Source organism: Vipera berus, assembly GCF_964194415.1.
Source record: "Vipera berus genome assembly, chromosome: 1".
NCBI lineage: Eukaryota > Metazoa > Chordata > Lepidosauria > Squamata > Viperidae > Vipera > Vipera berus.
In genome coordinates, this window is record NC_138202.1 from 92,229,747 (window position 1) to 92,373,925 (window position 144,179).

Consider the following 144,179-nt stretch of genomic DNA (forward strand, 5'->3'; position numbering starts at 1 on the left):
CTTACTTCACCAATTTCTTTTTTTAAAAAAAACAACACCGTCCTACATTCCCCCAAATTGACATGGTTGAGTTTCTTTTTTAAAAAAAAAAAGCTTGAGGCAAAGAGTAACATAGAGTAAAGGATATAAAAGAAGAAAGCTTTTTTCACCCTCCAAATATGACTGCGTCCTATTTAAAATAATAGAAATCAGTATATCTATGTGTGTACATTTGTATGTTTATGCGTTGTATGCAAAATCTTTTAGGCATTATACATTTTATGTATTTTGTAGCTTAATCTCAACTCTAGAGAAAAGGTGGGCCAGGAATAGCCAAAACAAGTATCTGTATGTGCTGCGCTGCAAGATCTGAAGATCTGGGTCCATAACATTAATTAAAAAATGTCTATGGAAATTCTTAGTCATCTAGGTCATGGGTGTCCCAAAGGTGCTTTTTCAGAACTTTCTTGTTTTTCTTTGAAGACAATTTGCTTCTCATCCAGCTCTTCAGCCCCACTATATATATAAGAAAAAAAGTAAAACTTTGCCCAGCTTCAGCTCATGAGGCCAATTGGGAAAATCTGTGACAAACATAAGCAGCAACTAAGGTCTTGGCATAAGCACAAACTTTGGTCTGCATTCTGACCATAGCTAGAATTTTTTTTTAATGTACTCTTTCAGTGTGCTTATCATCAAGTAGCCTAGATTTTGAGCAACCTGTCTTCCCTTTTTCATCCTGTTGTCAAGTGCAAGGATCCATATCTAGATTGGTTCCTACTGCATGATCTGCATAGGATTTACAGCCCAGGAATTTATGCAAAGTAAGAAGGATTTAAGAAGATAATGAAGGTTGTAGCAAAAACAAAGCTTGCATTTGGGAGCACATGCAAGTTATTTGATAGATTATATGTGGACAGCCATTGTACTACAATTATAGCAGGATTGGTCAAGCTTTAACCTTCCAGCTGCTGCAAAAATTATGAGATCTGACATCTTCCAGCATTGTGCATCCTGCTAGGAATTGAAGTTCTGCATTAAGTGAAGGACTCAGATTACCTTATTATATCGAGAGGAATTGAAAACATTATCTTTGGGACAATTTCTTCTGTGCCATTTCCCTGATTGTTCATCCATTCCAGGCTCTATTTAAGAGGAAGATGACATAAGATAGACTTCCCCAGTCCAGGGTCCTCTAGATTTAATGGGAATATCACCTGCTGACTTTTTTCATTTTCTCCTTTCACTTTTCCTATTTAATAAGAATAGACTAGACTAGACTAGACTAGACTAGACTAGACTAGACTAGACTAGACTAGACTAGAATAGAATAGAATAGAATAGAATAGAATAGAATAGAATAGAATAGAATAGAATAGAATAGAATAGAATAGAATAGAATAGAATAGAATATCAGAGTTGGAAGGAATGTTGGAGGTCATCTAGTCCAACCCCCTGCTCAGACAGGAAACCCTATACCATTTCAGACAAATGGCTGTCCAGTCTCTTCTTAAAAATATCCACTGTTGGAGTATCCACAACTTCTGGAGGCAGGTTGTTCCACTGATTAATTGTTCTAATTATCAGGAAATTTCTTCTTAGTTGTAGGTTGCTTCTCTCTTTGATTAGTTTCCATCCATTGTTTCTTGACCTGCCTTCAGGTGCTTCGGAGAATAGCTTGACTCCCTCTTCCTTGTGGCAATCCCTGAGATATTGGAACACCCACTAGTCCTTCTCGTCACTAAACTAGACATAACCAATTCCAGCAACCATTCCTTATATGTTTTAGCCTCCAGACCTCTAATCATCTTTGTTGCTCTTCTCTGTACTCTTTCTAGAGTCTCAACATCTTTTTTACATCGTGGTGACCAAAACTGGATGCAGTATTCCAAGTATGGCCTTACCATGGCATTATAAAGTGGTATTAACACTTCACGTGGTCTTGATTCTATCCTTCTCTTAATGCAGTCTAGAAAATGGTTGGCTTTTTTGGCAGCTGCAGCACACTGCTGGCTCATATGACTCCCCAATTCCTATTTAAAACCCTAATATTTTAAATTAACTATCAAGCTGATTTTCTTCCTAACAACAGGGACAGAAAAACAGGGACAGAGGTATTTATGATTAGTTCTATAAGGGTAAACAGGTATTATCCTGTTCACTACTGCAACTTTTTGTGATTTTTCATTATTTTTGGGGGAGACAAGGTTTAATGCAATTATATCTCACGTGGGATAATTCCCAAAAGGAGCAGCAAAATACAGTTCATTTTCCTGAATTAAGATGGATGATATTTTTATAATATTGTTGAACTCTTTAATCCTGAAATACTATATCCCAAAGCAAAGCTGTTTTCAAGAGCTTTTCCAGTATCATATTATACAGCAGCATTAATGGCCCCACCTGCAATAATAAAATTATTATTTTTAATAAAAAATGATACTTTTGCTTGGAATTTTCTCAAACACAGTTGCTAACTTGGAAGGCAAGTCTGTCTCAAGTCATGCATTGAAACCATTCTCAAATCAGTAGGACTTCATTTCAAAGCAGAACCAGATTCCAGTATAACAAACAGAACAGAAAATGAAATAAATGAAATAAAATGCTGAACCTGAGCTTCCTGCTGACATTTTAAAATCAACCCCTTGTTGAAGAATAAGACCTCTTTCTTTCATCCAGTACCTAAGCTTCAGATCTGATCCATCATCCCCAGGACATCTGTCATCTGAACAGCAGTAATTATTTTGTTTTATTCTAACAAAATGTAAATATCATCATTTTGAGATAGTTAAGAGCCCCCTTGCCCATATAAATCGGTATGTGGTGGCAAGCAAGGCAGTTCTTCAAAAATGGACCCATTTACCTCCATAAGAGTTCTTGAAAGTCAGTTACATGCATGTGGTGTGATGTGCATTAGGTATTTTCACATTGCATGCTCCTTCGTTTTCAGGTAAATCAGAGTTTACTTGATGTTCCAATGTTCTAGGTTTGGTGCCACATTGAACTATCCAGCGGTATTATTCACATTACTCTGCATCTATCGGTATACATAAAAATGCATACATTCTTGTTGGCTGTATCCCAGCATTTGAAATCTATGAAAAAAATCAAGCTTTTTTCATATATGGGTGCTGACTAAAATAAATATATTGGAAGCAAAACCCCATACCTGATTTGCAGTTATGGTTTTCTGTCAACATTTTGAATTAGGGTTGAGCTGGATTTTTGTTTGTTGTTGCTTTGTTTCTTTGGGTAAGGAAGATTTTCAAGGTTTGGGAATTCTGCCTATATTAGTTTTATTGATGGAGAATGTTTCCTCACAATGGATAAGCACAATATTTCCTCCAATGATATCTGAAACTTTATTACTCAGCTAGTACTGCCGTATGCAATCATATTTTACTTCTCTTAATTTAGTGTACTAGAATTATATTAAAAATGACATATTGAACCATAAGCTAATCACATGGGTGAAGCAAAATTGTGGCTGAATACTTTGAGGTTTAGTGTGACATACAAGCCCACACTGTGTCTCATTCTAATGACTATAGGCAGTAGATACAGAACTATTTAACTCTGAGTATTCCCAAGTATGTACATGTTCTGTTTGGTCTGTTCTCCAAAGCACCTGAAGGCAGGAGAAGCAACCTAAAACTAGAGAAATTTCCTGACAGTTAGATCTCTGTCCATCTGTCTGCTAGAAGATTACTCTCCAAAATCAGAACAGAATGGGATTGAATATAATGTGCTGAGGGAAGCTGGCAAGAAAAAGATTGAATTTTAAAAGGGCAGATCTGGCTGAGAGCTGTGGGAAAAAGAATCCAGGGAGGAAAAAAATCCCCAAAGCATCCCTATGGAAAGATAATTGGGTAGTAGTAGTTGCTAACTTTTCCATTCCAAGCCCAGTTTCTCCTCCCACTTAGTGGTAGAAGCTAGAGTGGAGTGTATACAGCAGGGGTCTTCAAACTTGGCCCTTTTATGACTTGTGGACTTCAACTTCCAGAATTCCTCAGCCAGACACGCTAGCTGAGGAATTCTGGGAGTTGAAGTCCACAAGTCATAAAAGGGCCACGTTTGAAGACCCCTGGTATACAGCCTTCTTTATAATCTCAGCATACATATACATATAAAGAAATGCAGCCACAGGGAACAAACAGAAAGGTACACAGAGTGATGCAAAATGTTACTTTGTTACACAGAAGAAAATACAGATGCCTTTTCTAGCTACTAATGGAAACAGGTTAGAAAAAATTCCAGAAGAATGCCTTCCCCCTTATTAATCCCTAAAGCTTATTTTAAAACACTGTGATTTGGTTAGACAAATAAGATCATTGATCAAAGTGGAACATTGATCATGTAAGTAAATGTATTTTTAAAAAGCTAATGTATAATTTTACAATGTTTGGGAGATCTCTAGGTCTACAATTCCTTTACCACCACTACCCCCCCAAAAAATCCCTCTTGCTCATTGTTTGTAATTAAGTCTTTCTGATTTCATTGGGGAACACTGATTTTTTTCTTATTATTATTCTATCGTAAATCCTTTCCTCAAGAAAGGTCTTAAGGTCCTTCTCTTATGATTCTGTACCAAAGGCATACAAATAATATTTGTCTTGACTGATTATTTACCACAGAATCAGTGTCAGCTCTTACTTGCAGAGTGAGCACCTGTTACTCGTCCCAGCTTCTGCCAACCTAGCAGTTCGAAAGCACATAAAAATGCAAGTAGAAAAATAGAGACCACTACGGTGGGAAGGTAACAGCATTCTGTGTGCCTTTGGCGTCTAGTCATGCCGGCCACATGACCACGGAGATGTCCTCAGACAAACGCTGGCTCTTCGGCTTTGAAGCGGAGATGAGCACCAGCCCCTAGAGTTGGAAAAGACTAGCACTTGCTACATAACAGCTATTTTCCAGGATGATCTGTCCCTAGCCTGGTCCATTTTGAAGACCACATAGGAGCCGTGACCAGGGGGGCTTTTGCCCAGGTTCGCCTGGTGCGCCAGTTGCGACCCTACCTGGACCGAGATGTCCCATGCACAGTCACTCATGCACTCGTGACCTCCCGTTTAGACTACTGCAACACTCTCTACATGGGGCTGCCCTTGAGGACCACTCGGAGGCTTCAACTGGTGCAGAATGCGGCCGCGCGAGTTGTGATGGGGGTTTCCCGATACTCCCATGTAACACCTCTACTCCGCGAGCTGCATTGGCTACCAATTGCCCTTCAGGTGAGATTCAAGGTGCTGGTGATGACCTATAAAGCCCTAAATAGCTTGGGTCCGGGATAATTGAGGGAACACCTGCTGCCGGCATCAAGCTCCCTTCGTCCTGTGTGCTCCCACAGGGAGGGCCTTCTCAGGATACCGCCGGTTAAGGAATGCCGGCGGGTTATTCCCAGGGGAAGAGTGTTCTCTGTGGGCGCGCCGGCCCTATGGAACCAACTTCCCACGGAACTTAGGACTGCCCCCGACCTTCGCTCATTTCGCCGGGACCTGAAAACCTGGCACTTCGAGCTGTCTGGCCCAGGCTGAGGGGTTTTTAATTTTTTATTGGGTTTTAGTTTTAAATTTTGGGGACTTGAATTAATTAATTGTTTTAACTGATTTTAATTTTTGTGTGTTATGCTTTTAATTTTCCCTGTAAACCACCCTGAGTCCTACGGGAATAGGACGGTATATAAATTTAATAAAATAAATAAAAAGATAAAAAAATTAGGTCTTCCAATATTGTGCAGCATTGCCACAATAACTGCATTCATCCACTTTCTACTAGTCACTTTGTTCTCTTTCCTTCTACCTTTTCCAGTATTATAAAAAGGTAAAGTTTCCCCCGCACATGCGTGCTAGTCGTTTCTGACTCTAGGGGCCGGTGCTCATCTCCGTTTCAAAGCCGAAGAGCCAGCGCTTGTCCGAGGACATCTCCGTGGTCATGTGGCCGGCATGACTAGACGCCAAAGGTGCACGGAACGCTGTTACCTTCCCACCGGAGTTGTCCCTATTTTTCTACTTGCATTTTTACGTGCTTTCGAACTGCTAGGTTGGCAGAAGCTGGGACGAGTAACAGGCGCTCACTCTGTTACGCGGCACTCGGGATTCGACCCGCCAAACTGCCGACCTTCCGATCGACAAGCTCAGCATCCTAACCCACTGAGCCACCGTGTCCCTTTTACCACGTCCAGTATTATAGATTTCTCTAAAAGCTAGGATTTTGCATTATGGTCAAATAAATTAGTGTTATACAGTATGTGTCCTGAATGAGAACTCTAGGTTGATTTGTTCAATGTTTTAATTTTTTTTCTTGACAATTTGTAGTCTTCTCAGAGGTATTCTCCAACACCAGATATGTAAGGTATGTAATGTAACATAACATCAGATGTGACTAAGGGATTCTATTTTCTCCACGCCACATGAAGAGAGATGTTTTTTAATTGATAAATGGCAATTTCTGCTCTCTAATATCTTCCACAATCATTTGAGGTCAGGAGACATGGATGTAGCCCTGGAATATAAATTCTTGTGGTGAGAAATGAGTTAAATAATGGCAAAAACTCAAATCATTTGAAGCTCAGTATCCTTTAATCCTTCTTTTGGAAGCATTTAAGCTGTCCTTAGAGAAGCTGTACATCAGTCATGAAGATCTCGTATTAAGTGTTCCTCCTTCACTGAGAGTAAAATGGGTCAGTCAAGGTTACGGATTGTAAGGAATCTGAAGTCAATGTTAAATCTAATAGTGTAGATCCATGTTGTCTTAATTACAGTGCTACTAGATTTACTTTGAAAAACATTGAAATGCTTAAAAAAAAGAAGAAAATAACCCACAACCCTTCAAAATTACTCTGTATTATCTCCACTGGGCCAAAATCAGTATATGGACAAGTTTGTACCCCATGTGTTTGCAGTGCAAGCAGATAGGCTTTTATTTGAATTTTCTCACTCTATAACCAAAATGTTTCATGTTTAGTGAGGATAGGGTACTACCCTCCTATTGCCTCTGATTACCCAAGAGAGTCTCTCAGCTATTTGCTTAGCATAATTTTCATGGCTGAAGTTCAAGCCCATCCATCCAATGATGGATAAATGACCATCAGACAAACAGATCTGGCATGAAACGGTTGGCTGATGAAGACTTGCTAGAACAGACCAATCTGATGATGTTTGCCACATCTTTTTTTTGCTATATTTGTATGTTGATAATTAAGATGCCAATGTATTAGTTTATTTGAAAATATATTATTTTTAGAAACAATATACTTACTTTGGAAAGTAAGATTTAAATTGCTTAAGTTGCAGCAGTTGGCATCTCTTGCAGCCTCCTGTTTTTTTAAAATATGTATTCTCTCAGCTTTGTCTCTTTTCATTTATTTATTCCGTTGATTATTGTTCTGTTGGAGGGTCTTGTGGGTAAAATTCTGTGCAGTTGCTCTACATTTGGGAGAAGCATATAAGCACACTTCAGATATTCCCCATGGTTAATATACATACTCAATCATCATTATGTAATGTACACGCGTATGCATTTGATTCATAGTATCTGCAAAGCACCAGTTTAGGACCATTTTCCTAAGTCCCATATCCAATCCTATTCAGTTCACTCAATTTGATCAGAACAAAGTAAATACTTTTGGAATATAGTATTATGGAGATGACTCTTGACCTATCACAATTCTGTTTAAAATGGTTCTTTCTACATTCTACAGTGAGTAACAGATCAATACTTTTTTGCCATTGTCTTTGTTTTACTGTTATTTAAACTAAAAGAACTGGTTGTGACTTTGAACTCTGGATTTTGATGGTGAAATCTAACCAAAGGGAAGCAGTAGCTAAAAATACATTGATTTGTGACATCTAATTATATGTAGAAGAGGGACTTTCATCAACATGATGAAGCAGAAATTTTGCCTTTTCATAATTGTGTCACAAAGTGACACACAAATAAATAAGGGGGGGACATTTGTGCTATGGTGCATGTTTTATCACTTGTGCCATTTCTCAGGTGAATAGATGACTGTTGGTGTCTCCACCGCTCATGAATATTTTTTATCACTAACAATATAGTCTCTTGATCATGGGAAGGAAGACAAGGTTCAACTGACAAGCAGAGAAGATAAAGGTGTGTATTCACTGTTGGGCCAAGTTTAGATATTCTGTATTTAACTTTTGTTTAGATGTTTTGATTCTTATGCTACAATCTTTGGGACAACTTTCCCTTCTTTCACCCAAACTCTTTTGCTGTTTAAAAAGCTGAGAAGAGCTATACTTGTCGCCATCTCCAAAGATGGCAACAAAATCCTAAATGGGAAGCTTGTCCACAACTTCATTCTTTCTGGCTTGAAATGGGCAAGTATGTGCCAGACATGCTCAGTTAAATATAAGTTGGGGTTTTTTTTGTTCCTTTAAACCCATCTGACAAACTTGTCTAACAGAGGTCTCCATCTTACAGTTTGCCATCAGACAATATACCGTCTTTGCTAGTCACAATGCCAGTAATGTAAAAAAAAAATATCCATCCAAATCGATAAAATAGCATAAAATAAAATAAAGTATCCTGGAGGAGCGTCAACATTAGGATGCAACAAGAGAGCTGCACTTTGATTTCTGTAGTGTTTTCTGACCTTGGCTGTTTGCTTACAAATGTTTCATTACTCAACTAGTTAATAATAATAATAATAATAATAATTTATTTATATACCACCCTTCTCCTGGAGGACTCAGGGCGGTGAACAGGGCAACCATATAAAAATACAAAAAATACAAAAGTTAAAAAAAGAATTAAACATATGCCCAAGCTAAAAAACAGTAAATACATATATTAAAAATGACAATAAAAACCCAACCCATCCCCCATCAGGCCAAGCCGGCTTGTTTAAATAAATGCGTCTTCAGATCGCGCTGGAAGGAGTGAAGGTCGGGTGCCATCCGGAGCTCCACCGGCAACCGATTCCATAAATCCGGGGCGCCCACAGAGAAGGACCTCCCCCTGGGGGCCACTAAATGACATTCTCTGATCGGTGGCACCCTGAGGAGGCCCTCTCTGTGGGAACGCACAGGGCAGAGGGAAGTTGATGCCGGCAGCAGGTGCTCCCTAAGGTAAGTTAACACCATCATTGTGAGTGTAGGGCTTGTTCCTTGTCAATATACAATAGCTTGCCTGGACAAAGTTGGTGGAGGTGTACTTTTCTTTTTGGGAGTTCCTTGGCTAGGATATTGTTTTCTGCTTGCTTGTTTGTCTGGTGTTAATCCCTGCTTATCTGGGTTTGGGCTGTTGGAGCAGATGTATTCAGGTCTGTTTCCTTCATAAATTTTTACCTCTCTTAAATGGTAAGTAAATATGATTTATTTCTATGTGTTTCATTGATGGGTGACTTGTCTGAATGCCAAACCTCCAAGAATTCTCTAGCATTTTCAGATTTGCTTGATCCAGAATGCTCAGTTTCCTACTTGCAACAGTGATGGATTTTTATTGTATATTCTGACAGCTCATTGATGTTCATGGATGGACTCTGCTTGTCTTCTTACTTGCCTGTCATACAGAGTGGCATTACAGCCTTACATAATACGTTGCAGTTCTTTCACAACACCCTAATCAAGGAACTGCAAGGAGAAAATCACACCAATTAGCTGCAGAGCAAGCTAATGTATATAATAGGGAGCAAACATCTGATGATGTTACCCTACCTGGATAATGAAACTTCTGCAAGCAAAAAAACCAAGTATAGAGAGTACCAAGGACTCCACTATTAAATTGTCTCTTTTATTTGAGGCTTTGAATTGTTAAGATACCTCACAGACATTGTTTTTCCCTCCGTCTTTAGGGGCCACATCGAGAAAAAAAATAAAATCAGGAGTAAAAGCTCACTGAAAAAGCTGGGAGATGTTGCCACTTTCATTTGAGTTAATCATTACAACATTTCTTCCCCCCCAGTATTTAAAATATGTTTAAGACTAAAGATTCTGAGCAAACAGGAAGACTTTCAATACCTCTTAGGGTAGCTTACACCAATATCACACTTCCAGAAGTTCTGCCTACTTAGAATTATTTGGATTGCATAAAATTTCAAATGTATGCTTTGTATTATTTTGGAAACCAACCAAGTAATGCTGTTCTTCTTCCCTATTCACCAGTACATTATGTTGACTGAACTGAACCTGACATGTACACTCATGACCAATCTTGCCTAAAACCTTATTCAGGAGGGTAGAAAACCATATTTGTAATGCCATAGATAAGATTGTTCAAGAGCTTTCATTTTGAAGTTGCTATTTTTGGAGATTTATCTTTTTTAGATGCAACACATTCTAGAAGCTAAGCAGAATAATACCCTTCTCCCAAGGACATATGAAGACAAAGATACAATTAAATGTGTAGAAAAACGTCAATTTTTAACTGTCCCTCCTCTCCCCTCCTCAGTATAGAATTTTTTGAGCAACTCAGATGGTGTGGTATCTTAGTATTTTCTCTAATTTTAAAATGTGTTTGCATCAACTTAGAATTGTTTCTTTAAGAAACCTATTATTTTTTGGATAATACAAATTAAACTGTCAAGGCAAAATGTAAAGATGTATTTTTAAAGAATACCATGAAGAGGTATATCAGACCTTTTGGTGGTAGATTTTATTAGGACCATACACCCTCGCTTTGTTCAGTAATTTGTAAATAAATTACTGTAGGTTTAATTGTAGGAGACCTATTCATTAGCTCCTTATATTTAAAAATATAGGAGTCTTGATTAATATGCTAAATATAGCTAAGGTGGGTGACAATTAAATGTATTTACTATTAGAAATTGTGAGTAAAAACAAGTCTAGGGACTCTATAGTCATTTCTAGACAAGACTTGATTGTAATTCAAATAATCAAGGTTTTTTCCCTACGCTACCCCACACTATTTTACAATATCTTCCTGCCACTCTGCTTTTAATGCTGTGTGGCTTTTGTCCAGCAATTTACAGTGGCCTTTCAAGCCATGGCCACCAGTAGGACAGCCACCAGCAGCACTGGCAGCCTGTCCCCCTCCCCTTGTCCCTTCCGGGGCATGGAGGGAGAGAGGGAGGGAGGGAGGGAGGGATGGATGGAAGGAAGGAAAGAAAGAAGGAAAGGACAATGGGGGGGGGAGGGAAGGAAGGGGGGACAATTGAAGGGAGGGAAGGGACAATGAGAGGGAGGGGAGAGACAATGGGAGGGAGGGAAGGCGCCCACCCCAATCCCACCCCCTTTACCAGAGACCCATGGATCCCAACAGCCCCACCCACACACCCCACAGGCACCCCACAACATGAGTGATGAACTGGCCAGCCCCCCCCATTGACTTTGTCAAAGTTGCAAAAGGTGATCACATGACCTTGGGACACTGTGACCATCATAAGTATGAATCAGTTGCCAAGTATCCGAATGTAAATCATATGACACTGGGGATGCTGCAAGTCATAAGTGTGAAAAATGGTCATAAGTCACTTTTTTCAGTGCTGTTATAATTTCAAACAGTCACTAAGAAAAATTTGTAAGTCGAGGACTACCTATATCATTTTTTTCTTTTTTGGTCATCAGGTTTTTGACACCTTGCAAGGCGACTGGTGGTACTCGAAAATTGCCTTATCCTAAAAGTGGTACAATGGGTGAAAAGGTTGAAAAGCCCTGATCTAGACCATATATTAGGTTGCCCACAAGATTGCTTGAGGAACACGGTGTTCAAGGTTCGATGATTTCTAATTTATTTCTTGTTAGATATTTGGGAATTTGAAATAATGCATTTTTTATTTTAAATATGTATAGCCATATCATAGAATCTTGTACTGTATACTACAACCTCTGAGTAGGTGATGTGAAAGAGTATCCTGAAGAAGCAAAGTGTAATCTTCTCCGTCTAAAATTCCTTTCCTACACAATTCATTTTAGCATTTGAAAATTCTCTGCACTATCCCAAAGTACCTTATTTTCTTCTACATTTTCTTTTTCACTGTGGAGTTAACTGTATTGGAATAAGTCTGGGGAGACCTACCTTAAACCATGCAGGCTATATGACTTTGGGCCATTCACTATTCTTAACCCAACCTAGTCCACGTTTGTGCCAAATAAAATAGAGCAGCCATAGCCATAAAAATTGTACTATAAATCTGGTTTTCCCTCCACCTTGAAAAAATTACCTGATGTTATAAGCCCTGTTTCAACATTCATCAATATTTGGTGTGTAATAACCCTGCTGCCAAAAGCATTTTAAAACCATCAGCTGCTGCAGGCACCCAAGTGTTGAATGTAAATATTTGTAGCAGAGACTTATTATTAATTTTCATTTGAGCCACAATCCTGCATTATAAAGATTTTTTAATTCACATGCAAGCCACCCTAATCTGGCTTTTGCATCTGCAGCATCTGATTTAATGTGAGTGATATTCATGGGGAATTATTCAGACTATTCCCACCTTCAGCATTTTTTATAATGAAAATGGAACAGGACTATAGTGGAAGGATTATGTGCATTTACATGCTCAACAGAAACAGTATAGGAAAGTTACTTTCTTTGGGCTCTCAGGAATACTTCATTTGCAGTATTCATTCTTCATGACACTATCTAATCAAATTCCATTGGTTTTTAGAAGCCAAATACAATATTTTACTTTAGGTCTTAATAATGTTTAATATAACTGACTGGCCCACCTACTATTTTATTCGCTGATCTCTTATCTAAGCCTGTGTTCCTCTTGATACCTCTTGTTTTAAATATGTTTTGGTCTAAAATAAATTATCACTAAAAGTGTGAAAAGACAGTAATAGAATAAAATTTAGGCTAGAATTTTATGATGCATTTTCTTAACTAAAGCCTCTGGCAACAGAATTAAAAATCACTTCAATAACTAACTGATAACTCCTAATCCTATACATAGGTGTTTTTTTTTACAGTTTCGTTCTGATTAATTGTGGCATTTCACAATATTCTCCTAAGCCCTTCAGTGATTTGAGTGGAAGCTTTGGAGAAAATTGCTCACCATGTTATGCAAAAAGAAAAATGCATTCCTTTAGCCACCATTAGCACCTAATGCAGATACATGCATATTTCACACATATACTGATTGGTTAGATCACAAGAGTTTAGGGTTATTTTATTTCCTCCTAAACTCAATCATATTAAACAAAGGAGAGAGGCTGTTTTATATCTTCAGACATGGGGAAGAAATAACTTGGATGAACAAAACATTTCCTTTTTCGGTTGAAAAAAACATTTAAGCAATATTTTCTCTAACTCTGCACCCTCCATCTACATTCCCATCAATACTACCTCTCAGTAATGCTGTACTATGCCTTCTGTTTATTTCACGCATGATGCGTGCTAGGAGAGGGAATCAGAGGAATTAATGACTAACAGCCTTAGATTCATGGTTCTTGTCTTCATCATTCCCAAACAGACGGGCTTGGGTTGAGATTGAAACTCTGCAATTACAAAGACCAGATTCAGTGAGTAAGATAAGGGAATAAGCATAGCAATCTGCACTTAACATATATAACAAAAGTATTACTTAACATTATTTTAAAATAATTACCGATAACCCTATCTAAGCAAGCCTTGTATCGTACATTGGGTCAGTCCTCGAAGATTTGCTGGAAGTGCTTGTATTTCTGGCCTGTGTTTGGAAGCCTGATGCACAAGCTCTTTATGCCTTTTTTTCCCCATAGCACCATCATGCTTCTATAGTAGAATGTCAGAGAACCATTGAGCTGAGTATGGTATGCTATATTGTCAGCATAATCTTTCTCAGAATTCATGGGATTGAAGAATGAACTACAGCATTCCAATGCAAAGAATCTAATAATTAGAGGATAGAAGTATATATGGCAACTTCAACTTAGTTTTTTTTCTAAGCCAGGCCCTGAAAATAGTCATTACATGTACAGCTATTCATTTTTTAAAAAAAGTTTATAAATCTTGACCTGTTTGAAATCATCCAGTAAACATCAAGGAAAAGCAATAAAAGATATAGAGGTAATGCATATATTTAGGACTAACACCAGTATGAGGTACTCTTCAGCAATTGCTTGAGGGACATTTGCCATCACCCACATTGAGTCCTGTGGCATTAAAAGCAGCATCTGATAACTGAGCAGCCTCCACAATAGCCTGAAATTCTTTGATATTAAAGCATTATGGGAAATCAAGTTTGACCCAACTGCCCAACATCCCTAGAATTACTGCTGTCATTTCTATTTACAAAAGGCCAATTTGTACACAGCTGTGCACCATGTTCTGCAAGGCAGTTTAAAATTACCCGTAGCATTTGGAACTACAGAGCACCGTATTTTGTGAATAAACTGTCAAACCTGATGTCTCATGCTATTAAAAAACTGGATATGCTAATGAGCTTCAAACTGAATTAATCTAGGATTCATTTTGTACGAGCCTTTTAGAAGACTAATGCAATCTCTTCTATAATGACACAAAGTGTGTAGGAAAAGAATTATAGTCTAGTAGTTTCAAAAACTATGCCTGTTTGCCTGGTTACTCAAAATATTAAGAAATAAAGCTATTTTAGTTCATTAAGAAAAAAAGGATTACTAAAATTATTCTTCAAAATGAATAATTATAAAAATGGCCTGGCTCCCCAAGGTTTCTTGAACATATAATATTCAAAATATCTGAAAGAGGATTTCCAGCCAATGTCAAATGGATTTAATTCTAATCATTTTTCTAATAATGTCAGCATCACCAAACTGTATTTCTTGCTGCTCAATGTTGTATCTATTTCCATGTTTATGGGTTTTAAAAATGTTTTTAAAAGTTCTATAAAACAATTTTCATTTTATTTTTCAGGCAATGTTACAGAGACCTCTTTTCTATAGAAAGGTTGGAAAGTCTATCTGGATAAACAGCCCTTGTTTTTAAATTATGACTAAACCATAGTTTCTCCTCTTATGCTCTCTTTGGTATTGAAAGTATATTATAACAGAATGCACTTTAGTTGTACATTATTTTATTATAAGCTTGCTCCTCTTTAAGAATCCTAAAACTTACATGTAGAAGATATAGCTACTTCTTGTGTATAATCAACAACTTTATGCTTTAATGTGTACTATATTTTATAAGCCATTAACGAGAATCATTAGTCTTGTAACAATTTGTTTTATTCCTTAAACAACTGCTTTTAAAACATAAAATGAAACAATATTTAGAAATTACAAATTGTATTTACTGGTAGGTGCACTATATACTGTATAAAAATTCTATTTATTCTGCTAGCTTAAGATTTAAAATAAATATTATTTATACATTTAGCTACCACAAACAAATAGTATTATCAGGGAAAAAAATAAGATGAAGAGAAAATATACTACAAATATAGCACATATTGATCATTTCATATTAAAGGGATGTATTTCACAAATCAATAAATAGGGAATTAAAATGTTCAACTCCACAGTCTGCAAGTTAGTTAAACAAGCATAATTAGATAAAACCCAATTCAGTTAACAATAAAAAAATGAAAAAGTATCAAAAGCCAAGAAATCATAAGATGTTTACATGTCACACCTAGTATAACACTTTGAACTTCACTGATATTATTTACAGAATGCCTATGCTATTTCTGAAGTCTCTGTAATGATCCAAGATAAATATTACTCCTGGATTTTTGAAAAAACATTGATGAAGATCTATGGGTGTGACTGGATAGAGGCCTCTTATTTTTCTTCACTGAAACATACTTCTCTTCCTTAGGAGGAGGCACAGGGATTGGTTTCCAAGGTATGGGGTTATAAAAGGCTGGAGCTGGATAGGCATTTCCATCTGGGTATGCTGAAAAGTTTAGAAAGCAATAGTTAGGAACTAGTGTACAGGCTAAACTTCACTTTCAAACTGAAGAAAATAGTGGATTAATTATAAAGTATTTGATAGCCTGACAAGTCACAATAAAATGAAGATTTAAAGAGCTTTTCTTGACTGATTTATCTGGCATAAAATTGCACTTTTTCACCTCATCTACCTAAAGGCATTGATACTCCTTTCAGCTCTGGTCTACAATTTGCGTCAAGTTCTTTCAAATATTAATCAGAATTTTACTTTTATGACAGCAGCACTTACGGTATGTAGACGTTTTTATATTGTTTAGCAAACAAAAAAGACCATCATGCCCCTAATCATATCTTCCTTCAGCTGCATCTGTCCTTTCTCTGGGATTCTGTAGTTTACCTCCACCCCTAGCCTGGTTGGTCCCAGGCAATCCAGTAATCATTTAATTATTAGGCTGTGTGATATTATCCTGTATTTATCTTCACTGGAAAGAAAAAGAAACCTCTATGTCTTTCTCTTTCTTCTTAGGCTAGGAGGATTTTTTTTTAAAAAAAAAATCTGTTGTAACTGGTAACAGCAATACAATGTGACATATTTTAACCTATTTTCTACATATAATGAAGTAGGTTATATTTGTAGGCATATGCAGATCTCTATGAGGTCACCGGTATGCTGTTAAGTACGCTCTGAAGGCCTGCCTTAGCACTTAAATGTCCCTTCACATCCAAAATATTTACCACCTGGCTAATTAACATTTTAAAGAAAACTTCTGAAAAATGAACATTTCTATACAAGTTGAGGATATGTTGGGTTATAGTAGTTTATTGACTACTGATACAAACTTGCAAGTTTCCCATTGACATAGGCATAGCTAGCAGAAGCTGGGCGGGGCTTGTTTTTAGAATTCTGCAGCCATTCTTTGAACATCCTCTCTGATTTTTCTTTTTTCTCCTGTAATTCAGCTTCCCGTAGCTTTTCCTTTTCCTGCAAAAGTAACAGGCATGTAACCATATCTAAATACAAAGTGCCTTGCAACCTGCAAAGATATATTTCATCAAGGTAATTGACTGCTCTAGAAACAATCGAGTTATAGTTACACTTTTAAGTCATGCTGATCTGGATTATTTAAGCGCATGCTTAATTCTCACACCAATATAAAAAGTTTTATAGGGCTTGTAACCTATAGTGAGTTTAAATTTTCCATACCAGATTTAAAACCAGCAATACGTTTACAATTTAATCATTATTCTGAGTATATCAACACACAGCATCTACCTTCTTTTGGTGGGACTAGGGTAGCAGTACACTGACTCGTAAGGTAATCTTTAGATTAGAGATGCTGGCTTCCATAAAATGTGGGCAATGTTAGGATATGATTGGGTTTAGTTGGCCTATAACAGGGGTGTCAAACTGGCGGCCCATGGGCTGGATGCGTCACACACAGGCCACACCCACCCTGGCTCCACAAAGGCAAAAACATCGATACGTCACGTGACATGATCGAGTTTGACATATGTGGCCTATAACAGCCAAATCTGCCAAAGCCTACTGGGGGCAATTTAACCTAACAACATAGTCTATTTTTTCCTTATTAAAAAGGAATTGGCTTTTGTTTTTATGTTGAATTGTTCTCTATTATAAGCTACCAGATCTGTGTTGTTTAAGTTGGATAACTACATACATTTTATAAATAAATTATCAAAGTTTTATGAAAGTCTCAGTAAGGTCAATGTTCATGGCTGCACATATTTATGATTATGTCACATGAAATACTGCAATTTGGAATGTAAGAAGAATGCAAGGTTAAAAAGCATAAATTAATGAATGGAAGTTTTAAAAATATATTTTATTTGTAAAAATAACAGAATAGGGACACACACTACAGCAGGGGTGTCAAACTGCCGGCCCATGGGCCGGACGCGTCATCCGGAATCCGCACCCACCCCATTGCCAGCAATGGCAAAACTCTCCTGATACGTTGCACGACATCACATGATGTCACGAGTTTGACATGTCTGCATTAGAGCTAAAAGAAAGTAGTCTGATTTTCTGGAATGGAGTTGATAACTACAGGAAACTTTGCAAACCATTCTTGTTTCTTCCATGACCATATACTGCTTTATGTTCTTTAAACTACTCGTCCCTTTCCAAGAAATTTACCAATTCCACCAAACTATAAACATTTTGGTCTTCCTTTTCACCAATTTCTCTAAGAGGGAAGAGCATAATGAATGTGTGTATATGTATATAAAATTATTTCAGCTACCCTTTTATTTAACTGGTTAATCATTTTACAGCAGTTACTGTATTAGCCACATTGTAACAAATATTTCAGGACAATATATACAACAACAATTTAAAACTCAGCAATAAATGAACACAGCACTAAAATATAAAAAAAAAATCTCAAAAGAGGCAGATTAGAAAGCCTAGATTAACATTTATATAAAGAAAACCCTATGCTGAAAGATACTGTCAAATATGCAAAATGAGTTGTTGTGAGAAAAATATTCTACAAGTGTTATTTCATCACTGAAAACATACTTCCCCATTTCTCGTAACTGTGGATTTTTTGTGCTTCAGTCTTAAACCTAACAAGCAAGATCCAATTATCTTTAACCAGAATAAACAGGAAGAAACTCATTCTTTTTTTAATGTAATTTACACCAAAGAAGTTCAGTTATAAGTTTTCTTGAAATAAAAAGCTAAATTAAACTTACTTTCTCTTCTTTCTTTTTTTGAAGATCTTCACTGTTCTTTTTCCTCAGCCATTCCTTATACATTTCTTTTGCTTTTTCCTTTAGCTGTATTTCCTCAAACTCTTTTATTTCCCTTTCTCTCATTTCTTTTTGGAGCTTACGCTGTCTTTCTTTTCTTTCCTGCATTAGTATTATTTTAGAAAATATAGGTAGAACTATTATTACTCAGAAAATCTAAGTTCTTGATATCCTGGGCATTCATGAATACCTACACCTGAAAGGTATGTGGTCCCAATGCAGATTTACTACCTGGCTTATATACCATGGCTATTTATAAGGATACTATACTCTTCTTTTGCAAACTGACATCTTGGACATGATTCAATGAAAGAAGAAATATTTCATTTCCACTTTCTTCTGGAAGACTATGGGACTTAATGTAGCACTTTTTCATTTTGCTAGTTACTGGTTTTATGACAACTATTTACCATTTTAACCAAGAAACTTTGGTTATGTATGTGCTGCTGTATGCAGAAGAGGTACACTGGTAATATACAACTTATAAGCTTCCTCAATTGAGCATACAAAAAAAGACTATTTTCATATTTGTAGGCTGATTAGGTAACACCTGGCTAAGATTACTCATAAAGGGCCATCAATAAACAATTACAGGAAAATGCATGTGACCATCTCCATTTTAAAGGCCCATTGGCCATCTTCAGCCTCAGTGGATTTATATAATGTTTTGTCATTTTATGCTATGATTTTTTTCATGTATTTTTTAATAAATCCATTCATGAAATAAGTTTACCCATGAATATTAATATTACAACTGTGTTTCATGTACAAGATAATTGTGATTGTTTGGTTTATGTCATGCCCAAATTAGCCAAGGGAAGACCAAAGTAAGGAAAGAGTGGGTCAGTGTCTTAAATATTCATGCTACTGCTCAAGCTTGTTTCAGAATGGCTGACATTAAGAATTATTATTTTTTACCATTTATTGTTATCGCTGGGGGAGGGAGTTACCGTTTTTTGTTTTCTGTACTGTATTTTCACTGCTTGTAAACTGTGAGTGAGTAGGCAGCCATATAAATTTCAGAAAGAAAGAAAGAAAGAAAGAAAGAAAGAGAGAGAGAGAGAGAGAGAGAGAGAGAGAGAGAGAAAGAAAGAAAGAAAGAAAGAAAGAAAGAAAGAAAGAAAGAGAGAGAGAGAGAGAGAGAGAGAGAGAGAGAAAGAATCCCACTTTTATTATTTTTATAAATAATTTTCCTCACAACTTCAATCTCATGAGTGAATGACTGGCCCAAAGTCACCCAGTTAGTATTTCATGCCTAAGGTAGGGCTATAACTCACAATCTCTTGATTTCTAATCTGATCCTTAACCACTGGACAATATTCCTTATTAAAACGTATATACAGGTAATCCCCAAGTTACGAACATTCCCTTAGTGAACGTTATGCGATAAGCGCCCCCTAGTGTTTACGAGCAAGTCCCCAAAATACAAATGGGTGAAGGAAACCTTGGAGGCCTGTTCCATCACTAGCCCCCCCCTCCCGGCCTTCCCCACGCTGAGAAACCTCATGTGCACATAACAAACTGCGCATTCGCCCACACATTTGATTAGCGAATGTGTGGGCGAAAGCAGGGAGCGATCTTGTTCAAGGTACAAGATTCATTTCTACGAATTTTTGAGTTATGAATGGAATGGGTAGGCTCCATTACATTTGTAACTCGAGGACTACCTGTATACCTTTTAGATTATTAACCTGGTCTGTTGACATTAGCCCGAAACAACCTATGTACCATTAGAGTTTAACTATCTCTAAAGCAAAATACCGAGCAGCAGCAGCACAACATATCATAACATCAACTCTGCATACCTGAACATGCCAAAACTAGTATGGTTTGTGCTTTGTATTTAGCAAAAGCAGTCTGAAACCTCAGTTAACAAAACTGACTTTTCCATTTGTCTGCAGGCCTCCAAAGGAAGGAAATATAGCAAGGTACAGGTGGCAAACAAAAAATTACAACGTAATAGTGAACATAGCTTAATTATTTTATTAATTTCCCCAAAATAAAGAATTTAAAACACTCTATACTTACTTTACAAAACAATTTACTAGTTACATAACAGTTCTTATGTGTGTTTTTTTCTTGTTAAATTTGCAGTTAGAATTTTAGCCTAGTTGTTAAAATTTCCCCTGGACCATTGCCATTCTGGGATAATTTGGCATCTTCTGGAAGGTAATCATTGCAGATAAAACAGGTCTGTCTTATCTGGAATGTCATGTCTGGAGCCTTCAAACTGCATCTATTTTGGATGATTTACTTTCAAAAACTGCTAAGCTACCCCAGTGATAGCATGACCTGGAAAAAGGACTGACATTTTACCCATCTGTAATTGATGGTTTTGGAATCTTTCTGGTATAATATATACTGGTCTTAATCTCAGCGTATGTCTTGGGGGCTTCCAAACTGTGTGGGCAATTTGTATGGGCAGTACTCAAAGGTTAAGTTCTATCTACTTCATATTTTCCAAATTTGCAACTTCCACATATCCCAAAATTCTTAGCGACGGCTGGGAAATTCTATAAACTGAAATCCCACTAGAAAATTGCCAAGGCCTAGGAAACATTCCTATACAGCAAAGAGTATTCTGAACTACTTGCAAAGTGCATAAAAATAATTGTAAATAATGTAAGTATAAGCCAAATGATTATCATTTGGTTATGAATTATATAAATTGTGTTTAAGTCTCATGCATTTTCCTGCCTAAAACTCAAATCAATAGAAAACAGAATTTAAACAATCTTTAACATTAAATTGGCCGAAAGCAGGTATTTTTAAGAAAAGAGTTTTTAAAAGAACCAACAGGAATTTCTATTTAACCATGAGCAATTTTCTTCATTAGCAGCACTGATACTGAGCAAACTGCTACCCAGAACAAAAGTCCTCAGGATGACAAATGGAACCTAATTCTGAGAATATACATATGTTGGTCTGTTATTAGTTAATTGATCTTAATCACTGTTATTAGCAAAATAAGGAAGGTCACATTTTCATCCTATGGGGAAGGAAATACATTAATTCCTGCTGAATAACCAAAATAAAATCTAACTAAAAATCTACAGTGGACTTTAAAAGCTTAGGAACTAAAATATTATTTTGGTCCACATTAAAATAGATACTATATGCCATTTCACAAACATAATATAATATATAACTGAAAGAGAAAAGCAGTTCCTCACCCTTTTCACCTCTTCATTTTTTTTCTGGACCCACTGTTTGTGTTTCTCTTCAGCAATTAATTTTTTTCTCTCTCGTTCTTGTTTTTCCTTTGTTTCTTCAATTTGTTGATTCATTTCCTATTGAAAGAGATGGAAATTACTCTTTGCTTCTTGATTGCTTTGTATAAAACACAGCAACTTTGGATCCAAATACAGTTCCCATTGCAAAGTACATGACAAATTCATTTTATTTTAAAGTAACAAGTTACCAGAAACATTTTTGCTACACGATGTTTTGTTGTGATGTGTGTATTTAACTTATCATAAAGTTTTCTCTGATGAATGAGTATGCAGTTGTGTAAGGGGCTATATGGATGAAAAGTTAATGAATATCTTGGATGTTTTGTCCTTCCAAAACCTGTAATCTAAGCTTGTCTTGATGAAAACAATAAACATTGAAGCAAGTCATTTCTAGACAGGCTGAAATTCATGTTATGAGACATATGTCCAAATGCTTGTTCTCTTCAGAACCATGAGGTGCCATTCTCCTAGTCACCCCAAAATGTACTCAGCAGAAAAGGGTTAATCTTATTTTCTTGTCAGAGGCAGGGTATGACCTTGGCAAACTGCAGAATTGCCTTGACTTTTCTTTTCAACTGTCGCACTGATACAATGTGTTCGTGCATTTACTGAACATGTTAAATGTATTCATTTTAGTTCTGACTGACTGGGGACTATGATTTATATTGGCATCAATGTTCCTTGTTGAGAAAGATGAATTCTCCTCTGAGAATTAGATTAGAAACCCCAGTTTGTGCAGACACCGAATACTTAAATCAAACTTGATTGCTCCTCCACTCAAAAATGAACGAATCATCACGGTAAACATAGATAAGGATCCCACGCTAAACACGGATAAGGATCCCACAAGGGACTCAAATGTCTGACCATTATTGCCATTACATTTGTGAACACTGTGGATATTGTATTGTTTGATCAAATGTAAGGGCCTTGAATTGAAGCTGCTCTTTTGTATAAGCAAACCTGCAAACTGTACAGTGAGTGCTTCAGTTCCCTACTGTCAATTTATGGCACCCTGAAAGCAAGTCTTCTATGTTGTCGTGACCACCCTGGAGGAGCCTGTCTGCCATGGTTTGGTCAGTCTTGGCTCTTTTGACTTTTCTGAAAAATTTAAAATTCTGACTCTTTCTTCAGGTGTTAGGGCCAAAATATTAATAAACTTTGGTTTGTGTTTGGTTTGCTTGACTGAAAAGTTTTTAACTGGCATCAGTTTTTGCATTTTTTTAATGTAAGGTGTTATGCTTGTTCTCTACCAGGAGTTGATTCAATATGAGTGGTCACATAAATAATAAGATTAGTAAGTTGTTATTAATCTCTTATTCAAGTTCCCTGCATGGAAGAAAGCAAGATTGTGCAGGACTGTTCTACCAACCTAATCTTTCTGCCTTTCTCACGTTTCTGCTCGGGATATGTGAACAAGGCATGATCAATTTAGTGATATCAACATCTCTGTATAATTATTGGCTACATTCAAAGGTTATGATGTAATGAAGATCTCACTGACATGGATTGGGCTATATAATGCTCTAAGCCATAATGCAATTGTTTTTTTTTTGTTTAGCATATTGTGTAAACCCAGCTCTTAAGATTGGTAAACATGTTTTATTTAATGTAAACATGTTTATTGTTGTAACCATAGCTCATAACACAGGGGATGCCATAAAATACATTAAACCAGAATGAAAATATAAAACAGAGCAATAGAAGTATTAGAAGCAAAAATGTTACAATAAAGTCAAAGCTGCAACTAAGATCTTAAGTATTTTCAAGTGTAAATGACAACAACTTGTTTGCTGACTGTTAGAAACACATTTGAAATCTAGTTTAATTTTGCAAGGTTTGAGGCCTTGAGTTCATCTGTCATTAATAATTTGGGCCTGATCCCATTGTAAATGAAGCAGTGAAGGCTATAATGGGTATCTTCCACTTGCTCAGCACCACCACGAGGGTAGAGGCACTGTTCAATAGGGAACTTACAAAAACACTCCAGAGGGCATGGCTTGCAGGCAAGCGATGCTAAAGTCATTCTCAGTGAAGAAACTGGTTATTTTAACCAGGTACTGGGAGAAGCTTCTATGTTTTCCATAATGACATCAAAATGAAACTTTGGACGATTGTACTACTATTAAAACATGATTTGTGGCTTACTGCAATGTTTCACTCCAGCAACCATTGCTTAATTTAATATTCCACGTTTAACAAAATTGAAGAACACATGTGAACCAATTGGTATCCTCCTTTCTTTACTTAACAATGTTTTGGACTTAGGGAAAATTATTTCTTGAGCCTAGGCCAAACTGACTTCCTAAAGATTGCTCAGAATGTTTTAAAATAAATTAAAAATTTAGAGCATCGTGTTTTGTTCTTTGCCAAAAGTCCTGATTTTTTTTTCTTCATTTACTAGAATTCAAAACTGGCAAACTGAAAGAAGATTTACATTAAATAGATAATAGTTATGACAATAAATTCTTTCATCAGTCATTCAAAAATTACTACTGATTTACAGTCAAAAATGTCCATCAGCATAGATAGCATTGGGATGATAGAATTTTTCCTAAAATGCAGGTAGTGCAAACAATATTGAGACTAATATAAAGACTGCATCATCTGAAAAAATAAAGTGGGACTATTATGAATATTACTAGAAAATAAATTCATGAGCAAAAAGGGCACTAATACAAAACTTTTAGAAATAAATTTAGTTTTGAAACGGACAAAAGCTCAACATATTCCTCTAACAGTCATGTAACATACTACAGTTTATCACAACATATGTCAACCATAATATAGTCAACCATCTCTTATCCCAGATCATATAACTTCACTTACTCATGAACAGCACACATTCTTTTGTGTGTTAAAGCTTCAATACAGATGTGGGTAATTTTTTTTAAAAGCATTAAAATATTTTAAATTTAAATGTTTAGGAGGGAGTTGGTTAAGTAAAATGCAAGTAACAGCTTCTATCAAGCATAATATAAGTACAACACAATAAAAATATGCACAATTAGTAATGAATCAGGATATAATCAGCAAACAAAAATATAAATATAAATATATCAAAATATAAAAAACAATCTGTATTTAAAAATAATTGGGAAAGTATGCATTTTGATGTTTCACAGTCTATTGCTACTAACTATAAAGATAATAAGCTATGTATTCACCTCCAAAGCTTTTGCTTGAAAACGAGCACGTAGTTCTCTCTCTTTGCAAAGGAACCATTCTTCCCATGGTGAAAGATTAGTATGAGCAGGTGAATGTTTATTTGTATCTTTAATTTGTTCCAGACTGTGAATTGACAAATAAGAAATCAGATGCAATAGTGTTTATGAATACTATTTTAAAATAAATCTGCTTTTTAAATAAAACAAGAAACAAGTAATATTATGAATAGTTCTTTACAATATTACTATAATTATGGGACTTTACCCAAAGATTTCTGTTTGCTACTGTGTAGGCTTCTCTCCCTTTAACATTCTCCATGAAATTCTACAAATCTGCTTCTGTAGGAAAACAGAAAGTGGTCACAGGAAAGAGAGAAAAATTGTATTATAATGAAAGTCAGTATAACCTTAGTAGATTTCATCCACTGTTATACAGAGTTCCATTCATATAGCACAATACCTCTCTCCTCCTGTATACAGAAATATATAGCAATAACTAATAAATTCAATTGAAATGAAACTGTTTTCCTCCAATAAACTTTTTTTCAATGTATACTGGTCACAGAAGATATGGCTTTTCTGTATTGCATTAGTATGCTGTAAACATTCATTCAGAGTGTGATCAATGCATATATAAAATATTGTACTCAGATATATGCCAAACAATATCAAAGCCCAAACCCATCTATTTCAGAATTGCAGATTTTTCATAATTATACTGAGTAGAGGGGAAAATGATATGATTACATTCATGATTTGATCTAAATATTTATTTTCAATATATGTGAAAATTATTGTCTCTAAACTCAATTTTAGTTAAAAATGTATATTATCATAAAAATGATAATCAGGACATTTCATCTATGACTAAGATCTTTATGATACAGTAAAATAAGCTCTGATTCTATCGTATCACATTGTTTGCTAGCCTATGAGTATGCAATTGTTACCATAGTACCCTGGACTTTTTGAAGCAACCACAGTATTCAGATGCATGCTTTTGATTTTTAGAGGTGCAACTAAGTATGCATTAAGTTAATTATACTATGACTTTTGAAATTAACTCAAATGATGAGGCCTTGTGATAGAATACCAATATTTGTTTCGCTAAAACATTAAATTAATGTATAACGGTTATTAATTTGAAGGTGCAGGGGGAAGGTGAGTAAAGTTTCTGTCCAGATTTTTTTGGCTGGGAGATGATCTTAGATGAATGTTAATGAGTAACTTTAATTCCTCAAACACATTAAACATAAATACAAAATGATAAATACTTAAAATATATTGTAATCCAAGAACATTCCTTTTTCTATTATTTTTAATACACATACACTTGCTACACTAATATCAGTAGACATCATTTTTCAGCCTTCCAAACTGGGTCTCTTTCAGAGATCCATGGTCCAACTATGCAGGAATTCTCTGAGGTGCAGTCTCAACACAATTGTTTAGGGAAAGTGATTCCTAAATCAGGAAGACCATTATTGCAGTTTACGTCTGATTACTTTAACAGCTTTGTTTTCCTTGCCTTTATACCACTTCATGTTTAATCAAATCAATGCCTTTATATAATAGTGCTCAACTGATTTACTTCTTGGATGTGAAGTACTTGAATATCCACTTTATTCTTACTTCTTAAAATTTTAGTAATCACTAAGCTTGTTTTCAGTTATTTATTGATATGACGATTTTAACTTTCCAACTTGACACACATGCACCTTGTCTATGGGAAACGAATATCCAATAAATCCCTGGTAAAACACAAAATAGAAATAAACTTCTAGGGAAGAAATTGGATTTCTAAGTATTATATATTTGTAGGATGTATATAAACTGCTTCAGTCTAATATGGCTCTATGCAGTATATAAAGCAGAAGCCATTTTTCTCCTATAAATTAGTATAGAATCTGTGTGTAAAATTGTGAAGATTAGTCTTTGGGGCAAATACGCCATTAACCAACCTAAGGTGTTTAAAAAAATACTACGAGGCACTTTCCTGCATAACAGATGCCACTTCCAATGCTTTAGGGTTAACTTTGATGACACTTTATTGGGGCAAGAACAAACAGCAACACTGCACAATAGAACAAAGGGGATTTTTTGCCAGTTTTGCAGACTTCTAGGCTCTGTCCAGTAGTCATATAACTCCTTGTTTCAGTTTGGGACGCCTCAGGGCAGAGGCGTTTGGATAAACAAAATGCTTTCCACCAATATTGAACACAGTTTTCCAGTGCCTTCCAAACTATTAGCTTAATCAAAAAAAAAAAAAAGGAACAGAAAAGAAAAGGAGCCTCATGGAAGTATAAAATTGCACTGCGAGTGACACATTACCTACGGTGGTGTTTCATCTTCTGAGGGATGCTCGATCCCCTGCTAGTTGTTGTTGTTATTGTTGTTTCTCCCTCATGGTGGAAATCTGATAACTCTGGGTGGAAACTGTCAGAGATCAGGGAGAAAGTGGAAGACTTGCCGGCCCCCTCGTCGTCAGAACTAGCAGGGGAGGAATAGACCGCCTCCCGCCTGCTTTTGGGGGGCTCGGAAGTAGGCATGGTGGTGACTAGTACCTGCGAAGAAAGGAGCGAATGGAGCGAGGTGTCTTCCCGGATTCCCCTTGCCCGCCTCGAATAAGGCCCGGCTCTCCCCACCCTACCCATGGCTACCGCCTCAAGCCCTCTCGCCTCTCTCTCTCTCTGGGACTGGCACCCCAGCCTTGGCGCCTTCCCTTCCCCTTCAACGGTCGAAGGACGCAACGCCCCTACGCTACCTGAGGCCGCCGCTTCTAAACCGGCAGCGCCTACTCCGCTCCCAGTCGTCCCTGCGGCACAGCCGACTCCACCAATCGCTATGCGCGGCGGATGTCATGGCAACAGGGACGCCTCCTGCCGTCTCTCAGGAGCCCGCCTAGAGCGTCTCGGTCCCCGCTCCGCTTTGGCGGCGCGTGGGCTTAGGCTCCTCCTCCTTTTCTATTCGTCTCGGCGGCAGCTAGCCTCAGTGCTAACTTTGCCTTCCCTGGTTGACTTACGGCGGCTTAATAAACGTTCAGAACCTACCGCTGCATGTGGGTCTGTGTCATCCGCCCGACTCTTCTCTCGCCGTCCGGCTCCTCTCTGGCTGAGTTACTTCAACAATGCACCGTCTCCGTCACTATCGCGGGCGATTTTTCACTTCAATATTTGGCCATCAAGCTGGCGGGAGGGTTTTGCGCCACAGGTCAAAGCTTAGCCAAAGGGCTTAAGTCAGGGGTCTTCAAAACCTAGCCCTTTTATGACTTGTGGACTTCAACTCCCAGAATTCCTCAGCCAGTGTGCCTGGATGAGGAATTCTGGGAGTTGAAGTCCACAAGTCATAAAAGGGCCCAGTTTGAAGACCCCTGGCTTAAGTTCTCAGTGAGGCTGAGGCTTGGAATGCGGGAACAATGGAGTTCGAGCGCTGCCTGCGTGTGTTTCTTTCTCCTCCCCCCCCCCACTCCCATCTCTGCTGAAATGTGCATTATTAGGAAGCTTTCCAGGCGAACAAATCCGCACCCGACTCCCTTTCAGGTTCTGAAATAAGATTTTTTTTTAACGTTCTCTCTGTAGTTTTCCTGCTAGCGTGGAGCAAGTTGCAAAAAAAAAGATGTTGAGACTTTGGAAAAAGTGCAAAGCAGAGCAACCAAGATGATCAAAGCCCTACAGACTAAAACATGAAGAACGATGGCAGGGCTTGGGCTAGTCTGGAGAAAAGGAGGACTAGGAGGGACATGATAGCAGTATTCCAGTATTTGAGAGGCTCCCCCCCCCCCCGCAAAAAAAGAGGGAGTCAACTTATTTTCCAAAGCACCAGAGGGCAGGACAAGAAACAATGGATGGAAATTAATCAAGGAAACAAAACAATCTGGAATTAAGGAGAAGCCGTGAGGACAATTTATCAGTGGAACAGCTTGCCTTCGGGAGTTGTGGGGGCTTCATCACTGGAGGTTTTTAAGAAGAGACTGGTCAGTCACTTGTCTGAAATGGTATAGGTCTCCTGCTTGAGCAGGGGGTTGGACTAGAAGATCTCCAAGGTCCCTTATAGCTCTATTCTGATTAAGTGGCAGCTGCTATTGTACCTCCACCATCACTCTTCCCTGCAACCTTAGAAAATTAAAAGCTCCCATAGATAAGTTTCAAAAATCCAGATGTCACTCTTTGCTCCCTTCTAGTGGTCGTTTGAATCTTTCTGCAATACATCTATGGTAGCCCTAGTCTCCCATCATTATGGATGCAATTTTTGTATGTTTCTTAAAATAGGACCAGAACAGCTCCCTTGTTGGAGATACCATTCGACCATGTTATCTCTGCTTATGCAACAATCTGTATTTCTAGCTTGATTCAGGGTTTCACTAAACATTTCAAGTATGGCAAAATCCACTAAACATTTCAAGAAGAGCATGTCCGTAGATCAGGAAAGAGAAATTTCACCACCCCATGCCCAAAAGCTAGCTTTTAAAAACCTTGTTATTTTCAGCCAGTATAACTGTAACATCTAGTCTCTGTGCAAAGGAAGCAATCATGCCCCACAAATTTCTGCTTCACCCTGAAATCCAACGAATACTGGAACAGTACAAAGAAATGAGCCAGAAATCACAGCGTAAGACAGTTTACACTTTTTGGCACTGCCCCATGAAATAACATCTATAGATCAATATTCCTAATGGGATTTATTTTGGATTTAGTCTTATCATGGAAGTAACATTACTATTAATGATTTATATCCAATTGTGTTAATAGCAGGAATACAAATAATTATGGTAGGAGTTCTGTTTGGGGGAACACAGCAGGGCAATAAATCTATGAATATGCATGAAGAATAAAAGTGTTGGATCTTATGACAGTGACCTGGTGAATGTTCATGACTACAATACTGCATGTAATATACTATATGTAAAGTTACATGGCACTTGGCCTGTAGCATTAGGTTAAATTTACAACTCTAAGAGATGTAAGTATAACAGAATATATTAGAATATTTTCTTGTTTTCATTTTTCTATTATTTTACTAGGAACATTTTAGGCTTACAAAATTATAGTATACAAGAGTGATAATAGCTTATATTTTGTACAAGTTAAGTAATTTTGGTACACAAAGCTTCTGGTTTTATTACAATAACAATATACAACTGAAGTTTATTTACAATGGAAAAAAATATAAACCACAATTTAAACATTCTGCTACTGGCAGCTTCTATATTTCAGGAGGTAGCTTTAATTAACAAAATGTACTGAAGCCACATTTCCCATCAAGTGTTCTATCAAATAATTTACAAACCAAGAAAAATTCTTTTTATGCACACTATGTACAGTTTGATTTTCCTAACTGCAATTCTAATGTTATTTGATAAAATATGTGCCAGAATTTCTGGTTTGGCAGTAGAATTGCTCTCATTTAACATTTTGTTTGAAAAAAGTAGCTTATGCATTGATAATTAGAGAAAAAGGTTAATTCTAAAATGCAATGATCTGTGCATCTCCTTGCTTACACTTTTAAGGAAAGTTAACCTGGTTTCACATTACTGTAACATAACAATGAAATAGAAGATCCTAAGTATAGGTACTTTACATTGTTTTGTCTCTACATTAGCAACATCTCAGCCTCTTTTACTCTTATAAAACCTATTCTGTTAGTATATTCTACCTCAGACTTTGCTGTGTACCTTCCAGATGTATATCTGAGAATTACTAATCTGCATCAGGAGAGCACCAGGTTGGGAAGATTCTACTATGTGCTGTAGTTTCACTGAAAATGAAAAGATTTTCATCTACAACAAAATAGACTTAATTTTTTTGCTGTCAAAATTACATATAACCTAACATGCACATTTAAGATTATAGGACGATGGAGTATTCTGTTGCCTTTGTGAAAATTACTTAAACAGGCATTAGAATGCTCCCAATATATCTATTTTCCAATGCATGTAGATCAGAACATCCCCCTTTTGGAGGTGAAAAACAACTATTATGGCAGAACTCCAAAGTGAATCTCAAGATTATAGGAATGTTCTAATAGTATATATTTTCATCAGAGGTTAAATATTAGTGCAGCAAACCTGAGTTTGATGTCCATTTAAGTATGCAAAAGATCAGTTTCAAACTGTTTTCAAGCAGTACTCTCAAAATAAAAATTACTATGCCAAATTACTCAGAATATATTATAGGGGTGATAAGTATTTGGCTGAAATAAATAGTTTTAATTATAGACAAATTAATCCATAATTTGACCTAAAAAAGAATGTTTTGCCTGTATTTATCTCACAGTTGCATATGGGAAAAATATTCCCATCTTTTGGCCCTGCAGTAAATTGTCCTGAGATTCAGTCAAAAATGCTATACAAAAGTTAGCAACAGCCCCCCTTGCCCAGCTCCAAACAAAAACAAAAACAAAAAACCCCTTATAATATTCTGTTGTATTGTGCTTATTTATAAAAGTTATCAGGATCGATATCACAACAGAAAAATGAAATTAAAACTGCGTAACATGGAAATAAGCTTCAAATATAGTATGTACTTGCTTGGGAAAAAAAGTTTTTGAAAATGGATTACAAATTTTGGTTTTCTAATTATTTACAAAAGGAGCAACAGCTCTTATTTAAAATGTATAGGCTCACGGTACTTAGGCCTACATCCCTTATTTATAATTAATATCATACAATGATTAATAAAAGTGCTTTCAGATGAAAGAATGAAACAGGCATGGTCTATATGAAGCATCATGCTTCCTCCTTTTTAGCATATGGATTGCTTGCAGTAAAGCCTTTTAGTCTTTAATCCGCGGGGTGTTGTAGGCATAACGAACCAACGGAAAGCCTCTGCTCTGATAAAAGCAAGCACGTCCGCAGGCCTGCACCTGATCTGAACTATCCGATACAAACGAGTCCTCTTCGTCAGCGTAATCAGAATGGGCAGACTGTGTACCACAATCTGACCAACAGCCATCAGGCCTTTGGCAAGGCACTACAGTCAGAGCAGGACAACTGTGAGATTTTACTAAATGTTTACATGGTGCAGGCTTGGATATAAGAAGTGACTCACAACATTCGCACATGGTTAAGCTACCTTGCAAATGTGTGTACATGCTGCAGTCGTAGTAGAAATCCTGAGTCCTACAGCCAGTTTGCGTATTGACAGCAACTGTTCCAGTCCCGTTCCTCTTGGTGATGTGCCATCTCAGTAACTTCCAATCTTCCTTGAATTTGGGGTTGAAGAACACATATAAAACCGGGTTCAAACAAGCAGGCAGTGGGAAAAATATCAGAGTGACAGACTTCATAATTTCAGGGCTGATGGCGATTGCAGTGATGAGTGGAGCAAAAGAGAAAAATGCAACAGGGCAAAAAAAGATGCAGTTGGTGAAGATTAGCCAAGCAACATGTTTAATCATGCTAGCTTCATTGTTCTTGGAGAGATCTTCCTTTTCTAGCTTGCAGTAAAGTTTTGTATAAATAACAGCCATTAGCAAAAAGGCTAATGAGTTAAGGAGCACGAGGGTAACTGTGAAGCCTAAAGAAGGGGCTTCTCCAGTAGGAAAAGGTAAGCAAAGGGGCGACCCAGAATATTCTCCTTTATGGAAGACTGGCAAGCATGCTGCTATCAATGTACACAAGAACGCAAATATGGCTGCAATTCGAAAATGGTTTTGATGGCTGCTTTTACCCTTTTTAATGATTTCCTTGGCAGACAAGCTTCGCTCAATAGTAGCCAACAAAAGGGAAAAAATTGCCCCTTCTGAAGAGAATATAGCCAGAAACTGAGCCACTTTACAACCACTGCCAGTCTCCCACCAAATACCAAATTCAGCAAACCGTCCCCAGGAAACTGCATCCAGGAAAGTTAATATACCGGTGTAGATCCCCATCAGTAAATTAGAGATAGAAATCAAGCCAATGAACAATTTGATTGAAGGCAGTGAAGTAGAAGAAACAAATATACTTAAGATGACGAGCATATTGAAGAGTAGGGCAACCAAAAAAATAAACCAGACTGTAAGACGAATCATCCAGCTTCCCAGTAGGTATTCGCATGGCTTGAAAGCACCTAAAACAGTGGGGGGAAAATGTGCTAAGAAAAAAAGGTTGCCAGTTGTAGCATATTATAACAAACAAGTATTTTTTTCCTGAAAACAACATAAGAACATTTACATTCAAGGTTAGATTAATAGAAAAGATAGGTAGGTGAAGCAATAAGGTAAGAAAATATTCTTCAAATAGCAACAATCAAATGAAGACAGACTTAAGAATCAGTTTTATAACCTGTGTGAAATATATTCTGTATTTCTGATATTGTGTATTATAGTAATGACTGCATTGGCTGAAACTGTTGTTTTTGTGCCCTGTTTAAGGAAGCCTTGACTGAAGCAGTTCATAAATTCATAAATGAATATGTGTAAAATAGAAGTACTGATGAAATTAGTATTTTCAGAAAAGAAAAAGGATGAGAATGAACAACACTAGCAGCTCTGAAGCTCCCTACATCCTGGGATGACTTTGCTATGGGTTTTTCTATATACCACTTAGACTCTCACTTATTTGTTTGGAAAATTAGATAACAAGCTGCTTGCCAAATCTTCATTACTGTCTAGCTCTACTCTTCCATTTAGTAAAACAGGGAAGAAAGTGGGGTGATGCTTCACTTATTCATACTTCTACTACAAAATCTTATTTTGCATCTGCTTCCAAACCTCCTGAACAGTAAAGTATCTAAACATGGTAAGGATGTAAAACATTAAGCAGAAACCCCAGGGCAAGAAACACAGCTGGACAGGATGACATGACTCCCTGAGCAACTGGATAATGCAGACGTTGCAGTAAATGCCTAGACTACTGTCTCATTAGAAAGTAAGGAGAGATTATGCTAGTACAGGGGTAGGCAACCTCGGCTCTTTTATGACTCATGGACTTCAATTCCCAGAATTCCTGAGCCAGCTGGCTCAGGAATTCTGGGAGTTGAAGTCCATGAATCATAAAAGAGCCAAGGTTGCCTACCCCTGTGCTAGAAGAAGAATGACAAAGGTTATTTTTGATCCATAATAAAGAGGAAAATATCAGCATAAAGAGGGTCTTATGGCAGATTAGACTACAGTAAATGAATAATATCTCTGGAAACAGCACAAGAAAACAGAACAACAAATATATAAAACCTATAAGGCCTTGCTTAGATAGGAATCAAAGCAATATATACAGAAGAAGAGATATCGTCCAAGGATGTAAAAAGGATCCAGTTATTTTAGCTCATCAAAAGCTGTGTGTGATGCAGCTACTTACAAAACCAATTTTTATACATCATAAATTTATAGTATCTGCATCAGAAGACGTAAATTACTCTATTTTATTATATCCTAGAGCATTAAGGCCATGCCTACGTACTATATTTTAATAAGGTCATTAATAAATCAGTCGGAAAATTAAATTATATCAAAATAATTAAATACATTCACTAAGCTTAGGTTTGCAAAAGAGAAAATTAAAACTAGTCAGAAAACACAATCTGCAAACATCTCATGATGTCATGCAGAAGGCATGAGAAGTAGCCACAGATGCAAACTGGAAAGGAAGCAGACTTTGCAAAAACATTAGATATTAACCGTGTCAGGCAGTGGAACAGATTGCTTTAAGAAGTAAAAGGTCTCTGAGAATATTTAAACAGATGCTGTATGCTGTAGATGCCTCCTTTGCTGCACCTCCTTTATTATGTTGCAGAGCAGGCAAAATGTCATGTGACAAAAGGCAGACAGCGAAGAAGACTACCTGTATCTTTTATCACACAATGAACTATATACAGAAATAAAACAAACTTCTATAATGTGAGGTAAATTTATCTGAAACGGAAGGGGAAGCGGCCACAGAATATGTACCTGTTGCGGGAGTACAGTGGATTACTGTTTGACCTGGTTCTTTCACCTCAGTGCTGCTTGAGTCATCTACATCTGGTGCACCTAGATTAAAAGGACAGAAAACCAGGTTTACAAAGATATGAAATTCTGCTTGATATATTTTATTTTATTTTATTTAAAAAAAACACAACTCAAGAAACTAAACTTTTTTTTCTCATCAAGTCAATCTTGACTCTGAGTGAATGCCTGAACAAATCCCTGCAGTTTTCTGGGCAAGATTTTTTGGAAGTGAATTGCTATTGCTTTCTTCCCAGGACTAAGAGAGAAGGGGACTGGCCCCAGAGTTATCCAGCTGGCTTTGCGCCCAAGGTAGGATTAGAATGCACGGTGCCTTTAAGATTCTAGAGCTGTGTTACATTAAATTAGAATTACTTAAAACAGGGGTAAGAAACAAGATTCCTCAGGGGCATCGCCATGAACACCCATCAAGACTTCATTAAAGAGTCATATAAAAAAGGAAAACAATTATTAAATGAGAGAGAAGCCAACATCCAGTAAGATGAAGTATCAGGCGTCAGCATACTATGTATTTACAATAATATGTTTGCATCCCTTAGATTATACAAATATTCTTACAAAAATAAATGTGATGTGCAACCTATGACCCCTGCACAGTGTGAAATCATAGGTTCCTGCCATACATGTTTGGCGGAAGCAAGACTGGAAAAAGATGGGATATAGTAAATCACAACACCACAGACCAGCAGTAATTATATCCTGAATTCCAAGGACAGGATGTGTCATTAGAAGTCTCAATTTATGATAAAAGCCTCTAGACATGATTGGGATAGAAAAATGGGAAGTCTTCCTTTTCTATTCCAATTCATGAAGTCAGTAACTAAGCACAGATAGTTGAACATTTTTAAACTAAAAGTAGTTTCTCTGCGACTCAGCATTATTTATTATCCACGCTTTTCTGGAATATTTGCTTAACTCAAATTTGTTCTTTCTCCCTATATCTTAAAAGTACTGATATTTTTGTCTCTATACATTATTTTTCTATGTTATTAAGTTTTTATTTTCATTTTGTGAATTGTATTTACAGCTCCAATAGTTATGCGTTCTTTTCCTTTTAATTGTGGTTTTTTTGGTACTCAAGAAAGCATTTTCAAAATTCTTTGCAAGTGGTTAGGCTAGATATGCCATTTCTAATACAATTTATAACATAGGGGGTGGAAAATGCTCACTGCTGTCCAATTTCATTTTTTCCAGTCACTGCCTACAGTGCCTCTTTATGGAAACCATGCAGTACCATCTAAGATTTTTCAAAATTCATGAACACAAAGAGAAAAGGTGCACACGTACACGTTGCTTTTCCTGGATTTGTTATAAATATATTGTGATACAACTCTTGAATTTGCAATGGATTATTCATAAACCATTGTCAAATTAAAACATATATTCATGCCTCCAGAGAGCAAATAGATAAACATGCCAGATCTTATACTTTTATGAGACAAAAACCTTTATGAATGTTCCTACAAATGCCAACCACATCTAATCAGATATGATACCATTTCTTTGAATTCAGAGGTGAGCTATGTTTATACTTTGAGGAAAATAAAGAAATGTTTTTGAATTATTATAGATAACTTTTTACCATTTTGTGGAGACCCACAGCACTTTTTTAAAGTTCCAAATGAATAAACACTAGGTAATAAACACTCTAGCAAAGATACGTTTTAGAAATTCTTTTAGATAGGCAGCTTTTCAGGGGGAGAGTATTTTTTATATGGAAATATATTCAAACATACACATATTGTTAAGCAGTTATCCCTCTTCAAAAATATAATTCAATTATTCCATGTAATAAAAATAATTCTGACCAGGCCCTGATATGCCATTGAGCATTCTTTGCTTTGGAATTTTTGACCAGAATATTATACATGTTTATATCCAAATCATATAATATGGATTACATAGCCCCAGCTGATCTCAATCATGAAATGATATAGAAACAAAATATTCTGCATGACTGTTTAGTTTAAATAGCATACTATGTTCAATGTATAAATACAGCTAACAACTGAATTCATTAGCACATGCTCTATTAACATCCTTAAAATCCCTTTAATTTTTAAATAATCTGCATATATTATGATAGTATCAGAGCACTCACCTTGATCATTTATGATTTCTTGACTCTGATTTTGGAGGCTGGGATCCTCAGTATTGGCATTCAAATAAGAGTCACAACCCCAGAAAGGACAACATTGGTAGGCATAAGGGACAGACAAAGATCTGAAAGTATGAAGAGAACAGTAGGAAAAAAGTTTTATTTATTTTACTTAATCTATTTGTATTTTGGTATAACTAATAGCAATAATGTAATAATAAATAAATAAAAATAGAACAATAACGAAGACCTCATAATTATAGGCCCACAATAAAAAAAGCATAACTTTCTATATAATATCTGACCTGGACTTCACTGTCCCATTCTAAACCAGTTGCTTTGAGGACATCTCTATTTACAGTACATTATAGTAACTTATCAGGAAAGTAGCCATTGATGGTAATAATGGCTGGGCCAGGAATCTCTAGGAAGAGATGTAGTTAGTAAATCCATCACAGATAAAAATAGGGGCTGTTCACAATCACTCTAGCACACTGAGAGGCAATCCTGACCTCGTCCCTTGTGACTCCGCTAGTCATGTTGCCAAACTGCTGGCAGATTTAAATAACTTTCTCAGAGAAAACAAAAGCAAACACACAAGGCTGTCATGGTTTGCTATCACAGACTCTAACAGACCTTCCAGAACTTTCTGGAGTTATGTCAGCACTCATACTAGCAGAAGAGATTCCTTGAGTGATTTTCCACAATTCAGTGGTAGCGAAGAAAAAACTTTTCTCCTTGGTGTAGACCAGGGGTAGGCAACCTTGGCTCTTTTATGACTCGTGGACTTCAACTCCCAGAATTCCTGAGCCAGCATGGCTCAGCTTGGAAACCTCTCCCTTTCCCCTCAGGATGGCTGGCTGAAGAATTCTGGGAGTCCACCAGTCATAAAAGAGCCAAGGTTGCCCACCCCTGGTGTAGACCTTCCAAAACATAATAGAGTCATGTTAGTGTTTAGATTTTTGCCACTGGAAGTCTAGCCATAGGTATGGCTGCTTCATCCCTCACCATTTTTCACTAAAACAAGAGGATCAGCTGTTTTGATGAAGAGTCAAAACATGTTTAGGAGTCAATTAGTCAATAGCTTTAGTTGGTCGTTCCAGCCTGTCATACCAAAGGTCTCAACTGAAAGATGGAATAACAAGCAAATTCTGAAAGTCACAGGATGCAAAAGCCATAGCTGATGGTCCTTATTAACTGATCCATCTATGATAAAATGTTCACTCATGGAATACCTTCCTCAGTGCAGAACGTCTAGTCCAAAGTGTTCCCTGATAGAGAAATGGAGGTAGATATTACCTGAAATAGGCTAAAGAAAGTCACAATGACCATGAACTAAGCTGCATTCAAGAGCTTGAAAATCTCAAGTACTAAGCTGTGACTCGACATCATCTGTAAGACTAGCACTATTAGTTCAATTAGGAAAGTTCCTGATATCTAGAGTACCATTAAGATGCCTGTCTTATTTTACTCACTCTGCTCTCGAGGTACTCATATTCAGAACTCTTAGCCTGTATCATTTTAGGCTCTGTCATGAGAATGGAATGGGAATCCTTTACAATGATGGGAACTCTCTCCTTCCTGAGGCCCACTTCATAGCTCTGTTTCACATCACAGAAACCAGGTAGGAATATGAGATTAGATGTTGCTGTCCAGCTCACCCAACCAGGTGTCTGTCACACATACCATCTTTTCATTCCAGATCAGATCATTCATGAAATGGGTCTCATTCATGTCCAATTTGGTATTCAATGGGAGAATTGACAAGCTTTTCTCCCCTCACCTCTTTAAGCAGTAGCATTTTTTGAAGCAGATTTTTCCCCCAAAAAAATATCTTCTGACAAAATCTTGAAGTTAAAATGAATGCTGCAATTTCCTAAAGCTTGATTTTATTTAGAGAAAAAAATATATAGTATAGATTGATACAAGCTGAAAATTTAAGAAAAACTCATCTGAATGTAATCCAACACTATGTTATAGTGTTGTTATTTTTAGAGAAGCAAGATATTTTGTGAAATCATGTTGTTACCTGTGCATATTGAAACGAACGTTCATCAAGTTGGCTGGAAAGCAACAGCCTTGCGCAAGTGAATTCCCAGGAAAGCACAAGCAGTAAGCCCACACCTGTCATCCTTATTGTTCTCTCGGGTTACATGAAATTCTACATACTGCAAGTCTGGATTTAACTAATTCAATGAATGCCAGAAATATTTATGCATTCAGAACAGGTCAGATCCATATTTTCTATTATTTTAATTATATCCTGTCACATAACTTACAGTTATTAAAAAACTAATTAACTCAGATTAACCTTAAACATATAACAAATGAAAAATATCACCATTAGAACAGTAACAAGTTATCACTGCTAACAGAAATAGGATACTAGATCAGCTTTTATCCCTCTCTGAATAAAAACCCATCAACCAATTTCCAAATAGCAGGGATACATGTGACCTGCTGGGCTTATCCAAAATGAGGTTTCCATAGGAGATGTGTAAGAAAAAGAAGGAATAGGAAGAAAAGCCATAGCCAATACAGCAGCTAGACAAAAGAAATCTTAGTCTGGGGCAGAAATATAATTTGAGAAACTTTTTCAGACATGGCCCTTCCTAGGTCTCCTGAAAAAGGATGAAAGAGCATATTCAGACTTGCAAGATTCTGTTACTATAACCTTATAATAAAAGTATTAGGTTATATGTTTCTGGGTTTCGTGTACCTTGGAGGACTGACAAAAGTTATTAACAAACAACAGAGCCTTGCCCTTTATTTCTTCTGAACTAGCCTTAATCAAGGAAATAATTCAAGTTAACTTCTGAGAATGTTTGTGCATTTGGTATACTAGCGTATACTTGTCATACTATTTTCTTGCCATTGTAGGCTGAGCAGAAGCAATGGATGTTGTTGCTCTTTCAAGAGTATAATACTTTGGGGAAACTCATTCCTTCCAGTATTTATGCTGACAATGTCAATGTCAAAAGATTTATAGTAATCCACTACTCTTGCTTACCCTGGGTAAGAAATGAGAGTGGGGGAGAAGATAAAAAAAAGATGAATTAAAGCATGATTTAAAATACATTACTTGCTTCTCTAAAATAGGCATGTCAAACTGCCAGCCCATGGGCCGGATGTGTCACACCAAAACCGTGCCCACCCCATTGCCGGCAATGGGGTAAAAGTAGTGATACGTCGAGCAACGTCACGTGATGTCGTGAGTTTGACATGCCTGCTCTAAAATAATGAACACCTGATGGAAAGCTGAAGAATACTAACAATTGGGATCTCTCACATTCACACTGTACTGCACTATAAATTCCTACTCTATATATCAAATGGGAAATGTACTTTTTCCCATTTTATTTATGATGAACACACAGGACAGAAGCTTAACTGTATCAAAGTCAATATGCAGATCTACTCGCTATAGTATATTGGTGCCAATACTTTATAATTTCAGGTATTACTACCTATCAGCCAGAGAACCTTGTCTAAAGTATTACTTGTTCTATGAGTACAGATTATAAGCTTCCCGCCAAGACTGAGTGGCTGTGCATACCGGCATCTCGGGAGAACCAGTTTTGTCCATCGTTAACTATGGGGGGGGTGAAGTGTTACCCCCGTTGACAGGGCTCGCAACTTGGGCGTTCCCCTGGATTCACGGCTCAGTTTGGAAGATCATATAGGAGCCGTGACCAGGGGGGCTTTTGCCCAGGTTTGCCTGGTGCGCCAGTCGCGCCCCTATTTGGACTGAGATGCCCTACGCACAGTCACTCATGCGCTCGTGACCTCCCGGTTAGACTACTGCAATGCTCTCTACATGGGGCTGCCCTTGAGGACCACTCAGAGGCTTCAGCTGGTGCAGAATGCGGCCGCGCGAGTTGTGATGGGAGTCTCCCGATACTCCCGTGTAACACCTCTTCTCCGCGAGCTGCATTGGCTTCCAGTTGCCCTCCGGGTGAGATTCAAGGTGCTGGTGATGACCTATAAAGCCCTAAATGGCTTGGGTCCGGACTATTTAAGGGAACACCTGCTGCCGGCATCAACTTCCCATCGTCCTGTGCGCTCCCATAGGGAGGGCCTCCTTAGGGTGCCGCTGGTCAGGGAATGCTGGCGGGTGATCCCCAGAGGGAGGGCATTCTCTGTGGGCGCGCCTGCCCTTTGGAATGATTTACCTGTGGAACTCCGGACTGCCCCCGACCTGCGCTCGTTTCGCCGGGACCTGAAAACCTGGCTTTTCGATCTATCTGGCCTGGACTGAGGGGGTTTTTAGTTTTAAGTTTTAACATTGTTTTATTGTTGGGCTATTATTAATTTAATTCTTTTTAATTCTATTTTTATCTTAATTTATATTGTCTTTTAAATATTGCCCTGTAAACTGCCCTGAGTCCTTCGGGAATAGAGCGGTATAGAAAACTAACTAACTAACTAACTAACTAACTAAATGTTTGCTGGGGATTTTTTTTTTACAGATTCTTGCTTGCTCCCTTTATATCTGGAGGTTAAACCTAATAAATTTTATCTCTCAAGATTTTCAATATGAAACATAGGTAAACTGAATTATAAATGTTTTGGACCCTAGTGATACAGCTAAACCATTTAACTTCTTATATTATTTATTATTTATTATTTGGATTTGGATATTAGTTATGTTGATTTGGCACCACCTCTCTACGACCAAGATAAAAGTCTAACTGATAGATATCATTAAAATAGAAATGCCAAAGATTGGATGTGGTATATTATTAATGTAAGATGTGAGTTTTATAATTCTGTTAGAGACTGGTGAGCTTGACTAATAAGTTAGAAGTCTTATAAAAGGAAAAAAATACAAAAGAAATTGCTTTCTTGTAATTCATCTCAGTGTAGTCTATAATCAGCTACTTTAATCACTGGCATAAAGTCCCAAAAATTTCATAAAGATCTTTTGTAGCGCAATTTGGAAATGAGAAGAATTGAATATACACTTAGAACTGAAAAGCAAGCATCGTACCTGTGAGATACATTCCTTTCCATAAAGGCCACTGAGTATATAAAATATTGTGCATCTATAATCAATGTGAATCAAGAACAAGAATGCAAAATCTATTTGCAATATTCCTTACTGTATGGTTTTCCAATAGCTTATCTTCTTTGCAACTAAACTAAACTAAACAAGTAAAATATTTTAAGGCCTAAATACATTTATCACACTTATTTGGAGATTTAACATTTCATCCTCCAGATAAGCTATGGAGAAAAGTTAAGCTACCAAAATTTGATTTGGGAAAGGCAGAAACAGCACGAGTCCATATTTAAACTTTTGACATATACATGAAAGAATAAAGAATTTTGTCCCAATTCTTCACAACGGATTGAACACTGGATTAGTTTCCTACTAGTAAGAAGAACATGAGAAGCCTTATAGTGATACATTACTAAAGAAGAAGAGTGGTTTTGGGGGGGGGGGGTGATTCTGAATTCAGTAGGGGTTTTAAATGCATAGAAGCATAGAGTTGGAAGGGACTTTGAAGGTCTTCCAGTCCATCCCTCTGCCCAAGGCAGGAGAACTTATACTATCTCAGACAAATGGTTGTCCAATCTCTAAATAATATGCAAGACTGCTTGCTAAGATATGAGGGTGTCGTAACTGAACTGACATGATTTGGGAAAGCAAGTGTAATCTGAACAGAATAACTGTATAGTTAAAATATGAGGGTACCAACTTAATTATTGACTCACCTTAGTTTCGTGAAGTCTTTTGGTGATAATGTTTCTTTCAGTTCAATGTTGCCTATCAGCTTAAGTTGCTTTAATCTACTCAGACCTCCAGTTGGTAATGAAGTCAACATATTGAAGCTCAAGTCTCTAAAGGCATGGAGAGAAAGAAATAAGTATGAGGGGAAACAAAAATACTAAACAGTTGAATTTGCAAAACAAAAACAGAAGAAATAGCAAGTAATTCTACAATAAGGCTCTACTAAAAAGCTGCAATCTATTATTTTTTTTGTTTAGTGTTTGTAGCCCTCCAGAAACTTACAAAGGCATATGCTTAATAAAAGCAAAAAAAAAAAAAACTTAGCTGAGAGATTACCTAGTGAGTTTCATGGCTAAGAATGAATTGGGACCTGACCTCTTTTACTGCATTTCACTGACTTTAGATTTCCTGTTGCTATTAAAACAAATACATTTATTTTGTCCGACAAGCACCTTATCCAAAAGGGAAAGGCAGATGATATTTACCAGTCTCATTTGCTTTCCCATGCTTGCAAGGATTGTCATTTCTGGCAACACAGCAGCTTTTGCCACCTTGACAAGTACAACTGTCCCATGCAGCCGGGCAGCTAATGTATATGGCTGATTAAAATTCTCCATTAGAAATCTTATAACTTGTTGTCCCATATGCAGAATAAAGACGGACCCATATGTGTTGTAACTCTAAGCTCCACATAAAACTTGTCGCAAGGAAAGTGACAAGGCTTGAGTCACTATGAGCAAGATCTTCTGGTTCAGGAATGGGCTCAATTGGTAGGTAACACATTCCTCTCTACCCAGACCTTCACAGAATTTAGCATCGTGGAACTTCTAAAAGGCATCCTCTTCCTGGCCAAGGATGGAGATGTATAAAATTGCTATCATCAGTGTATTGATGATATTACATCTTGTATTGTCAGATAACCTCACCCAATGAGGAGAGTTGAAAGATTTGCACCCTGAGGTATCCCACATTGTAGTTGCTTAGGGCTGTACCTCTCCTTCCACCTTCAACAACTGCTACTAGCTGTGGAGAAAGGAGGAAAAACACTGGAAAACAGTGCCCCTCTCTACCATTCTCCACAGTCTGTCCAGAAAGGTACCACAGTCGATGGTATTGAAAGCCGCCAAGAGATTCAGATTTCCTTTGCATGAGATCAGGAAATGGGGAATTTGGAAGAAAATCAGGTTTCCACAGGCTTTTTCATTAAAGTGCAATAACGTATGTGATGACGTACTACCTCGGACATTATTTTTGCTTCTTTTAAATACAGGATGAATGGTTTTAACACTGTGCAAAAGAGGTTTTTTTGAGAAGGAGTTATCATATTTTAAGACTGGAAACGTGCACTATGCTAAACGGCCTACTTACAGGTTGGTAATAGCACTGAGCGTAGTAAATGCTTCCTTGTTAACCCGGTGGATCAGGTTTCTGCTGAGATCACTGCAATTTTAAAAAGAACTATTGTGTTAGTGATTTACACTGACACTTTCGAATGGTCATTGCTTGCAGTTCAATGATTACATTATGTTTTAGGTCACACTAAGTTTCCAACAGATAAATAACTTGAGTTTATCTGTATTTTACAATGTCATCTTGACAATTTTCTTTATCTAATTCTTTTAAAAAGACTTAATTCACTGGAAAGCTTTACAGTTTGGGGACTATAAAGATCTAAGCTCCATACAGTACGAAACTGTAATATTCTGTTTGTTCTCTGTTCTTTAGGGCACCACCAGGTTACCTAAATCAGAACGCAATTAAATCTTGAAACCTGGGGCACGAACACCTGGCTAGCAAAGAACGCCAGACTCCACTCCACATATGAAAATGCCTTTATGGACACCAGAATGGAAACTAATGTTAAAAATGGCTTATCTTTGTATTTAGATTCTCTTTTGCATGAGAAAAAAGTTGTTTCCCATCATTAAAGGTGTATTATATATGATATAACATGATGTAAACATTCCCTTGAGTGTATATGTTAACAACACATAAGCATCGTCAAAGCATATATAAGGGAAGCCGCCTGACAGGAATACACGCGGGAACTTTGACAGCTGTCAAAGTTCCCCGTACTGCGCAGGCGCCTCCACTGACAGCTCGCGGCTGTCAAATTCCGGACCGTGAAGAAGACTGAGCTGTCAAAGCGTCCGCCACACTGCGCAGGCGCAGCCACTGACAGCTCGCGGCTGTCAAAACACCACACCACGCGGAAGCCGGAGCTGTCAACAGAAGACGACGCTGATTGGTCCCTGCCTGACACGGCGCCAAAATAAATACATCTGATTGGTCCTCGCTACCAGCTGCCGGCTATAAAAGCCGGACAAGTTATTCTCTGCCTTGCCTTGCTCTAAATAAACTTGTTGTTTTACTAGCCTGTCGTCCCGAGCGGTCCTTCGGCTACTTCACTGGCGACGAAGGTGGGATTGCTCCGGAGCTGAAGTCACGGCCGAGGAAGAGAGTTTCCGGCAAGAGCTGACACGGAAGTTTTAACTTCCATCGGAGCAACCCAGGACCGGACGACATGGCAAACTTCGGCCGTGTGAGGGAGTTTGATACCCGCCATCCCGAGAGATGGCAATCACACCTCGGCCAAGTTGAAGGATTTCTCCTCGTCAGTAAAATTACTGACGACCGAGCAAAGGCCGCCGCCCTGCTGTACATCAGCGGGCCCCCGGTGTACGACGCAGCCGTCGGGCTGTTCAGCCCAGTGCCCATCACGGACGTCTCCTACGCGGACCTGGTGGACCAGCTGAACAAGTACTACATGCCGGCTCGCTCGGAACTGTACTGGCGGGTGCAATTCGCACAAAAGAAACAACGGCAGGACGAGCCCGCCAACGAGTTCATCGCCGGGGTCAGACACGCCGCGCGGAACTGCTGCTTCCCCGACCTGGAAGACCGCATCAGGGACCAGGTGGTGATCGGTCTGAGGGACGAGAAACTACAAAAAAAACTGACGTCCAAACCTGACATGAATCTGGCTGAGCTGACCAGGGAGATCATGGCATATGAACACAGCCACAAAAAGAAGCCGACGAACATGACCCCAGAGACCCCGGCAACCGTCTACCAGGAAAGCGCAACCTTCAGCGACAGCGGAGAGTCGGTAGATTTCACCGATGGAGAAGCCCTACAGCGCAGGATGGAGCACCGACAGCCGAGGAGGGGAAAAACGTCGGACCGCCGAGGAGTCAGGGACCCTCCACCGCCACCCCCGCGTTACGTGCAACGAGCCGCCTGTGCCAGCTGCGGGGGCAACCATGCCCGTGGAAGCTGCCGCTTTAGGAACGCAAAATGCCACAACTGCGGGAAGACTGGCCACATCAAGCCGGTGTGCCGCAGCAAGGGCCGGGACAACGTCAATGAGGTGGAGGCAAACCCCCCAGGTAGGCCAGCTGCCCAGGCCAACAGGGAAACCCCACCAGGCAACCGGGTTGAGACAATCGATAGGGTAAACTGCATAAGTTCCAAGGTTAAGGTCTGGGTCAGAATTCAGGGGGTGCCTTGCCACATGGAGGTGGATTCAGGGTCAGCGGTCTCCTTAATTTCGCTAACTACCTATCAGGAGATCTGTCAGAAAGGCCGAAGACAAATTCCCCTGAAACAAACTCAGGTTCACCTTGCAGACTTCCAGAAAACCCCTATTCCGCTGGAAGGGAAAGCCAAGGTCCTTGTACAGTATAAGGGGTTCAAAGGCACCCTGGAGGTTTTAGTTACGCCAGGGAACCGTACCAACTTGATAGGGCTTAACTGGTTCACGCCACTAGGCATCGCCTTATCTGGGGTTAATACCATTCAAACACCCAGCCTGGAAGCCGTTTGCGAAAAGTACGCCGACGTTTTCGAGGGCACTTTAGGGAAATATACAGGTCCCCCCATTTCCCTGCAATTAAATCCAGCAATCCAACCAATTAAAATAAGAGCTAGGAGGGTACCCTTTGCCCTCAAAGAAAAAATTGAAAATGAGCTTGACCGACTCGTGAGTCTAGGGGTGCTGGAGCCAACAGATGGGGGAACCTGGGAGACCCCTATTGTCACCCCAATCAAACCTAATGGCGAAGTGAGAGTATGCGCTGACTATAAGGCGACAGTCAACCTAGCCCTCAGCCCCCATGCTTACCCGGTGCCAGCGGTAAGGGACGTATTTGCTTCCATCCGCTCTGGCACCATTTTCGCCAAGCTCGACCTCTCGCAGGCATATTTACAGCTGCCTGTCACAGACGACACCGCGGAAGCGCAAACTATTGTCACCCACCGCGGTGCTTTTAAAGTTAAGAGGCTTCAGTTCGGCATATCTGCAGCCCCGGGTATCTTCCAGGGTATCATGGAAAAGACCCTGAAAGGAATACCCGGGGTCTGCCCCTATTTTGACGATGTTCTCATCGCCGGAGAAAATGAAGCTAGTTTAGCTGACAGGCTGTCAGCTGTGCTGAGCCGGCTCAGAGAAGCCGGTCTCAAACTTAAGCGGGAAAAGTGCTCCATTGGAGTCACTTCTACAGAATTCCTAGGGTATAAAATCGATAGCCAGGGCATCCACCCCACCTCTGAGAAACTAAGGGCTATTCAAACCGCACCCAGCCCTAGGAATAAGCAAGAGCTTCAATCCTTTTTGGGACTGTTAAACTTTTACCATGCTTTCATTCCCCACAAAGCCACTATTGCAGAGCCTCTCCATAGGCTCCTCGATAAGGGTACAACTTGGTCCTGGACCAAAGAACATGAAAATAGTTTCCAATCGTTAAAAAAAATTATCTGTCAAAGCTCAACCATCACCCTTTTCAGAGAAGACACCCCAATATGCATCGCTTGCGATGCCTCTCCCTACGGAATTGGGGCAGTCTTAAGTCACCTATTCAAGGATGGCACACAACGACCCATAGCCTTCTATTCTCGCACTCTGACCAAAGCAGAAAGAAACTATGCACAAATTGACAGGGAAGCCCTAGCGATAGTAGCAGGGGTCAAAAAATTTCATGATTATCTGTATGGAAGACCATTTACGATATTTACGGATCACAAACCCCTGCTAGGCATATTTACTTGGAATAAAATTACACCACAAATTCTCTCCCCGAGAATCTTAAGATGGTCAACGTTCTTAGCAGCCTATTCTTATCAACTAATACATAAACCAGGTAAGGAATTAGGACATGCTGACTGCCTCAGCAGACTGCCCATACAAACCAGGGACTCAGATCCAGCCCCAGCCAGCCTAATTTTAGCAATCTCTCAGCTTCCAGAATGCCCCCTGACGGCAAACATTATAGCTAATAATTCAGCAAAAGATAAAATACTTGCCAGAGTCCTCAAATGGGCCACAACAGGGTGGCCAGCTCAAAACCCACAACCCCAATTCCAACCTTATTATAACAGGAAAAACGAGATTTCAACACATAGAGGATGCCTACTATGGGGAAATAGGGTCATCATACCAGAGAAAAACATAGACCAAACATTACACATTTTACATGAAGGGCACCCTGGAATTGTAAAAATGAAGGCAATGGCTAGAAGTTATGTATGGTGGCCTGGCATAGATAAACAAATTGAAAAGTATGTGGGTGGGTGTTATACCTGTCAGGAGACCAGGAGTGAACCCCCCCAGGCACCGATCCATAAATGGGAGACTACAAGGAACCCCTGGTCACGTATACATATAGATTTTGCAGGACCTATCCAGGGCCAAAGTTTCTTAATAGCAGTAGACAGCTATTCCAAATGGCTGGAAGTCACGCCCCTTAGGAAAACAACGTCCGCAGCCACTATTCAAGCCTTAAGAAAAATATTCGCAACGCACGGCCTACCTGACACCATAGTTTCCGACAATGGACCTCAATTCACCTCTCGTGAATTTCAGATCTTCGCTACGAAGAATTGTATTAGGCTGGTCACGTCGGCGCCGTTCCACCCGTCGTCGAACGGAATGGCTGAAATTATGGTACGATCCACGAAAGAAGCATTAAAAAAATTCGTTAAAGGGAACTGGCAGAGGCGACTCAGCCAGTTCCTCTTGTCACAACACACAATGCCATGCTCCACAACGGGCAAATCACCAGCGGAATTAAGATGGGGGAGGAGGCTAATAACACGTCTCGACAGACTGCACCCCGACACATACCCAGAAGAAAAACAGCACCCCCACCCCGGCCGCACACTCAACCCTGGTCAATTAATATGGGCAAGATCATACACAGATAAAAACAAGTGGGTTCAAGGGACAGTAATAAAACAAACAGGGCCCATCTCATACCTCATAGCTACGCAGGCACAGGGCAACATACGCCGCCATATTGACCAGCTCAGACCCAGACAACCGCCACACAATTCCAAGCAACCAACCAACGCCGACTTACAACCCCCACCGGAAATGCTGCCTATCCCAAACCAGGAAGTTGAACACCAAAACGAAGAACCAGAACCAGACCATCCACCACCCCTTCGCCGATCATCCAGGAATCGAAGACCACCCACCTACCTAAAGGACTATCAGTGGGCAGGGTCAAACATCCAAGAGGAAAGAAACGCACCAGGGGAGGGGTAAGGGGTGTATTATATATGATATAACATGATGTAAACATTCCCTTGAGTGTATATGTTAACAACACATAAGCATCGTCAAAGCATATATAAGGGAAGCCGCCTGACAGGAATACACGCGGGAACTTTGACAGCTGTCAAAGTTCCCCGTACTGCGCAGGCGCCTCCACTGACAGCTCGCGGCTGTCAAATTCCGGACCGTGAAGAAGACTGAGCTGTCAAAGCGTCCGCCACACTGCGCAGGCGCAGCCACTGACAGCTCGCGGCTGTCAAAACACCACACCACGCGGAAGCCGGAGCTGTCAACAGAAGACGACGCTGATTGGTCCCTGCCTGACACGGCGCCAAAATAAATACATCTGATTGGTCCTCGCTACCAGCTGCCGGCTATAAAAGCCGGACAAGTTATTCTCTGCCTTGCCTTGCTCTAAATAAACTTGTTGTTTTACTAGCCTGTCGTCCCGAGCGGTCCTTCGGCTACTTCAAAAGGTAAAAGGTAAAGGTTCCCCCGCACATGCGTGCTAGTTTCCGACTCTAGGGGCCGGTGCTCATCTCTGTTTGAAAGCTGAAGAGCCAGCGCTTGTCTGAGGACGTCTCCGTGGTCATGTGGCCGGCATGACTAGACTCCAAAGGCGCACGGAACGCTGTTACCTTCCCACCGTAGTGGTCCCTATTTTTCTACTTGCATTTTTACGTGCTTTCGAACTGCTAGGTTGGCAGAAGCTGGGACGAGTAACAGGCGCTCACTCTGTTACGCGGCACTCGGGATTCGACCCGCCAAACTGCCGACCTTCTGATCGACAGGCTCAGCGTCCTAACCCACTGAGCCACCGCGTCCCTTTCCCATCATTGGGTTAAGCCATATGCCATCAGTTTAATGGAACAATTTCCCTATAATATCTGGATGTTATCTCAGCCTACATTGCTCTATGGAAATTGAGAAGGAAGAGGTGATTAACGTGTGTGTGTGTGTGTGTGTGTGTGTGTGTGTGTGTATTAATTTCTTAAAGCCTATCACTGTCAATTCTTCTGCTATAAACCTGCAATAAAAGCCAGGTCTGTCTGTGGCCACTCAGTGAAGGAATCTGTAATTCAAATGCATCAAGGGTCATTTTCATTTAAATCTTTATCAAGAACAAATGATTCTTTACTAATTCCATCAGAGGTCAACACAGGATTTATGTGTATTTGATTTACTTTGCAGATTCAGCTAATTAAGTTTCAGAATACTTGACATGGCTTTTAAATATGAGTAAAACTAATTTAAATGTTTCAGCGGTGATTTGTCATTTCTGGAAGTAAATTTTCTAGAGCAGAAAAATGTTTGTGGTGTTCTAGATGTAGTTCCAGGAGGGGGGGAAAAAATACATTTTTGGGCAAACCAGAATATGCCACAATCAGAATACAGAATTACAAATATCCCTGCAGGTTGGTTACCCATAACATTAAACCAAGCACAACCCAGCATAAGCAGTGTGGGTTCCAACATGTACAACTTGTAATATATAAGCAAAAAAGATGAAAACCAATGTTTAACAGAAAACCAAAGTAGTTTATATTTTTCACGTGCTTGGGTAAGAACTAGGACACTTTAATTTAGAACATTTGCAGTAGTCCTCAACTTATAACTGGTTGCTTCGTGACCGTTCAAAGTTACAACAGACTTCCCCAGGGTTACTTATAACCTAGATTCAATGTTCTGACAGCTGCCCTCCCCCATGGTCATGTGATCAGATTTTGGGCATTTGGCAACTGCCCACATTTACAGCCATTTGCAGCATCCCATGGTCATATGACCACATTTAGGACTTTTTTGTTTGTTTGTCTGGAACTGTTCTTTACTTCTAGTTTCTGACAAAAACACCTAATGCAGGCAATATATTCAGTTAACAACTGCAGCGGCTCATTTAACAATCTTCTTAAAATGGTTGTAAAATCAAATCAGGTCATATGATGACCCACTTATAGACCGTCCCAACTTATGAAATCCCGGGCCCAGCTGTGATCATAAATCGAGGACTACCTATAGCGTTTGAAATATTAATCCATTTTTTTTAAAAAAAAGGAATCCAAATCATGGAACATCAGGACTCGTATGCTGGCACAAGATATATCTTCAGGATTCTACTTGTCGAAGAAAACGTTTCACAATATCATATTTGTTTACTGATTATCAATTTGGTGCAGCTTTTAAATGAGCATAATGTGTAAGGAGGAGTTTGTATTTAGACAGATTAAATAGATAGCCAGGAGTGTTGGTTTGGATCTAGACTGATTCTGAATGAGGATTTGTTTACAAAATCCGATAGATCCAGATGACAGTATCTACCGTATTTTTCGGACCATAAGACGCACCCAGTTTTTAGAGCAGGAAAACAAGAAAAAAAATATTCTGAACCAAATAGTACCGGTATACTAAAACAGGGCTTTTCAACCTTTTCATCCATTGTACCACTTTTAGGACAAGGCAATGTCCAAGTACCACCAGTCACCCAGCAAGGTGTCAAAAACCTGACCCCCCCCAAAAAAGGGAAAAAAATGATACAGGTAGTCCTTGACTTACAATGATTCACTTAATGACTGTTCAAAGTTACGACAGCACTGAAAAAAGTGACTTATGACCATTTTTCACACTTATGACCGTTGCAGCATCCCCAGGGTCATGTGATTTACATTTGGATGCTTGGCGATCGATTCATATTTATGATGGTCACATTGTTCCAGGGTCATGTGATCACCTTTTGCAACCTTCTGAGAAGCAAAGTTAGTGGGGAAACCAGATTCACTTAACAATCATGTTACTAATTTAATTTCTCTCTCTCCTTCTCTTTCTCTCCCTCTATTTTTCTCTTTCCCTCTATTTCTCCCTTTCTCTCTCTCCCTCTATTTCCCTCCCTCTTTCTTTCTCCTTCTCTCTCCCTTTCTCTCTCTTTCTTTCTCTCCCTCTTTCCCTCTCCCTCTATTTCTCTCCCTTTCTCCTTCTCTCTCTCTCCCTCCCTATTCTTTCTCCTTCTCTCTCTCCCTCTCTCTCTGTTTCTCTCTCTTCCTCCCTGTCCCATTGTCCCTTCTGTCTTTCCTTCCTTCATTTCTTCCTTCCCTCCCTCTTTGTCCTTCCCTCTCCGTGTTAGAGCAGTACCCGCAGAGGCGGCCCTGCAGCCCGGCTTTCTCTTCCAGCAAGCAAGCTGAAACAGAGCTAGGGAGATTGCCAGAAATGCGAATCGGCCGATCTCGCGCTCCTGCAAACTCCCTCGCTCAGTTTCAGCTTCCCTTGCTACAAGAGAAAGCAGGCTGAAACGAGGCAGATTGCAGCAGCGCGAGATCAGCCGATTCGCATTCCTGGCAATCTCCCTCACTCCATTTCAGCCTGCTTTCTCTTGTAGCAAGGGAAGCTGAAACCGAGCGAGGGAGAGTGCAGGAGCGTGAGATCGGCGTTTCTCAGCACGTGCTGATTCGTGCTCCACTTGCAGAGGTTGGGGCTGGCCATATGGATCACCTTCGGACCATAAGACGCACCCTCATTTTCCCCCCCACTTTTGGGGGAAAAAGTGCGTCTTATGGTCCGAAAAATACGGTAATTTGATTTTTTTCTATTACTATTTCCATCTTTTTTCTTCAGTCATGTGTTCATACACACTTACATATTCAAAAGATTAAGGAGGAAAAGAGGGAAGATTTATGTAATAAATTTTGATTGGTATCATTGGTACCATCCCAAATCTGAGATGGGAAGCCAATAGATATTTTACTGTTTTTTATTTTGTTTGGATAAGCAGCTTGTCTTCCAAAACTGAAAACAACCATTCACTTTCAAACTTCTCTTAACTTAAAAGACATCTGTAAAGAGAGAGTATACTTACAGGGTATGCAAAGATGTTAGTCCCTGGAATGTATCTTCTTTGATTTCCTCAATTTGATTATGCTGCAAATATCTGAAATGCAGAAATTAGTTAGGTAGGAATATTTTCATCAAGAAAACAAATACATCAGATGATTCATTATATTCTGGTGAAACAGAGTCCCATTTAACATGTTACTTAACACTAAATATTGCTTATAAAATAGTGTTAAAAAACCCCAAAAGAATGTCTTTGAGAGCAGAACAAGAAATAAAATCCTTTTATCTGATGCTTTTAAAACATAACTGAAACTGAATGGAAATGATTCTGAGTCGTGACCTGCAGTGCTTTTGGCAAATTTCTGTTCCTGTCTGAAAACAACTTGGCATATATTTGCATCTAGTGTAAGCATGCAGCACTGTCTAAAAACAAAGACTGGAGCATTGAGAGGTTTATACTTCACCTCCTAAGAGAATATGAACAATCATTAGATCACAGAAAGAATGTGCTGTATCAGGAACTGACTCTCCAGACAGAAAAGACTCGAACAAAGGAGAGTATGAAGCGAATAATGACAACCAGAAGTAAGAAATATATAAAATATCCTGTATTTCTAGAACTCGGGAACATCTTTAAAACCTTGCTGAAGATAAAGAAAGAGGCCAAAAGTGAAAGAATTAAATTTAACAAAAACAGGAAGGAAACAGAAATAACCACATTCGCAATACTGTATGCTTCCAACACTAGTTAGAACAGATCAGCTTCCACAAGAAGAAAATAGGTTTAAATGCAACCACTTGCAATGAATTATAAACCAATTGAACTTTTTTTTTATTTTCTTACTCCATTTATAAAAGCTCTGGGCAGCTAACAATCAGAAATATCACTAAATCCCCCTCCATCCTAATAATAAAGAAATACTCTTTCAAAATAAACAATTCACAAAATAAATCAAATATAATATTAGAATTACACAAAAGTGAAAAAAACCTCTATTGATTTATTAATGTGGTCAAGTTTGTGTTGACTCTTAAAAGACCACATAGATACATTCCTTCTCCCAGAATACATAATATATATTTTCGAGATTTAAATCAACAGTTATAGCACACCTTCTTATTCCCTTGTGACAATAACCAGATCTTAACTGCTCTCCTAAATCCCAAAAGGGAAGGAACAGATTAAATCTCCATGGGGAGGCAATTCCAGAGTTTGGGAGTATTTATCCAAAATGCCCACTTCAGATGGACTGTGTTGATAGTATTCAACTTGAGTGGACAGGCAGATAAACACTGGTCCTGAGCACTACATTCCTGAATCACAAGTCAGAAGCCAATAACCGGTGCAACACCCAAAGCAAAATGGTCTCCTAAGTATATATGGATATATCCATAAATGCTTGGGCCACACTTTGTAGTAGCTGAACCTCCTGAATGCTTTCCAAGGGCAGCCTCAGGTTGTAGTCCAAGTGGGAGATTACTTTTGAGCAGGGTTATCTGGCACAGAATTATTCAAAATAATCAGGTCAAAAAAAAAGATTTTGGGGGGCAGGGTGTATACATCAGCTTATTCCAGAGATAATGGAAATATCTCCTCAATGAAAGAAGTAAAGGTTGCTGCTTGAATCCATTCTCCTGCCATTTCACAAGAGGCCTTAAACAACCACGAGAGGTAGAACAATCTAAACAAATATTAAGAATAGACTGGACAGTCATTTGTCTGAAACAGTATTGGCTTGAGCAGGTGGTTGGACTAGAACAGTGGCCCCCAACCTTTTGGGCACCAGGGACCGGTTCCATGGAGAAAGGTTTTTCTGCAGACCAGAGAGGGCATGGTTTTGTGTGTTGCCTGCACCCTGTGGATGGGGCTTTGCCTGTTTGCACAGCCCGGTTGCTGGCATGCCACAACCTGGTATCGGTCCATGGCCCGGGACTAGAAGACTTCCAAGGTCCCTTCCAGCTCTATTCTGATTGGTTGAAATACGGAAATCAAACAAAACAGAAATCAATAACCAATTAGACCCAGTGTGTTCTTTACTTACATTTCTTCTAGGGAAAAGCAACCTTTAAAATATGGAAGTTCTTTTATATTGTTGTAAGACAAATCCCTTAAAAGATAAGAAAAGGAAAAAAGAAAAAGAAAAAAGCAAGCTTAATTAATACAAAATTGTTCATTTTTTACTTGAGCTTTATCAGCAAACCATCCTCTTCCTAGCTGTTTTTTTTCTTAAGAAACTGACATTATTTTCCATTTAACTTAATGCAGAAAGCCTGCACAGAAATAGAGCACTTAAATTCAGAAGAAGGTCACAAAATTACTGCAGTAAAGAAATATCTGTAACACTGTATCCTCTGTGGGAATAAATGAAATAATAAATTGATGTACTACTGAGTAATCATCAAAGATTGCAAGATCAGCTATTTTCTTAAAAGCTCCCTTTATTAAGCAAAAGATAGAAAACAAATTAGAAGTTTAAATGTTGCCTCACAATTTTAATCAAATTTTGAAATAAACCACAATAATTTATTAGAAGTTACCATCTATTCATTAACTAGACATTTGCTGTTTCCTAGCATACCTAATGTCATTTGGACAGGATTTGGTATAATCTACTATTTACAAGCTAGTCTCATAATATTGAACTGAATAAAAGTCATGTATAACACACCTGGTTTTTAATTAAGGTTTCCTTGTTTCTTAACTAGTCAACTAACTTGTAAGCCGCCTAGAATCGCCTTTGGCAAGGTGGGTAGCATATAAGTTTATTAAATAAATTCACAAACTGTATACATTGGTCTTGATGTGCTTTTTGTACCCCCACAAACCAAACTATTACCAAATTTACCAACATCAAATTAATTTTCTGACATTATGATCCCTATTTATAAAAATAGACTAGAATCAGAAGTTATATACTTACAAAGTCCGAAGTATCTTTTGCTCACGGCATAGACCAGTGGGAATATTACTTATTTTGGTACCTGTAAAAGTTCTGTTGAATAAAATACCATTATCTATAAGAACACTGGAAACAGGGATTTCTTTAAAGGAACAGCTTTTCTAGAATGCTATAAATCATATGAACTTAGCTTAACCAGATATCGTAGAAGTACTGATGTATCCACTTAAGCCACTTTATAATAATACGCTTTTTATTTAGAATAATACACTTTTTATTTATATAGGTTTAAAAATTGGACCCGTTAACACAAACAGTAAGCTAACATTTCTGGTTTACTGATAGCAAAGGGTTGGTACACACTTCCTAATAATTCCTTCATGGATTTTCCAGTAACTTTTGCTTGGAGGTATTAATTGTATGCATCTCATCGTTATGTTAAAGACAGACAACTCTTTAAAATATCCTGACTACCTAATCAACAAACAACTGTGGCTGTAGAGGGCATATAAGTCAATGATTTGGATGTAATGCTAAGCCATCTATGACTATTAAACTTCCTGCTGTTATTTAGTTTTTATTTCATGACAAACAATTGGGAAGCATACACTAGCAAGTCTGTAAGCATATATTCCGAGTGCCCATTTTTTGTGCCAACACTATCACACACAAAAACTGCTTTACAATAAATCTCCAACATTAAGAGATATACTAAACTTGCTTTTCTTTAAAGGTAAAGGTAAAGGTTCCCCCGCACATGCGTGCTAGTCGTTTCCGACGTTTGTCCGTCGGTCATGTGGCCATGTCCGTGGTCATGTGGCCGGCATGACTAGACGCCAAAGGCGCACGGAACGCTGTTACCTTCCCACCGGAGTGGTCCCTATTTTTCTACTTGCATTTTTACGTGCTTTCGAACTGCTAGGTGGGCAGAAGCTGGGACGAGTAACAGGCGCTCACTCTGTTACGCGGCACTCGGGATTCGACCCGCCAAACTGCCGACCTTCTGATCGACAAGCTCAGCGTCCTAACCCAATGAGCCACCGCGTCCCTTTTCTTTACCTTATCTCTATTCATGGAATCTAAATATAGTGTACATATTAACAGTATTTTGTGTGTGAAAAAAGGCACCATAAATCTGTCTTTGCCTTCCAAAATTTGGTCTACAATTTTATTTATTTAATAAATCAAATATATATAGCTGCCCATCTCACTGAAGGTGACTCTGGACAATGCATAACAAACAGATACAATCACGTATAAAAGCCACATACGTATTTAAAAAATACAAAAATCATGGTAATTGTAAATATTATAAAAACAGAAATACAAACTAGGAAAATAGGGAATAAAATTAACCAGCTCATCAATAGCGTCATCTAAGCAGTGGAGCCATTAAAATATGTGTCCAATTCCCTAGGAGCTCCAGGCCTGATAATATAATCAGGTCTTGAAGGTTTTCTGGGATATCAAAAGGGATGGAGCTAATCTAATTCTGAGGGACAGAATGTTCTGTAAGAGGGATGTCAAACTGCAGGCCCACAGGCTGGATGTGTCACGCCAAAACCGCACCCACCCCATTGCCGGCAATGGGGAAAAAGTCACAACACGTCATGTGACATCGCAAGTTTGACAACCGTGTTCTATAAAGTAGACACCATGGCAGAAAGGGCACCTCTCCTAAGACCCATGAAATTTAAGTCCATATCTGATGGATTGCTTTACTAGTTATTTCATTTTTGAAGTCTGACAATAAATACTTACAAACTCTCCAGATTGATCGTCCCTGTTAAATTAGGAAACCATTGCACCATGTTGGCTCCACGAATGACTCTGGAGAAAAACAGAAAAGTAATACATTACAACTTCACTGTTCAGCAGAAAAATCAACTTTATGGGAACAGAAGACTTTGTTAACATGTTTTTGCTAGTGTTTTGTACTGAAGTGGCTTCCTCTTTCTCACTAATATTTACCAATGCCAGATTTAAGCCAAGAGGTTGAATATTCTCAATTCTTTTGTAGCACTGCAGCATTAAGGAAAATTGTTACCAACTTCTTTTAAAAAGTTTTGTTTACTAAGGAAGCTAATGCCCTTGGATTTATTTATAACAATCTGTATTATGCTTATTTTAGTCTTGTTCCAGGTTCACTTGTTTCAAAAAGTAACTATCTATATTCATGGAAACAAAATCTAAAGCAAAGATTCTGAGAAGTAATTCCACTGAATATATGTATTTAGGATTAGAAGACTAATTAGCACAAACTCGTTTTAAATTAACTGCAAGGGTACTTACAAGGAATGCAAATCTGATAAGTTTTGAAAGGCTGAGTTCCCAACAAAGGATAAAGGATTATCATACAGATGTCTGAAGGAGGAAAAAAGGCAGGCTTTGTCATTCAACATTTATTTTTTGATCCATTAAATCCAAAATTTTATTTTTTTAAAAAAATTAAAAACTTACATTGTTCTTAAAAGCGGATTTCCTATAAATGCATTATCAGGGATCATGGAAATATAATTGCTGTGAAATCCCCTAAAAATAAATTGAAATTGTTGGATTAATAGTTTGCTATTTGGTGATCATATATCAAATCTTAATAATCTTTTCAAAATGTGTAAAAGGAAACAAAGTAAAAAAAATCTGTAAGAAGGAACAATCTCAGCTTCTTCCCCACAATTTCATAAGCTCTTTATATGCAAGATCTATGTACTGGAAGATAAACTTTCTATAAGTTATTTCAACAATCACAGCAGGAAATGCAAGTATAGTTTCCATGGAAAAATGGACAACAGATATTAGAGTCTGGCAACTTAAGGCGAATTTATCCAGAATTATCTTTAACCAAACCTCTCACCAAACAGAATGAAAACAATTGGAAGCTAGGCTAGAGCCACTAGAAACCAAACAATGTAAAAATAATCTGAATTTTAGAGGCATACTAGAAGAATTTGGTGAGGAAGACCTGGAAAGAGATAGGGAACACTTACCTCATACAACCTGATGAAGATAACTATTACATGATGTAATTTATATATTTCAAAACTAAAGAGGCAATTTAAATGAAATAAAATCTTCTTTGAAAATGGAAATTATAATAGTCATATTAATTTGTTAAAAAAATAATCTGTATTGCACTCAACTAAACAACACCTAACATGAGAGACCCAAAAGCCAGATTACTTATTATTTTATGTTGATCCTATAATGGTCTCCCCATTTGAATTTAATTCATTTTAGTTTACAAAGAGGAAAAACATAACCTTCATAAAACTATACATTTTTTTGTTGGAAAAAATAAAAGTATGTAGTAACACTCACAATTCTTTAATGCTTGGAAGGGATTTAATTGCTTCTGGAAATTCCACCATGCTGTTATAATTTAAATCCCTTGAAAGAACATAAACAATGGCATTATATTGTCTATTATGAAAAAAATAATTAACAGTCTTCAGTTTGTTTAAATCCTCTTGGTTTAAGCTTGCTATTTGCCTCCTACTATGCCATAAATGCATGAACACACATTAACCTGACACACATTTATTTCAAATACTTTAACCTCCCATAGGATAGTGTTAATTTTTCACTTATTCTGGGTGTAATTTAGCTCATTAATTTTAACAGATTTTAGAATCTTGATACTGAATCACTAGAATTCCCTCCCTCCAATCTGTCCTTAATTGTTGCAATGCTTGCCTTAGCCTCCTGCTGACATTCAACTATCAAATTACAAGTTCTTCTTGGTGGGAGCCAACTATCTTCTTGCTCCAGAGTAATGCCAGTTTCCCTCTCTCAATTCCGCCCTCACTCAGAAAACTGGAACTTAGCTATTCACTGTTGGGAATGTTATTTCCTTTCATCTTGCAACAATTTGACTGACTGTAATGGTTCCTTTAAGGTAGTTCTTATCTATAATTTCTTTACCTCCCTGATCTTCTGTAATGCCAATTAATAATAGGTTGGTATCAGCTTACTAATATATATCTAATTTTGTAACTTCTATTCATGGTTGGGTCTCAGTTGCTAGATCAAATGTGTTGCATAATCACAGCATATATGATATCTCAACTTTCCATAGCTGCATGCTTATATCCCTAAAAGCAATAATTCTTTCCGTTTTCTCTTTTCAAGTATCACTCCTTCTTTATCATTTTTTTTGTATTGTCCATCTTTTTTGTAATGTATCTATAAAACTAGGGAAAAAGAAAAAAAAACAAAGCTAAAACCAGCTCAGCTACCAAAAGGAACTGTGAAATTTCCCTATTCCTGCAACAAAATAATTTGCGAAAGAAAATCAAACCAAGCTGTAACCAGTTCCCTTTCACAACAAAGCATTAAGTATATTTGTAAATGTATGTAAATCTGGCTAATCACAGCATAACTATGTTTAACTAGAAGCCTAAATGAAATAGTTTAAATTCCTAATGTCAATATTTTAAGGCATTAAGTCTTTTGTAATGTGTTTTATTCTGTTATAGAACCTCAGTCAGGATACTCACAAAGTTTCTAGGTTGTTTAATCCATAAAAACAGTGTTGTCCCAATGTTTTTATTTTATTGTTATGAAGATGCCTGAAAAAGAAAAGGGGATGTAGAATCCGTAACTTCATGAATCTTTTTTCCCCCACACAGTTTCCCAAAATTAAGTTTTATAGCAAAAAATGCATCACAATGGAAAGACCATTCAGAGTAGTGAAATATTAACATATAAAATCTTTTTGGTGGTCAAGCAAGGTAGTAGAAGAACAAACAAGTTATATATTTTGAAATCCACTCTGCATTTATTTTATTTTTTTGCTTTTAAGAATAAAGCGTCTAGGTGTGGAAAAAGCCCAACCCTCTGACTCTGACAAAATCTATGGAAGAATCCAGAAACGATTTTTAAAATGGATTTTCACAGAAACCGACCTGATAATATAATTCTCAAATCACAAGTATGACAGGAAAGATTATGTAAATTAGTCCAGTGTTGTAGCTGGTCCCATGAAAGCTAAGAAGATGGAGATATGAAATGGCATAAAAATACCTGGAGTGCCAGTGGGAAAAGGACAAGAAGTAAATCTAACTGAGCAGGGGTATGTGCCTCGGTTCAGGCCTACTTCTGGGAAGTAACTGCACCATTACCCATCTTTTTGCCTCAGTGGGTTGTTCTCCAGAAGCTAATGTGGATGGCCAATTTTCTCTAGGGTACAATCAACAAGAGCTCCTTGTCATTATGCTTCACTGTCAAAGTCACCTAGATTTATTGAAGAATTATAGCTGAGTTATTGTCATGATTGACAATATCTGGGATTCCTTTTGGCCTATGACTTCTCATGAAGCAGACAGGGTGCTGTTTGCGATACCCTCTGCCTTCTGCTGACTGGATGTTTGCCACTCTTAGCTTCTTCATGGGGGAAGGGGATAGTTTTCTGGATCTGGGAGAATCCAACATCTAACTGTGGGAAAGAATACTTCCAGTGGCCCTGAAGAAATCTAAAGATCGCATACTATAAGAGGTCCTCTCTGGATTCAGAAATGTTAAATAACTATTATTAGGTGTCCACCTTCCCTTTTTAGGGTAGGTTCTTGTGACAGTAATGGGAAATCAGCTGTGAAGTACTCTAGATAAAATAATCTGGTCTCTGTTCAGCCAGGACTCAAGCCTGGATGTGAAAAAGAAGACGACAATGGTCACAATAATGCATGACATTTACTGTGACTAGGATAAGAGAAATGCACCAATTCTAGTCCTTTGATACCTTTGAGCTTGCCTGCAGGGGATGAAAATTGGGGCATTATGTTTCAGTATTTCCACTTGTTTTTCAGTGGGTGAGGGAGATTTGCCTTTTGACTATTCTCTTGAAGCGTGCCACAGGAGTGAGCTTTCTATCCCCTATTTAACGTTTATATGAAAGCACTCGAGTAGGCATGTCAAACTGCCGGCCCACAGGCTGGATGCGTCACACCGAAACCGTGCCAACCGCATTGCCGGCAATGGGGGGAAAGTCCCGATACGTCATGTGACATCGTGAGTTTGACATGCCTGCACTAAAGGGTCATCCAAAACACTGGTGTTTGGTACCATCACCTGGCTAATGATACCCAGTTTTCAATGGCCATCCGAGACCGGTCTGTGACACTGCTGAAGGCCTATGACATAAAGCATATCTTATTAGCAGGAGAGTTATTGTTTGTCCACTGGGATTCTTGATCTGTTCTAGTAGTATATCTTGATAGGGCAGTACTACTCTTGTTCAAGAAGCAGCTCCACAATTTGGAGATTCTTCAAGATTCACAGTTCTTGCTAGAATAGCAAATGGAAGCTGCAGCCAGGGGTCTTTTGTCAGCTTTAGTTGTGTGCCAGTTGTGGTACTATCTATGCAAAAGAACCTTTCTACAGTGAGTCATGCTGTCTATTTAGATTACCGTAGTGCACTGTGCACAGGGCTGTTCTTAAGGACCACTCAAAGGCTGCAATTAATTCATTGGCTCCCATACACTGAGGGCATAATACACCAGTACTACAAGCCATACAACAATTACATTAGGCTTATGGGTGCAATTTAAAATGCTAGTGCTAACCAATAAAATCTTACATGATTTAGGACCAAATTATTGTAGGATCGCATTCTCCCACTGTCTGGCCAATATGATCTACCGGAAAGAAACTATTAGTGCAATGATGGTGAACCTTTTAGACACTGAGTGCCCAAACCGCAACCCAAAACCTACTTATTTATCGCAAAGTGCCAGGCCAAATCAGCATTGTGGTGCCCTGGGGGTGGGGCAGGGAGGCACCTCCAAGTGCCGCCTCTGGCACGCAAAACCCGGGGGCGCAAAAACAGGCCACCATGCTGCAAGGCGCAAAAACGGTTGCTGCAGCGCCGCAAGGTTCAGATACAAGACAGTGCCACGCAAGAACGGGGCAGGGCTAGTATCACACAGGCACTAGCCCCGCCCCATTTGCTGTGCGTGCATGCTTACGGCCCCATGTACGCATGTAAAATGCTTCCCCCTCCCTTTTCTTCCAGTACGCCAATCAACAATGGTTGGTGACCTCTGCTCTACCACCTCTACTCGAGCTTGCTAGTCGGCCACTTCGCCTCCTTTGTGCTGGGCGGGGCTTCTGCTCCGGGTGGTGGTGGCGGCCTGATGGACCTGCTGCTGGTGGCGGTGGCATGCGTACCAACAGAGAGGGCTCTGAGTGCCGCCTTTGGCGCGCATGCCATAGGTTCGCCATCACAGTATTAGTGGTTCCCATCGGACAGAATGAGATGGGCTGAACCTTTGTGGTGCTTCTTTTCTTTCCTTTGGAAAGATCTGCCTGAGAATATCTAGTTGGTTTTCACCCTGGTTGCCTTCCAGAAGCCTCTTGGAAGATTTTTCCTTTATAAAAATGCAATGAAGTTATAAATCCATTTTTCCCTTAAATTAAGCATGCACTGAGATGACAGAATGCAAATACTTACAGGACAACAAGGCTTGACAGATTTCTGAATGCAAAGTCAGGGATGTGGGCTATTTTATTGAGAGCCAAAGTTAAAGCTTGCAGTGAGGGAAGATTGCTGAGTGGGATAACAGGAACTTCAGTCAAACTGTTATCATCCAGCCACAAGTGACGTAGTTGAATGAGACCCTCAAAACTGTCTTCTGGGACAGCTGTAATATGGTTAGCATCTAAACGTCTGAAGAAAAAGAATATGAGTGTTAAACAAAGGGTATATAACACGAGAAGCTAATTATTATTTTTTAAAAATAAACAATTAGAAAGAAAGAAATATTTGAAACTGGGGGAACGCAGCCCAGAGACTCAGTCATGGGCCTAATGATCATGCAAATCAATACAGTCTAGAGAGAAGGCACTAAGTTATATACACCATACAGTACAGTTTATCTATCAGAAGAATACAAAACTTACGATTTACAAAAACAAATAATTGTCCAATTACTCATTGATTCAGTGAATACTCGTTTTAAGCAATACAAGGACATCTTCATTAATAATTTACCTCCTGCGCAAGCAAAAACTGACCTGAGAACTTAATACAACTCTTCTCTCAGCTACCAGGGATTCCTGCAGGTTTATTATTGTAATCCCAGTTAAAATATCCTTAAAGGACTGAACTGGCTCCTTACAAACAATTCACCCTATTTCAAGATGACAGCATTAATCTATACGATCTAAACAGCTTAACAGTCAAGCTCTGCAGTATCTGTCAGCTCCTGAATAGCTGATAAGGCATGCTTGGGCCTCCATTTTAGGAATGCATCCACAGTGTGGCAATTCTTGTTTTCCGGAATTCTCAATGATGGCAACCCAATTACAGAACTCCTTAAGAAAGTAATTGTATCAAATTTGAGGTAATTTGCAGTAGGATCAGGTTTTTCACATATTTTAAATAATATTACATTTCCCAAATTAATTTGCAGAAATATAGAAAAGAATTGTATGCTGTACTATTATATACACAGGACTTAGGTTTTTTACTGTACTTCTGAAAATGGTCTGTTGCTGAACTGTGGTTACAAAAATTGTAAGAAAAAATGATTATAAAGCCAAATTACAATTTATGTAAGAGCTTCCTCTCACTAACTAAGTTCTCTGAAACATTTGATCATAAGCAATCTATTTAAAAAGTCTGGTCAATAAAATTGTGGCCAGTGGCCAAAAATGTCAATTTCATTTTTACCATCCTCCCTCAACCATTTCCAAAGCATATAAAAGGCAGACAGAAAAACCAAAGGATCAATTATTTCTTATATAAATGTAGGATGCAAATGAATGAGTGATATGCAGGAACTTGCCAAACTGATAATTTATTCCCAAGAGCATAAATTAGAGGTGATGAGCAATGAGCACAATAGAAGGCTATAACAACATCCTTTGATAAAATGATTTTCTGGCAAGATGAAGAAAGCAATGCCAAGTAAGAATATTATTTCTCCAATTACTTCTGGTCAAGAGATTTAGATGGAACTTATATTCAGAACATAAATTATGTTTTAATATAATCCAAGCACTAAATACTAATAAAAACTAATCAGCAACAAGAATAAAGCAGTATGAATCAAGAACCTCTAAGAAGATTATGCTTCATTATCCCTTTACATGTTATATCTCTGTACAATTAAGAGTCTCTATGACTTAGTAGTACAAAAATGATACAATGGAATATAGGGGAGAAAAAAGAAGTTTTAATTATACAAGGCATAAGCATAATAGCTTCCCCCGTTCTGCTCATGATAAGAAAAAAAATCATTTAATATTTCATTGCTTTTCAATCACTTTACACCTTGTTCAGGAAACCCAACTGGATTATTCTATTATTGGTTGTAACATAGTCACCTCAAATAAGCCTAATCTTTAGCCTGAAAGTTAACAGACCTTTCAGATAACAAATCTTTGATCTAAAAAGCAGATTTGCATTATTTTTCATTTTTAAGAAAAATAATAATAATACTCAGAAAATGTGTATCTCAATAAATCAAAAGATATCAAACCATTCACTCAAGGCTGGAAATTAAACTATCCTAAACTAAAAAAAGTCAAAAGATTCAGAGGAAGAAAAACATATTTTGTCATCAATTAAAAATCCCCCTAAAGCACCCTTCCCATGTAGAAGGGAAAGTTGCCAGACATCCAACCAAGCCACATTTAATTTGGAAGATTCTGGAATGAGATGGTAGATTAAATATTTGTTTAGTTAATATTTAGTGAAAAAGTATCTTGGCAACAAACAGATTTTCTAGTATTTTACATATTAAGTGTTATCTACTTCGAGACTACACACCTCAACAATTTTCAAAGCATTTTTCTTTGGAACAAAACCTTCCTCAAAAGGTCAAATTCTGTTAATAATATAGTCACAAGATACTATTTTATACTCTTCTTAAGTTAATCACTTAGTCCTAGCCTCTGTATTTGACAACCTCCGCAACATTTCCTATAACATGTCTCTAAGGCATACTGCCAAATGAAGATCTTCTGACCATTACTCATACAAAATCCAAGGCAAATTTCTGTACTACATTATATATACTATTATCCATCACAAATCTTCTGTAGCTTCAGTTAATATAGAAGAAGCTACCCCAGCCAGGGTGCTCTCAGTCACCATACTCTATTTGCTTTTATTTTTCTTTACCCTCACACCAAGCTGGTAAGCACAATTCCAATAATTAATCAGGCTGCCTCTGCCTCTTGTCAATACAGCACCAATTTAAAATTTGGGAATGGAAGACAACTATGAACTCTAACCCTTTGCAAATTAATCTGAGTTAATCTTGAAAATAAATATAAGTGTCCCACCCTTATTATGAATCTATGCACTATTAACAAGTTCATTTATCCATTCGTTAAACTTATTTCTATGCTGTCATAATTTAAAAAAAATGCTGGTGGTTTACATAGAACAAACTAAAATTAAACTAACCTAAGAAAAATGAAAATGGCAACATTCACACAAGACGTGGCATTTTGAAACAGTTTTTATTACTTAAATTTATATGCCACTATCTTGACTATCTTCAAGAACTACTGAAAGACTAACCAAGACCAACCCCTCCCACCCCCATACTTAATAAATTCCTTTAGATATTTCTATTTATTTTATAAACCATTAAATCACATTTAATTACTTGAATATAGTAGGGTATGTTCTCCTGTAATAAAATGAATTACTCAATGAGTTAAAAAAAGGAATCTATAATGAAGTCTCTGGAGCTTCCATAATTGAGCTGGGTATACTCTTATGTTTTTCTATTGCATTTATTTGAGTTTTAATTTAAAAAGCGTTAAGAGTGCTATATGAACAATCCTGCTAATTTTGGTTTCTGAAATACAAAATAATTCATGAAATATAAAATATGAATCCAATCAACATGCATTCAGGCAATAATACTTACAACGATTGTATTCCGTTGAGTCCTCTGATGGCCTCTTTAGGAATAGTTTTCAACTGATTGTTCTGCAAAGTGCTGGAAAGAAACAGAGAGAAAAAAAGAGCGAAAGAGCTGTAAACTGATATCCATTGATTTGCACAATTTGTTCCTGTTATAGGCCTTGTATATGCCTCCTCCCTTATTTTGAAATTCTGAATTCAATGTATTTGTGTAATATAATATGATGCTATATAGTAATATTGGGACGTGGTGGCTCAGTGGGTTAGGAAACTGAGCTTGTAGATCAGAAGATCAGCAGTTTGGCGGGTCAAATCCCAGAGTGAGCGCCTGTTACTCGTCCCAGCTTCTGCCAACCTAGCACTTCGAAAGCATGTAAAAATGCAAGTAGAAAAATAGGGACCACTACGGTGGGAAGGTAACAGCGTTCTGTGCGCCTTTGGCGTCTAGTCATGCCGGCCACATGACCACAGAGACGTCCTCGGACAAACACTGGCTCTTCGGCTTTGAAACGGAGATGAGCACCGGCCCCTAAAGTTGGAAATGACTAGCACGCATGTGCGGGGGAACCTTTACCTTTTACCTATATAGTAATATACTATAATAATAGTATACATTATATAACTGTAATGTAATATAACTGTGTCTCGTAAGAAAACCTTACTCTCCTTGTTATAGCAGTTTTTTCTCTTAATATAATAAAAAGAAGTCCACAAGTCATAAAAGGGCCAGGTTTGAAGACCTCTGACCTATAGGATTAGTTGACTTTCAGCTCTCCATCAGACACATTTGGAGATAAAATAACTGCTGGTAGCTCGCCCCACTTATTTTGTCTAAGCTGAAACCATGGTATTCTGTGCATTGACCCTTAAAGAAAAAAGAGGAACAAATACATATTTTTCTTTTTCTCAGCAACTGAAAGGTTGATGTTACATTTGAATTATGAGGGGGGGGAATTCTCATTATTGGCTCTATACTGTACTAGAAACTAGAGCAAAAACATATTGTTCTGCTCATTCTATCAGTGAACATGCTGACTGGACAAGAAAGAAGAATTATACTATGAAGCACTTAAATTTGATTACTTACAGAACTTTGAGTTCTTTCAACCCAGACAAGGCTTTTGGATGAATAAAAGCAAGGTCATTGCCTGCCAGCCGTCTGGAAAAGATTGTAATAATAATACATACACAGTATTTCTATTTGTCTGATAAATTATAAATGCAAGTATAGAAATAAACTTTTACACACATTCCAGAAACTCCCTCCCAATGATTTTATATTCCATTGTCATCAACATCACATTTCCTTATTCAAAACAAAACAGTGAATATGCATTCTGCAAGATATTCTTATATTTAAGCTTAGTTTTATATTTACTACCGGTATTTACATTATTTTATTATAATCAAAATTCTTAAATACACACACACACACACACACACACACACACTGATGAATGAATGGACAAGACCAATGTCCATCCTAGTTTAATATTCTTTATTGTACCATTTCTGAGATTCTCAGAAATAAGGTACAGTATGAGATTTCCAAAGGAATCATATTCAGTATCTGCTCTGATGCTAAGGACCCCAGCCATTATAAATAGGATTTCTTAATGACAGTAAAATTTGTGTAGGGTAAGACTAAATCCCTTTTAAAGCCATCTAGGTTTAGTAATCACCACTACATTTTACAGCAGTGAATTTTATATAGTTTAAGCGTGTGTTGTGCATAGATGATGTATATATTTTTGCCTGCTGGGAATCTCCTGTCATTTTATTTAGCAAGATGTCTGGATTCTAGAATTACAAGGGGGGGGGGAAATGTAACTCTTGTTTCTTCTACAAGGCATTATTTTATAACTGTCTATCACCCACCTACACTTTTCCCTCTAATAAATAAATGTATTTGTTAGATCAATAATATGGACTAGTTTAAACAATTTAATCCATAGTTTGCCATTTTGTTTTTCAAATGAATTGTACAGCTTGTATGTTATATTCAAGGTGGAAAAGAAATTTTGAAATGATTTATTTTGGTCTGTTTTACATTCCCCAAACCTAGCATTTTAACATGGGAATTTATAGACTTTCTATACTTGCTGTATCAGGGGTGTCAAACTCAGTTTCATTGAGGGCCACATCAGCATTGCGGTTGCCCTCAGGGGGCCGGGTGGGTGTGGCCTGGGTGGGCGTGGCCTACTGGGTGGGCATGGCTAAAGTGCGTATGGCCTACTGGGTGGGCATGGCCAGCTCTACATCGTTCGCATCAAGGGTGCCTATGGGGGCCTGGGCAGGAGTGGGACAGATCTGAGGGTCTGTGGCAGAAGGAGGGTCTCTGGGCCAGGGCCAAGGCAGTGGGGGCCGTTCCCTGACTGTTTCCAGGATGGCTTTGCGGGCCACATGAAACCACTTCACGGGCCGGATCCGGCCCCCGGGCCTTGTGTTTGACATGTCTGCTGTAGGTGATCTGCTATAGGAAAACAATTATTTTAACATATGGTTAGCAATTACTTTTTTATTGTAAAGTCTCTCTCCTCTCTCCTCTCTCTCTCTCTCTCTCTCTCTCTCTCTCTCTCTCTCTCTCTCTGTGTGTGTGTGTGTGTGTGTGTGTGTGTGTGTGTCTGCATTATAGAACACTTAATCCTGGCCAATGCTAGTTGATTTCCTTTATCTTTTTCATAATTCAATCTTGCTTTGATTTAACTTTCAGCTGTTTAGCTTTTACTTATTTCAATGCTACTTTCAAGCCAATTTCATAGCTAAAGCTACATGATCTCAATCTAGGGAGGGTTTCTCCCCCCCTCCCCCTCCCAATTTAATGTTAAACAGTATGGGGGACAAAATGAAATCCTGTTAATACTCCACAGTCCAAAGGTACAGGGAAAAACAGAATAATCATTCATTACAATTACTAAGGGAAATACAAGTACACCATATAAACATGAAGGATGTCATTTTGACTTCAGACAAGGAGTCCCTGCTAATTTACACCCTGTTTCGCTAAACCCTCCCCTCCCCATTCTTTTCTCTTTTTCAGTCTGCATGATGTTTCCTTTCTATAACATGAATGTAATGACCCGTCTCTATAGCTATATAAGCATCTGGGAGTTGTGCAGCTGTACAAATATCTTGCTTGAAGTTCAAGGAAAGGATTGCAAAACATTTTATTCAGCTGATATTTACTGTAAAAAATTTTCACTATAGTTTTTCTCCCCCCCCCCACAAAGAATGCATTTCAGGCAAAAAAGAGACAGTAAAGTGATGAGCTATCTTTTTTTTAAAAAAAAAGATGGGGAAGTTTTGTTGTTAGCTGCGAAGTCGTGTCCAACCCATCGCGACCCTATGGACAACGTTCCTTCAGGCCTTCCTGTCCTCTACCATCTTGTGGAGTCCATTTAAGCTCATGCCTACTGCTTCAGTGACTCCATCCAGCCACCTCATTCTCTGTCGGGGGGGGGGGGGAGTTTAAATGTTATAAAAGCTACTCTGCAACAATGCCCTATTGGTAGCTTGAAACAAGTAATTCATTCTAGTGGTTGTTCCAAATTATGGGAAATTTATTTCTTCTGGCTAGTAAATTAAAAACAATTTAATCAGCAATATCTGATATCACTGTGAATAGGTAAACACACACCTAAAGACAATACCGAGAATTTATTTTTTTTAAAAAATGGAGTTTTGTAAAATAGAAGTTGCCATGTTTTCAAGTGTATTAAAATGAAGTGTATATATTTATTTTTCTAATATACTCCACACCCAGTTAATAAGAAAGAATAGATCATATACTGTCCTGATAGACTATGTCAATCATACTAATTCAATGACAGGATCATATTTAGTGTAATTATGTTCTAATGTGATGTGAAAACCATGTTTACTGAGGATGCTATATCTTCTTTATTAAAATGATATTTCTCCAGAGGAATGCAACCTTTCACAGAATAATGTTATTTACTTGGAGATAAAAGCAAAGCAGAATTTTGTGACTTGATCAAAAATAATTTACAATATCCTTTTATTTCTGTCTCTTATCAACACAACATGTAGAAATGGAATCAGTAACTATACCACAAAAAACAAACAAACAAACCCAAGAACCTGTAAGCACAGTGAATACATTGTTAAAAGGTAGTAAGAAAAAAGCTGAAAAAATTCTATAAAACTAAAAAAACCGAGTCACTATAGGATTATATAAAATTTAATTAAAATTCAAGAACTATTACATGGTGCTACCTTCAAAGGTAAAATAAAACCAGAATTAAAAATTAAGCTGCAGCTACAAGGCCAAGTAACTGGAGATTAGTGACAGCAATATAATTATAGGAGTTACAGAATTTATATTTGCTTAGCCTATCCAGGTGTGGGTTTTTGAAAAGGGAGAAGTTTGGGAAAGTACAATCCAATACTCTGTACCAAGAATCTGAATATGGTGGTTCCAAAGTAGACACAAAGCACTGCTTTCAAAGCTCTAGAACAGATTTTGGAATGCTCACTTGGCTGCTTCTGCTTCACTTTCCCCAGATGTCTGTACACACTACTTGCACAGACAACAGTTCCTTCAAAACTGCCAGCAAAGCTGTCCACACTCACAATGCATAGAAAGTATGGTTAGGCTTTAGAGCTTCCAAGAATGCAGTTATTTTAACAATCCAAGAAGGGTCTTTTCATTGCAAAATACTTCTTTTAAATACTCAGCACAGCTATAAAGCATTAATTAGATCCAGCTTCATATCATGAATTCTTATTTTATTCCCCCCAAAAAGCTTTCAAATGTAATCAGAACCACCCCCCCCCCCCAAAAAAAAAATATATCCTTAAGTACACACTCACTTCTTTGGGTGTCTTTTCATTTGTATATTCCTAACAAAGCTTTTTGTCTTTTCTTTCTATTCTTTCTAAATCTAGTGCCATATTGAACTTAAATAATCACTGCTATTGCAACAGTTTGTGCACTTTTGAATGACAAAGAACTCCAAATTCTGGGATTTTAAATCCATTAATGCGACTACATTTAGGCTACAAAGGAGTAGCCTACAAATGCTTTACGTTTTTTAAAAATAATTTTGTGGAATACATTCAAATGTTTGAACAAAACGTAGATATTTTGCAAGGAAAGCAAGAGAGCTGTCAAACTCTCCCAGGAATTCTAGTCCCCATCTAATAGTCAGGGTAGCAACATACTTATTACAGCTGATTTACAGTTTGTAAAGGAATCTTGGCAGGTGCCCATGTAACATAAGTGCTCAGAACAGTAGAACAACCCTTAAAATAGCTGTATCAAGCTTTCAAGAATGATTTTCACAGCCGCAATGCTCATTCTGACATTACACAGAGTACACATATCTTTAAAGGAAATGGCAAGGTCTTTGATAGTTTTCTGTAATGCCTTTTTATAAATTACTTCCAGAAGAGTAATTGCCATGAAAGAAAGAACTTCCATTATATTCATTAGCATGCTACAATTAAATGCTATTATTATGTAAATTATATACACATACTTGGCCTGAATAGTGTATAAACTGTAACTCTTTCTTTTGACTACACTTGTAATTAATTCATGGTCAACATGAAGTAAACAACTTCCTCATGTTAGAGGGAAGGAGAAAACAAACCAATGTAACAAATGTGACAGGAGGAAATCTAAAAATATTAATCAACTTACATACCTCAAATATAAGATAATTTCTAAACTAGTATAAAAAAAGAGAATGTTATTATAGAAGGGATTCAACAGGCCCACATTATAAGGGACCTTTATCTAGTTGGTTGGACATTATTTTAACAATATTTGCAATATTCAGTAGAATTTATTCTTAAGTTCTGGTTCCCATAATACATTTTTATGAAGTTTACAATAGCAAATATTACAGATGGTACAAGTGTTCTGAATATCTGTCTTAAAGTGCAGACAAATGGCCCCAAATAACTATGCTGCTCTCACTTATAAAGTTCTCAACTACTAAGATAAAGTTCCCAAGAACTAATTGTTTTCTTATAAGTAGTAGAGGATGTTTCAGGTTTGTCAGCCTATCCTGCTCTGTGAACTACAGTGTGCATCAAAGGTCAGCAAAATATTTTCTAGAAATAAAGACTATTTGAATGGCTTTCCTTGAGGCTTTTGTCTTTGGGTGGAACACAAGAGACAATTTAGACTGAATAGCTAGGTGAGGCTTTTTTCAGTTTCTATGCTCCTGGGAATTTTCGAACCTTCCCTTTTAATTTCTATAATTTAAATACACTGTCCATTGTATATAAAAAAGAGCTTCTATCACAGAAGGACGCATCAATTACTTGCTTTCCTACAACAAAGAGAACTGGAAATTGGCAACTTCCCTCACAAACATCCAATGCCATGTAAGTCCAATGCCACTATATAGCCAATTTTGCAGGCTATTATTCTACTAAAAGAAATGCTGTATCTATGTATTGCGTGTGCGTGTGTGTGTGTGTTCTACAAAAATGCTGTGTGTTTATACATATACACATATATACATACACACACACATATATATATACTAAAGTGTGTGTGTGTGTGCGTGTGTGTAAACTTTAGTATTACAATTTACAATAAATTGTGTGCTACCGCTCCAGTATAAAGTGGCCTGGCTAATCTTAACACAACAGTTTTCTTTTAACTTTTTCTAAGAATGAGATAAAATTTCATCACTGTCCACTTATTAACATTAGTGGCAATCTGTAACCCTGAGGTAAAATGTGGCTCTTAGCTACAGAAAAATTCCCAGCTGATCATATTCAGCAAGTAGCAATAATTTCTTAGTGGTTACAATGAGTTAGAACTTTTGTAAAACAGAGTTGGTACTTTTTTCTTGTTCATGTATCCAAGTTAAGCAAACTGGTTATAAATGTTTGATAAGCTGGGATCATGAACTGGATAAGGTACAAAGATACCACATCTCCTTAGATCAGGCATGTCAAACTGCCGGCCCATGGGCCAGATGCGTCACGTTAAAACTGCACTCACCCCATTGCCGGCAATGAGGAAATACGTTGTGCAACGTCATGTGACATCACAAGTTTGACATGCCTGTCTTAGATGATTTAGATCTACTTTAATATTTTGGGGGGAATCTCTGCTTATTTTTAGGAATTCTAAAGTATTCCTCTGATACAGCAAGGACTAGAAATTGGCTTTTTAGCTGTCAAATTAGACAAGGCAAAATATTTTCCCCTATCATTCAGAGGTTCCTGGCATATAGTAAGCACAAGGATTTGTCACATATTGTATATAAGTTATGCAATCAATATAGCACAGCTCCATTTAAAACTGTGGTAATTACACACTCCCATATTGCCTTTGGGCAATACTGTAATTACTTTATGTCATCACAATTAAAATAATTGCTATAAAAAGATCTTGTGCAAATGGTATTTGAAGAAATGTTTTCTCTCATAAGCACAGTATCTTTACTGTTTGTTATTTAGTTATAAATGAATTCTTCAGCCAATTTCCACTCATTCACTCTCCATACCACATACCGCAGTATTATATTTAATACTCACAGCTCCTCAAGATAAGGGAAATTCTTGAAGGCATTCTCTGGTAATCTTGTTATATTGTTCATACTGATGTCCCTAAATGTGGAGAACAAAAAAAAATCTGTGATAAAAATATTTTGATCAACTAAGTTAAAGTATTAAGAGAGTATTTGTAGCTCAGGGTTGAACTTTGAGGTTCTTGGTGCTATCTGAGCTTGGTTATTTTCTTGCAGCCGTTTCATTAGCCAGAGTAGAGTAGAGTAGAGTAGAGTAGAGTAGAGTAGAGTAGGAAGGGACCTTGAAGGTCTTCTAGTCCAGCCCCCTACTCAAGCAGGAGAACCTATAACATCTCAGACAAGTGACTATCTAGCCTCTTTTAAAAAATCTCCAGTGATGGAGCGCCCATGATTTCTGGGAGCAAGCTATTCCACTGGTTAATTGTCCTCGCTGTGAGGAGGTTTCTCCTTAATTCCAGGCGGGTGTGGGGTTTGTTTTCCTCAAGACAACAAGCAAACCCCACTCCTACTAGCACTGATGACACTGCCTAATTGGCTAATCATCTGCAAGAAAACAACTAAGCTCAGAGAGTTTTAAATTAAAATAGCTGAAAGAATACAGTATTGTAACCTGGCATAAATAATGACAATATTAAATGGCAAACCCTAAAACCAAGTAAAGCAAAAACACATATTAAAATTATTTATTTATTTATTTATTTATTTATTTATTTATTTATTTATTTATTTATTTATTGAACTTATATACCGCCCTTCTCCCGTGGGACCCAGGGCGGTTCACAAGGCAATTAAAACATTACAATACAAAAAGTTAATAACAATTAAAATAGATTAAATTATCCTTGATTAAAAATCTAAAACCCCTATAACTCTGATTAAAAACCCAATTACAATAAGTTAAAAATTAAAAATTAAAAGTTCTCAGTCCTGGCCGGAAAGCTCAAAGAGCCAGGTCTTCAGGTCCTGGCGGAACGAACGAAAATCAGGGGCAGTCCTGAGCACTACAGGTAACTGGTTCCAAAGGGCAGGCGCGCCCACAGAGAAGGCCCTCCCCCTGGGTGTTGCCCGCCAACAATCCTTTGCTGCCGGCACCCTGAGAAGGCCCTCCCTGTGGGAGCGCACAGGACGAAGGGAGCTTGATGCCGGCAGCAGGTGTTCCCTCAGATATCCCGGACCCAAGCCATTTAGGGCTTTATAGGTCATCACCAGCACCTTGAATCTCACCCGGAGGGAAACCGGAAGCCAATGCAGCTCGCGGAGCAGAGGTGTTACATGGGAGTATCGGGAGACCCCCATCACAACTCGCGCTGCTGCATTCTGCACCAGCTGAAGCCTCCGAGTGGTCCTCAAGGGCAGCCCCATGTAGAGAGCGTTGCAGTAGTCTAACCGGGAGGTCACGAGCGCATGAGTGACTGTGCGCAAGGCATCTCGGTCCAGATAGGGCCGCAACTGGCGCACCAGGCGAACCTGGGCAAAAGCCCCCTGGTCACGGCTCCTATATGATCTTCAAGACTAAGCCGCGAGTCCAGGAGGACACCCAAGTTGCGAGCCCTATCGATGGGGGGGTAACACCTCACCCCCCATCATTAAAGATGGAATAGAATGGTTCACTCGAGATGCCTGTATGCACAGCCACTCAGTCTTGGCAGGATTGAGTCGGAGCCTGTTTCTCCACATCCAAACCCGAACCGCCTCCAGGCAACGGGACATCATGTCGAGGGCATCACTGAGTTGGTTTGGGGTGGAAAGAAAAAGTTGGGTATCATCAGCGTACTGATGATACCCCAACCCAAAACACGAATGATCTCACCCAGCGGCTTCATATAGATATTGGAGGGGAGAGAGGACCGACCCCTGAGGAACTCCACAAACGAGAGACCTCGGGGCGGACCTCTGCCCTCCCGTCAACACCGACTGTGAACGGCCCAAGAGGTAGAACCACCGTAAAACAGTGCCCCCCACTCCCAACCCCCTGAGACGTCGCAGCAGGATACCATGGTAAATTGAGTAATTTAACATTCAAAGGCCTCGAGTGTCAATTCCATGAATCAACTACCCACAAAATGAAGACAATACATGTAGTCCTCAACTTATAACCGCAATTGAGCACAATTTTTTTTAATTTTAAATGAGAAATTTATTAAGTGAGTTTTGCCCAATTTTATGACTTTTCTTGCCACATTTGTTAAGTAAATCACTGCAGTTGTCAAATTAATAGCACAATTATTCAGTGAATCTGGTTTCTCCATTGACTTTGCTTGTCAGAAGGTCTCAAAAGGGGATCACATGACCCTGGGACACTGCAACCACCATAAATGTAAAGTCAGTCAACAAGAACCTGAACATAAATCAGATGACCATGGGGCTCCAAGTGTCAGTGCTCGCTGCTTACACAAGTGGGGCTGCACACGCATGCTGATCCACCACTGGCACAGTGTGGGTCTGGGTAGAACACGAACAACTGTTTTGTAACAATCCATTTAAATTTCTTTAGTTGACAATTCATTTAGATTTCTTTCTTTTTATACTTCTTACTTTAGATATTTACTGAACAACCCAATACATTTGAGGTACTTGTTTGTATCTTTCATACAGCTTCCCTGTGAGTATCATCATACAAAATGGTTAGACATTTTGAAATAGAATTCTAGAAACAGAAACTTCAAATGTAACAAGAACTTAAAATGTATATAAAATTATCCTTATTCAGATAAGACTACTAATTTAGGTACTTAGCTCACTAGTGGGATTCAGCCGGTTTGCACCACTTCAGCAGAACCGATAGCTAATTTTTTGTTGCCCAGGCCCAGAATGGACTTCCAGAAGCGGCATCCACACAGAGAACAGGTTGTTCACATATTTGAATCCCACCACTGACTTAGTTGTACATGTTTCCCCAACTCAGAACTATAACTGCACTGCATTTGTTTGATTGCAGTTATCAGGACATCTATGCACACATGAACTCTGCATTTTATTAAAGCTATGTTGTATTACTATTGAAAGTTTTTTTTAAAAAAAAGAGCACCATGAATTTAAACATTCATAACAATCTCTTCCTTTAAAAGAAAGCAAAAGCAAAAGAAGAGAAATGAACACATTCAAACCTTAAAAATTAAGCCCTGAAGCTGATAAGTATGTAGTAAGAACATGTCTCAGCTCTAACATGGTCATACTTTTCTGTAAATTTTAAAAAAAACAAAACTCCTCAAGGTAATTGTTTTAAACAGACTTGAATTTCACTCCACAAACAAATGCAGACAAGTACTTACATGGCAGGCATGCAAAACAATTTGTTGGTTTCCTCTCATAGGAAGAGAGACTGAAGAGGATAGTTTTCCTTATGGATGATCAATTACTTTTAATATTAGAAGTCACATCATTGGAAGGGAGGATGAAAAAGGAGGCTGATGACCCAGACTGTTACAACAGTATTTATTTAAATGGGTAGGTTCAGACGAATAAGTCTTTCTGCCTATCTACTTAACAATCTGAACAGATTCAAGCTATCATACAAAGTATTCTAGTCCCTTTCTCTTAGCCCAGCCCATCTCAGAATCTTTGCTGTGGAGAAAAATAGGAGGAGGGAAGGTGTGTTGGATATGTTTGCCACCTTGAGTTATTTGTAAAGTAAAGGCAAAATACAAATAAATAACAATAGACACAACTTAATTGTAATTGTTCTTGCTATTATTATTATTTTCAGACAGCACTTAATATACTAGCATATTAATCTTGTCTTCCCCTTCTCACCACAATAGATGTATCAATTAAAGCCATCCATTCTTAATCCTATTTCTTCTTTTACTATGAATACTTTTCAAAGTACGGTGGTACCTTGGTACTCAACTGCTTTGAAACTCATCAAATTTGGTACTCAATGCATTTTGACTTGAAAATTTTGTCCTGGTAGTCATGGTTTATGTGGTACTCAATGCACAAGCTAGAACTTCTTGGTGTTGGCTGCCTTGTGACTCACATTATTCCTTATGGGAAAAATTTGTTTGGTACTCATCGTTTTTGGCACTCATTGGAACCAAATAACTTTGAGTACTGAAATACCACTGTATCCCATTCTCACTGCATTTAACTTACTTTTATTTCGCTTAGATTAAGTAGTTAATATTCAACTGTAACAAAATAAGCAAAAGCACGCTATTATGCAGTCATGTGCACTTTTAAAAAAAAATAATGTTCTCTGCAGCAGATCACATACTATTCACCTCCTTTATCCATTTGCCTATCTCTAGTAAAGGTGCATACATTAATCTTCTTGCTCTATTTTTTTCTATTCATATATAACTTGCAATCATCATACACAATTACCTTTGTTTTTGATGCATTTTCAGACCTGTAATGAACAGTATAGTGATAAAATAAATAGCCAATACTCCAGAAGATAGGCTTAAAATACAGGAGGATCTGGACAGACTCAAACACTGGGTGCTATCTAACAAAATGAAATTCAATGGTGAAAAAAGTAAGGTTCTACATTTAGGCAGGAAGAATCAAATGAACAGGTATAGTATAGGTGGAACCTTGCTCAATAGTAGTAACTGTGAGAGGGATCTCGGAGTCCTAGTAGACAATCACTTCAATATGAGCCAGCAGTGTGCTGCAGCTGCCAAAAAAGCCAACACAGTGCTAGGCTGCATTAACCGAGGGATAGAATCAAGATCAAGTGAAGTACTAATACCACTTTACAATGCTTTGGTAAGGCCACACCTGGAATACTGCATCCAGTTTTGGTCACCATGATGTAAAAAAGATGTCGAGACTCTAGAAAGGGTACAGAGAAGAGCAACAAAGATGACTGGGGGACTGGAGGCTAAAACATATAGGGAACGGTTGCTGGAATTGGGTATGTGTAGTTTAATGAAGAGAAGAGTGAGGGGTGACATGATAGCAGTGTTCCAATATCTCAGGGGCTGCCACAAAGAAGAGGGAGTCAAGCTATTCTCCAAAGCACCTGAAAGCAGGACAAGAAGCAACGGATGGAAACTAGTCAAGGAGAGAAACAACCTAGAACTAAGGAGAAACTTCCTGACAGTTAGAACAATTAACCAGTGGAACAACCTGCCTCCAGAGGTGGTGAATGCTCCAACACTGGAGGTTTTTAAGAAGAGACTGGCCAGCCATTTGCCTGAAATGGTATAGGGTTTCCTGCCTGACCAGGGGGTTGGACTAGATGACCTCCAAGGTCCCTTCCAACTTATTATTATTAAAATGGCATAATCTGCAAATAAAAATACATATAGCCACACCCAACACACATTTAGTATCACCTCAAGCATTGCTTATATATTTATCCAACAGTATATTAACTACGATCATGTAACTCTTCTTTGTCTCTCTACCTCACTAGTGTTCAAACATTCACTAGGCATTCCTTTACATTATTTACTTCAATCATATATTGCTTTTATCATAGCTTCATATTCTCATATTTGCTTCATAGTTTCATATTCTCATATTTGCACAAAAGTCCCACAAACCTATTATCATATGCTTTCTCTAAATCAACAAGTATACAATAAACTTTCTTACACTCACATATTTCTCAATGACCAGCTACAGAGAAAAATTTGGTCTGTATACTCTTTGCCTCATATAAAGCTGTATCACCCTTAACAAATTTTGCTCATTGTCAGCTTTCACATCCTTTACACAAGTGGCCCCCAACCTTTTGGGCACTAGGGACCAGTTCCATAGAAAGAGGTTTTTCCACGGACTGGAGGGCGTCATGGTTTCACGTGCTGCCTGCATCTTATGGATGGGGCTTCACTTATTTGCGTGAACCATTTTCTGGCATGCCGCAGACCAGTGCCGGTCCATGAACCGGGGGTTGGGGACCTCTGCTCTACACCACAATTTTTCCAGATTTTTGCCAGGTGACCATAGCAGACTCCAATCCCCCATATAGTTTTTGTATTCATTTATGCTACCTTTCCTTTGGTGTATAGGAACAACAATGATATTGCCCAAATGTCAAGCCTAGATGTAGTCTTGAGACATACATTAAACAAATCACAAAACTGTTCCATAAACCAAGCATAGACCTATTTTAATATTTCAATAGTTATACCACCAAAAAATTTCATTTTAGCATTTTAACTTTTCTCACAGCACTTACTACTTTCTTTGCATACTCCCTCCAGCATTTCCTTACTATACTTTCATTGCAAATTATCTTCTACTGCCACCATTCATTGTAATACAACACTAAATACTGCAAAGGGGAAACTTTATTTCACACAGGTTAATTAATGCTGATTAAATGTAACTTAGTTCATAAGACCATTTATTTTCCACTATGCCCATTTTTCAACTTTTCTAAAAGTACTATTTAATTCCACCAAATCACATGGTTCACATCAACTAAGCGGCTCCCTTTGAGAAATTCAGATCAATATGTATTCATGAAATAAGGAAAAAGGGAAAAAAATGAAATCCCTTACGAATTGCAAAGAAATAACATCCATGAAAACCATTATTTGCTATTTTTCTGCACAATGTTTTTTTAAAAATATGTATTGTTACAACTAAAAGTATTCACATGTAACTAAAAAGAACTGGATTGAATTATGTTTTATATAATCCTCAAATGGAGTGGAATACAATATCTGTCCCAGTGAAACCAGAAGAGTTGGTTTTCAATACTTATTGTAAAAAGACTTTCTAGTCTAGGAACACAAGGTGAAAGGTTAAGAAAATTAAGGTACAATTTTAGGAGGTGTATTATTCTCATAATTAATATACATGAAATAAACAATAGGTCCATGGTAGCAGAGGGCACCCACTAAAATCACAATTAAAAAGGACAATAAAACACTCCCAAACCAATATTTACAAAGAGACACAAAGTATGGCAATTGCCTCATAAGGAATGTATTGTCTAACTGATAGAAATGTATGAAATGTTAAGCACAACCAAACTGTTTTTGCAGATGGGAGAATTTTGAATAGCAAATGTATAGAAAAATGCATGGGCAAGACAGAGCAAGGAAAGTGTGGCTCTCAAGTATTATGTCAATGGGAACTGTAGTCTAACATTTATGGAAGCCTGTGAGATACTGAAAAAGTGATATTGGCATACTATAAAAAACTATGCAACAAAACTTTCCAGACAGTAAAAGCCCAGGATTTTTAACACTGCTTAGTGATGAACAGACCAGTCAAGTCTCCTTAAGAAAGAATTTCATAAAACAGGGAGCCAGCAGAGTTTTCCAGTCAATATATTTTCATCCCCAGTATCAACCTAAAATTTATATCCAGATAATTATTTGCTAAGTAAACTATTATCACTGTATGCTTTGATTTGGGAAAGGGGAGTCCTCATCTGTCTGGATGGTGTTGAAGAAAGTTCTGTCACCTTCTTCTCCCATTAATACAACAGTGTTGACAACTGCTAAGAAAGATGTGCTGGCTCCTCTCGTTGAAATTAAGAGAAGATATATACAGTATAAACACCACTAAAGACTGTTAATCTATTCAGTGTGTTTCTGAATGGATGTTGCCATAAATACAGTAACTCAGCTGGAAGAGTGTGGGAAGTCAATGAATATAACTGATGTATTAATGATGGTGAAAAACATTTAAAATAAATTCAGTAAATTTATTAAAGAGGTTTCTTTAACTTTATAATCTAGCCTACTTTCCTTGCATTTTCCAGTGGTCTCCTATCCAAGCATTAACCTGGTCTGATTCTGCTTGGTTGTTTTTTTAAATCATCGAACTTACTGAATTACTGCCATCTGCTATGATGGATATTTAGAGAGGAATTTGAAAAAAGTTGTATCTCCTACAGGTTTGTTATGGAAAACTATGGGCTATCAGATAGCTTTTCCTAGTAGTTCTTCTAAATAGTTAGTTCTTCTAAAGAGTCGGAAACGACTAGCACGCATGTGTGGGGGAACCTTTACCTTTTTACCATCTTTGTTAATGAAGAACAAGAAAGGCCTTTTCCTGCATACCTGGAAATTGCCATTCCAGAACTATCCCCATATTTTTTGTAGCTTATTTTTAAACACTAAAAATATTAAATTTTGAGATTCAAGCAATGTTTTTACAGAAGCATACCAGATCATATCAAAAGTGGGATTTTTAGAAATAGTTTTACTGGCAGGTATGACTGATACATTTCTAGAATTTCTGGTTTCATGCTTGCCGCTCTTTAGAAAAGGATTTTGCTATGTCAAAATAATCTGACAGACTTAAATTCACTGTTTCTAAAATGTAGCATAACATTAAAAATACTTGCATGATTTATGTTTTATTTGCTTTTATACTACATACGGATTCCAGTTAACCAAGATAAAGCATTGGCAAAACTGATTTCACGTTACATCCTAGGAAAGTGCCAAAGATACGCAATGGAATTTGCCACCAAAAGATTAAGCTGCAGTGTGAAACAGGTTGTGAATGCAGGACTATACTTGAAAAGACATGTGTGATACCCATACCTAAACAATTTCACACCCTGAACTGAGGGTTTTGAAAGATTTGTTTTAATTAAAAGAAAATTAACAGAGCAATCGATAAGCTGCAAGTGAAGCAACAATCCTCTGCAAATCCATCTTTATTTTCACATTTTAAGAATGTATGGGGTTCCTTAGTAGAGGGCAAAGGCAACATTAAAAAAAAGTGTTGTTACCATTTGCTAGTAAAAGCAGGGAGAACAACTTAGAAGATATTAGTTTCTGGTGTAGATGTATTAATGTATAAATGTCTTTATTTAGTGTATGTGTTAATCCAGTTTATCTAAAAATACTCTGTTTGCCAGAATTGTTTGTACTTATTTCTCTGAAATGGATATTTTGCTTTGCTCTGTGAGAAGCAAATATGTAATTTGATATTCAGAAGTCATATCTATATCTATATCTATATCATCTATATCTATATCTATCTATCATCTATCTATCTATCTATCTATCTATCTATCTATCTATCTATCTATCTATCTATCTATCTATCTATCTATCTATCTATCTATCTATCATCTATTGCATTTAACTTTTTGGCTAGATATTTCCTTCTTAGCCTTGTCATTTTTATTTTATAAAATAGAATTTTCAGCAGAAATTTGAAAATTCAAAACTATGGTTTTGGAATTCAAATTTTATCTCTGGTTTGTTTCTAATTTCTCGGGCAAATTACATTTATTTTTGACTTTTTAGTTTGATTCAAAGGAAATGCATGTTTTATAACTCTTTTCCCCCCCACCAGAATACTATTTGTGATTACACACATATGGTCACCAGATGGGTTACCTATTGGTTTATTTGAATTACTGACTTCATAATTTCTCTTTCAAGAATTCACACCAGAACTTTTAAATACTAATTTATTAAACTTATATGCTGCTCAACACTCAATGGCTCATAACAGATATTACATTTCCATTCAATCAAGATGTGCAATATCACATTCTTGTATTCTAAAAAATTAGTGCAAATTACTAGTAAGGTTTATGAAAAAAATAATATTATGGATTATGAATATTTTACTTCCAAAACTATTATATTATGCTATAATTACCTTGGTTAAAACGTAATTTATGTAGCAAAAACGTTCAGAAGGCAAAAGACACTAACCCTTGAGTAAATCATAAAAAGACATTAAAAATTAATCTCATCCCTCTAGAACAAGAAAGAAAAACATCAGATTCCATTTTATATACTGGAATATATTTCTAAAATATTTTTTACAAAAGCAAATAAATGCTAATTGTAACCATTGTTTGCTTCATGTCTATGGAGATTCTCAGTCATCCAGGTCATGGTTGTCCCGAAGGTGGTCTTTCAAGAGGCAACTGGATTTTCTTGAGAAAGAAAGTCCAGTTGCCTCTTGAAAAAGCATCTTTGGGACATTGTTTGTTACAGGTGGTCCTTGCTTAATGACCATTTATTAAACAACCATTCAAATTTGTGATGACACTGAATGAATACAAAATCAATGGGGAAGCTGGCAGGGAAAATCACAAGTTGTGATTGCAAAGATGTCTTGCTTAACAGCAGCAGCAAAAAAGGTAATGAAACTGGACCTGATCATGTAATGCTTTAATGTCAAATTTTCTGTTCTTTATTGTGATTGTACCTCTAGGATTAGCTGTATAATAATTAAGTGTTCATAGGGACAGGGGTTGCTCCTCTGTCCTGGTCCTATTAGATCTCTCAGCGGCGTTCGATACCATCGACCATGGTATCTTACTGCGGCGTCTCAGGGGGCTGGGAGTGGGAGGCACCGTTTTACGGTGGTTCTCCTCCTACCTCCAGGGCCGCTCGCAGTCGGTGTTGACAGGAGGGCAGAGATCCGCCCCGAGGTCTCTCATTTGTGGAGTCCCTCAGGGGTCGGTTCTCTCGCCTCTCCTGTTCAACATCTATATGAAGCCGCTGGGCGAGATCATTCGTGGTTTTGGGGTGGGGTATCATCAGTACGCTGATGATACCCAACTTTTTCTTTCTACCCCGAACCAACCCAGTGATGCCCTCTCCGTGATGTCCCGGTGCCTGGAGGCGGTTCAGGTCTGGATGGGGAGAAACAGGCTTCGTCTCAATCCCGCCAAGACTGAGTGGCTGTGCATATCGGCATCTCGGGTTAACCAAGTTATTCCATCCTTAATGATGGGGGGTGAGGTGTTACCCCCCGTCGATAGGGCTCGCAACTTGGGCGTCCTCCTGGATTCACGGCTCAATTTCGAAGACCATATAGGAGCCGTGACCAGGGGGGCTTTTGCCCAGGTTCGCCTGGTGTGCCAGTTGCGTCCCTATCTGGACCGAGACGCCCTACGCACAGTTACTCATGCGCTTGTGACCTCCCGTTTGGACTACTGTAACGCTCTCTACATGGGGCTGCCCTTGAAGATCACTCGGAGGCTTCAACTGGTGCAGAATGCGGCCGCGCGAGTTGTAATGGGGGTTTCCCGATACTCCCATGTAACACCTCTACTCCGTGAGCTGCATTGGCTTCCGGTTGCCCTCCGGGTGAAATTCAAGGTGCTGGTTATCACCTATAAAGCCCTACATGGCCTGGGTCCGGGATATCTGAGGGAACACCTGCTGCCGGCATCAAATGCCCTTCGCCCAGTGCGCTCCCACAGGGAGGGTCTGCTCAGGGTCCCGCCGGTAAGAGACTGCCGGCGGGTGACACCCAGGGATAGGGCCTTCTCGGTGGGAGCGCCTGCCCTCTGGAACCAGCTGCCGGTGGAGCTGAGAACTGCCCCCGACCTTCGATCATTCCGCCGGGGCCTGAAGACCTGGCTCTTCGAGCTCTCGGGCCCAGACTGAGGAGGAATTTTTAATTTGGGGTTCTTTTTAACTGACTACAGGGTTAATTTAATATTTTTTAATTTGGTTCTTAATTTTTGTATTTTGGATTTTTAATTCCCTGTAAACCGCCCTGAGTCCTCAGGGAATAGGGCGGTATATAAATATAACTAAATAAAATATGAAAGACCTTAAATGTTCTGATGGAAAGTCTCAAGAGAGTAGTTTTGATCTATGTTCAGCACTTACAAAATTTTCCCTAAAAATTGCCTGTTAATGGTTGTAGAGAAAGCCTGAGCCGCACATCTGAGCTTAGGCCAAAGAAGTTGACAATAAAGATGGCAGTTCATTAATAAATAATGGAGAAATCTTAATCTACATTTTATGATTGTAGTGTGAAACCCTAGAGAAGCTATTGTATCTCAAACTAATTGTAAAAAGTATCACTAAATAAACAGAACAAATACTTCTGTATTTTATGCACATGGTTCTTCTTTGTTCCAACAAAGTTCTGAAGCATATACTTTTCAAATATGTGATGATTCTGAAAACAAAACCTCTCCCTTTTCAGATTAAGTCTTTAAACTTATTTAGGGAGGGGATTGGTGTTTATATTCACGTCTGCTCCTTGCACAGGAAAACCATTTCTTCAGCATTTGTCAACTTCCATTTATTCATGTCATGCTGTTCATTACTTTCAACCATAATGTTCTAACTTGTTTTTCTGAAACAGCAACAGCTCTACATATTCTGTTCATGTGGAAACTCTAACAATTGCCATAAGTGTCATACAATAGGGTTTATATGGAATTAGTATCTATGTTATTGCATGCCAGCCATAAAAAAATTACATATTTGTAAAACAAGGAGTGTAGAGGTTGGTTTAGGCAGGACTTTTTTTCTCATAGAACGCTCAGAACGGTGTTCTGGCACCTTTCTTTGCACAAAAAAACTTTTGCACAAGCTGTGCTACTCCCTCTATTGGCTTTCGAAAGCCTATTGGCTTTTGAAAGCCAATAGGAATTGCTGCTGAGCGCGCCAAAAGACAAAGGCAAGTTGTCTGCAACGAAGGCGAATTGGCAGGAACTTTCACCATCTCAACTAGGTAAGTGAGGATCAGGAGGCAGGGGTGGTGGTGCTGCTATGGGCAGGGGCGCGGAAGGCATCGGTGGCGGGCTGCCCCAAAAGTTGGAGCAGCTGGTGCTGTGGGAGCTGCGGGGCCCGCTCTACATGGGACTGCGTGGGGCAGGCGGCGTCGCGGCTACGGGTGGGGGGTGGCGGTGGTGGGCTGCCCCCCGAGGCCAGAATCAGCACCGGAAAAGGTAGTGTGGCAGCCGTGAGGCCCGGTCTACACAGCATGGCAGGCGGCGCAGCTGCGGTGGCTGCAGGCAGGGGTGTGGGGTGGCGGTGGTGGGCTGCCCCCCAAGGCCGGAGTCAGCGCTGGAGCAGCTAGTGTGGCAGCCGTGGGGCCCGCTCTACAGGGCGGGGCTGCCAAGGCAGCTGCAGGCTCTGGGCACGGAGGTGACGCATGTGGGGCGCGGCAGGCGGCTGAGCTTCCACAGGCCAGGCCAGATGGTGGTCTATCCGGTGCTGAATGCCTGCCGCCACCTCCGCTGCCTGCCCTGTGCAGCTGCTCCAACACTGACTCCGGCCTCGGGGGGCGGCCCACCGCCACCCCCCCACCCGCAGCCTCCCCAGCAGCGCCACCTGCCCCACCGTGTAGAGCAGGCCCCACGGCTGCCACACTACCTGCTCTGGTGCTGACTCTGGCCTCAGGGGGCAGCCCACTGCCGCCCCCGACCCCAGCCAACCCAGCAGCGACACCGCCCACCCCACGCAGCCCCCTGTAGAGCAGGTCCCACGGCTCCCACAGCACCAGCCGCTCCGGCTCCAGCTCCAGGGGACTCCGCCAGCGACGCCTGGCCCAGCTGCCTCAGTAAGTTCGTGAGACATCAAAAAGCAAGACAAAAAAGGGTTTCCTTGCAAGCAGAAGGGGAGGATATTCTAAATAAGTTCACACATCATATTATTAGGCCATAGTTTTCTGTGTATGCCCCCAAACTGACTTATTTAGGACATACACTGTGTTTCAAATGTTGCTTTGCAATGACTGGATTCAAACATCACTTTAAGCAGCAAATGATTGGTCCACTTTAGCATATTTGCCGAATCCAGATTAGATGCATAATTTATGGTATATATAAAATATGAATAAATATAGTATACCTAGACTGTGGGTCCATATGTATGAATCCTGCCAATGGTGATTTATTACAGTTAAACAATATGGCTCAGTATAATGTGTGAATCCATAAAAAACTAGCATTATTTCAGACAAGGATTTGCCTGTTTTCAAAAATAATCTACAGTACTCAGTTCCAGAATACAGTAATAATACAATAAAACTACCACAATACAAGCTTCCCCCTTTTGTACTGGTGTTGTGATGTAAGGGGTGGAATTTGTGTCATATTTTAATACATCCCGCTTCCCAGTGATTGTGTAGGTATGGCTGAGTGACAAAAATCCAGATAATTAGTATGTGTGTGTGTGTGTGTGTGTGTGTGTGTGTGTGTGTATATACACACATATACATATACATATACATACATACACACACATATACACACACACATATACATACATACATACATATATATATATATATATAATAAGTATTTGTCAAGGCTTTTTGAAAGCACCTTGCTAATTAAGTTCGAAATGGCCATCTCAGCCTCCCAAAATTCTTTATTAGCAACTTGAATAATTTGCGTGTATATATATATATATATATATATATATATATATATATATATATATATATATATATATATATATATATATATATATATATATATATATATATATATATATATATATATATATATATATATATATATATATATATATATATATATATATATATATATATATATATAAACAAATTGAGAGTTCTAGCACCTTTTTTTTTAGAAAAAAAGCACTGGGTTTAGGAGTTCTGGGAGTAAAGTTTCAGAGCACAGACTTTTTGGCTTCATCCTATCACTTTGGAATAGCTTCCCTATCCTGTTAGTAGTATTGCAGCAGTTATTGCAGGTAGCAATCTGGTAAATCAATATCTGTAAGATATTATGTTCCACAAGGTAATCAGAGGAACCCATAGCAAATTCCAATTCTGTCCTATGAGATATAGTAGCAAAACATTTGCTGCAACAGAAAGTACACAATAGATAAATAAGAATATCTGCTTTTGCTAGCAATGATTTAAGAATTCAATTTTTGTTTAAAATTAAGGTTTTTTAAAAAAAGAAAAAGTGCTATTTTGAGAGCTAAGTAGCTGAGATGAGGTTTTCCTCACCTACCCAGTATTCTTTTAAAAACTCAGTGAATTTAGACGTTTATCAAGATGAATGTGCTGCCTCTTCAAGCACCTCTAGGCAGCTTAACAGTAAAATTAAAGCATCAATAAAAATGCATGAATAAATATATCACTCACTGCCATTGGGTTGAAACCCTATTAATTGAATGCTCTTTTAAAGGGAAATATCTTCAACAGTTTCCCCAAAAAACTGAAAAGATGAGAGTTTGTTGTTCCAGAAACAAATTTAATTGTTCATTCCTTGATATAATTAAATCCTTGTGTATGGTGTCATACCTCTTGCCAGTATATGCCAGTAACAATATTTTAAAAATATTTTAACGCTAACCCAAAAGTGTTTTTCCAAAGGCAAAGTCCAGTTGCCTTTGGAAAAAGCACTTTAGGGACAACCATAACCTGGATGACTGAGAATCTCCATAGATATTATTCTTGCATGACACAGAGTTGAATGGAAGGACATCAAATGCTTCAAGAACTTCTAAAATGCATGAAAGATGTACAGTTTATTACAATTAGTCAATGAAGAAACTTCATTACCAAAGGGAATAGTAATTTGATATCAGGCCCCGAGAACCAAGAAATGCAAATAGAATTAACTTCTGAACAATTAGCACTTTGACTTGTATACTGCTTCACAGTGCTTTACAGCCCTAAGTGGTTTACAGAATCAGCATATTGCCAACAATCTGGGTCCTCATTTTACCAACCTTACAAGAATGGACGACAGTCAACCTTGAGCTGGTGAGAATCGAACTGCTGAACTGCTGGAAGCCGGCAGTCAGCAGAATTAGCTTGCAGTACTGCATTCTAACCACTGCACCATCATGGGTGCTTATTGTTCTTCACCTACAGAAATCTTGCTATAAACTAAAGCAATTACTTGCATTACTATAAATATTCTCTGAGAATTTCTAGAGCTGAGTCTTCTTAACTCTCTTTCTCCTGACCAAGCTATCTAAGCTTGACCAAGCTATCCAAAACTATCTCTTTGCAAGGAAAGCAGCCCTTTCCTTCTGGGAATCCTGATCACATTCCACCACATCTGAGTTTAAATACATTCTATGCATTTGTCTTAATATGAATGTTTATATGAAACAGTTTTGACTTTTTCAAGTGCTTCTCATTTTCACCAAGTTGCATAATTATAAAGATAGTGAAATGCATACTGCTTTTCAAAAGACATACTTTAAGAATATGAATTCAGAATTCTTACTGCAGATATATGATTAGGGTTCTAATCAAGTTAAACAGAGCAAAGTTCTGTTAGTTTTTATATCTTCAGATTTATTAAATTATGTACACTGCATATTTTCCTTTTGGCTCTCTAGAACACAGGTCGGCAACCCGCGGCTCCGGAGCCGCATGCGGCTCTTTGAGCCGTCTCCTGCGGCTCCCAGCCGCCCGGTGCGCGCGCACCTCTTCGAACGGGCAGTGGTGCGCGCGCACCTCTCCAAATGGAGAGTGGCACCGCCCGTTTGGAGAGGTGCGCGCGCACCTCCCCGAATGGGCGGAGGTGCGCACGTACCTCCGCGCAAACGGGCCGCGGTGTCGTTCTTTGAGGAAGCTGCCGCGGCCCGTCTGCAAAGCTGCCGAAAGCGGCAGCTTTGCAGATGGGCCACGGCAGCTTCCTGAAAGAGCGACGCCGCGGCCCGTTCCGAGAGGTGCGCGCGCACCTCCCTGAATGGGCGGAGCTGCGCGCGCACCTCCCCAAACCTTTGGAGAGGTGCACGCGTACCTCCGCGCGAACGGGCCGCGGCGTCGTTCTTTGAGGAAGCTGCCACGGCCCGTCTGCAAAGCTGCCGAAAGCGGCAGCTTTGCAGATGGGCCAAGGCAGCTTCCTGAAAGAGCGACGCCGCGGCCCGTTCCGAGAGGTGCGCACGCACCTCCCCGAATGGGCGGAGCTGCGCGCGCACCTCCCCAAACCTTTGGAGAGGTGCGCGCGTACCTCCGAGCGAACGGGCCGCGGCGTCGTTCTTTGAGGACGCTGCCGCAGCCCGTCTGCAAAGCTGCCGAGATGGGCCAAGGCAGCTTCCTGAAAGAGCGACGACGCGGCCCGTTCCGAGAGGTGCGCGCGCACCTCCCCGAATGGGTGGAGGTGCGCGTGTACCTCCGTGCGAACGGGCCGCGGCGTCGCTCTTTGAGGAAGCTGCCGCGGCCCGTCTGCAAAGCTGCCGAAAGCGGCAGCTTTGCAGACGGGCCGTCGCCGTCGGGCAACCGGGAACCGGTTCCATCTCACTTTTTTAAAAAATGGCAACCGCGTGCGTCTGCGCATGCGCGTGCATGGACACGCGCACGCGGCTCCCAGTTTTTTTAATTTGTGATGGAACCGGTTCCCGGTGGCTCTTTTGCTTTTTTAGGTTGCCGACCCCTGCTCTAGAACAAGTGCTGACAATTCTTTGTCTAGCTAGAATTTGAACTGTTAGTGAACAGGTGCATTATGTTATCTATGTTTCCACTTAAATGTGTGTGAGGACTTGAGATCATGGGGGGGGGGGAAGATGACAAAACTAAGTAGAAAATCTTGCTTGACTGATTCAGTATGGAATATCCTTGAAATCAAGCCAGGACATTAGGGAGGAAAAACACAGGCATTTACATATTTGAGGTTTGAGAATTTATACCATGTTCCAAAACTTTTCAGTAGAATAGGAAGCCTTTCCACCATACTAATTTTGAAATATAGGAACCACTTCTTTAATACATGAAATTCTTTTTTAAAAAAAGTATGGAATACATCCAGGTAAAATGTCATGTTAAGAATGTTATGGAGTTGCAGATGTCCAGATGAAAACATTGCAGTCTAGCACAACTCAGCAAAACAGCAGAGATGATACAGAGGTGAAGACCGACAGCCAGGCTATACGCCCAAACTAAAAGAGCTTTTCAGAAAAAAAGATAAGGTATGAGATTGCCCACAGGAGCCACACAACGAAAACATGATATACTCACAGCGTTCATGTGAAGTTTCCTTAAGAGACACTGGGTGTGCCCTATCCACTTTCTAAAGCATGTTTAAATGGGAGCGAAACTAAAGTGTAAGGAGACCTTATCACAACACCTAAAGCCATCTGGAGAAGTGCACCTTCCATCCGAGAAAAATTAGAAGAAAAGAAACTAATTACAATTTTTTTTAAAAAAAAAAATTAAATGCAAAATATTTTGGAATGCAAAAGTTAAAAAGCAGAATAAAGGGAGAGTTAAATCTGGAATATTGCCTTATTTAAAGATAAGGGTTAGGGTACACACACTCTCATAAGGTAACTGGATAGTACTTTATTCTTACACATGTACTGTTATCACATATTGGTGCAGAATAATGCTTTACTATTGCTAACCTTATTCTCCCTTTTAGATAGCATGGAATAGTATTATATTTTATTGCTTTTATAATAAAATATAACTATTGCCTTATACCAGTGGTGGCAAACCTATGGCACATGTGCCAGAGGCGGCACTCAGAGCCCTCTCTGTAGGCACTTGCGCCGTCACTCCAGCCCCACCTCCCCCTGCGGCTACCTCACCAGCAGCGCTCCCAGAGAGTCATCCCCAGGCACGGCCCGCACAGAGCAGTGCAGCCAAGGACATGGCAGCTGGGCAGCAGGGACAAGACTCCACCCTCATGCCCCATCGTGCAGAGATGACGCTGTGGGTGTGGGCGGAGGACATGGCCATAGCGCTGCTGGGTCACCTGGGTATCTGCTGCGATGGACCGTGGAGGCCGGTGGCCCTGCGAGTGGGAAGGTGGGGCAGAGCAGTTTTTGGGCACTCGGTCTCTAAAAGGTTTGCCATCATTGCCTTATACAGTAACTTTAATACTTTATACCTAATTATTCCTATATACCATATAAGTTTCTAAGATATTTTACTTCTATAAATATCACAGAATTCTGGGCTATAAATTTATTTTTTTAACTGTATCACTCACAGTCTGTATAGATTTTCGCTATGTTTGGCACAATGCAAAACTCTATGTTGATATCGATCTCGCAGTGCAATAAATAAATCTGATTTCACATTTTATTTTCTAAATAGCTTCTAGTTGTATAATTTTCCTTACATTTTCTTGCAGAAGATACTTATGAACAATAAAACAGCTAATGACAAAGAAAGAAAGGAACACATCCCAGGCTTTAGAATTATTGCAACTGCTGTTGTCAAAAAGACCACAGACAGTCCTAGCCCTGAATTTAGGAACTTACCATGTGCTGGAAATATCATAATACAATGTTTTGTCTTTGCTTTTGAAATATATGTCTAGTTTTATAATTAGATAATCTCCCATTTATCAATTCTACATGTAAGTAAGCTACATGAGCATTCTGAAGTCAATATTTAGGAATTTTGTAAACATACTTTTAAAAACGTATCATGTCTACTTACAAAAATTATATAAATTTAACAGGCGTGATCCTCATATTCATTCAGATGTGCTGTTGAATTCAATTAGGCTTATTCCTATTCCTATTTGTTCCTCAATAAATGGGAACAAAAATCTAACAAAGAAAAAAGAGACTGCATCATAATTGCCTTTGTTTCCTTAAAAAACAACAACACCCAGAATACCTAACAGCTACTGTCTATTCCTACTTTGCAATTTCAAATATCTTAAAATTCCTTCAGTTTCACTTATTTTGGTCCTCCTTTACCCACACCCAGTGTTTAGAAAGCAACATGAGCCTCACGTTTTAGAATAAGCCTGACATTTAGAAAGCTAATGTTTAAGAAGTGCAATAAAACCAGAACAAAATTTAAAATATAAACATAGTTTTAAGTTGTAACTATGCCAACAAGAATAGGATATTTTAAGCGCACTAACTATAAAAATGCTAAGAACATTAACAGTTCCCTGCTGGATCAGATCCTTGGCTGCTAACCTTACTGAGAAGTCTTTGATTAGGAAATTTATCAAAGCCTTTTTGAAAATATAAGCAGATGATGTCTATTGGTTCTGTGTAGCTTATTAACACCCTAAAAACATTCTGGTAGGTTAGTTAAAAACATGCAACCTGTCCCTACACTTGGCCTCTGTAGCTGAAAACTGGGAAGTAGTCAACATAACTCCAATTTTTAATAAGGCTGATGGGGAGATCTAAGAAAGTATAGGCCCGTCAGTTGGGGAAGATCCTTGGAGATACAGAGCTTGGTTAGGGATACCCAGCATGATTTCACTAAGAAAATGTCCTTTTTAACCAACTTACCAGAATATTTTTAGGTTGTTAATAAAAATGTAGAGCCAAGATTTCTCAATAAGGTTATAATAATGGTAAAAAAGGAAAGCCCTCTTGTGAATAAGCAGCTAACTAAATAATTTGAAAACAAACATTAGGGATAAATAGACATTTCTCACAAATGTAACTAATAGGATCCCCCAAGGTTCTATCTTAGGGCCAGTGGTCCTTAACATTATAAATGATATGGAATTGGGCATGAGTAGTGAAATAGCCAAGTTTGTTGATGATTGTTCAGAGTGGTTAAAAAGAAAAAAGGGATTGCAAAGCGCTCCAAAGGAATCTCTGCAGATTATGATAGTATCAAAATGGCAGAAAACATACCATGCGTTGTCTAGCAGTTTAGTTGGTGTTTCATACCCACAACCTTTGGGGTTGCATTCAACAACCCCACCCAGCTATCTTATATTCCTAATGTTTGAATCAAGTAATCACCAGAAGCCTTATGCCACAAGAGGAGATTCGTCAAGGTGAGAGAAGATTGGTTTGGCCCTTAAGAAATCAGTCTTTTTTAAGGGAGAACTTTTGCTTAGTCCAATGTCCTCTTTCTTAAAGATCCTCATTCTCTGCGTTGCATGGTGGATTCTACTATCACATCTCTGAGAGGGTCTCATCCTTGGCCACGTCTCCTTCTTCTCCCTCCTCCCGCCTCAGCTCATTTATCTCCAGTGTTCTTCCTTAGCTGGCCCGCCCCTGGCCATTCTCCTTGGCCAATAGGCCCCTTGCCCTCTGCCCTTTCTCCGAGACACCCTTTGTCCTGGGCCTTTTGCTGCATGGGACAGATAGCCGCCAGGCAATTGGGTGGCAGGCATGCCCTGGTGCTGCAGTGGCAGCCTGTGATGGATGATTGCAGATTGTGTGGGGGCTTTCCCCCAAACAGTTCGCCTCCTTTCCTTCCCCGTTCACCGCCTTGCTGCCCCACGGAAGGCGTTCCCCCTCCCCGCAATGACAAGAGCCGCACCCGTGCAGTTCGCCTCCTTGCTGCCCCACGCAAGGCTCCCTCCCTCTCAATGGCAGGAGCTGCGCCAGCGCCATTCACCTCCTTGGTGCCCCCACAAGGTTTCCCCCTCAGTAATGGCAGGAGCCACGCCAACACCGTTCACCTCCTTGCTGCCCCCCGCAAGGCTTCCCCCAGTAATGGCAGGAGCTGTGCCAGAGCTGATTTCCTCCTTGCTACCCCATGCAAGGCTTTCCCCACAAACACACACGGCAGGAGCCCCAAAATCTGCAGAGCAGCTGCAGCACTTTAAAAAAAATCATGCATCGCAGGCTGCCCCCCTCCCACACAGCCCGTGATCGCCCATCACAGGCTGCCCCTGCAGCACCATGGCATCTGCCTGCCACCCGATTAGCTGGCGGCTATCTGTCCCATGCAGCCAAAGGCCCAGGACCAAGGGTGCCTCGATGAAAGGGCCAGACCGAAGGGTGGGGGGCGGAGGTCAAGGGGCCCACTGGCCAGGGAGAATGGCTGGGGCGGGCCAGCCAAGGAGGAATATTGGAGATAAAAGGGCTGAGGCAGGAGGAGGCGCATCCAAGGATTCCAGCTGAAGGATCCTAGACCCCCTGAGAGCCCCTTCTACCTGCTTGTCTCTTCCTCTCTTACTTGAGATAAGCTTGTTTTCTGAGCATCAGAAAATTAGATATTAGGTGCTAGTATGAAGTATCAATGGCCCAAGTAAAATTTGTGAGACATGAGTCATGCCATGAAAGAGTTACTTGACAGTAAGATGGATGGCATATAAATAAATAAATGTATGTTCCATATATATAAACACATTAGATGAAGTCTGATGCAAGGAAGGTAGAAAGGTTATTAACGAATGGACAAAAGTAGCACAGAGTATAGTAAATCTGAACAATAATTAAAATGTTAGCACAATAATAGCATTTCATGATGTATTAGCTTTATATTCATTGCATTTTGAAATAAATATTTTGATTACATTTTCTAATTAGAATTCGCTGGATTCATTTCAAGAAATGCTGTGTCATGGTTTTTTCAGTAGTTTCAAAGATATATGCCTCTCTTTCCTAAGAATAGTCAAGTCAGTAACGTTAAGAAAAGAAAAATACCGTATATACTTGAGTATAAGCCGACTCGAGTATAAGCTGAGACCCCCAATTTCACCCCCAAAAACTGGAAAAAGTTATTGACTCGAGTATAAGCCGATCCGCCGTTCTGCAAGCCTGAATACACAGGAATACCCTGTGTGGCCGCGGCTCGTCGGCAGGTCTCCGTTCCTCCTGCCGACCTTTGGGGAGGTTTGGGCGCCTCCCCAAACCTCCCCAAACGTCGGCAGGTCTCCGTTCCTCCTGCCGACCTTTGGGGAGGTTTGGGCGCCTCCCCAAACCTCCCCAAACCTCGGCAGGTCTCCGTTCCTCCTGCCGACCTTTGGGGAGGTTTGGGCGCCTCCCCAAACCTCCCCAAACCTCGGCAGGTCTCCGTTCCTCCTGCCGACCTTTGGGGAGGTTTGGGCGCCTCCCCAAACCTCGGCAGGTCTCCGTTCCTCCTGCCGACCTTTGGGGAGGTTTGGGCGCCTCCCCAAACCTCCCCAAACCTCGGCAGGTCTCCGTTCCTCCTGCCGACCTTTGGGGAGGTTTGGGCGCCTCCCCAAACCTCGGCAGGTCTCTGTTCCTCCTGCCGACCTTTGGGGAGGTTTGGGCGCCTCCCCAAACGTCGGCAGGTCTCCGTTCCTCCTGCCGACCTTTGGGGAGGTTTGGGCGCCTCCCCAAACCTCCCCAAACGTCGGCAGGTCTCCGTTCCTCCTGCCGACCTTTGGGGAGGTTTGGGCGCCTCCCCAAACCTCCCCAAACCTCGGCAGGTCTCCGTTCCTCCTGCCGACCTTTGGGGAGGTTTGGGCGCCTCCCCAAACATCCCCAAACCTCGGCAGGTCTCCGTTCCTGTTTGGGGAGGTTTGGGCGCCTCCCCAAACCTCCCCAAACCTCGGCAGGTCTCCGTTCCTCCGCGCAGACCTGCCGACCTTTGGGGAGGTTTGGGCGCCTCCCCAAACGTCCCCAAACCTCGGCAGGTCTCCGTTCCTGTTTGGGGAGGTTTGGGCGCCTCCCCAAACCTCCCCAAACCTCGGCAGGTCTCCGTTCCTCCGCGCAGACCTGCCGACCTTTGGGGAGGTTTGGGCGCCTCCCCAAACCTCCCCAAACCTCGGCAGGTCTCCGTTCCTGTTTGGGGAGGTTTGGGCGCCTCCCCAAACCTCGGCAGGTCTCCGTTCCTCCGCGCAGACCTGCCGACGTTTGGGGAGGTTTGGGGAGGCGCCCAAACCTCCCCAAAGGTCGGCAGGAAGAACGGAGACCTGCCGAGGTTTGGGGAGGTTTGGGGAGGCGCCCAAACCTCCCCAAACGTCGGCAGGTCTGCGCGGAGGAACGGAGACCTGCCGAGGTTTGGGGACGTTTGGGGAGGCGCCCAAACCTCCCCAAACAGGAACGGAGACCTGCCGAGGTTTGGGGAGGTTTGGGGAGGCGCCCAAACCTCCCCAAAGGTCGGCAGGTCTGCGCGGAGGAACGGAGACCTGCCGAGGTTTGGGGAGGTTTGGGAAGGCGCCCAAACCTCCCCAAACAGGAACGGAGACCTGCCGAGGTTTGGGGAGGTTTGGGGAGGCGCCCAAACCTCCCCAAAGGTCGGCAGGTCTGCGCGGAGGAACGGAGACCTGCCGAGGTTTGGGGAGGTTTGGGGAGGCGCCCAAACCTCCCCAAACAGGAACGGAGACCTGCCGAGGTTTGGGGACGTTTGGGGAGGCGCCCAAACCTCCCCAAAGGTCGGCAGGTCTGCGCGGAGGAACGGAGACCTGCCGAGGTTTGGGGACGTTTGGGGAGGCGCCCAAACCTCCCCAAACAGGAACGGAGACCTGCCGAGGTTTGGGGAGGTTTGGGGAGGCGCCCAAACCTCCCCAAAGGTCGGCAGGTCTGCGCGGAGGAACGGAGACCTGCCGAGGTTTGGGGAGGTTTGGGAAGGCGCCCAAACCTCCCCAAACAGGAACGGAGACCTGCCGAGGTTTGGGGAGGTTTGGGGAGGCGCCCAAACCTCCCCAAAGGTCGGCAGGTCTGCGCGGAGGAACGGAGACCTGCCGAGGTTTGGGGACGTTTGGGGAGGCGCCCAAACCTCCCCAAACAGGAACGGAGACCTGCCGAGGTTTGGGGACGTTTGGGGAGGCGCCCAAACCTCCCCAAAGGTCGGCAGGTCTGCGCGGAGGAACGGAGACCTGCCGAGGTTTGGGGACGTTTGGGGAGGCGCCCAAACCTCCCCAAACAGGAACGGAGACCTGCCGAGGTTTGGGGAGGTTTGGGGAGGCGCCCAAACCTCCCCAAAGGTCGGCAGGTCTGCGCGGAGGAACAGAGACCTGCCGAGGTTTGGGGAGGTTTGGGAAGGCGCCCAAACCTCCCCAAACAGGAACGGAGACCTGCCGAGGTTTGGGGAGGTTTGGGGAGGCGCCCAAACCTCCCCAAAGGTCGGCAGGTCTGCGCGGAGGAACGGAGACCTGCCGAGGTTTGGGGAGGTTTGGGGAGGCGCCCAAACCTCCCCAAACAGGAACGGAGACCTGCCGAGGTTTGGGGACGTTTGGGGAGGCGCCCAAACCTCCCCAAAGGTCGGCAGGTCTGCGCGGAGGAACGGAGACCTGCCGAGGTTTGGGGAGGTTTGGGGAGGCGCCCAAACCTCCCCAAACAGGAATGGAGACCTGCCGAGGTTTGGGGAGGCGCCCAAACCTCCCCAAAGGTCGGCAGGAGGAACGGAGACCTGCCGAGGTTTGGGGAGGCGCCCAAACCTCCCCAAAGGTCGGCAGGAGGAACGGAGACCTGCCGAGGTTTGGGGAGGCGCCCAAACCTCCCCAAAGGTCGGCAGGAGGAACGGAGACCTGGGGAGGTTTGGGGAGGCGCCCAAACCTCCCCAAAGGTCGGCAGGAGGAACGGAGACCTGCCGAGGTTTGGGGAGGCGCCCAAACCTCCCCAAAGGTCGGCAGGAGGAACGGAGACCTGCCGAGGTTTGGGGAGGTTTGGGGAGGCGCCCAAACCTCCCCAAAGGTCGGCAGGAGGAACGGAGACCTGCCGAGGTTTGGGGAGGTTTGGGGAGGCGCCCAAACCTCCCCAAACGTCGGCAGGTCTGCGCGGAGGAACGGAGACCTGCCGAGGTTTGGGGAGGCGCCCAAACCTCCCCAAACGTCGGCAAGTCTCCGTTCCTCCGCGCCCTGCCTGCCTGCTTCTTTCCGCTGCGGAAAGAAGCAGGCAGGCAAGGCGCGGAGTTTGGGGAGGTGCGCGCGCACCTCCCCAAACCTCCCCAAACTTCGGCAGGTCTCGGACGGCGGTGGCTTGGGAGAGGTGCGGGCGATCCCGGAAGCACCAAAGCCTCGGCCGCGCACAAGTCCTCGGTAAGTTTTTTTTGTTGACTGGAGTATAAGCCGAAGTGGAATTTTTCAGCCCAAAAAGTGGGCTGAAAAATTCGGCTTATACTCAAGTATATACGGTACTTCAACTTAAAACAACAATGTGCGTTACTAGTCTTAAAACAAATTGACACACCAGTCATAATAGGAACAGTTACACCTCATTATTAAAAAACCATCTCTCTAAAACACCACTGAGATTCAACTACTAAGCAATGGTAGAGCTAACCAAGTGATCTATGAAGAAAGAAGGATCACTCTGTTATTTGATGCCAAGAATGTGGGTGGCAATCTCAGCCAGAATCCAAAGAACCATTTAACTAGTTCCACATGGTCAAGAAGACTTTGATTTATGCTACACTGCATGTAAACTGAGGAGAAACATCATTCCTACAATGACAGAGAGACACAAACAGATAGTGTTCCAATGTTGCAACAGCAGGGGGGGGGGAGAGAAATCATACAGTACTTGCATTTAGTTAAATCAGTCTGCAGCTACCCTGTGGAAAAGAGTGCCAATAATTGGCTTCTTTCACCTCTGTTAGCCATGAACAAAAGCATCATTTGATTTCACAAGGGGCAAAATGAACTAAAGATAGTCAACTAGCTGAATCAATCGGGTGGAATAACAATAACCTGCAGCATTTTCTTTTTCTCTTTGTTCAAACTTTCAAAGTTGTTAATTAAGACCTACAAAAACCAACCCTACTGGATTCTTTCAGCAAGGCATTAAACTGCCTTTTTACTTGTATTTAAAAAAGAGAAAGAAGCCTAAACATCTGAAAGACGGTAACTAGTCCAATTATTTTTGTGTATTTTCGACAGGAAAATACAGTTACAATTTACCTCCTGAACATTATTTTCAAGAAAATGTTAATGTTAATTTTATTTGTATACCGCCCTTCTCCCGAAGGACTCAGGGCGGTGAACAGGGCACATATAAAATACAGGATACAAAAGTTAAAAAAGAATTAAATACAAGGCCCAAGCTAAAACAATAAATAATAATATAAAAACCACAATAAAATCCCAACCTATCCCCCATCAGGCCAGGCCGGCTTGTTCGAATAAACAGGTCTTCAGATCGCGTCGGAAGGAGCGAAGGTCGGGCGCCGTCCGGAGCTCAACCGGCAAAATATAGGGTGTTCTGTGAAGTTTACTGTATCTTTTTAGTGTAACGTTAAAAGAAACATAAACATACACTAGAGGTAGTTCTTTCACTTACTACATTTGAGCTCAAAATTTCTGTTGCTAAAAAGGCAAGTTAAGGGAGCTTTCCCATGTTACGAATTTGCTTGCCACAGTTGTTAAGTGATTAATAGGTTGTTAAGTTATTAAATTAGTTACACAATTGTCAAGTGAATCTGGCTTTCATTGACTTTGTCAGAAGGTTGCAAAAGGAGGTCACATGACCCTGGGACACTGCAGCTGTCATAAATACATGCCAATTGCCAAGTGTCCAAATTTTGATCATGTGACCACAGGGCTGCTGCAATGGTCCTAAGTGTAAAAACCAGTCATAAATCACTTTTTTTCAGTGCCGTTATAACTTTGAACAAGTCTTTAAACAAATGGTTGTAAATCTAGGACTATCTGTATTCTCAGGGACCATGCTAATGAAAATCTAAAGTCTTTCTTAAAAAGTATAAAAAAACTGTTTTTAGAGATTAATGACCAAAAGATGTCTGCATTTCTATCACAATACAAAGCCATGATAAAATTACCTAAAATACTTTATGTAAATTGAATAATTTCTTTTTTTTAAATCCATTCAACAGACAACTTCCCCAACATATTAGAAATGCTTTTGAAATTCCCCCTTGGTTAAGCAATGGATTAATTCAGAAGCTGAAAAACATAGGCTATTAAACAAGTTTCTGTATGTTCCAGTCATGACTACCTACTTATTATTTCAACTATATGTTTCAAGTGAAAGTCTATACTAGCAAGCAAGAAGTTCAAGCTATTATTCATCATCAAAGCTTACTGTATAATTTTGGGTTATTCGCTTTGGCTTTCTCTTTCTTTCTTTCTTTCTCTCTTTCTTTCTTTCTCTCTTTCTCTCTTTCTTTCTTTCTTTCTTTCTTTCTTTCTTTCTTTCTTTCTTTCTTTCCTTTCTCTTCCTTCCTTTTTTCTTGAATTCCTGAAGATATATAAAACTAATACATTTATCTAAATTACTCTGTGACATAAGACATACATTTAGTATAACACAATGGTTTCAATATTTTCATCCTAATCAACCACTCTGGAGGTAGGTGCATGCCTGAAAACATGTGTTTTAACTGGATATTAATGCTCCAATATTTCTGTCACTTGCTTAGCAGACCAGTCAACATGGAACCCTTAAAAATGCCAACAAATAAACGGAAGATACTTTAGCTGCCCTGGAGTGGTGAATTATTAAAAAAGGAAAGCTGGTGCTCTCATCTCTTGCCTTGGTCAAAACAAAACAAAGCTACACCTCTCTACCTGTTATGTTCACAGAATTTACTATCAAAGTTAAAAAAATATCAAAACTAAACAAAGACATCTAATGCATATGAGATCATTCGTGGTTTTGGAGTTGGGTATCATCAGTATGCTGATGATACCCAACTTTTTATTTCAACCCAAAACCACCCCAGTGATGCCCTCGACGTGATGTCCCGTTGCCTGGAGGCGGTCCGGGTCTGGATGGGGAGGAACAGGCTTCAGCTCAACCCTGACAAGACTGAGTGGCTGTGCGTGCCGGCATCTCGGGAAATGCAGATTATTCCATCTCTTACTATGGGGGGTGAGTTATTACCCCCCGTAGATCGGGCTCGCAACTTGGGGGTCCTCCTAGATTCACAGCTCTCCTTAGAAGACCATATAGGAGCTGTGACTAGGGAGGCCTTTGCCCAGGTTCGCCTGGTGCGCCAGTTGCATCCCACCAGGCTCAAGGTTGACTCAGCCTTCCATCCTTCCGAGGTAGGTAAAATGAGGACCCAGATTGTTGGGGGCAATTAAGCTGACTTTGTAATAATGCCGCTTGGGGGGGTGTGTGAAAGCCCTAATAAGCAGGCATATACATAGAATGAAGGCTACTGCTAAGCTTGTAAGCCGCCCTGAGTCTTCGGAGAAGGGCGGGATATAAATGGAATTAAAATAAAAAATAAAAAAATAAATATCTAGACCGGGATGCCTTGCACACAGTCACTCATGCGCTCGTGACCTCTCGTTTAGACTACTGCAACGCTCTCTACATGGGGCTGCCCTTGAGGACCACTCGGAGGCTTCAGCTGGTGCAGAATGCAGCCGCGCGAGTAGTGTTGGGAGTCTCCCGATACTCCCATGTTACACCTCTGCTCCGCGAGCTGCATTGGCTGCCAGTTGCCCTCCGGGTGAGATTCAAGGTGCTGGTAATGACCTATAAAGCCCTACATGGCATGGGTCAGGATTACCTACGGCAGCACCTGCTGCCGGCGTCAACCTCCCTCCGTCCAGTGCGCTCCCACCGAGTGGGCCTCCTCAGGGTGCCTCCGATCAGAGAATGTCGATTGGTGGCCCCCAGGGGGAGGGCGTTCTCTGTGGGTGCGCCAGACCTATGGAACCGCTTGCCGGTTGAGCTCCAGACGGCCCCCGACCTTCACTCCTTCCAGCGCGATTTAAAAACCTATCTATTTGAACAATCCGGCCTGGTCTGATGGGTTTGGGGTTTGGATTTGGTTTTAACATTGTTTTAATCATTGTATTATATTGGGCATAATTATTTAATCTTTTTTAACTTTTGTATGTATATTTTGATATTTATTGCCCTGTACACCACCCTGAGTCCTTCGGGAGAAGGGTGGTATAAAAATTTAATAAATATAAATATAAATATATACATAGCTATTATTTTAAGAGGTCCAATGACTTGATATTGATACTCTATTGACTTCTGTAAAAAGAAGATCCATTTTACGCTTCTGTAGGGAAATAACAAGCAAAATTAGTTGTGAACTACAACACAGTTAATGAATTTAAACCCTATACTAAACCCTAGTTCCCTAACAAAGGGCCTCTGAGTGCTGGTATAAGGCTCCTTTTCCTTTTAATTTAAAAAGAAAATTAAATGGGAAGGTAGCATACCTCAGACATTATTTAATTTCCAATAATGCTTCTGGGCCCTCCAAAATCCCAAGGCATTACAAGAAAATGAATCTGACAAGAGGCCTTGAGCAGGAGTATGAAAAAAGCACATGAATGCCACGTATGACCCTCTGGGGCCTCAGGTTGCCTAGTCTTACCATTATTATTTAAAACAGCAGTGACTGGGCACACAGAACATTCCAAGCCAAACTCAAAATGCATTACGACTTAAGTGTACGGCAAATCCAGCCACAAAATTTTAACTTCAAATTTCTTTCAATAAAAATTAAAGTACAGCAATATTTATTCGCAAAATAAATATTTTTTACAGACTCATTTCACCATCTCCTATGAATATTCAACATGGGCAGATAAGGTTGCGGTACAAACCTAACTCTTTTATAACACTAGTTCTGTAAAATATTAACAATCAGATAAACATTAGAACAAGGTCTTTCAAAAGAAAAATCAAACTTGTTAACATTAAGAGGATCAAGACCAAACAGAGATATAGGAAATACATCCCACTTACTAGCTACTGCTCTTTGAAGTTATAAGAGGTTTCTAACCCAACTTCTAAGCATGAGGAATGTTATCCAAACCCCTTTTTCTTCTCCTTCAGATATTCTAAATGCAAAACTTCCATATAGGTAGTCGTTGACTTACAACCATTTGCTAAGTGACATTTTGAAATTATAAAGACACTGAAAAAAGTGACCTATGACCATTTTTAACACGTATGACTATTGCAGCATCCCTGTGATTAAAATTCAGATACTTGGCAACTGACATATATTTAGGACTGTTGCAATGTCCTGGGTCATATTATCATCTTTTGTGACCTTATGACAAGGAAAGGCAATCGTGAACTATGTTACCAACTTCACAATTGCAGTGATTCACTTAACAACTGTGGCAAGAAAGGTCATAAAATGGGGCAAAACTCACTTAACAACTATCTTGCTTAGCAATAGAAATTTTGGCCTTAATTAGTCATAAGACAAAGATTACCTGTATAAGAATATAGTATTAATTTACCTAATCTGAGTGATTAACTAGATCATGTTACACTGCCAGCTCTAAGATATTGATTATGCTGTATAGCACAATCACTAAATACCTATATAATAAGCAGTTTTCTCAGATTGCTGATGGTCACTACAGTGCTGATGTGCCACTACATTGCTGATCATGTGTATACTCCCAAAGTATTTTACATAACAAATAAAACTTTAACATGGTACATATAACCATGCACTTTTAATAACAATAAGAATGGCAGTGCTGGATTATATCAGAAACTGTCTAGTTTCTAAATCTAAAACTAGTTTTAAATCATATTTATTGTATATTTTATACTGTTTTGCATGTAACAATTCACAAAAGAAAAATAATTGAAATGCAACAATACAGATACAATAGATTAAACATGTGCATGGATATGAATGTGGCCACACATCTGTTTACACTGAACTAAAAAATTCTGCTCAGATTTTAGAAATCACTTTTTTAACCTGTTAAATCAGACCTAGAATTGGTCTACATTTCAATTTCCTATATGCATATACATAAAAATATGGGCCACCAAAATTTAAAAAAACCCTGAAAAATAAACTATTGGGGGGGGGAACCTCTGACAATTTGCTAGAATCAGAATGTGCTAGAAGAGTTAAAGCTGTACTAAGAAACAGGGAAAAGAAAGAAGAGAGATAACTTATAAAATATCATTGTATATCTTAGAACTCATTAAATGTTTACAATGAACATTAAGTAACCTTAGCCTAATTAGATGATTAAAGCCTAAACAGGAACCCCTACAGAGTGCTTTTTTTTTGCTTATAGGGCCTTTGGTGCCTGGCTTTACTTATAAGGACAATTGTAAAAAATGCACCTTCCCATAACCTAAAAACTGAAAAATTCATCACATTTTTTTGCAAATATTGATGCATCATTACCTATTTAAAAACATATCCTTTCTAAAAAAAATTTTTGCTTCTTAAATACATGGCAAAATAAAGCTCCCATCTAACACTAAGTGCTATACAAATTAAAGTATTACTTTCAGAAAAACAATGAACAAGCCACATACAATTACAAGTTGTAAAAAAATTTTAAAATCCTTTAGGGATTTTAACCTTTTCAGGTCACAGAACCGATTGTTTAAAAACTACAACTATAAACCCTTGACCAAGAGGCAAAGGCTTAGTGGTAGAAAATTGGCTGTGCTCAATTTGGGGGGTAGGTGGGAGGGGAAGATTTAGTCTCTCACATAATTCCAGAAAATTCATATGGACAACAAAAGTTCTACAGAACCTAGTTTAAAACTTCTGCAATGTAGTATATTTCTTTGATAAATTTTAGGAAGGCATTTAATTCCAGAGGAATCTTATCTGGTATTTTTTCCATAATTAGGCATCTGCCTGTTTCACAGAGAGGGAGTTTTATATGAAATATGACCGATTTTATTTATTAGCCATTAGAGCAGGATAAATAAAATAGCAATAATACCAATAAAAAACACTTTACTCATGAATGAGACTGATTTACATGTGTTTTTATCTTCAATTTAAAATAGACATCACAATCCAAACCTGGTACATTAGACCCTAGGGAATACGAAATCAATTATTTAGTTTTGAATACCACAAACAACTAAAATACATGAGTATTTTCATTCTGTACTAGAAGTAACATGGCTGAGCTCAGAGGATAAAAACTAAGGCTCTCCAACCTTTTCTCAGAAACTTTGCAGGTTTACATATCTCAGTCCTGTCTCTTTGCTTTGATAAATCAAGCAGGTAGTTATGCTATAAACAATTATTTTCGGGTGGTGGTGATTGCCTATCATCTTCTAGCATCATCCTTTATTTAGCCTTGCTGTGTATGAGAGGATTCCCACAATTTGTGCACCATACTAACAAGTAAAGGGTTAAAAATGAAATAAATCAAGATGGTAGATATGAGTCTAACAAGACAAAAATCATGGATTCAATAATTCCACAAACTTTGGAGCCATCTAAATAGATTATGCCATCAACAGTGGTTGATTCATTTTTCTTTTGAATATTTAGAGCACTGTTTCTCAAGTCTCAGCAACTTTTAAGATGTATATACTTCAACTCCCAGAATTCTCCAACTAGCACCCAGCTGAGGAATTCTGGGAGATTAAATCCACACACCTTAAAAGTTGCTGAGATTGAGAAACACTGATTTATTTCAGTAATGTAGCACTGGCAGATGTAGGCTTCAACAACTTCTGAAGCGTTAAGCACAGGCAAAAATCTCAGTCTCCAGTTCCTTTCTTTCATTATTTCAGGAACTGTTATTGTTTAAAAAACTGGGAACCGATTAATACTTCATATATTCATTTCTGAGGATATAAACATGTTCACACCCTTTCTCCCACCACAACCGCATTCAGAATTTGAATACACTTTTGTAAGATTATACAATAACAACGTAAAAACGCAATATAGAAATAGCCTTAAATATTTGGATGAGATTCAATCTGATTACAAATGCAGAACAATTTATTTTGGACAATTTAGCTTCATCCTGAGTGTCATTTAATTATTAATTACTTAATAACTGATAATTTTAAAGCATTCAATTATTTAAGAATTGTTGAATCAAAAGTTGGAATTAAGATTGCCGGAAGAAATATCAACAACCTAAGATACGCAGATGATACCACTCTAATGGCAGAAAGTGAAGAAGAACTAAAGAGCCTCTTGTTGCAGGTGAAGAAGGAGAGTGCAAAACTTGGGTTGAAACTTAACATTAAGAAAACCATGATCATGGCATCTGGCCCTCTCAATTCCTGGCAAATAGATGGGGAAGAAATGGAGGTAGTGACAGATTTTATTTTCCTGGGCTCCAAGATCACTGCAGATGGGGACTGTAGCCAAGAAATTAAAAGACGCTTGCTCCTTGGGAGGAAAGCCATGGCAAATCTAGACAGCACACTAAAAAGCAGAGACATCACCCTGTCAACAAAAGTGTGTATAGTCAAGGCGATGGTCTTCCCAGTTGCAATGTATGGCTGTGAAAGTTGGACCATAAGAAAGGCTGAGCGCCAAAGAATTGAGGCCTTTGAACTATGGTGCTGGAGAAGACTCCTGCGAGTCCCTTGGACTGCAAGGCGATCAAACCGGTCAGTCCTAGAGGAGATCAATCCTGACTGCTCTTTAGAAGGCCAGATCCTGAAGCTAAAACTCAAATACTTTGGCCACCTAATGAGAAGGAAGGACTCACTGGAGAAGAGCCTAATGCTGGGAAAGATCGAGGGCAATAGAAGAAGGGGACGACAGAGAATGAGGTGGCTGGATGGAGTCACTGAAGCAGTAGGCGTGAGCTTAAATGGACTCCAGAAGATGGTAGAGGACAGGAAGGCCTGGAGGAATGTTGTCCATAGGGTCGCGATGGGTCGGACACGACTTCGCAGCTAACAACAACAACAACAACAACAACAATAGGACATCATAATAAGAGTTTCGGTTTTCTTACCCAAAAATAGAGACATGCCCATGCTGGAATGTTCCATATACCTTCAGAACATGCTATTTGGGAGAGGGCAGCAGCAATATGGTACTTTCCAAAAATAAAACTTCTGGACTGGAACCAGTTTAAAATGATTCAAGGGTGGCCCTGCCATAAAACAGGCCTGTTTCATCTGGAACATTCCAACCAACTTCTAATTTGAAGAATTTACTCCAGGAAACTGCTGAACCACCTCCAAAATGGCACAAAAAGTTGTGGACAAATTCCACACCCATACATAAAACTATTTGACCAGCTTGTCAAGCATCTGTTAAGAAAGTATTCAATCAACGGTTCACAAGACAGAAGAAATAACAAGATCATATAGAGAGCTATTCAACCACACAATATACTGTTGAATTCAGCAAGAGACATATTCCCCTCAAAATAAGCACTACAAGGATGACCAAAAATAGGCAAGGAACAAAACTGGAAACATGCATGTATCTACTGTATTACTTGGTAAAGGAAACTTTAGCTTGGTTTGAAATACAGGTAGTTCTGACTTACAGCCACAATTGAGGCCAAAATTCTCACTGCTAAGACAGTTATTAAATCAGTTTTAGCCCATTTTACGACTTTTCTTGCCAGAATTGTTAAGCAGGCTGGATAATAGTCAATGAATTTTAAAAATAAAAAAAAAACATTTTTAATTTAAATTGGATTTTTTTTAATTTAAATCGGATTTTTTTTAATTTAAATCGGATTTTTAAAATTTAAATCAGATTTTTTATTTTTATCAAATTTATTTTAATAAAATGCTTTTGGAGTAAAAATCTAAATATAGTTTTCTATTTAAGATACATTAATAATTTAGTTTATTCAGCATGAAATGGAGCTTAGTTACGGAACATGAGGCTGTATATTCTGCAGTATTTACATTTTTGGTAAACTCATTCAATGAATCCAAGATCGGCAAGTGAGATAACATGCATGGCATTGAGGCATTCATACAATTTCACAGCAACCATGAGAAATATCATAAAACAAAGTTCAGGAATATTCCTTTATCCCATTGTTTTGCAAATCTGCATACACTACAAACTGTATGATTGTTTGAAGAGAAACACATCTGTACCAGGCTCTAAATGTTTTAATTAAATAAAATAATTTAACTAGTTCTCCAACTATGTGTGATTAACCTATTAACCCAAAATTGGTTCTGATATTACTGTTTTACTAAACTGACAGCTTATTATTCTATATAGGAAACCTTCATTTTATTTGCAAATAATAATATTAAAGATTATTAGCAACAATGAGTCTTTACATTTAAAGAGCACCTGTCATTTCAGATCCATCAAGACAGCGCCTGTTAGCGGGCATCCACTCACCTGCTGCCCGCCACGTCCCTTACCTTGTGTCACTGCTGCATCACCAACCGTCCTATTAAAGTGAATGGGACTGCCGCTGTGTCAACAGCGGGTCAGAGGAAGAGCCGCTGTGGGACAGAGATGACAGCTGCTCTTTAAAAATTATGATTTAAATTGAGCTGATTTAAATCAAGACTTTTTACTAGTGATTTAAATTATGATTTAAATCGACTTGATTTAAATCAAATCCACTCTGTTGTTAAGTGAATCACAACAGTTTTTAAGTTACAACATGGTTAAGTGAATCTTTCACCATTGATTTTGCTTGTCAGAAGGTCACAAAAATTGATCACATGACCCGAGGACACTGCAACCATCTTAAATATGAGTCAGTTGCCATGTCAGTTGAATTTTGATTACATAGTCATGGGAATGCTGTAATGGTTATAAGTTGTGAAAAATAGCCATAAGTAATTTTTTTCATGCCACTGTAACTTCAGAGTGTCACTAAATAAACTGTTGTAAGTCAAGGACCACTGCACTGAACATTAGTGTTAAATAGCTTTGGTAAGTTAGTGCTTTTAAACTAACATCTTCAATCTGAATACTAATGCCTTTTCATAATTCTGTCAGCACACTTTTGTATACTTATGAAGCCATTCCAATTCTCTTGTATGAGAATCATAAGCCCCAATATTTTAAAAAGGTTGTTTTCCAGAAAAACCTTGCTGCTTTGTAAAATACTACATCATCACGCATATGTTTAAAACCAAGTACCAAGTGATTTTTCTCAAGCATTTAATTGATTTACATAATAAGTACTTTATCTCTATAGTATCAAACCCTGATAAATTAGCTACTGTCCTTGTTTGCAGATAAAATACACATAGCCCTCTAATTATGACCATTTATTTACTGAAATTTCAAACCAACAATGACAATTATAACTGGTCAGTGGTGGGATTCAGCCAGTTCACACAACTTCGGCAGAACCGGTAGCTAATTTTTTATTGCCCAAGCCCAGAATGGACTTCTGGAAGTGACATCCACACAGAGAACAGGTTGCTCACATATTTGAATCCCACCACTGTAACTGGTCTACTTAAGACAAGGCGTCCCTCAGCCATGTTATCAAAATTCAGATGTCTTGCAAATGGCATGTATTTACAATGGTTTTAGCATCCCAGGATCATCTGTGATTGCCATTTGCAACCATCCCAGCTGGCTTCTGACAACCAAAGTGAATTTGGATTCACTAAATAAACATGTGATTCATTTAACAACCATGGCAAAAAAATGGGAAGGACTTAATCACTGCCTCACTTAACAATTTAAGTTCCAATCTCAATTGCAGTCATAAATCAAGGACTACCTGTACTGATCTAGCTTTTATTTGAAAACAGAACACTTAACCACTGTAATGAACTTTTGTCTATAAAGAAGTAGTCCTCAACTTATGACCTGTCACTTAACAACCATTTGAAATTATGTCAGGCCTGGAACAGGTGCTTCCTGACCTCTAAAGCACTTCTGGCCATTGTAAAAAGCCTTGCACAAACAACCACACCCTGCAGCCATATGACCACATTTTGGTTGCTTGACAATCAGCTCATCTTTAAGACAGATTGCAACATCCCACAGTCAAGTAACCATGATTTTAACATTTTTTGCTGGTTTCTGGCAAAAAACACACATTTGGAAGACTCAGTTCAGAGTTACCACTGCAATATTCACTTAATAATCACAGATTTGTTTAATGACCACTGTAATTCACTTAATGACCACCACTAAATGTCATAGAAACAGGCCAAGTCATATGGATTCCTTGACTTATAACCTAACAACTTACAACCAAAAATCTGGTCCCAATTGCGCTCATAAGTTGAAAACTACCATTACAGAATATTTCTTAAATACCTTATATATTGTTGGAAAAACATCTTTAATAATAGAACATTTAAATTCACTTAAAATTCTGACAACTAACTGATCTGACCCTGTTTAATTTGCATGCCCAGACAATATCAGCGAAGTGCTACCACCTGTTGAGACATAATCACTTATTCTTACTAAAAAAAAATCTGCAGAACTTTCACTTCTATTCTCAGAAAATATTTAAATATTTTATCAGTGTAAACAGATATGTGTTGAAGTATAAATAATCTATTTTTACATACTCTACTTAAATGGGAAACAACAAAAAACCCTGACAAAAGATACTCTATTAAAGTTACGGCTGTATAACCCATTTGAATTAAATCCTACTGAATACTCACTTATTATGAGATACATGTAAGATTGGGTTGTGTATTTATTTGGTGTTTTAAAATACAGTACACTCAAAGTTACGCTTGCACAAACTTTACTGAAAGAAGGATTACAACTACTCTTTACAAATAAATAATATTAAACCTTTTACACATTTAAATCCATAGCATATTTAAATAGACAGTGACTAAATATCAGAATCAGGACCTTTTTGGCAAATAATATTAGGTACAGTAATGATGAAAATGTCTTAATGCTTCTCTGCTACTATTTAAGAAAAAAAGAGAGCAGCGATTGCCAGTTTCTATTTAAATATAAACACTTCTGTAAGAAAATTATGGAGTTAAGAATTAGGGAGGCTAAATGAAGGCAAGTGGTATGAAAGAAGCAAACCAAATAGAACTCAGTAATTGTGGCTTTACTATACATAGGATGAGGAGACTGAAAGAGAGAAATAAACCAATATAAATAAATTCAAGCGATTCTGTAGAGCTGTATCATGCTAAACCATTCATTTGACATGTCTCTTAAAAGAAAACAATGTTAAATTACTGCAACTTAGTACCAAGTTTAGCAAGAAAATGCTTTTGTTAGAACTAATATTTTTCTTCCTCTACCCCCATCCACGAATTTACCAAGTTGCATTATATTATGTTATACAATAACCAGGAATGTAATTTAAGTGTCTATAAACATTCAGAATTCAATAGATTTCTACAACATTCCAAGAATCTACTTTTTCACTGTGAAACAAACCCTTTTATAAGGGGGCACCTGAATTTAAAAATCAGATAAGTAAATATTGGAATGAATTGCTCTTTCTTCCTATGGAAGCTGCCGTGCCTTTTTGAGTGCTTTATGCCATGATCAAATATCCACCTATAATCAGAAGGCTCTCCAACAGTGAGAGAGGATTTAGCTAAATTTATCTATTTTATTTATTTATTTAAAACCTTTATACAGCCACCTATTTTATAATCAACTCTGGGAAGCTCCCAATCAAGATCCATGAACACTTAGTGCTTACTATCAATCATCTCCCCTTCACCCCCCCCCCAATAATTTTTCCCCACTTCTCACTCTATGGCTAAGAGAGAAGGAATGGCACAAAACTGCTGGGTGAACCTCCATGTTTGATGGGGAATAGAAGCCAGATATCCCCAATCCAATTTGAACACCTTAGCCAAAACACCATACTGGAAAAGTAAACCAATAAGATGGTTAGATGAAATAGAGAGGGTTTCTTCTTGGAAGACAAGAGGCTAATGTATCCATTTACAGGTAGTCCTTGACTTTCAACAGTTCATTTAGTGACCATTTAAAGTCACAATGTCACTGAAAAAAGTGACTTATGACCGTTTTTCACACTTACAACCATTGCAGTATCCCCATGGTCACATGATCAAAATTCAGATGCTTGGCAACTGGCTCATATTTATGACTGTTGCAGTGTCAAGGAGTCAAATGTTTCACTTAGCAACCGAAATTCTGGGCTCAACTGTGGTCATCATTTGAGGATTACCTATAGTAAGATTTTCTTGAGCTTAAAAATAAAGAGATTCACTCAGCAGAACATGTCAAGCTAATAAATTTGTGATATTGAGCTATGTTTGCCTATCATATTAGACATCAACTGTCATGAGAGAATGAAAATAATTATTACAACATTTATATACTGGTAGAAAGCAATCATGAAATCAGATATTCAGCAATTAGGCACTTGAATTATGCAAGCCAAATCATTTTTGACTGCAGTATTTTTTACCAGTGGTTATGATATCAATTATTTTCTAGGTAAAGGTTCCCCTGCACATGCGTGCTAGTCGTTTCCAACTCTAGGGGCCAGTGCTCATCTCTGTTTCAAAGCCGAAGAGCCAGCATTTGTCCGAGGACATCTCCGTGGTCATGTGGCCGGCATGACTAGACGCCAAAGGCGCACAGAACGCTGTTACATTCCCACCGTAGTGGTCCCTACATTTTTACGTGCTTTCGAAGTGCTAGGTTGGCAGAAGCTGGGACGAGTAACAGGCGCTCACTCTGTTATGCGGCACTCGGGATTCGACCCGCCAAACTGCTGACCTTCTGATCGACAAGCTCAGCGTCCTAACCCCCTGAGCCACCGCGTCCCTTTAATTATTTTCTACCTGCCATCAAATTTTATCTGTTACGGTGCTATTAATTATTAGTGTTACTTTTTTTGCTATCAGGCCTTTTTCTTTCAATTCACTATATCATTATTTACTATACTAAAATACAGGTAACCCTCGACTTACAACCATTTGTTTAGTGATCGTTCAAACTTGCAACAGCATTGAAAAAAGTAACTTATGATTGTTTTTCACACTTACGATCATTGCAGCATACCCATGATCACGTGATTAAAATGTGGACAATAGCGACTGGCATGTAGTTGGTTGCAGTGTCCCAGGTCATGTAATCACCTTTTCTGACCTTCAGACAAGCAAAGTCAAGGGGGAAGCCGACTCACTTAACGATGTTACTAACTTAACTGCAGTTATTCACTTAACAACTGTGACAAGAAAGGCTATAAAATGGAGCAAAACTCAGTTAACATAGCAATGAACATTTTGGACTCTATTATGGTTGTACGTTGAGGACTATCTGTACCTGAACTTTCAATGGAATAAAAAAATATATAAATCAGACTCGTAAAGAGTTATTTACCTGCAAGTTAGGAAGCCTTTTATAAAGGAGGACAGAAAGTTCTCTACTGCTATTATACCAGGTCAATGAGATACAAATGATTAGCATAAATACCTGTGAGGAAAATAGCTAGTAAAATTGTATACTATCTAACAGTGACAGTGAATTTTTTTTTCCTGCAAGAAGTTGAAATTGATTGATTAAACCTTTTTTTTTTTGTACACGGCGGCCTAAAGCGAAAAGGTTTTATAAAACCCAGCTGAAGGCCTAGGACTGGGGCGACGGTGTGTGTGCCCATAGAGAGGACTCTGCGTGCCCCCTGTGGCACCTGTGCCATAGGTTCGCCACCACGGCTATATAAGATAGTGGATTGAACCCAATTTTGATCTCATGGAGACATAATTGTTCCTATCAGCAAAAGCAGTACGAGATAATTCTGTAGTCCTCTGTAGTTAATTTCACTTGGTACTTGAGGATAATCTCTCCCTGTGGCTCCCACTCATTGGAAGACCAGCATTAGTTTCTACCTGTTTGCAAATCTTACATTATATTTAACAGTATCCATGTGGTCAATAATCTTCCTACTATATATTCTAATTTATACTCCCAATGTATATGTTTGTTGCTCCTTTAGAATATACTGAACATATTCAAAGCCTAGTAAACATGTTAGACGAAAATAGATCATATCCTAGGCTGGCATTGGAATTTTATGTTTTTTTTCTTGATGATTTAGACTTCAAGCCTCAAAACACTGGACGTGCTAGTTGGGATTGATGGAGACGGTACTTGAAAACATCTGGAGGAGATCAAATTGCTAAACCTTAATTTGAAGTTTGAATGTTCTGCAAGCTCTTACAGTTTCCCTCTACATAATAGTTTTCTCTCATATGTCTTGGTTTTCTCTAAATACCGCTTGCCACAACTTCTAGAATAGTAAACTGCCTAGTGGTTTTTTCAAATCATGGTTTATAAATCCACTGTAAACTATGGTTTTGAAATATCACCAATCACTGTTGGCTATTAAGTACAAAAAACCCCAAAACAATAGAAAACCCAGGGGAGTATATGACATAGGGAGAACAATCATCAAATCATGTTTTGACAGATTTCATTTATAGCATCTCAGTTGCGGTTAAGTAGACTGGTAGATTATTGAAAATATACAACAGATAGCAATGCTTTTCTTTCAATATTTGTATGCTATTTCTAATAACGAATGTACAAAATCAGAAATATTTCATTCTTTTTAAGCAACTGATACTTGGGGGAAAATATACTTACTTTCCTTTTAAATATGTAATTTTAATTCTCAAACTAACTCACTATAGCCATTATATTAAGAATGAACACATCAAGACAAGACAAGTTTAAGCATACTACCATAAAGCTACATGCTGCTATACTTATACCTCAATCCTATACATGTTTGGAGGAAAAATACCTCCTGCATATAATCTTGCTAAAAAATCTGAACTGTTTACAATTGTTTTCCATGTACAGAAACAAGTCATAGTGAAAATCCTATTAATACATAGCATGAAACCACCAGTTTAATGTCCTCACAAGAACAAAAAACTATTTAAATTTCATTGTAAAAATATATATATTAAAACTTAACAACCAAATCTCTTTAATGGAATGTTTGCTCTTCTCATTCTTTGGTGCCATTGAGTAATGGAGTTATTTACCTATATATTATGCTTCAACTAAAAAACAAGAAATGATTTATAAAATCAGTAAGTTGTCATGGTTTATAGTCTTCTCCAGTATACAATAAAAGCTTTCCCTAATGTGGCGACCAGAAAATGTTTGGATCCAAAACTCACAATAGGCTGATGACCCAATATACAAATACTCCTGATAGTTCCAATTTAGAGGAAAATGATCTAATTACCAACAAGTAAAATCACCACTTAAACCAGTTTTACCAAGCGTATTCTACTCACTACAAAGTTCACATGATGTGCTTATATTTGTTTTATATAAGAATATATTTTATTCTAAAATGCCAAAGTTACCTTAGTAATAAGTGACTGCATCTCAGTATCAGTTTATAATTTAATACTCTGCCTAGAAAATAGAGCACACCCAATAGGCCCTATTATAAAACATTTGTGGCAAACTTTAATTAACAGTGGTGAGTTTTTCATACCACCCATTTAAAATCCTGAGCGAATGAGATTAATGATGCTGCTATTTATGTGATCCTGTATAAGATTAGATGTAGGCTGGATTGCACATGCACACATATGTAAAAGTTCCTTATTAGGATTGGTACTAAAAACAGGAGGTCCTAGGGATAAAACATATTCAACAGTGGCTGGTCCCTTAAGAAACTTCCTTCCAAGAGACATATAGTGTAGTATTCAAAGTTTTTTTTAAAAAAAAACACCATGAATTTCAAATGGATATTCTTTTTAAATTATGCATTTTATTTTTTGTTGCTGTAGCTTTGGGAATTATTTACACTTCTTGAATAATGTTAGTCTTATATAGATATTATTTAAGTATTTGGTTATTTGCTCAAAAATGGATGTTTTATTCCAAGACTGCAAATAAATTGCTAATTACAAAATTAAAATTGTATCATTGGAAGCAGACATCTCAACTTATACACCTGCCTCTTCTCTACAAATATAAAACATATCATACTCTCAATTAAGAGCCACACATTTATCTCAAGCAAGTTTGAACTCTCACATTCATAATCTTGATTTTATGTTATTCTAATAAACCTCATTTAGGTTTCATATCTCTGACTCATTAATTCTTCTACCTTGACCTTTATGCAACAACTCATTGCTTATAATTATTTTGAAAATAGTTTCTTACTGCCTGTCCTGTCTCAAACATTTCAGCTGAAATATTCTACAATATTTCCTTCATCTGTCTTGGCAACTAAACAAGATTTTTTGCTTCATTAATCCCTGAATATTTCACACCTGACTTTAAAACTATAGCTTCTCAAGTAAGCTCTAATAACTAATACTAAAACAAAAGCAATTTTAGGTAATTTTTGAGACGTTTATGGCCTGCTGATTCAGCATTAAGAATGATTAAAAAGCCACATACACACCTTGCACTACCACACCCTTGAAATCCTAGATGCAGTACACACCTAATATTGTATTCTGTGGTAGTTTATCCTTATAATGGTTTTGTTAAATAGAAAAGCTGGAGTTAATTGTATTGGTTCCTTCATTTTGCTGAACTTGCTTTCAAACTAAACCTAAGTAATATTGCCTGGATTAAGTGATTTGACACCTGCATTTCTGCACAAATAGAAAGGCATCATTTCTCTCTCTCTCCCTCTCTCTCTCTCTCTGTGTGTACCCTTATATATACCAAAATGAAGTTAAGTCTTTTTGTGGACTGGAATGCATTGGTATATTCAGCCAAATATATTATTCATCCAAGCTACTAGGTAAACTATTTTCCACTTATTTTATATAGTAGACAGGCAGTTTATTAGTCTTAGACCAGTACAAACAATGTGTCCATCAGTACCTTGTGAGTACTTATAAATCTATTTTGAGACAGTAAATAAAAAAGTAAGGCAAATTAAAACAATTATAAAACAACCTGCCTAAAATACATGAGTGAAAGCCAAAAGAAGCAATCTATATCTATGTTATAAAGTGGTATCTATAATTGTGATTACGTATGAAATTACAAAAATGTATCTAAAATTTATGTAAAATGGGATATGTAATATCACAAAAATTGATAATGTCTAAGATTATAAAGCATCTGTGAAGGAGGAACTTGTGTGCAGCACTTTTTGCAGTGTATTTCTTCAGAGTAATCTCTCCAATAAGGTTGTCTCTCCTGGGACAGCATCATTGGGATCCACCAACCTTCGCTCAAATTACCTTTTTCAAAAGATCCCATCTCTCCACAAGGAATGTCACAGGGGTCATCCCTTTCATCCCCACCTTTATTCATTATAAAAGCCCAAATGGAAAAAATAGAGAAATGAAAAGCCCATAGATTTAAGAGTTGGCAAAACAGTGAGAAAACGTCTGCCGATTAAAAAAATAAAATCATAGGCACATTTATTTTGAAATGCAAGTAAGGTTCTTTTAAGAACTAAAGGCTACGACAAACGCTATGCACAATATATATAGCAATTTTCCACCCGTGAATCCTACGTTAGCCAATCACCACGGTCAGTTCTCTTTTACAGTCGAAGTTCTTCACAGATGTCCTCCCATTTTCCCTACTGAAAAGATTTCAAAAAGACCAACCTTGGCGTTTTGAACAACAAAGTAGCGAACAGAGCAATGAACAGAATTCCTAAACTCAGCCATTAAGTTCAGATAGGGATTTACTCCAAAACAAGGGAAGATAGGTTCACCCCTGACCTTTCAAAACAACAACAACAACAAAACCTCGCGTACATTTTACTCCCAAATCACTGAAAAGTAATCCACTCCTCTGGCCGGGTAATAAAAACAGCCCATCGCGCACACACACACACACGCAAACACATACAAGCCTTTCAAAGGCGTTATAGTTCATGGCAACAAAATCAATGGGGGAGTGCAAAGCGGTCGTTTTCCCCGCCGGCGGGGAGGATTGCGCCCCACAGGTGAGGGCTGCTGCAAGTCAAGCCAGGAGCTGGAAACAGCAGGAGAGCCGCCTTTCTCTCCCTCGCTTAGGCCAGATTAGGAAGCGCACACACAACCTGTTTGGCAAGGTGAAGACGAGCGTGGCACCACCACCCCACCACCACCACCACCCCGTACCCCTTACCCCACCCCTCCCCTACTTACAGTAAATGGGTGAAGGCGCTGAGTCCTTCGGGCACGGCGGTGAGCCCTCTCCCGGAGCAGTCAACCCCTCCGTCCCCATCGCAGCTACAGGAAGCCGGGCACGGAGAAAGGGAAGCTCCTTCGCTGGGCCCAGCCAAGCAGCCGAAGCCCCAGGCGAAGAAACCGAGCAGAGCCAGGCAGAGCATCGCCAGACTCTTCCTTGTCGCCGCGCTGGCGGCGGCCAAAAGCTCCCTGGCGCTCACCGCCCCGGCCGGGGACGGTCCCTTCGAGGGACAGGGGGCCAAGTGCCGTACGAGCGCGCCCTGCCCGGGCCCTGGGGCTGCTCCGCGTCCTTCGTCTAGAGCCGCTGGCTCGCAGACCTCCCTCCTTTCCCACCTCTCGGCGAACCCTCGGCCCGGAGCAAGCGTCCTCCGCTTCGTTCCCTTCCCCTTCCTCTCGGCGCCGTCCCGCCACGCGAAGAGCCGACGGTTCAGCCCCCTCTTCCTTCCTTCCTTCCTTCCTTCCAAACCCACGGAAAGGCGGCAGCCTGTCGTCTGTCTCACAGCGGCAGGTAAAAACGTGCCCCGTTGGAATCTGCCATTACAGTTCTTTCCCCAGCTCCCTTTTGCAACGCCGCCGTAGGTAAAGCGCGCTTCTCCTAGGAAATTAACCCTTCAGCCATTCCAGCACATGCGCTCGCTAGTTCTTTCTCGGCTCGGCCGTTTCGCTTTGCCAGGACTGCCCGCCCGCCCGCTCGCTCGCTTGCTTTCCTTTGCCTTCTAGGGTTGCACACAATGCGCCGACTGCGTGTGTGCTTAACTCGCCCAAATCCCGGCGCCTGCTGAAGCGATATGCAAAACAGCGAGGTGTGTATGCTAATGAGAGAATCGTACTGCTCGTTCTTATTGGTAGAAGAGGAGCCTCAGCCTAGTAAATATATACAAATCTCCGAGCCTGTTACGTTTCCCCCCCACACACACACAGACACTCCACCCCGCAAACCTTCGGCAGTCCCGAACAGAAGGAAAGAAATGGCCTTTCATTGGTTAAAGGGAGCTACAGATGGGCGGGGCAATAGGCGTTAAGTGACAGGAGAGGCGAAGGTTTCCTTCGATAACCGAGAGGGGTTGCAGGGTCGAAAGGGAAGGTTGCTTTCTAAGATGGAGCCTCTTGTTGGATGCGACTTGCCCTGCACAGCTGCTTGTGAACGGTTCCTTTTCTCCTGGGATACCAGTTGAAGATTTCCACGTCTTTTGCTAGGAAACGGCCTGCTGGAATTGCTGTCGTTGAACAAAACAGCCGTTCAGGATTCTGCAAAATTAAGCACGTGCTGGTAAAATACTTGAACCAAGAGGAACCTCAAGGCCTTAATTCATTTACTTTTTAACGGAACTTCTTTTTTCCGCTAAGTTGATAGGGTTGCAGCTGTCCAGCAAATGCAGCATTTTTTTAAAAAAGTGGCCATGATCTGGTAGCAGTTGCCTAAGAACTTGAAATGAACCCTAGGCCAAAACAAGATAAATTGCTATGTTGGTTTTTGAAGTCTGCTTTTCTGCAAACTACTGCAACTGATTTTTTTTTTAAAAAAATCCAAGTAATATTGCTGAAATAGAAAGCATTGAATGCGCCTTGAACAGCGCTCAGCATTTTGCTTTGAGGGAGCTGCTATTTATGATGAGAAAATCCAGTTACAGGTAGAGGCAGAAGGGAATTTATAAAAACACCTTTGGAAGGATTTTAGGGGCTATTATCCAGCAGTACTAGGTCTTATACCATCTGATGCCCTCCAGATGTGTTGAATGTACAATTCATGAACAGCTAGAGAACACAGCTTGGAGAATGGATGTCTACGCTCTTTTAATCAGTGAAGACTCTGTATAAAGAATATTACACCTGCTATCAATAATGGGTATTAAAGAATCTGGTCAGTGCCATTTTCATTTGCGGTGTAATTAACAAAACTAGCCTCCATTACAGTCCTCTTACAAGTTTTATCACTAGGTAGTGTGAATGCTTGGACTACTGGAGAGTGCATATGTGACATGACAAAGTTTCAACACTCTTCATCCCAAGATAGAATTTAGGGTCTTCCAACTGCCACTATATCTACTTCTGGATGCCTCAAAAGAAGTTTGAAAATGATACATAATCAATTATACTGGTTCTATTAGCCTTTAAAAACTGAAAACAGCATTCAGTCACAACTTTGTTGCCGCTGCTACAGGTTGTGAAGTAATAAACGTCCCTCCACAAAAGGAAAATAAATTGCAAAAACCACTCCATTCTAAATACCCTTACTGAATGTTGCCATCCTTCATCCCTACTTTTACATTTAAACACGTGATTTATCTGAAGGGAAGTTGCAAAGCCATCAAACTATCTCTTTTCTGGAATGACTGGTTAGGAAACAAGCCTAGGAAGCTGTGAGACAGGAGCAAGTTACTCACAACTTATGTTACAGTTGTACTGTTTCAAAGAAAAAAACATTTTATTGCAGTTTCAAATGCATAATAGTTGAGGCAGCTGAGCTCTTGAATATCCTCAACACTGGGTTTATAGGAGTCAAAAACTGTTTTTGAGCCAAATATTCATAAGGAAGGGCCCTTAAATGGCTATGGCTATTCATTCAGAGTTTCATAAAAGTAAAATTACTGGGTTATACTGAGCTACCATCTGATCCATATAGAAAAGTTAATTAGAAAAACCATTATACTCAAGAAAGACTGGATTTGTATTTTTTCTTAATTGCTTAATTTCCCCCCTTACATATTCCTAAACATACTTTTTCAAAATATGTTTCTAATCAAGTTAGTTGTTAATAGATGAACTAACAGATTTACAATGATTAAATCCCCATAATAATATTTTACTAAAAGTGCAAAAATACAAATAATAGTCATGATACATTCACATTAATAAAAACTGCATCACTGTCCCCCATTGAATTCTGCTTGGCTGTGTTAGATGTACTATTGTCTAATAATTATAAATAATGAATAACATATTTGCTTTTGTCTGGGAAACAGGTTAAGGCATGATTCTTCTTCTTAATAGATGCTTGTGTAAATCTGATGACATTATATTTTAACATAAATTCAGTAATAGACCTTAATCACCTTAAATGGGACTGAATGACTGACATTGAAAAGGCTGCTATTGTGTGCAATGTACCATGAAGGGCTCCTTTGTGCAGATTTGCATCATATAAGGAAACAATTTAAGAAAATAAGTTGATGGGCATTGTGATCATAGAGGTGGAATGACATAGCAGATTTCAGCTTTGCTTTTCTGATTGTCAGGAACTTTGTAATATTTGGAAAATAACAGTCTCTTTCACTCAAAGCTATTCCTTACATTTTAAATGTGGCATGTAACTTTCTCATGGGGATTGTGTACTTTGGGGGGAAAGGGAAAGAAACCCAGAAACCTTGTTGAGTCCAGATGCCCTGGAAAGGAAAAATATCAAGGAAAAAATTACAAAAAAATTGCAAGTGAAAGTAATCTTCTTATACCACAAACTCTGTAGAAACAAACCACTTCCTGAACTAAGTCAGAGCTTAACTTCATTCATTTGAAGTTAGTGGCAGCAGAAATGTCACTCTATAAGTAATTTATAGAACTATAAGGAGCAAAGATTTTTTTTAAAAAAAACCTCTTCTGAAGGTTGATTGATAAAGGTAGCAATAATTAATTATACTAATGGGCTTATATTATCTAATATTGTTTTGTCTCTTTTCAGATATTTTCTCCCTCTCTCTCCTCAAACTCCCCACCTCCTATCAAAGATATACAACTATTACCACTAAATTAAGGAGAAGTAAATTGATTATCATTGTACTGGGATTTAGATATGTTAAGTTTCCGTGGATTGGACTGTTCTGGCTAGAGAAGGTAACTCAAGAATATCACATTAAAATTTGTAGGATTTATTTCAGAGGAGAGTTGCATTACATGGTCTGTCTGACTTATGAGACTGGTACATGCTGTATTCTAACTTCTATTCTTCACATAGTCAAAAGAATAATATCTATCCACAAAAGGGGAATATTAATAAATTCAAAAGAATCCAAGGTTTGCAGAATGAAACAATTTTTTTTAGAAAAATAAAGTAAAAGTGCCAGCAGCTTAAAGAAAACATAAACAAGAGATAGAAAACCAATGTTTTAAGGTTGACTCAGCCTTCCATCCTTCCGAGGTAGGTAAAATGAGGACCCAGATTGTTGGGGGCAATTAAGCTGACTTTGTAATAATGCCGCTTGGGGGTGTGTGTGAAAGCCCTAATAAGCAGGCATATACATAGAATGAAGGCTACTGCTAAGCTTGTAAGCCGCCCTGAGTCTTCGGAGAAGGGCGGGATATAAATGGAATTAAATTAAATTAAATTAAATTAAATTAAATTAAATTAAATTAAATTAATGTTGTGGTGATTGGCTGCAGTCCACTCTTTTTGTCAGGCATAAGAATTGTTCAATAGGTGCAGCCATTTGAGTTGTGCTAAAAACCATCATGGTCATAATTTCATGAGAAAACCTTGTGAAACAATTACAATGTGAAGATCTTTCCTGAGGCCCCCACTAACCAAGACATATATACAGTAGCCATGTATATATACCCACAATTTGTCATTAATATATTTAATAATTCAAAAGTGAAATGGGCTCTATTTTTCTAAACATGCCCTACCTTCTTTACTCACTGCATGACAAATCTTTTATTCACTTCTTTTTTAATACTACCCAGTGCAGCTGCCCAGCATCTGAATATTTCACAGAGAACAGAAATTAACTTTAGTATTTGGAACAAAATTGTCTAATGTCTGAAAGAGAATTACCGGCCCAATTCTTTGACAATGTTAGTATATAATAAATAAACTATGCAGACAAATGGATTGGTAAGCCATCTGAATAGAATTAGAATTGTTGGAAGGGACCTTGGAGGTCTTCTAGTCTAAACTCTGCTCAGGCAGGAAACCCTATACCATTTCAGACAAATGGTTGTTCAATATCTTCTTAAAAACTTCCAGTGTTGGAGCATTCATAACTTCTGGAGGCAAATCGTTCCACTGATTATTTGTTCAAACTGTCTTGTTTGATTGATTGATTATATCGTATTCCAGAAAAGTTTTTGTTGATACAATTCGTTCAGAAAGTGGTGGAGAGATAGATTGCAAAAATGGAGGCATAAAGTATTAGTAATACTAGACACCTATTAGGAAAGAGGCGTAGTGGCTCAGTGGCTTAATGATACTGAAGATGGTCTTTGCTCCAGTGGTTCGAGTCCTCGTATTACCGGTATGTGGCGGGGTGAGCTCCCGTCACTCGCCTCAGCTTTTGCCCACCTAGCAGTTCAAAAGCATGTTCTATGCGAGCAGATAAATAGGAACCACTTCGGCAGAGCTGTCCCTTCATGTGGTCTGTTAGATGGTATTAGTAATATTTTGATATCTATTAGGAGACGAACTCTGCCACACATGATCTTTCCAGGAAGCTCGTGATTTGCCTTTCTGACAATTTTTCTTTTCATTTGTGGAGGAAAGTACAAGATGCCAAGCAACAAAGAAGTCTTGATTGAAAAAAGTGGAAGTAGCAAGAATATCAAGGGAAAGTGACTCTGTAATGCTGAAATTCTTGATTTTAAGGGGAACTAAAGCTGAGTGTAATCAAATTTATCATTCATTCTACAGTTTTTATAACATGCCCCAGGCTGCAGAACTGGGTGGCATATAAGAATATCTTGGATTTTTAAAAGGAGGCCTTTTATGTCAAAACAATGACAAGTGGAATTCTAGTGGAAGAACAAATGATAAAAGGTGTTCAAGTTAGGAGGGAATTTCTTTAAAGGAGAAATTAAAAGTACAAGTATAAACAATTTCAACCCAGAAAACATGGAGGAAAGCCAAAGAAGCCAGTGGGGCACCCACAAATCTCATTGAAGATCTGAGGAAAAGATACAGGAGGTGGAGCCAGTGAAAAACATCTAATAGGTAGCTATGATTCTGAAGGTGGCATCAGAAAAACTAAAGCTCCAAATGAACTGAAGTTAGTAAAGTAAACCAAAAGCAGAAAAAAAGTATTATGTCTGTATGTCTGTTCGATATCTTCAAAATAAAAGCAAAGGGACCACAATACCAGCAATGCAAATAATAAGAAGCATTGAAAAGGCAAACTATCTTGATTGATTCTTCAATGTTGCACCAGTTAATTGTAAAGAGCAAAATGAAAATACAGAACTGATGCTTGAACAGAAATATGATCAGGAAATGTGTCTTTTATTCCAATCATTGCTCCTATTTTCAAAATGAAAAAAGACAGTTGAGGGAATTTCAGACCAGTCAGACTCATATTAACATTGAAGAAGATTTGAATGCAGCTTATAATGAGAGAAATCAGTAAACATTTTGAAAACGAGCAGTAGCAGTAGGAGTTTTTAAGATCAAGTCTTGCCCAAGTAATCTTATTTTTCGATCAGTTATCTTTCTTAGTAGCTTGTGCGAATGTTATATACAATATGCAAAATATCTTAATTTTTTTTAAAAAAGCATTTAAAAACATTTTTAAAATGACATCTTAATTCACAAGCCTCTTCAGTGCTGATCATCTGCCATTGCAACTCAGTTGATATATAACCTGGCTTGAAAAATTACACTGAAAGAGTGTTCATCACTGTTTCCTCATCAAACTGGAATGAGAACAAAATAGAATAGAGCTGGAAGGGACCTTGGAGGTCTTCTAGTCCAGCCCCCTGCTCAAACAGGAGAGCCTATACCACAGGTCTGCAACCCGCGGCTCCAGAGCCGCATGCGGCTCTTTCAGCCGTCTCCTGCGGCTCCCAGTCCTTTGCCATGTGCAGTCCCCAAAAAAAAGTGGGACTAAAAAAGTTCAACCAATCAATTCAAATATGCAGGGTAGGTGCATATCTCGCCTTGGCTCCACTCTTCAGTCAAACCCTGTTCTGTGCATGCGCGCATGTACGCGCATGTGCACACATTTTTGCGGCTCCCAGTTTTTCCTTTTCTGAGGGAACCGGTTCCGAGTGGCTCTTTCATTGTTTCAGGTTGCTGACCCCTGGCCTATACCATCTCAGACAGGTGACTGTCTAGTCTCTTCTTTAAAATTTCCAGAGATGGAGCACCCACGATTTCTGGGGGCAAGCTATTCCATTGGTTGATTGTCCTCACTGTCAAGAAGTTTCTCCTTAATTCCAGGTTGCTTCTCTCTTTGATCAGTTTCCAAACATTGTTTCTCGTCCTTTCCTCTGGTGCTTTGGTGAACAACCTGGCCCCCTCTGCCTTGTGGCAGAGATATTAACGAGTGCTATAAAATTCAGTTGTTGGTATTATAATCTTCAATTGTTATTTCTTTGAATTGATGATGGGATAGGGGAATGCTTATCAAATATGCAAATAACGCAAAATTCAATTGAATACAGAAATAACAAGGTGATCTTGATAGGTTGCCACTACATTAAACTGACTCTTCTAATAGCATTATTGGAGATTAAAGGTGGCTTGTAGGACAACCAGACATAAATCACATTATGTTTCAGAGATTTAAAGGTATGTGTGCCAGAACTAGTTGGCAGCTAAAGATGGGTTGAAGCCAAGAAGTAAACGAGATCAGAACAGGAGCAATGGTAGGCTGCAGTAACATCTATGAGTTAAAGTATGTCCAGTATTAGGACATCTGAAGTCCAAGAGCTGAGTCACAAACTAGGTCAGGAAATCATGTCAACAGACAAAAGATTTATGCCAGAGTGAAAGGTAATGTCCAGAGCAGAAACCAGGCAGGAAGAGGGGAGTTACATGAGAACATCCCACTCCAAAGACTGGAAACATCATCTTTCTAGGACATCATTAAATTAATCAAACATATCCTGCTTCCTGTCAGAACTCCATATTGAAGTGAGGATATTGGTAACCAGAAAATATATGAGCCAGGAAATCCAGTTGCCAGAAATCTGTCAGTTACACAAACTGTAGCTTCTGACCTTTCCTTTTCCTCAACAAAGAATGGAACAAACTGATTTGCATCTTGTTGAAGAGCTGAGCTCACCATATGTTCATGACATATTTTTGTGGCAACTCCTTAACATGCAGTTCTTATGATGAAAATGAAAGGGCAGTTAATTAAAATCTCACAAATAAGAGGCACTAAGAAGGTGTATGGATGTACGTAGGTTATTATAAACAACAGAAACAGCAGTCCTGTAACTTAAGGGAGAGGAGAGATCCATTAAAAGATCATAATTCAATCTGGTCTTAGAGAAATGTAGAATTTCTAATATAGGAAACCTACAATGAAGGAATTAAGGCTTTCTTGCTTTGACCCATCAATTCTTTTTCATGTGCTACATATATTGTTTTTCATTATTCGGTGAACATGACGTTGGGAACAAGCTGTGCAGAAGCTAACTCAGTACTGAACTGAAAAGATTGGATAGGAACAGGAAAGATCAAAGGTAGGTAGGTGGGATGTGCATGGTTTATTCTGTAAAACCATCGCATTTAATGTTGTTGTATCTACTTGATGGGCCCAATAAATGTTGTTAACAAATAAATTGTAAAACTGAAACAGATCTGTTAACAATACTGGCATGACTTTGAATATATATTGAAGGCAGCACTGTATGGAGGCAATATTGTAACACCAACCAGTCATTGGAATTGGGTGGCAGACACATTTAATAAGTAATAGCAGTAGCAGTAACATTGAATGCTTGAATCTGGGATTGGAAAAATGCAAACTAATAAAAGACAAAAAAAGAGTGATTCATACAATATAACTGATTCCTAAAAGATAATTTCAGTTGTTATATTTTACCTGAGATTTACTAGCTGAAAATTTTCAGGAGTAAGCAAGACGCAGAATTCCCAAACAAAAACTAGAATGGAATAGGAACATAAAGATTATCCCTTATACAATACAGAGCTGGTAAAAATTTAGATACTGCCAGGAACTAGACTGGACCTTTGAATAGAGGATCACATTCACTTAGTAAATTGTAAGTCAGTACATATTTACTAGGTAGTAAGTAATGTTGAATGCTTACCCTGATATCTAAAAAGATATGAACATGACAAGAAAGAGATAAATACAGATATGACCTACATTTTACAGTTAACTTTTGCTTTTTTGTCTTTAAAGTCTAGGTGATTTAAAGTTAATACATATTAGGCCAAAGAGCCACCTTTGAACTGTAAACTACCTTTTCCCTCTTCAGCAGAGAAGTTCTTTTTTTTTATTTAGAACAAAAATGACAAGTGTATGCCAAACATGCAAACTCAAATGTTTTCAGAAAATGAATAGTTACAACTACACAGGTTTTTTAAAACTAAGGGAAACATTGGAATATGTTATTTGATATTAATAGTTTGGAATTACATATTTAGTCAATGTAATTATTTTAACAAGTGGAATGTCAAAAAATGCACTTAAGAATCTTGCTTGATTTAATTTTCATGACATTATTTATAATTTATGGGTTAATTCTGGATTCTCCCGACTATTAATGCAAATTTAAATTTTTTGCGGCTTAATTAGCCATTTAGTTCTATTTTGTTCCTTCCTTTAAATGATCTTGCCATTGGCACATAGTTTTTGTGATATTTCGCTTTCTATTCCCTCCGACTTGAACAATTTTTCACCAGAATTGTTGGTCAGTAACTATTTCTGAGATCTTGTAAACTTATAGCCATAATATTAGTCGCAATATTTAGTTCTCTTGCCTTTTGTTGGTCTCTTTCTCTTTGCTTCTGATTTTCAGAGCATTAAGAGTCTTACCCAAAGATTCCTGCTTCTGCATTGTGTGTCCAAAATGTGTAAGTGTTAGCATTGTTCTGGTGGGTGGTCTGATTTTATTTCATTGAGTGCCATATTATTTGTTCTTCGTGTTGTCCAAACATAGTTACCCTTCTGGAATTTGTCCCTGACAGATCCTCTCCCTATCTTTGCAAGGCCCATCATCGTTTCTGTCTCATCTCCCAATGCTCCATAGGAATTCTCTTGCCCAGCAAAAATCTTTGCCTAAACATTCCCTCCCCATGTAGCCTCCCCAGCATTCCATAGCAGCCGCCATCTCCCTCCCATTCTTAAGTCTGACTAATGTGGAATGGCAATATTTAGATGGTGAGATGAAGGCAAATCCTGGAACAATGAGCAATATCAGCCACACAATTCATCATTGTGTTGTGGTATTTTGAGAATCCAGGCTAGGTCTCAAATGATTCCCCCCCCCCCCCCGCCCTTGTAATACTTCCTAATCCATAGGTTTTTCTCTGGACAATGATAAAAACACAAATGTTGAAAACACATCATACATTATTTATGACATATAATTCTGATAATGCCATTATTAGGGTAGATCATTGCTATCACCACTTGGGAAAACGTGACGAAACAAGTCTTGCTACATGTATATCATGGGTTATTCAATTGGCATCATTTTGTTCCCCCATCTAAAAAAAACAAAATCAGGTTAATTGTGGCCTCAGTTACCAGAATGTGGCTCATTCTTCCCAGAGAACCATATATGTAAAAGATAAATGTGGAAGCCTTTTGTAAATCACTGTTGTCTGTCTTAGCTAAAATCATTACAGCTATTAATAGTGGACTAACTTAAAATATATAGCACTTTAGCAGCACCTAGTGGCAGACACACTCAATACATCTATAAGAATATTTATAATAAGCAGCAGCAGGGTGAGTTAATTTTTTGAACCCTGAGCAGCGCTATATGAAATTGACACATTCTTTTTAATATAGATTTCCATAAGCTACAGCTCACCTTTTCAGAAGCACACAACTATTTAAAAACTTGGAGAATTCTGATTGCATAGGTATATTCATATAGCAGCAAGTTTTTGAGCAGTAGGACATTATTGACAATTAAGTGCCATCAAGTTGGTGTCAACTCTTAGTGACCATATAGGTAGATTTTATTCAGGATGATTTGTCCAGAACATAGTTCTTCTGGTTTGGTGTACCCATTGCTGTTGTAATTGAGTCCATTCATTTTGCTCGTAGTTGTCCTCTTATTTTTCTTTTTACCCAGCATTACACATTTTTCAAGATCTTTACATAATGTGTGCAAATATGATTGTTTGAGCCTTATCTTTGGGCCTTGAGTGAATACTCTGGGTTGCTGTTGGATCTGTTTATTTCTTTTCTTAGATATCTATGGTATCCTCAGGAGTATTCTCCAATGTCTAAGTTCAATGATTCTAATTTTCATTAGTATAGACACATCCCTGCCTCTGAATTTCTAATTCAACACCTTCATTGCTACTCTTACCAAGCGATCTGAGATGTACTTGACTGCTGATTCCTTGGCCAACGATAGTTGATTCCATATACACTATCTACCACTTCAGTGCCTTCATTGTCAACTCTAAAGGGCATTATTACATTAAAATATATCCCAGAATATTATATTTTTCAGTTTAAAAATACTGTATATCAACCATTCTAACATAAAATGTTAAAAGGGTGTTAAAATTTTTTTAAAAAAATAAAAGAGTATATCACAAATGCATAGCAACTTTATTAATGTTCATTTAGGCAATAGATAAGGGACGCGGTGGCTCAGTGGGTTAGGATGCTGAACTTGTCAATCAGAAGGTCGGCAGTTTGGCGGGTCGAATCCCGAGTGCCGCGTAACAGAGTGAGTGCCTGTTATTCATCCCAGCTTCTGCCAACCTAGCAGTTTGAAAGCACGTCAAAATGCAAGTAGAAAAATAGGGACCACTACGGTGGGAAGGTAACAGCGTTCCGTGTGCCTTTGGCGTCTAGTCATGCCGGCCACATGACCACGGAGACGTCCTCGGACAAGCGCTGGCTCTTCGGCTTTGAAACGGAGATGAGCACCGGCCCCTAGAGTCGGAAACGACTGGCACGCACGTGCAGGGGAACCTTTACCTTTACCTTTTTTAGGCAATAGATATTAAAATATGAGGATCAGTACATTATATCTGCCCAGCTAGATGACTGACAAACCAACCTTCCTGAAAGAAAGCAGTGGCAAACCCCTTATTTCTAAGAAATGAGCGCATTTAAACCATGGCGACTCAAGTCATCATGGCAGACTTTACAACATTATATATTACAGGGGTCCCCAACCCTGGTCCGTGGACTAGTACCGGGCCGTGGCATGCCAGAAACCGGTCTGTGCAAACAAGAAAAGCCCCATCTGCGGGATGAAGGCAATACATGAAACGGAAAACCTTTCTCCATGGAACCGATCCCTGGTGCCCAAAATGTTGGGGACTTCTGATATATTAGGATTATTGAGCTGTTTGCATTGATTAAATGGAATGCATTTTTGAATATTAACCTAATTATTTAATACTTTCAAATCTGGAGCTTTTGAAGCATCTGGAAGGAACTGCAATTTTGTTGTTTTGATTTTTTTCTGATACAGCCTTTCAAATCCAAAATCCCAAGCCTAAGTGTATAAACTATTGAACAAAAAGAAAGGCGCTGTTGTGACTCAGGGCCAGCCGGTGGGTCCGACAGCCGGGTCCGATGTATCGGAGGACTCAGATGTGGGGGAGGAGGGAAACGAACCGGCTGATGATGATTTGGAGGCTTTGCAGAGTCCTCAGCCGGGGACCTCTTCTCAGCTGTGTGAGCCCGAGAGTGCGGAGGATGATGACCCACAGCTGGCCCTGTTCAAGGACGCCCGACGTAGGAGGCAGACGAGCAGGGACAAACAAAGAAAGACTATGGGACTCCTCGGGAGGAGGCACAGGGAGACCACGCCCTGAGCTCTCTATAAAAGAAGTGTTTGGGGAGGGGCTAGTTGCTGAAAGCAACTTTTTCGTTTGAGAAGACAAGCTCTTGTGTTTTGTTATCTGCGTAATTAAACCTTGGCAGAAGCCTTTTAGCCTTGGACGCTTTCCAGACTCGTCTCTTAATTAGGGGTTGGGAGAAGAGGGCTGGTTCAGAACAGTTTGCTTTCAGCCACCCACCCCTTAATACTACGATGGAGCAGCTTCTTGCCGAGAATGCCCAGCTCAACCAGCAACTCACCTTGCTGGCCACTCAGGTGGCACAACTGCAGGCTCAGGTACATGCTGCCCCCCCACCCAGGAGGAAATGTCAGTTAGCTATGCCGGATAAGTTTGCTGGTAAACCAGAACTGTTTCCTGCCTTCCTGGGACAATGCCAGCTTTATATCAGCGTGAGAGCAGCTGATTTCCCCACTGACCGTGATAAGGTGGGATTCGTGTTGAGCCTTCTGTCGGGAGATGCAGCTCGTTGGGGCACGCCTCTGTTGGCACAGCCTAGCCCTTTTTTGGATAACTTTGGGGGGTTTTGTGACCATATGCGCCTCATGTACGAGGACCCGATTAAGGCGCAGACCGCCACCCGACGTCTGAAAGCTTTGAGGCAGGGTCAGCGCCCCCTACAGGCCTATATCAGCGATTTCCGGCTGCTTAGCCAGGATTCCGCCTGGAATGAGGCTGCGCTCGTGGATGCCTTTCAGGATGGCTTGTCAGAGGAGATGTTGGATGAGCTGGCCCGCGTGGACATTCCCTCAGATCTGAATGGGCTGATCCATCTTTGTCTGCGGATCGATGCCCGGCTGCAGCAGCGTAAGAGTCGCCGTGCCACCCCACAGACCCCTGCCGCCCCTGTTGTGTGTGAGCCCCCAGTCCAGAGGGAGGAGCCAATGGAGCTGGGTGCCACCAGGTCCCGTCTATCGGTGACGGAAATGGACAGACGACGATCGGAGGGGTTGTGTTTTTACTGTGGGGACCCTGGACATTTGGCTGCTTCTTGCCCAAAGAAGCGTCAGCGGGCGTCAGTGACCAAGCCAGCTCCGAGAAAGTCCCCTGCTTTGCTATCGGGAAACGGTCCGAGCCCGATCTAGACGGTGTGAAAGATCGGGCGACCCACAACGATCACGCCGAGCGACGCCGTTCCGACGGTGCCTGTGAACCTCCACGGCATTTGATTTTGGAGGCACGACTGATCCTTCCTGGCAAGCCAGAGGGGATTCCGGTCCATGCCTTAATTGACTCTGGGGCTACCACTAACTTTATGGATTCGGCCTTTGTGGCCAAATGGGCTGTTCCCCAGTGTCCGGTGGATCCGCCCATGCTTGTGGAGACCATCGATGGTCAAGTGCTCCTGTCCGGGCCTATCACGGCCGCCACGCAACCCGTGTGTATGGCCATCAGTACCCATGTGGAGGCCATTCAGTTTTACGTCACTTCGGATCTGCACTTCCCCGTGGTCTTGGGACTGGCGTGGCTCCGGGCGCATGATCCACAGATCTATTGGTCTCAGAACTTGGTCACCTTCCCAAGTTTGCAGTGCGTGGACCACACCCGCCATATCTGTGCCGGCCAGGTGGAGGGTTCCTCAGGGGTTTCCTTGCCTCCCGTACTGTCCGACTTTGCTGACGTGTTCAGCGAGTCAGAGGCGGACCAATTACCCCCGCACAGGCCCTACGACTGCTCCATTGACCTAGTCCCTGATGCGTCTCTCCCAGTGGGGCGTTTGTACTCCATGTCGGAGCCCGAGTTGGCCGCATTGCGGGACTTCCTGACAAAGAACTTGGCTCGTGGATTCATCCGGCCCTCGTCCTCGCCAGTGTCTGCGCCCGTGCTCTTCGTCAAAAAGAAGTCGGGCGAGTTACGGCTTTGCTGTGACTACCGGAAACTCAACGCTATCACGGTGCGTAACCGCTACCCGCTGCCCCTCATCCCCGAGCTCTTGGACCGACTCCGGGAGGCTAAGATCTTCACGAAACTGGACCTGCGTGGAGCTTACAACCTCGTCAGGGTTCGGCCGGGTGATGAGTGGAAGACAGCGTTTGGTACTCGCTATGGACATTTCGAGTACACGGTGATGCCGTTTGGCCTGACCAACGCCCCCGCTGTGTTTCAGCATTTTATGAACGACATCTTTCGGGATCTGTTGGACCAGTTTGTTGTGATTTACCTGGACGACATCCTGATTTACTCCCCGTCGCGTGAAGCGCATCATCAGCATCTCCGTCAGGTCCTGCAGCGCCTCCGGAAACATCGGCTGTTTGCCAAGTTGGAGAAGTGCCAGTTCTACCAGGTGACCATTGATTTCTTGGGCCACCGCATTTCTCCCGAGGGCATCGCCATGGATCCAAGTAAAGTTGAGTCGTTGCAGAGTTGGCAACCCCCGCGTCGCGTGAAGGATGTTCAGCGACTTCTTGGATTTGCCAACTACTATCGGACATTCATCCCTGGCTTTGCTGCCTTGACAGCCCCCCTCACCCGGCTCCTGCAGAAGAAGACTCGGTTCCAGTGGAACGCCCCCGAACAACAGGCGTTCCAAGCTTTGAAGGACGCCTTCATGAAGGAGCCCATCTTGAAGCATCCTGACCCGCAACGGCCGTTTGTCGTGGAGGCGGACGCCTCCGACATTGCCATTGGGGCCGTGTTACTCCAGGCAGCGACGGCCAACGGTACCCTTTTCCCTTGCGCGTATCACTCTCGGAAATTGAATCCCTCGGAGCGCAACTATACCATCTGGGAGAAGGAGCTGCTGGCCATCAAGGCGGCGTTCGAGGCTTGGAGGCATCATCTGGAGGGGGCGCGGCATCAAATCGAGGTCCGGACGGACCACAAGAATCTGGAAAGCCTGCAGACCGCTCGGAATTTGAACCAACGCCAGATCCGGTGGTCCCTCTTCTTTGCGAGGTTTGACTTTCGGGTGCGGTACATACCAAGCGGGCACAACCAGAGAGCGGATGCTCTGTCCAGGAAGCCCGAGTACACCCGAGTGGAAGACAAGCTTCCGCCCAGGACAGTGATCCCCGTCGAGTCTTTTGCTGCGGTACGGGAGCCGGTGGATATACGGGCTCGGATCCGGGAGGCGCAGCAGCAGGAGGCGTGGGTGGCTCAGCGGAAGGAAGAGGTGGGGCCAGATTCGCCTTGGTCGGTCACGGATGGACTCCTGTATTATCGTGACCGGCTCTATGTTCCAGGAGGGCCACTCAGGGGACTCGTCCTCAGCCAATGTCATGATAACCCGGCTGCGGGGCATTTTGGCCTGTTCAAGACTCTGAACCTGGTCTCCCGTACTTTCTGGTGGCCCCGAGTCCGACACGATGTCCAGTCTTATGTCACCTCCTGCGTCCCATGCAGGCAGGCCAAGTCAGCGACAGGGGCCCCGCCTGGTTTACTGCAGCCTTTGCCAACGCCCAAGAGACCCTGGGGGGCTGTGTCCATGGACTTTCTGACGGATCTACCCCCATCCTCCGGCTTCACGACAGTGTTTGTGGTGGTGGACATGTTGACCAAGATGGCGCACTTCATCCCCTGTCGCGGCTTACCGTCAGCTCGCGCCACTAGTCGCATGTTCATCCAACAGGTGTTCCGGCTGCACGGCCTTCCCGACAGGGTCGTCTCCGATAGGGGGGCCCAGTTTACAGCCCGCTTCTGGCAGGAGTTGATGCGGGCGTTGGACATTAAGGTTTGCCTCTCGTCCGCGCATCATCCTCAGACCGACGGGGGTACCGAGAAGGTCATCGGCATCTTAGAGCAGTATCTGCGCTGCTATGTTAACCTGCAGCAGGACAACTGGGCGGACTATTTGGCCATAGCCGAGTTTGCCTTTAATAACTCGCAACACACCTCCACGCAGATGACACCGTTCTTGGCCAACGTGGGTTATCACCCCAGGTTCTTCCCTCTTTCTCCCGTGGACTCACCGGAGCCGGCAGCGAACGAATTCATGGCGGAGTTACAGGCGATCCATCGGTTGGTGCGACGGCAGCTGGAGAAGGCCAAGGCCGACTACAAGAGGTTCGCCGATCGGTCGAGAAGGGATACGCCTCCACTATCGGTGGGGGATCGGGTCTGGCTGTCCACCAGGAACCTACCATCCACTCGGCCGGCGAGGAAGCTGGACCACCGTTACCTTGGACCGTTCCCAGTCGAGGCCGTCATCAACCCGGTCGCCTATCGTTTAACTCTGCCACGTTCCCTGCGCGTGCACCCCGTCTTCCATCGGTCCTTGTTGGTCCCCGAACAACCGGCCTGTCCACTTCGCCAAGCGGAACCTCCCCCATCAGGAACTCGTGATGGAGGCAGCACCCCCGAGTACGAGGTCGCCAGCATCAGGGATTCCCGCTGGCTGAAAGGTCGCTTCCAGTACCTGATCGAGTGGAAAGGGTACGGGCCGGAGGACTTCACATGGGAAGACGCAACCGCCGTTCATGCCCCTGCGTTGGTGACTGCTTTTCACGAACAGTTCCCATCCCGACCGCATCCGGATCGGCAGACCCGAGGGAAGGGCCCTGCGGTGCGGGATAGTGTTGTGACTCAGGGCCAGCCGGTGGGTCCGACAGCCGGGTCCGATGTATCGGAGGACTCAGATGTGGGGGAGGAGGGAAACGAACCGGCTGATGATGATTTGGAGGCTTTGCAGAGTCCTCAGCCGGGGACCTCTTCTCAGCTGTGTGAGCCCGAGAGTGCGGAGGATGATGACCCACAGCTGGCCCTGTTCAAGGACGCCCGACGTAGGAGGCAGACGAGCAGGGACAAACAAAGAAAGACTATGGGACTCCTCGGGAGGAGGCACAGGGAGACCACGCCCTGAGCTCTCTATAAAAGAAGTGTTTGGGGAGGGGCTAGTTGCTGAAAGCAACTTTTTCGTTTGAGAAGACAAGCTCTAGTGTTTTGTTATCTGTGTAATTAAACCTTGGCAGAAGCCTTTTAGCCTTGGACGCTTTCCAGACTCGTCTCTTAATTAGGGGTTGGGAGAAGAGGGCTGGTTCAGAACAGTTTGCTTTCAGCCACCCACCCCTTAATACTACGATGGAGCAGCTTCTTGCCGAGAATGCCCAGCTCAACCAGCAACTCACCTTGCTGGCCACTCAGGTGGCACAACTGCAGGCTCAGGTACATGCTGCCCCCCCACCCAGGAGGAAATGTCAGTTAGCTATGCCGGATAAATTTGCTGGTAAACCAGAACTGTTTCCTGCCTTCCTGGGACAATGCCAGCTTTATATCAGCGTGAGAGCAGCTGATTTCCCCACTGACCGAGATAAGGTGGGATTCGTGTTGAGCCTTCTGTCGGGAGATGCAGCTCGTTGGGGCACGCCTCTGTTGGCACAGCCTAGCCCTTTGTTGGATAACTTTGGGGGGTTTTGTGACCATATGCGCCTCATGTACGAGGACCCGATTAAGGCGCAGACCGCCACCCGACGTCTGAAAGCTTTGAGGCAGGGTCAGCGCCCCCTACAGGCCTATATCAGCGATTTCCGGCTGCTTAGCCAGGATTCCGCCTGGAATGAGGCTGCGCTCGTGGATGCCTTTCAGGATGGCTTGTCAGAGGAGATGTTGGATGAGCTGGCCCGCGTGGACATTCTCTCAGATCTGAATGGGCTGATCCATCTTTGTCTGCGGATCGATGCCCGGCTGCAGCAGCGTAAGAGTCGCCGTGCCACCCCACAGACCCCTGCCGCCCCTGTTGTGCGTGAGCCCCCAGTCCAGAGGGAGGAGCCAATGGAGCTGGGTGCCGCCAGGTCCCGTCTATCGGTGACGGAAATGGACAGACGACGATCGGAGGGGTTGTGTTTTTACTGTGGGGACCCTGGACATATGGCTGCTTCTTGCCCAAAGAAGCGTCAGCGGGCGTCAGTGACCAAGCCAGCTCCGAGAAAGTCCCCTGCTTTGCTATCGGGAAACGGTCCGAGCCCGATCTAGACGGTGTGAAAGATCGGGCGACCCACAACGATCACGCCGAGCGACGCCGTTCCGACGGTGCCTGTGAACCTCCACGGCATTTGATTTTGGAGGCACGACTGATCCTTCCTGGCAAGCCAGAGGGGATTCCAGTCCATGCCTTAATTGACTCTGGGGCTACCACTAACTTTATGGATTCGGCCTTTGTGGCCAAATGGGCTGTTCCCCAGTGTCCGGTGGATCCGCCCATGCTTGTGGAGACCATCGATGGTCGAGTGCTCCTGTCCGGGCCTATCACGGCCGCCACGCAACCCGTGTGTATGGCCATCAGTACCCATGTGGAGGCCATTCAGTTTTACGTCACTTCGGATCTGCACTTCCCCGTGGTCTTGGGACTGGCGTGGCTCCGGGCGCATGATCCACAGATCTATTGGTCTCAGAACTTGGTCACCTTCCCAAGTTTGCAGTGCGTGGACCACACCCGCCATATCTGTGCCGGCCAGGTGGAGGGTTCCTCAGGGGTTTCCTTGCCTCCCGTACTGTCCGACTTTGCTGACGTGTTCAGCGAGTCAGAGGCGGACCAATTACCCCCGCACAGGCCCTACGACTGCTCCATTGACCTAGTCCCTGATGCGCCTCTCCCAGTGGGGCGTTTGTACTCCATGTCGGAGCCCGAGTTGGCCGCATTGCGGGACTTCCTGACAAAGAACTTGGCTCGTGGATTCATCCGGCCCTCGTCCTCGCCAGTGTCTGCGCCCGTGCTCTTCGTCAAAAAGAAGTCGGGCGAGTTACGGCTTTGCTGTGACTACCGGAAACTCAACGCTATCACGGTGCGTAACCGCTACCCGCTGCCCCTCATCCCCGAGCTCTTGGACCGACTCCGGGAGGCTAAGATCTTCACGAAACTGGACCTGCGTGGAGCTTACAACCTCGTCAGGGTTCGGCCGGGTGATGAGTGGAAGACAGCGTTTGGTACTCGCTATGGACATTTCGAGTACACGGTGATGCCGTTTGGCCTGACCAACGCCCCCGCTGTGTTTCAGCATTTTATGAACGACATCTTTCGGGATCTGTTGGACCAGTTTGTTGTGATTTACCTGGACGACATCCTGATTTACTCCCCGTCGCGTGAAGCGCATCATCAGCATCTCCGTCAGGTCCTGCAGCGCCTCCGGAAACATCGGCTGTTTGCCAAGTTGGAGAAGTGCCAGTTCTACCAGGTGACCATTGATTTCTTGGGCCACCGCATTTCTCCCGAGGGCATCGCCATGGATCCAAGTAAAGTTGAGTCGTTGCAGAGTTGGCAACCCCCGCATCGCGTGAAGGATGTTCAGCGACTTCTTGGATTTGCCAACTACTATCGGACATTCATCCCTGGCTTTGCTGCCTTGACAGCCCCCCTCACCCGGCTCCTGCAGAAGAAGACTCGGTTCCAGTGGAACGCCCCCGAACAACAGGCGTTCCAAGCTTTGAAGGACGCCTTCATGAAGGAGCCCATCTTGAAGCATCCTGACCCGCAACGGCCGTTTGTCGTGGAGGCGGACGCCTCCGACATTGCCATTGGGGCCGTGTTACTCCAGGCAGCGACGCCCAACGGTACCCTTTTCCCTTGCGCGTATCACTCTCGGAAATTGAATCCCTCGGAGCGCAACTATACCATCTGGGAGAAGGAGCTGCTGGCCATCAAGGCGGCGTTCGAGGCTTGGAGGCATCATCTGGAGGGGGCGCGGCATCAAATCGAGGTCCGGACGGACCACAAGAATCTGGAAAGCCTGCAGACCGCTCGGAATTTGAACCAACGCCAGATCCGGTGGTCCCTCTTCTTTGCGAGGTTTGACTTTCGGGTGCGGTACATACCAAGCGGGCACAACCAGAGAGCGGATGCTCTGTCCAGGAAGCCCGAGTACACCCGAGTGGAAGACAAGCTTCCGCCCAGGACAGTGATCCCCGTCGAGTCTTTTGCTGCGGTACGGGAGCCGGTGGATATACGGGCTCGGATCCGGGAGGCGCAGCAGCAGGAGGCGTGGGTGGCTCAGCGGAAGGAAGAGGTGGGGCCAGATTCGCCTTGGTCGGTCACGGATGGACTCCTGTATTATCGTGACCGGCTCTATGTTCCAGGAGGGCCACTCAGGGGACTCGTCCTCAGCCAATGTCATGATAACCCGGCTGCGGGGCATTTTGGCCTGTTCAAGACTCTGAACCTGGTCTCCCGTACTTTCTGGTGGCCCCGAGTCCGACACGATGTCCAGTCTTATGTCACCTCCTGCGTCCCATGCAGGCAGGCCAAGTCAGCGACAGGGGCCCCGCCTGGTTTACTGCAGCCTTTGCCAACGCCCAAGAGACCCTGGGGGGCTGTGTCCATGGACTTTCTGACGGATCTACCCCCATCCTCCGGCTTCACGACAGTGTTTGTGGTGGTGGACATGTTGACCAAGATGGCGCACTTCATCCCCTGTCGCGGCTTACCGTCAGCTCGCGCCACTAGTCGCATGTTCATCCAACAGGTGTTCCGGCTGCACGGCCTTCCCGACAGGGTCGTCTCCGATAGGGGGGCCCAGTTTACAGCCCGCTTCTGGCAGGAGTTGATGCGGGCGTTGGACATTAAGGTTTGCCTCTCGTCCGCGCATCATCCTCAGACCGACGGGGGTACCGAGAAGGTCATCGGCATCTTAGAGCAGTATCTGCGCTGCTATGTTAACCTGCAGCAGGACAACTGGGTGGACTATTTGGCCATAGCCGAGTTTGCCTTTAATAACTCGCAACACACCTCCACGCAGATGACACCGTTCTTGGCCAACGTGGGTTATCACCCCAGGTTCTTCCCTCTTTCTCCCGTGGACTCACCGGAGCCGGCAGCGAACGAATTCATGGCGGAGTTACAGGCGATCCATCGGTTGGTGCGACGGCAGCTGGAGAAGGCCAAGGCCGACTACAAGAGGTTCGCCGATCGGTCGAGAAGGGATACGCCTCCACTATCGGTGGGGGATCGGGTCTGGCTGTCCACCAGGAACCTACCATCCACTCGGCCGGCGAGGAAGCTGGACCACCGTTACCTTGGACCGTTCCCAGTCGAGGCCGTCATCAACCCGGTCGCCTATCGTTTAACTCTGCCACGTTCCCTGCGCGTGCACCCCGTCTTCCATCGGTTCTTGTTGGTCCCCGAACAACCGGCCTGTCCACTTCGCCAAGCGGAACCTCCCCCATCAGGAACTCGTGATGGAGGCAGCACCCCCGAGTACGAGGTCGCCAGCATCAGGGATTCCCGCTGGCTGAAAGGTCGCTTCCAGTACCTGATCGAGTGGAAAGGGTACGGGCCGGAGGACTTCACATGGGAAGACGCGACCGCCGTTCATGCCCCTGCGTTGGTGACTGCTTTTCACGAACAGTTCCCATCCCGACCGCATCCGGATCGGCAGACCCGAGGGAAGGGCCCTGCGGTGCGGGATAGTGTTGTGACTCAGGGCCAGCCGGTGGGTCCGACAGCCGGGTCCGATGTATCGGAGGACTCAGATGTGGGGGAGGAGGGAAACGAACCGGCTGATGATGATTTGGAGGCTTTGCAGAGTCCTCAGCCGGGGACCTCTTCTCAGCTGTGTGAGCCCGAGAGTGCGGAGGATGATGACCCACAGCTGGCCCTGTTCAAGGACGCCCGACGTAGGAGGCAGACGAGCAGGGACAAACAAAGAAAGACTATGGGACTCCTCGGGAGGAGGCACAGGGAGACCACGCCCTGAGCTCTCTATAAAAGAAGTGTTTGGGGAGGGGCTAGTTGCTGAAAGCAACTTTTTCGTTTGAGAAGACAAGCTCTTGTGTTTTGTTATCTGTGTAATTAAACCTTGGCAGAAGCCTTTTAGCCTTGGACGCTTTCCAGACTCGTCTCTTAATTAGGGGTTGGGAGAAGAGGGCTGGTTCAGAACAGTTTGCTTTCAGCCACCCACCCCTTAATACTACGATGGAGCAGCTTCTTGCCGAGAATGCCCAGCTCAACCAGCAACTCACCTTGCTGGCCACTCAGGTGGCACAACTGCAGGCTCAGGTACATGCTGCCCCCCCACCCAGGAGGAAATGTCAGTTAGCTATGCCGGATAAGTTTGCTGGTAAACCAGAACTGTTTCCTGCCTTCCTGGGACAATGCCAGCTTTATATCAGCGTGAGAGCAGCTGATTTCCCCACTGACCGTGATAAGGTGGGATTCGTGTTGAGCCTTCTGTCGGGAGATGCAGCTCGTTGGGGCACGCCTCTTTTGGCACAGCCTAGCCCTTTGTTGGATAACTTTGGGGGGTTTTGTGACCATATGCGCCTCATGTACGAGGACCCGATTAAGGCGCAGACCGCCACCCGACGTCTGAAAGCTTTGAGGCAGGGTCAGCGCCCCCTACAGGCCTATATCAGCGATTTCCGGCTGCTTAGCCAGGATTCCGCCTGGAATGAGGCTGCGCTCGTGGATGCCTTTCAGGATGGCTTGTCAGAGGAGATGTTGGATGAGCTGGCCCGCGTGGACATTCCCTCAGATCTGAATGGGCTGATCCATCTTTGTCTGCGGATCGATGCCCGGCTGCAGCAGCGTAAGAGTCGCCGTGCCACCCCACAGACCCCTGCCGCCCCTGTTGTGCGTGAGCCCCCAGTCCAGAGGGAGGAGCCAATGGAGCTGGGTGCCGCCAGGTCCCGTCTATCGGTGACGGAAATGGACAGACGACGATCGGAGGGGTTGTGTTTTTACTGTGGGGACCCTGGACATATGGCTGCTTCTTGCCCAAAGAAGCGTCAGCGGGCGTCAGTGACCAAGCCAGCTCCGAGAAAGTCCCCTGCTTTGCTATCGGGAAACGGTCCGAGCCCGATCTAGACGGTGTGAAAGATCGGGCGACCCACAACGATCACGCCGAGCGACGCCGTTCCGACGGTGCCTGTGAACCTCCACGGCATTTGATTTTGGAGGCACGACTGATCCTTCCTGGCAAGCCAGAGGGGATTCCGGTCCATGCCTTAATTGACTCTGGGGCTACCACTAACTTTATGGATTCGGCCTTTGTGGCCAAATGGGCTGTTCCCCAGTGTCCGGTGGATCCGCCCATGCTTGTGGAGACCATCGATGGTCGAGTGCTCCTGTCCGGGCCTATCACGGCCGCCACGCAACCCGTGTGTATGGCCATCAGTACCCATGTGGAGGCCATTCAGTTTTACGTCACTTCGGATCTGCACTTCCCCGTGGTCTTGGGACTGGCGTGGCTCCGGGCGCATGATCCACAGATCTATTGGTCTCAGAACTTGGTCACCTTCCCAAGTTTGCAGTGCGTGGACCACACCCGCCATATCTGTGCCGGCCAGGTGGAGGGTTCCTCAGGGGTTTCCTTGCCTCCCGTACTGTCCGACTTTGCTGACGTGTTCAGCGAGTCAGAGGCGGACCAATTACCCCCGCACAGGCCCTACGACTGCTCCATTGACCTAGTCCCTGATGCGCCTCTCCCAGTGGGGCGTTTGTACTCCATGTCGGAGCCCGAGTTGGCCGCATTGCGGGACTTCCTGACAAAGAACTTGGCTCGTGGATTCATCCGGCCCTCGTCCTCGCCAGTGTCTGCGCCCGTGCTCTTCGTCAAAAAGAAGTCGGGCGAGTTACGGCTTTGCTGTGACTACCGGAAACTCAACGCTATCACGGTGCGTAACCGCTACCCGCTGCCCCTCATCCCCGAGCTCTTGGACCGACTCCGGGAGGCTAAGATCTTCACGAAACTGGACCTGCGTGGAGCTTACAACCTCGTCAGGGTTCGGCCGGGTGATGAGTGGAAGACAGCGTTTGGTACTCGCTATGGACATTTCGAGTACACGGTGATGCCGTTTGGCCTGACCAACGCCCCCGCTGTGTTTCAGCATTTTATGAACGACATCTTTCGGGATCTGTTGGACCAGTTTGTTGTGATTTACCTGGACGACATCCTGATTTACTCCCCGTCGCGTGAAGCGCATCATCAGCATCTCCGTCAGGTCCTGCAGCGCCTCCGGAAACATCGGCTGTTTGCCAAGTTGGAGAAGTGCCAGTTCTACCAGGTGACCATTGATTTCTTGGGCCACCGCATTTCTCCCGAGGGCATCGCCATGGATCCAAGTAAAGTTGAGTCGTTGCAGAGTTGGCAACCCCCGCGTCGCGTGAAGGATGTTCAGCGACTTCTTGGATTTGCCAACTACTATCGGACATTCATCCCTGGCTTTGCTGCCTTGACAGCCCCCCTCACCCGGCTCCTGCAGAAGAAGACTCGGTTCCAGTGG

At 40.7% G+C, this 144,179-nt stretch overlaps 2 protein-coding genes across 5 annotated transcripts; both read right to left on the bottom strand.

The window, feature by feature from the left end:
* Positions 1–6,274: 6,274 nt before the first annotated feature.
* CCDC34 (coiled-coil domain containing 34) lies at positions 6,275–27,746 on the bottom strand. Of its 3 annotated transcripts, none has more exons than XR_014028245.1 (10): positions 27,692–27,746; positions 27,259–27,491; positions 24,928–25,051; positions 21,701–21,817; positions 18,471–18,629; positions 16,593–16,734; positions 15,666–15,756; positions 13,249–13,400; positions 7,234–7,400; positions 6,275–6,477 (listed from the first exon to the last, which is right to left on the bottom strand). XR_014028245.1 is itself a non-coding variant. In XM_081341662.1 (7 exons), the coding sequence occupies exons 2-7, from the start codon at positions 27,474–27,476 to the stop codon at positions 15,542–15,544; spliced, it is 975 nt and encodes a 324-aa protein (XP_081197788.1). In that variant the 5' UTR covers positions 27,477–27,491; positions 27,692–27,746; the 3' UTR covers positions 14,975–15,541. The 3 variants fall into 3 exon arrangements, 1 of the variants encoding a protein (XP_081197788.1); XR_014028246.1 differs by having other exon boundaries at positions 6,276–6,477; positions 13,334–13,400; XM_081341662.1 differs by lacking the exons at positions 6,275–6,477; positions 7,234–7,400; positions 13,249–13,400 and having other exon boundaries at positions 14,975–15,756.
* A 2,204-nt stretch (positions 27,747–29,950) lies between these two features.
* Positions 29,951–120,069, bottom strand: LGR4 (leucine rich repeat containing G protein-coupled receptor 4). Of its 2 annotated transcripts, XM_081330281.1 has the most exons (18): positions 119,270–120,069; positions 74,359–74,430; positions 67,922–67,993; positions 66,839–66,910; positions 63,403–63,618; positions 60,452–60,523; positions 59,274–59,342; positions 58,416–58,487; positions 58,248–58,319; positions 57,717–57,785; positions 55,977–56,048; positions 55,098–55,163; positions 53,078–53,149; positions 44,049–44,120; positions 42,665–42,790; positions 36,950–37,071; positions 34,792–34,872; positions 29,951–32,975 (listed from the first exon to the last, which is right to left on the bottom strand). In XM_081330281.1, the coding sequence occupies exons 1-18, from the start codon at positions 119,452–119,454 to the stop codon at positions 31,699–31,701; spliced, it is 2,859 nt and encodes a 952-aa protein (XP_081186407.1). In that variant the 5' UTR covers positions 119,455–120,069; the 3' UTR covers positions 29,951–31,698. The 2 variants fall into 2 exon arrangements, with proteins under 2 accessions (XP_081186407.1, XP_081186408.1); XM_081330282.1 differs by lacking the exon at positions 44,049–44,120.
* Positions 120,070–144,179: the final 24,110 nt, after the last annotated feature.

Excerpts from the sequence above, each read along its gene's own strand:
- CCDC34 (XM_081341662.1), bottom strand. The coding sequence starts at position 27,476 with ATGCCTACTTCCGAGCCCCCCAAAAGCAGGCGGGAGGCGGTCTATTCC. Across the intron at positions 25,052-27,258 it reads AAGATGAAACACCACCGTAG|TCTGGAACAAATTAAAGATA; the intron begins GTAATGTGTCAC and ends GTCAATTCACAG. Across the intron at positions 16,735-18,470 it reads AAAAAAAGAAAGAAGAGAAA|GAAAAGGAAAAGCTACGGGA; the intron begins GTAAGTTTAATT and ends TTACTTTTGCAG.
- LGR4 (XM_081330281.1), bottom strand. The coding sequence starts at position 119,454 with ATGCTCTGCCTGGCTCTGCTCGGTTTCTTCGCCTGGGGCTTCGGCTGC. Across the intron at positions 59,343-60,451 it reads TTAAACAACCTAGAAACTTT|GGATTTAAATTATAACAGCA; the intron begins GTGAGTATCCTG and ends TGTTCTTTCAAG. Across the intron at positions 53,150-55,097 it reads TGCTTTTCCCTAGAAGAAAT|ATATTTGCAGCATAATCAAA; the intron begins GTAAGTAAAGAA and ends TCTGCATTTCAG.